Here is a 144179-nt window from a genome sequence, read left to right on the forward strand (position 1 = left end):
GACTTGGCTTTTTCACTGAGGAGTTCTGCCATTTTAGGATTTCTTCTTCCTTTCCATGTTTCAATCTAATATTTTCTCTTCACATTCACCAATCCTGATTTTTTTGTGGGGGGGTGGGGAGGTATTAGAAGGGATTGAACTCAGTGACACTTGACCACTGAGCCACATCCCCAGCCCCATTTTGTATTTTATTTAGAGACAGGGTCTCACTAAGTTGCTTACTTCCCATTGTTGCTGAGACTGGCTTTGAACTTGTGATCCTCCTGCCTCAGCCTCTAGAGCCACTGGAATTATAGGCAGGCACCACTGTTCCTGGCCTGATCCTGATTTTTAATGTGCTCAGTTTGCTGACAAATGCTTTTAAGAAAATTTAAGTTTTAAACACTGTCATATATCACAGTTATTTAAGTTCTTGTAAGATCACTCCGATAACCGGAACATCTGCAGGATGACTGGACTATTTTTTCTCCTCACATCTTTGGATAACCTAGCCTCCTCACATGTCTAGCAGGCTGTTTATATTTGCTGGACAAATGTCTCAAAGACCCACACAGGACACGGATAGTGTGTTCCTCTCCACTGATAGGTAGATAGGATGAGAGACTCATCCCCACAATGCCACTAGGGTTTGAGGAGGGTCTTGGTTGGCGTGGCCTTTTATTTTCAATCAGATTCACATCATCCCTTGCTCATTCCTCAGGGAGACCCTCCTGAACATTTTATTAATATCCTAGCTGATTTTCTCATCCTGAACCCTCAAAGTTCTGCCTTAAGGAAATTTCACCCTGGCTCTCAGCCCGTGGCCCCACAGTTTCCAGACCTCTCAGACATCTAAAGGAGAAGAGTTGTGCTAATTTCAGACTCCATCCCACTTTTAAGTGCCACTAGAGTGCCTGAAACTTTAGTCTGCCTTTCTGTCTGAGTTCCCAGCTTTCTCCATCACTAAATGATTCCCCCATGGTCCTGTGGGAAGATTTGGGCTTCATTTAGGATTCTCTATTTTCTAATCTTTCAATCACCTTCAACAATTGCCCAAAGCACTGCTGGTTTCTCTTTTCCTCAATAGATCATTCAGCATGGGCGAGTCTGATTTTCAGTTCAAACTCAACACCGACAAATGGCCCCAAGGAAACATGGCTAAATAAAATCGGCTGACCTAGGAAGGTTGTTTCCCTGCCTTGCTCTTCTTAACATCTTATTTTGAGAGAGTCATGGGCTTATAAAATAATTGCAAATAACTAAAGTCAATTTTTGATCCTCAATTACTCCTGGGTCTTTCCCTGGGTTAAAAATTAAGGGGTATAAAGGTATTATTGGAACATATGAAAAAATCTGAATGTGGAAGGTATTTTAGATAATTGTATCATTGTTGTCATTACATAACAATGACATGCGTGTTGTGTAGGACACAATGCCATAGTTGTGTAGGAAAATGTTTTTTTAGGATGCACAAGTTTATATGGCAAGTAATGACCTCCCTATAGCTGCACAACTCTGTGGTCCAGTGAGGCAGAACACAATCTATGCATACATATGAAAAGAGAGTGCAAATTTAGTAAGATATTTTCCCTATATTCACCAAAATACACACAACCATACAGTAGTCATCAAAATTACAAAAATAACCACAGTACAATAGCTGAAGTACTGTTTCTCCCTTTCATAAGCTCTTCACTAAAGTCCTTTCTGATGGTCCAGAATCCAATATGAGTGACTCCATACACATTTATGTCATGAATCCAAAGTCTCTTCCACTCTGACAGCTTCTCAGTTTTTGCCTTTCTGTCAATTTTAGAACTCATTGGTCAGGTATTTTGTAGGGTGTCCCTAATTTTGAGTTTGTTTATGGCTTTCACATGATTTGTCTAGGGTTATGAGGTTGGGGGAAAAATATCAGAGAGGTAAGAAGATCTCATCATTTCAAAGCAGAGGGACGGGAGGTCAGCACGGCTACCTTTACCACTTGTGGAGGTAGCCTAGACTGTGGGGGATAGCTGTCAACCCATGGACATGTGGGTGTCTACAGTGGGTTATCTGTCATCTCTCCATCTTTTACAGCAAACAAGTAGCACTGATATGGCTCACTCTATCCATAGGGTTCAGTCTATAATCCTTTTTTTTTTTTTTAATTTAAAATTCCTCATCCCAACGGTAGACTCCAACTTTCTATAATTTACTTATTTGTTCATTTTTGTATGCATGTAATATAACTTCAGTAGTGAAATCTGCACCTCTGCAAGAAACAAATTCACGAGGGTACTGTGTCTGTGAATAGTTATGTTGGCCATTAATTTGTCATTCCTTGTCTTTCCCTTGTTCAGTGAAATTACATGACTCAGTGGTAATATAGATAAATTCATTTGTCCCAGTTCTTTTTCTATCTTTCCCCAAAGTTTTGGTTGATTTTTTCTCTACTTTATGTACAATAAAATCCAATTTCCCTGTGTGTGCATGGTGTAGCATGTGCCCTAGGATGGCCCCATCATCTCTACATCATTTCCACACCCAGAGTGCTCCTGTCTCCTTGAGTGTGACCTGAACTTACCACAGGTAAACAGGATGTCACTTTTTAAGCAAGGTTACCAGATAGCCATGGACTCTGTCCTACCCAGACTCTGTCCTTATTCTGGGGGGAAGCCAGCTCCCATGTTGTGAATGGCCCTGTGGAGAGACCCACATGGCAGGGAGCTGATAGAGCCAGTCGATAGTTACTGAGGACCTGGGGCCCCTCAAAATTCATGTAAGAATGAATGAGTTTAAAAATTATAACTTTGTGCCCTGTTTATCCCAACAATCATCTGTGTATCTGGAAATACAAGAACAAAATGTGATCTCAGTACATACTTCATACAAGCCACTGTTATTAATAACTAGTATTTGGCTACTATGAAGGTCAAGATTGTGTGGAATCCAGGAAGGTAGGTGGAATGTCCAACATGTTCAGATAATCTTGTTTCTTAATAAATGTTAGCAAATATGGCCCGGGAGGCTGAGGCAGGAGGATCTTGAGTTCAGAGCCAGCCTCAGCCATGGCTAGGCACTAAGGAACTCAGTAAGACCCTGTCTGTAAATAAAATACAAAATAGGGCTGGGATGTGGCTCAGTGATTGAGTGCCCTGAGTTCAATCCCTAGTCCAAAAAAATATATTAGCAAATATTACTAATATATTTTCACTAGTTCAATGATTACGTGCTTACCGTACGTGCCAGACACCACGATAAGGCTGCTGGCACAGCACTGGGAGTTTAGCAGGGTAGTCAGCTCGGCCCATGTGTATTTAAAGGTCTAGGTGGAGAACTAGACATTGAATAATTAATGATCAAAAATTGCAGTGTTAAGACAAGTGAAATATAGGGTGCTTGTCACAGAAGCTTAACATCAAATTCTTAATCAGTAATCCACATTGATAACCTAAATAGAGTGTGATGTTCAAGCAGCCAATGGCTGCTGAGCCAGGAGTGAGCACTGCCCTGTTCCTGAGCTATCCTCTGCAAAGCTTTGTCTCTCTCTGAGATGGGGACAGTTGGCTTGTGGTGAGAATGGTGAGAAGTACAGAGACCAACAAAGACCCTGTTTAAAGAAGCTTGCAACTAAGGGCTGAGGGAACAGAAGACACTCTGCAGTTAAGCAATTAGACACCAAAATGAGCTCAACTAGTAAAAACTCCAAGTGCAAAGGGTTTCAGACTGTCATTCTAGAATGGCTAGTCATTAATTTGGAATGCTTCCTGATTCAGGTTAAGGAACCATGGGGTGATCTTTTTTATCACTCAATTTTCAACATGAAAGGAAAAAAACAAAAAGGTTGAATTGTGTTCTCTTTAAAAAGGAATGGAAGTGTTTGATTATTTTAAAATTTGAAATGTGAAGTTTAAAATAAGTTTTTGATATTTAAGTTAGAAAACTTCTGCTATTTGGAAAATATTTCTAATATGGAACCACATACCTGGAAAACAAAGTTTTGCCCTCAGTGTAGAGTGACTAACTCCTGTAGATTGCACGGAATCATCCCTATGAGGGAGCAATCACAGTCCTAAGCTAGTCAGGACACAGGGCCACCCCCCTCACATGCACGGTTAGTTGCATTTGGAAAGTCTCTAAGAAAGAATTCTGCATATTATAAAATGACATGCACTGTAAAGATGCTATCTAGCTAGGAAAACTCAGTGTACCTTGGATCTGCCTTCACTTCCAGACCTCTGGGAGTAGATGAACTCACAGACCAGAACACAATCTTACTGTTCAGAGCTTTACCAAACCGTTCTGAACATTGAGTAATTCCCTTGAGAGGATCTCTGTGGTAGAGAAATGACAATTCTTAAAACTTTCTTTCTGAAAAGCAAACTGAACTTCTCATTAAGAAAGCATGCATTTCATTAGTTTTATTATCAAAGTATCTATTTACAAAAAGAACTTTTAAAAAATCATTTAGATAGTACTTTTATCTTTCCTTTGTATTATTATGTATAGTTTGATATATCTGCCAAATAATGTGCTTGGACAAGTGTTTGTGGAAATAATGAATGAATAAAAGATCAGAAAATTTTAAAAACATAGAAAGAAAGAAAGATGAATGAACATAACGCAGTCCATGGGCCTCTAGGTTGCTATTCTATTTTTAGCTCATTTTGGAAAAAAACTGCATTACTAGTCTGAGAAATATGTGCTACTCAGATTAGTTTTTAATTATTATTTATTTTAATTGTATACATGCATGTGATACCACGTGATAATTTGATACAGATATTGTATAAAATGATCAAATCAGGATAGCTAACATTTCCATCTATTTAAAAAAAATTTTTTTGTACTAGGGTTTGTACCCAGGGGCACTGAACCACTATGGTGGGAAGCTACATTCCCAACCCCTTATATATTTATTTTGGGACAGGATCTCTTTAAGTTGCCTGGGGCCTCTCTAAGTTCCTGAAGCTCACCTTGAGCTTGCGGATATCCTGCCTCTGCCTGCTGAGTCACTGAATTACAGGGGTATACCACCATGCCAGCTTAAAGCTTTTGATTGATACATAGTAAATAAATAAATAAATAAATTTGAAAAAAAAATCTTATAATTTGCAAGTTATCTAAAAATTCCAAGGAATCTGAATGTCCATAGATGATAGCTTTGTGCACATTAAGATTAATAATCTATAGGAATATTGGTCATATAACTAAAATCAAGCCAACTGCATAAAAGGATGTGCTAATTAGTTCAAGAACAGGGGGTTAATCACAGGATGGAGTATTGTTCTTCAGTGTTCAATTGCTATAGATTACACCCTTTCCTCTCTTCTTGGTACAGATTCGTCATTTACCCTTTTACTTACTCACTTGGCTTGCACTGTATCTTTATTGAGACCCTGCAGAAAGGTTACAGGGTACAAATCTCATTTTTATTATATATTAGCTGAGTGACCTTAGATAAGTTAGTGTTCTCTGAAATACCACAAGATAGAAAATAAATATGAAATAATATGTAATTTGCAGGTTTCTCCTGCTACTCATTCTCAACCAAACTTCATGATTTGATGTTAGTCTCATCAAATTTTAATTACATTATTCATTCTAATTTCTAATGCAGATTCTTATTTTATTCTTATTTCATCATTTTAAGATACATGTTATATATTTAAAATTCCAAAGTAAATGCATATTAAAGTATAATATATGTGATAATAACTTAGTTCCTGACACAAAAAAATACCTCTTATTGCTTTCTTCTTCTTTCTTGACCCTCTACTTTCTTTCCTCTCTCAAACAATATATATATATAATATATTTATATAAGTATATATAAATATATAAATAATATATACATAGAGGAAAAGAGAGCCATACTCTCCCCATCTCTTTGCCGCTCTCTCCCTGGTGGAACCACCTTCCCTGTCCTGCATCTTCTTCACCCTTCATGCCTACCACTGTGTCCCTGTAGACTCCATGCCTGTCACTGTGTCCCTGCAGACTCCATGCCTACCACCGTGTCCCTGCAGACTCCATGCCTACCACCATGTCCTTGCAGACTCCATGCCTACCACCGTGTCCCTGCAGACTCCATGCCTGTCACCGTGTCCCTGCAGACTCCATGCCTGTCACCGTGTCCCTGCAGACTCCATGCCTGTCACCGTGTCCCTGCAGGCTCACTGAGGTCAGTCTTCCTGGACCTCTCTGCACTGGATGAGCCCCTGGCAGTTTCTTAGCGCACACTGAGCTCCTTACTCACTCTCACTCTAGTTTTATGGATGCTTTAGTCAGCTTTTTCATTGCTGTGGCTAAAAGACCCGACAAGAACGATTTTAGAGGAGGAAAAGTATATTTCAGCATTTGGTACTCATGGTTTCAGAGGTCTCAGTCCATAGACAGGGGGGTCCACTCCTCAGGGCTCTAGGTGAGGCAGAACATCATGGCAGAAGGGCAGGACAGAGGAGAGCAGCCAGGGCAGCACACCAGGAAGCAGAAAAAGAGAGATTCCACTCGCCAGATGCAAAACACACACCCCAGCACAGGCCCGTGCCCACTCCCTGCAGCCACGCCCCACCTGCCTTCCTTCACCACTCAGTGAATCGCTGGATTCCCCATCAGGGATTCACTGACTGGGTTCCGGTTCTCATAACCCAATCATTTCACTCTCAACCTTCTTGCATTTTCTCACACCTGAGTTTTGGGGGTCCCCTAATATCTGAATCATAACACTGCATTTATAATGTGCAAACTTTTTTTCTTAAAATCCTCCCTCTTTCCCTAGAACCTGAAGCACACCAGCAGGGGCCACAGTGGTCCTGCGTGCTCCTGCTGCCAGAGCCTGTCACAGGACTCCTACACAGTAGGTGCCTTAAATGTGACTGGAGGATCAAAACGGGAATCCATGAAATCTACAGTAAAGAACAATTGAGAGTTAGGGAGCTGAACTATTCAAAGTCACACTTGGTCATGCACACTTGACCAGGATCCAGGACACTGTTACCTGATACACTGTTTGCTTTTCAGTATGACAACTACCATGTGACCCCACAATCCTGATTCTGAGTATACGTCCCATGGCAGCGAGGTCCTGTGTCCAGGGGGCAGCTGTACTCCCACGTGTAAGGCAGCATTGCTCACCAGAGCCGAGGCGTGGAATCACACCCTGTGTCTGTCTCAATCTACCTGCCTACCTATGTATACACAGAACACACAGGTGTACTATTGCTCCTTAAGGAGCAAGATAATCTTGCCAGAGTGCAAAAGGGTCCTAGGACCTGAGAGGTTGTGAGGTTGGGGAAATGGTTATCAAAGGACACAAAATTTCATTTAGGAGGAAATAAGTTCAAAAGATCTATTGGATAAGATGGTACCCAAAGTTAATAACATTTTATTGTATTGTAAATGAATGCAATAGAAAAGATTTAAGTGTTCTCACCGCAAAAAAAATGAGTATGTGAGATAACAGATATGTTACTTTGATTTAAGCATTTCTCAGTGTACAATCTATGAAGTTTGTGCTGTACACTGCAAGTATGTTCAGTTTTGTGGTCAATGAATACATAAATAAATATTTAAGATTGAAAATAAAATATGTGAGGAAAATAACTATAGATAACATTGTGAAACTCTAATGAATTAAGTATTTGGGGCATGTTGTTCTGATAATACACACAATTCTAAAATTCTAAAGTCTATTTTCCAATGGTTCTTGAACCAAGCTACACAAAAGCAATTATCACATAATTTGTTGATTCCTTTCCCAAGTGAATGTTTGCCAAACACTCCCCATCAAAGGTTTCATGTGCATTAAATATTTATGCACAAGCTGTTACATAGAAGTCTTGAGTATATACTTTGCTTTTAGAATTAATCTATTTCTAATTTTTTAATGCAATGTAATTAGCTGAATTGCTCTTAGAATATAATCACTTGTTATATATTTGAATAGTTAATCATGGTTTTGTGGAAATGTGACTGGTTTATAATCATCTAGGAGCCTGAAATACTCTTTTTGGCTAAGATCTGGATGGAACTCAGTGGCCAGTTACATGGAGTCACAGGCACCATGACTTTATGCAAAAGGTCACCCATGGAAACACTCCAGTCAAAAGTGAAAGTGGTGTTTTGCAGGAAATCCTTTGTTCCAGGCCACATCTGCAGGTGGGACAGTGACTGAGATGGTGGGACCAGTCACTCAGATGGTGGGACCATTTATGTTGGGACCTCTGCCCAGATTACACAGCCTGATTTCCTGAGACTGGAAACTTCGCCCTGCCCTCCTCATGCTTCGCCTTGCTTTGCTTTTTGATACAGTGTATGCTAAGCCAGGCTCACCGACGTCGATTGTCACCCCTTCCTATCGCACTGAGGTTTATAATGCTCCACGTGGATCCACACGATGCTGTGCGACTAGATTTTTACTAGGGATTAACATCTCCAATTTTCAGCTTGGGAACTGAAGAGAGGTTTGAGGAGTATCAGTGCCCACCTGGAGGCGAGCAGTCTGAGACTTTCATAGACAGGGCTGCCGTCCAGTATCAACTTACTTACATTTCTGATCTTATTTAAGAAAGGAGCCTTTGCTTCTGACCTCTTGGAGGACTGTAATTTCCCTACATTAAACCAGATGGTTTGTCCTACTTTTCCTCCTCCGTTTCAGCCTAGGGAGTATCTGTTAGCATTTTCAAATTCAATCAGAAATGCTGGCTCTATGTACTGGCGCATCCCAAGGACCCTGCCTTCCTGATGGTGGAGGCCAGTAGGAGACCTTCCTCGGCATGCTGCTGGGAAAGCCTTCTCTCTGGAGGTGGTCTTGTCTGTTATTTACCTTCAGTCCTCAGACAATCTGAAAACAAATGAGTGAACTCAAGGTCAGGCAGTTTCCAGAATGATGGTATATTAGCTGATGAATGCATCATAGAACCAATTCTAAGAGGAAGAAGAATTTTTGATAGCACCCTAATGTTGTCACTGATAGGATGTTACAACTTAGAAACAGCTTATCTTCTCAGTCAACAGATAATTACACTCATAATGACAGCAAAGATAATAACAAGCAGTTATTTTCTATGCACCAAAAATGCACTAAGCAATTTTTTTATAATTTATTTATTTTGATTCAGTGTAAACAAATGGGGTACAACTTGTTTCTCTGGTTGTACATGAAGTAGACGCATATCATTTGTGTAATCATACATATACATAGGGTAATGATGTTTGTCTCATTCGGTTATTTTTCCCTCCCCTCACGTCTCCTACTCCTCTTTTTCCTCTATACAATCCATCCTTCCTCCATTCTTGCCTCCCTCCCACCCCCCATTATGTGTCATCATCTGCTTATCAGAGAAATCATTTGGCCTTTGGTTTTTTGGGATTGGCTTATCTCACTTAGCATGATATTCTCCAACTTCATCGATTTGCCTGCAAGTGCCATAATTTTATTCTTCTTTATGGCTGAATAATATTCCATTGTGTATATATACTACAGTTTCTTTATCCATTTATCAATTGAAGGGTATCTAGGTTGATTTCACAATCTAGCTATTGTGAATTGAGCAGCTATGAACATTGATGTGGTTACATTACTGTAGTGTGCTGATTTTAAGTCCTTTGGGTATAAACCAAGGAGTGGGATAGCTGGGACAAATGGTGGATCCATTCCAAGTGTTCTAAGGAACCTCCACACTGCTTTCCAGAGTGGCTGCACCAATTTGCAATCCCACCAGCAATGTATGAGTGTACCTTTTTTCCCCACATCCTTGCCGACACCTCTTGTTACCTGTATTCTTGATAATCACCATTCTATTTGGGGTGAGATGGAATCTTAGGGTAGTTTTGATTTGCTTTTCTCTTATTACTGGAGATGTTGAACATTTTTTCATATATCTGTTGATTGCTTGTAGATCTTCTGTGAAGTGTCTGCTCATTTCCTTAGCCCATTGATAGGAGGTTACAACTTAGAAACAGCTTATCTTCTCAATCAACAGATAATTACACTTATAATGACAGCAAAGATACTCTGAACAACGATAATAACAAGCAGTTATTTTCTATGCACCAAAAATGCACTAAGCAATTTTTTTTATAATTTATTTATTTTGATTCAGTGTAAACAAACCCATTGATTGGGTTATCTGTAATCTTGTTGTAAAGTTTTTCAAGTTCTTTATAGATTCTGGAGATTAGCACTTCATCTGAAGTGTGTGTGGCAAAGATTTTCTCCCACTCTCTTCACATTGGTGATTGTTTCCTTTACTGAGAAGAAGCTTTTTAGTTTCAATCAATCCCAATTATTGATTCCTGCTTTTATTTTTTTGTGCTTTGGTAGTTATATTAAGAAAGTCTGATCCTAAGTCGACATGATGAAGATTTGACCTACTTTTTTTTCTATAAGGTGCAGGGTCTCTAGTCTGATTCCAAAGTCATTGATCCATTTCGAGTTGAGTTTTGTGCAGACTGAGAGATAGGGGTTTAGTTTCATTCTGTTGCATATGGATTTCCAGTTTTCCCACCACCATTTGTTGAACAGGCTATCTTTTCTTCATTGTATGTTTTTGGCACCTTTGTCTAGTATTAGAAAGCTATATTTATTTAGGTTTGTCTCTTTGTCCTCTGTTCTGTACCATTGATCAACCTATCTATTTTGGTGCCAATACCATGCCTTTTTTGTTACTATTGCTCTGTAGTATAGTTGGAGTTCTGGTATTGTGATACCCCCTGCTTCACTCTTCCTGCTAAGGATTGCTTTAGCTATTCTGGATTTCTTATTCTTCCAGATGAATTTCATTATTGTTTGCTGTATTTCTATGAGGTATGTCTTTGGGATTTTAATTGGAATTGCATTGAATTTGTATAGCACTTTTGGTAGCATGGTCATTTTGACAATATTAGTTCTGCTTATCCAAGAACATGGGAGATGTTTCCATCTTCTAAGGTTTTCTTTAACTTCTTTCTTTAGTGTTCTGTAGTTCTCATTGTAGAGGTCTTTCACCTCTTTTGTTAGACTGATTCCCAAGTATTTTATTTTTTTTTAGGCTATTGTGAATGGGTTAGTTTTCCTAACTTCTCTTTCAGAGGATTCATCACTTATGAATAAAAATGCATTAGATTTATGAGCATTGATTTTATATCCTGCTACTTTACTGAATTCATTTATGAGTTCTAGAAGTTTTCTGGTGGAATTTTTTGGATCCTCTAAATATAGAAACATGTCATCGGCAAATAGGGATACTTTGAGTTCTTCTTTTCCAATTCACATTCCTTTAATTTCTTTGGTCTGTCTAATTGCTCTGGCTAGAGTTTCAAGGATGATGTTGAATAGAAATGGTGAAAGAGGGCATCCCTGCCTTGTTCCAGTTTTTAGGGGGAATGCTTTCAGTTTTTCTCCATTTAGAAATTATATTGGCCATGGGCTTAGCACAGATAGCCTTTACAATATTGAAGAATATTCCTATTATCCCTTTTTTTTTCTAGTGTTTTGAGCATGAAGGAGTGCTGGATTTTATCAAATGCTTTTTCTGCATCTATCGAAATAATCATGTGATTCTTGACTTTAAGTTGTTTGATGTGGCGAATTACATTTATTGATTTCTGAATGTTGAACCAACCTTGCATCCCTGGGATAAAACCCACTTGATCGTGCTGCACTACCTTTTTATTATGTTTTTGTATGTGATTTGCTAAAATTTTGTTAAGAATTTTTGCATCTATGTTCAATAAGGATATTGGTCTGAAATTTTCTTTCCTCAATGTGTCTCTGTCTGAATTTGTTTTCAGGGTGATATTAGCTTCATAGAATGAGTTTGGAAGGGTTCCCTCCTCTTCTATTTCACAGACTACTTTGAGGAGTATTGGAATGAGATCTTCTTTGAAGGTCTTGTAGAACTCAGCTGAGAATCCATCTGGTCCTGGACTTTTCTTTGTTGGTAGACTTTTGATGACTTCTATTTCATGACTTGAAATTGATCTTTTTAAATTGTGTATGTCCTCCTGATTCAGTTTGGGTGGATCATGCATCTCTAGAAACCTGTTGATGTCTTCAAGATTTTCTATTTTGCTGGTCTATAGATTTTCAAAATAGCTTCTGATTATGTTTTGTAGTTCAATAGTGTCTGTCATGATATTTCCTTTTTCATCCCAAATTTTAGTAATTTGAGTTTTCTCTCTTCTTCTCTTTGTTAGTGTAGCTAAGGGTTTATCAATTTTGTTTATTTTTTCAAAGAACAAATTTTTTATTTTGTCAATTTTTTCGATTGTTTCTTTCATTTTAATTTCACTGATTTCAGCTCTGATTTTAACTAGTTCCTGTCTTCTACGACTTTTGGTATTTTCTGTTCTTCTTTTTCTAGGGCTTTGAGCTGTAATGTTAGGTCATTTATTTGTTGACTTTTTCTTCTTTTACTGAATGCACTCCATTGAATGAATTTTCCTCTTAGTACTGCTTTCATAGTGTCCCAGAGATTTTGATATGTTGTATCTTTGTTCTCAGTTACCTCTAAGAATTTTTTTATTTCCACCTGATGTCTTCTGTTATCCATGCATCATTCAAGAGCATATTATTTAATCTCCAGGTGTTGGAGGAGTTTCTGTTTTTTATTTTTTCATTGAATTCTAATTTCATTCCATTGTGATCTGATAGAATACAAGGTAGTCTCTCTATCTTCTTGTATTTGCTAATAGTAGCTTTGTGGCATAATATATGGTCTGTTTTAGAGAAGGATCCATGTGCTGCTGAGAAGAAATTGTATTTGCTCATTGATGGATGGACTATTCTATATATGTAAGTTAAGTCTAAATTATTGATTGGCTTATCAAAATCTATGGTTTCTTTATTCAATTTTTGTTTGGGAGATCTGTCCAATGGTGAAAGAGGTGTGTTAAAGTCACCTAGTATTATTGTGTTGTGGTCTATTTGGTTCCTGGAATTGAGAAGGATTTGTTTGACGTACATGGATGAGCCATTTTGGGGGCATAAATATTTATGATCATTATGTCTTGCTGATTTATGCATCCCTTCAGCCGTATGAAATGTCCTTCTTTATCCCTGCTGACTAACTTTGGCTTGATGTGCACTTTATCTGATATGACTATGGATCACTTCAGCAGCACATATACTAAAATTGGAACAATACAGAGAAGATTAGCATGGCCCTTGTGCAAGAATGACATGCAAATCCGTGATACACACTAAGCAATTTTATCTCCATAATTCTGTTTAACTCTTTGAGCTTCCCTAAAATAGAGGTATCATTTTGGAAATTTTAGGAATAGAGAAAGACCTAGGTTAAACCTGGCTTTGTGCATCCGAAGACCTTCTATGCTATGGACCAATGGCTCTAATCTGGGCTGTGCAGTGGAATCATTTGATAGGTTTGAAGAAATGTCATGTCAGTTCCTCAAAGAGTTTTGATGTAAATGGCATACTCATTGCACTTAGGAGCATTTCCAATGCTCATTCTACTGTGCGGTGAAGCATCAAACTATTGTTTTTAGGCACTGGTTAAGCTAAGGTAAAGAAGAACAGGCCTTGATGTGCTTTCAATACTGTAAAGGCAAAAGCTATATAATCCAAATACTTGCAGTAGAATATTGCAATCTCAGGAGCAAGACGTGTTAGTGCCCAATGAGAATGGGATTGAAATGTCACTCCAACAAGTGATTTAATTTTGGTTTATTTTTCTCACATTAAAAAAAGGATCATAATAGCTGCCTTTCAAGGTTGTTGGAGATATCCAACTACAGACTTTATACCATGTTTTCTGTGTACAGCTCTTAGCCCAGATTAAGTGCCTGAAACTGGGTTATCTCTTCTATATGTATAAAGAAGCTTGGAGACCTCCTCTCAACTTGTGAAATAACAATCATAGTATCCATGTCATATTCCTCAAGGATCAAGTCACCATAAATGTGAAAGTCCTTTACAACATACACCAAGTGTGCAAAATGTGATTCTGAGCAACTAGATTGGCAGGCAGATGAGATCCTTCTCCATGGATCAGGTTCTATTGCTACCCTAGTCCCCTCCCAAGTGGCTTATTTTGGAAAATATTATTGTTTCTAAAAAGTACTTTGCTCTGTACTCTGAAGAGCCATGTTTGTGTTTTAGGGTAGTGGTCCTGGAATAGTCAATCAGGGTCAAGGTAAAGAACACCAGAGTTGGGTTCGATGCTCATCCTTGGAGGGGCAGTGACCTGAACCTGGGAAATCCTCTTGCATTTTTCTCACCCATGTTTTCTGATCACTTTTAATTATCCTTTCTCTACCACTCCTATATCCTGGGGGCTACAGGCTTGCTGCCTTTATTGGTTAGTTTTGCAAAACAGCAGACCTATATTCCAGAGAAGCTGGCTGACTTGTAGCAATGACCCACTTAGGTCTCATTTCATCATTCTTTTTGAACTCCACATGACTCTAGAGAGAGAACAAAAAAATATTCACCATCCACAAGAAAAAGCAGCAGTGTTCCTTAAAACAGACTTCTGGCAGTGGATTAAAGTCTTCAGAGAAATGCAGCCTCCACCCACGCTGTGTGGGGCATAGCGGGCAGATGCACCAGAGTCCTGCTTGTTTGCAATAACTGAGCTGCGCCCTGCCCTGTCTCTGTCCTCCCATGGGATTTTGCTCCATTGTTCATACTGGCTACTGGATAATTTGGCAAATGCTACTGTCCGATTTTTCACTGCCTTACTGGTGATGCTTGAGGTTAACTCTCAAATAAACTTCTGTCCATCAAATCTTTATCTCAGAGTTAACTTCTGAGAGAATCCAAAGGGAGAGAGCAATCTCAATTTTCTTTTTTTGAAATTTCCATATATTTCACTCACACGGACTGCTGAAATTCCCCAGTGCTCCTTGTTTCCCTTTTGGTGTTTCCAGTATAATCATCGTTTCTGACCCTGGTGCTGAGGACAGGAAGGTAAATGCCCGGAAGACTTAGATTGTCGCTGTAAAATCCCAACCCAGTAATTAATACCTATCACCAGTGCATGTGGGGAAATGTTGTCAGAGGCAATATTTGCTTATTTGTCTACTCTGTAGACTTTTAAGACCATGTCATTTCTCAAACAGCCTCAGGGCACATGTACAATAAAGAATTCTGTTAATTAAAATGCAGCTGCCACATTAATAAAACATCAGATGAAGATGGGAAAGAAGACACAGCAGTTTGATGGGCCAACTCTTTTGTTAGATCAGGATTTTTCCTTTTTTTTTAAATCATTTTTTTCTCTTAATCTGTCTGTAATACTCTCTGAGCTATCTAATTGGGACTGAATATCATGCATACCCAAGCCCTCAGGGAGGGAAGTTGTGGATAGGAGGTGAAGCACACTTCTGGAATCATCTACATGGAATTGAAGCAATATGATAAGAGAGTCCAAGGACAAACAGTTGGGGGGATTTTATTGTTACTTTTCTTCTTACTTTGCTGCATCGTTCTCTTCTTAGATTTTTATTTCCTCTCCCCAGATATAAAAATGTGTTCATGTCCCAGTGAATCAGAGCCTGTGATCTCAGTCAAGTCAAATTACACTTCCTGCATCTCTGCATCTGTGAAGCAAAGATGATTACACTGTGCACGTGGCCAAGTTGTCTGATTCCCTCCTACAGCCCTGCAGGGTAAGATACGTGCACTCTTCATTTTTTTCCCTAGGATTCTGTTGAAGTGGTTCCATGAGTTTCTGGCCCTGGGGAGAATAGAAGCCTAAAATCATGCGAAGGACAGATCCCTTTCCAAATACTCTCCCAAGTTTCATCCTTCCATGTTGAAGGTCACAGTGTTTTACCATGGTGGAATAATATTCTTAACCACAGGTTTGTAGCAATTACTTTTTGTGAAATAATTCATGCCTACTAAGCATTTCTTAAGTGATTTTACTTCATAAAGTTTTCATTTGCTCTTCAAATCAATAATGTTGATTTTTATCAATTTCCTTTATTATAGATAAGTGGGTATATATTTTTCAAGTTCCATCTGCACATAAATGATGGAACAAAATCTTGCATTCTTAAAATATTTGGTACCTGTGATGTACAATACCGTAGTCATGGCTGAGGGTGTAGCTATGTGGTCAGTGTGTGCTTACTATGGCCAAAGCCCTGGGCTGGACCTCCAGCACCACAATGCCATACTTATTAGACATGCTGACGGAAAAGCAAAAACTAAACTAAAAATAAGATCATACATAAGTACATTAAGATTCAAGAAAACTAAAATTCACTGCCTCGGTCACACTAATTGTATTCTTTTTTATCCATAATCAATATCTTCTTTTCTTTTTACTTTGAGAAATGATTGACAAAAATTGTTCGTATTTAACGTGAACAATGTGATGTTTTGATATACCTATAACCTGTGAAATGATTACTGCAATCAAGCTATGTAGCATGCCTATTCACATAGTTAACATGTTTATTTTCATAGTAAGAAAGCTTGAGATATACTGCTTAATTAGGTTTAATTAATTAATTAATTTTAATTTGTGCAAACTAGAGTCTCCACACTGCATATTATGTTGCCAGCGTTCCTTCATTCCATGGCTGTCGGCTTCTACCCTCCCACCAATATATTCCATTTCCCCTACTCTCTGGTAATCGTCATCCTTTTTTCTCTCAATAAAGATTCAACCACATTTTAGATCCCACATATAAATGTGATCATGCAGTATATGATGTTATGCGTTTCACTTATTTCACTTAGCTTAATGTCCTTCAGGATCAATCAGGCTGCTGCAAGTGGCCCTTTGCTCTAAGACTGAATTACACTACCTATATATATATATATGAATTTACACATGTATATATGTAAATTTTATATATGCAAATTTATATGTATGTAAATTTGTGTATAAAATTTACATGTACATATATATCATACATATAATCTTACGTGATATTCCATTTGTATATATTTTCGTAGTATATATAACACATATGAGTTTTTGTGCACTACACTTTTTTTCAGTGGTGGGGATTGAACTAAGGCCTCAGGCAGGCAAGGCGCTCTACCACTGAGCTACATTCCCAGCCACGCATCTCTTGATGGACATTAGAATGTTTCCTATCAGCTCCTGCAAAAATGAACAACGAAGGTGAACATTCAGATGCCTTTTTGTCATTTTATTTTCTTTGGAAATGAATCTCAAAGCAGGATTATTGGATTACATCATAGTTTAGTAATTGAAAATAACTCCATGCTCTTTTCCATAATAATAGTTACCTATTTATAACTAGGTCAATGCTGACAGGGTTCCCTTTTCTCTTCACCAAGAAAGCTTGATTTTTCTGTCTTTTTGGTAACAACCATTCTAATAGACATGAGCTTATATCAAATGTGACTTTATTCTGTGCTATTCAGATGGTCTGTAATGTTAAGTACATGTGCATGTCCCTGTCAACTGTTGGTAGGTGTTCTTTGGAAAATGCCTGTTCAGAATCTTAGTCCATTTTCTAATTAGTGTATTTTTTTCCTTGCTATAGTGGAGTTGAATGATTTCCTTATATCATTTGGAAGTTAACACCTTATTGGAAAAGTGGCTTGTAAATATTTTCCCCCTTCCATGGGCTATTTCCGTACTCTGTTGCATATTTTGTTGTTGTTGTCTAGAAACTTTTAGTCTGATGCATTCCTGCTTATTTCTTTTTGATCTTCTTGACAGTACATTAGGTGTTATATTTAAAAAATAATTGTCAAGACCAATATCAAAGTTCTTTCTATTTTCTTCTAGAAATTTTATGTTTTCAAATCTTATACTTAAATGTTTAATCAACATTAAGTTAATACAATGTCATACAATAATAGTTTCATTAATTTGCTTTCAGATATTTGATTTTTAGCAATGTCATTTATTGAAGATAATGATGTTGCTTCTTCACATATTGTTGATGCTTTTGTTGAAGATGAGTTCATCGTGTGAGGCAGGGGTTATTCACAGGTCTCTATTCTGTTTCAGTGATCTGTGGGCTTATTTGCATGCCTAGGTAATAGTGATTTGACTATAACTTCGTGTTATAATTCAAAATCAGAAAGTGCATGCATGTAGCTTTGTTCTTATTCACTGTCATTTTGGATATTTTGGGTCTTCTATGCTTCTGCAAATGTTTTAGGACCTGTGCAATTTCTGTGAAAAGAGCCATTAGATTTTGATCGTGTTTGTATTAAATCTGGAGATCTCCTTAGGCAGTGCAGACATTTGAAAATATCAGCTCTTCCAATGCATGATCGCAGGATATGTTTCTATTCCTATGCTTCTGTTTTCACTTCTGTCCTTATTATTTTCTATTTTTCAAGGTACATATCTTTCTCTCTTTTGATGTTAATGTAGATGAAATGATTTTCTCATCTTTCTTGCAGACAGTTTTTATTTTAGTGTGTAGAAATGTGAGTATTTTGTAGGATTTGTTGTCCTGTACTTACAAGGCATTTTTTTTATTAGTTTCAAACATTTTTAGGGAAATCTTTAGATTTTCTTTAATGTAAGATCATGTCATCCCCCTGCAAAAATTTGAAATTTTGTAGCTTTTTAAATATCCAAACACCTTTTTTTTCTGTCTAATTGTTCCTCTACAGACTTTCAGTTTTATGAAGAATGGAAGACGTAAGAACTGGTTCTTGAGAGTTTTATTATAAAATGATGTTGAATTGAAATAATCATATTGTGACAGGTTGGCATATCTGACTCCATGGAAATGTTATAGGCCAGACTATATGGGCAATGACTAAACAGATTCCATTTCACCTTTGGACTCCATGTTAAGTAGGAAATGCTTCTCCCATGGGAACACCCGGCTTCTGTATCTGTCAATGGTTGCTTAGCATGACTTGTTTGGCAAGACAAAATGACAAAAATGGCAATTCTTGTATAATGAAAAATTGTTCTCTTTTTGTTAACAGTGATGTCAATAGTGATTGCTAGATGTTAGTAAACATTCTTTAATTTGTACCTAAGTAAGATCATTTTGACCCACTTCCCCCTCTGCTAATGATTGCAGATCCCATGATGTTAGTTTGTAATTTTGAATCATAGCAACGGACACTTAAGATTGTTGTACTGATTTATGGTATAAAAAATCCCTGCAAACCTATGGTCGGGGCTATTCTCCCCAAAGCCATTTTTGGAGCATTGTGTGAGACAGTCAGCTGGCTGGCTTAATAAAGACTCCCAAATTTTGACTTCTCAGTGGTGACTGGTCTATTCTTAAGTTGTGTCCCATAACAATATGACTGCATTCTTCATCTGTGATGTACCACGATTTTTCATTTGCCTTTGTTGAATAATTCTTGTATCCCAGGAACAGAACCAATTGATCATGATGTATGTTCCTCTTCCTGTGCTATTGAACTTGTTTGTCTAGTATTTTGTTGACAATTTTTGCATATATGTTAGAATATTGGACAATAATTTTCTTTCTCACAGTGTCTGCACCTTGTTTTAACATGGACATAATGCTGGCCTCATGAAATGAGTTTGAAGCATTTCTTCCTCCTCAATGTTTTGGAAAAGTTTGAAAAGGAAGGATATCAATTATTCTTTCATGTTTGGTTGATTATCCAATGAGGGTATCTGGTCCTGGTTTTCTTTACTAGGGATAATTTTGATTCAAATTCCTTTCACAATATTCATCTGTTCATATTGTTCAAATATTCAATTTTTTTCCTGATTTACTTTTTAAACTTTTTCTTGCATTTTTATAAATCATATATAAATGGAGCATAATTTCTCAGTTTTCGGATTGTACATGTTGTAAGGTCACATCAGTCTGCACTCTTGGTAGATTGCATTTTCCAGGAATTTATCCATTAGTTTTAGTTTGTCCAATTTGTTGGTTTATAATTCTTAAAAGTAATCTACAATGATCTTCTGCATTTCTGTTGTTTTAGTTGCAATGCCTTTTTTATTTATGATTTATTTATTTGAATTTGATCATGTTGTTTCTCAGTTCAGCTAAATATATGCTAATATTATTTGTTTTTTAAAAAAGCAAGCTTTAGTTTTGCTGATATTTTCTTTTGTATTTTTCCAGATTCTATTGCACATTTGTTCTGATGTTTTACATTTCCTTCTTTCTGCTAACTTTGGGCATAGTTTCTTCTTCTTTTATTGCCTTGATGTATAAAGTTAGGATTTTTTACAAACTCATTTTGTTATTTTTTTCGTTAACATTGGTGATTGTTGCTGTAAAGTTCCCTCTTAGAACTGCTTTTGTTACACCGCATATGTTTTGATAGGCTGCAATTCTATTTTCATTTGTGTCCTGAAATTTTTATTTCTCATTTGATTTCTTCCCCAACCTAGTGGTTGTTGAAGAGTGTGTTGTTTAATTATCACCTCTTTTTAAAGTTTCCATTTTTCCCTCCTATTATTTATTTCTAGTTTCATATTATTGTCATCATAAAAGATAGTTAATGTGATTTCAATCCTTTTACATCTCTTAAGACCTGTTTGTGGCCTCACGCATAGTCTCTCCATAAGAATGCTTCTAGGATCTTAGAAAGGAGGTTTCCTCTGACTCTGCTGGGAAAGTCTGGCATATCTGTCAAGCCCAGTTCCTCTAGAGTGTTACAAGTTAGGGGTTTTCTCACTGATTTTCTGCACACTTGAGGGGTTGGTGAAAGTAAGATCCTGAAGTCCCCTTACTAATATATTTCTCTCTTTTTTTTGTTGTTCTTTAAGTTCTATTAATGATTGTTTTAAATATTTAGGTGTTCCAATGTTTACTGTCTATGTATACATTTTTAACTGCTATATCCACTTGGCAACTTAGTCACTTTAAAATTTCATATTGAACTTCTTTGTTTCTTGGGACAGATTTTGACTGAAAGTTAATTTTTCTAAAGCATTGTTTTCCATTTGCATGCAATATCTTCTTTTTACTTCTTTGCTTTCAGCATTCTTGTGTCCTTAAAGCTGAAGTGAGTCTCTTATAGGTAGCAATTAAATGGGCCTTTTTCCTTTTTCAGTTCATTCAGCCACTTACATTTGAGTTGGAGAATTTATTAATTTATCTGTAAAGTAATCATTGAAAGGGAAGGATGATATCTTTGGGTTGGAACTATTTGATGATATTTGAGCATCTTGTTCCTGGATGTAGCTGTCTCTTCCAAATGTGGAAAGTTTTCAGCCATTAATTCTTCAAATACCCTCTCCTCACCTTTATCTTATTTTTTTCCTCATGTAGAACTCCTATAATCCAAATATTAGTTGTTTTTTTTTAGATTTCCATTACTGTAACCAAATACCTGAGATAACCGACTTATAAAGAGAAAAGTTTCACTTGGGCTCATAGTTTTGAGGTTTCAGGACATGACCAGTTGGCCTTACTATTTTTGGTCTTGTGGCAAGACCATGTCATGGTGGAAAGCACATGGTGAAGTATACTCTTCACCACCTGTCTTGCATGTAAAAGAAGAAAAGGAAGAAACTGAGGTCTCATAATCCCCTCAACAACATGTCCCCAGAGACCTAAAACCTCCCACTAGGCCCCACATCTTAAAGTCTCTAGGATCTCCCAGTAGCACTATGTGCTGGGAATCAAGCGTTAACCCATGGGCTTCAGGGACATTATACATATGAACTATAGCAATAACTAAGGGGACAATATATTCCATCTCACCCTGAAAACCTCTTTAGCATTTTGGACCTTAGTCCATCATACAATTCTTGGAAAATAATAGTAATTTGTAGTTAGTTATTATTATTCTAAAAAATGCAACCTCTGCTGAATTCTCTCCAGCCTGACCCTGTACCTAGAAGGCTAGTTCACATCCTCCCATCCTGATGCCCACGGATTCCGAGTCTCAGCTGTCATCCACAGTCCAGGCCATATTGCCACCCGTCTTGGTTCATCAGTGAAATTCTGCGATCAAAACATGCCCTGGAGTTTTCAGACACCTGCCTTTCACCATGTTGGCTTCTTATTGCTTTATTCATGCCTTGTGGCTCTGAGCAGGGACAATGATAGAGACCCAGCTGGGTCTGTCATGGAGAAGGCATGACAAGGAGAACCTTGTCAGTCACCAGACCCAAGAAATCAGTCCCATCACATTTCTTCACCCCTCCAAAGAGAACTCCTCAAGTTCTCCTCCTAGCACACCATGCACACTCACTGAGACAGTGTGACCAGTGACTAATTTGGTTTCCATAGCAAATGTAACTGTAAGATTCCATGTACAGACAAGAAGTTTGTTCTGCCCAGAAATATTTTTCAGGAAAAAGGAATATTATGCTATAAATCTGTCACATAAAAGTGATTTCCTATTTCTGGCTTAACTTGGATGCAACTGAAGAAGAAATACTACCTTTCTTCTATGTGCAGGACTCTCTAACTGTCCTGTCTGTATGTTTAATGAATATATTTAATGACAAAACTAGGGAGGGGATGACAGATGGGGAGGTAAGTGGCTGGTAGGGGAGCTGATGGATGGAGACAAGGAGAAATTCACAGAAGCTGGGGCATGCCTCAGCTGCTGGTCCTCCAGCACTGGTATGTGGAGTGCGTGCTCACAAACACTGCAGTCAGCGATTCTGACAGCCTGCGTCCAGCCCCAAAGCAGGGTGAGCATCACTGCCCCACACAAGGAGTACAGGGTCAGAGGAGAGTGACAGATGTATTGCCACCTTGTGCCACCACATGTGAAAAAAAGATAGAAAGCATGGACAAGAGAAGAGTTCTTGGAAATACTGAAAGAAGCTCAGAATTTCCAAACCATAGGTAGGAAATGTAGTGCTAAAAAAATATACCTCCACATGTATTCTTCATACCTTTTACCTTTTTTTGCAATTTCTTTTTATTTGTCATACTTTGAAATGATTTAGACCAGCAATGCCACAGTACAATTGTCTCAAAGGCAGACGTCGTTCCATATAAATTAGGTTTCTTCCTGTAACAATCTTTCTTCTTCTCTCACGTTTCAGTTGTTTATTTTTAGCTGATAAGAGTTGGATCTATTCATCATTCGCAAGAGCCATTTAGAAATGCGGACACAGTGAGGAATCGTTTCCACTTCTCCTCCTTTTATCTTCCTCGTGGCTCTGCATTCTTTCCTCTACCTGTGAAGATGATAGCCTGGAAGTCAGTGGGTCTAAGTCCTTGGCCTGGTCTTAATATAGAAGAGGTGGATGTCTATAAAGTAAATCCAAAGGGACAAAACCTGTACAAGCAAAGTAGGCAAAAACTACATCCAGAGTCTACTGTTTTTACACTTCCTGATTGACAAGGAGAAGTTTTTAAGTTTGCTAAGTGAGACAAAGCAAAAATAGCAATTACTTTTTTTGAAAACAGACTGAACTCTTGTCCTACTGCATCAGCTTAACTCAACACCACACTGTATGGATAGATGAGATGAGCTATAGTTCAAGTCCTTGGTGGAAATGTGGCAACCCAACTGGACTTTGAAAGAGGGTTGGTTTCTCTTTGTGGATATTGTGATTACAATTGTTTGAAAATTAAGAATTAAATTTTTTAATCAATGGAATATGTTGGAATGTGTTGTTTAATATTCCCATATTTGGAGAATTTTCTCTGTCTTTGTGCCATAGGTTTATAGCTTGTTTCCATTGTTATAAGATGACACACTGCAGCATTTCAATTATTTTAAATGTTTTAAGGTTTGCATTATGGTCAATAAAATCTTCTGTTTGGATTAATGTTTGATATGAAACTGAAAAGATGTATTCTGCTCTTGTTGGGTAGTGTCGGATGTAAGCCAGCTGGCTACTGTGGGAGGAGTATGTTCAGAATTCCTGTATCTTTGTGCTCAGCGGCAGAGTGTGTACTGAAGACTCCAGCTATAATTGCAGATTTGCCTACCTTCCTGTCAGCTCTGAGGTTCTGTTTCCTGTGTCTGTTCTGTGAATTCACATTTTGTAGGTGTCCCTTTAAGTTCATAGATTCATCCCACCTGATGTTTGCTCTCCTTGAATCCCTAGGCCTGTTTATTTCAAGCGGTGAGATTTTAGACGTTGTTCTTCCCATCTCTTTAGCTCTGTTTTCTTTCCCATTTCTCTCAGCACTGTGATGAGGTAAGTATTTGATGCTGTCTTCCCACAGACCCAGGATGCTCTGCTCATTAATCTACCCCCATCTATGGTACCGCTTGGTCTTCACGTTCACAGACTGAACCTTCTGTCAGCTTCCGTTTACCCCCGAACCTAGCCTACATTCTTTGGTTTCGGTTTTCTAGTTCGACCGTTGCCACTGATTATCTTTTAAGGTTCTATTTCCTCCCTGAGATTTTTCTACATTTTTTCATTTGCTTAAAACACACCATCATGGATTATTTGATGGCCCTCTCAGACCCTTATTCGATAAGCCCACCCACCGTCTTATTTATCCCAGCGTTGGCATCAGTTGCTATGTTTTTGTACTCAAGTTTTAATTTCCTGGTCCTTGACATATTGGTTGTTTTTATTGTATCCTGAACATTCTATCTATTTTAGTAGCAGACTCTGAATTCACTTACATTTTTCTCTTTCGTCACTGGTCCCCCTGTTTAAGTTTCAGATACAGTTCTTTCCCTGTTTCTCTGGGCTGCTGTTCCAAGGACAATTTACTTTTCAGAGCCTCTGCAGTATTATCTTGTTTTGTGTGGCTTACCTGATGCCACTCGGCCGCCCCCTGACTCCTGCTGATGTCAAAGCTGGGTGTCCTATGGCCTCAGGTGCAGGGAGGGCTGTGGAGTGTCTCCGTGGTGGGCACTTCTGCCTCAGGAACTTGTGGGAAGCATAGTCTCAGACTTTTGGGAACCAGAAGCTGCTGTACGGGGGCATTTGTTGAGGCTGGGTCTCTTCCTCCAGTGCCATCAGCCATGCCCGTGGGCACCATGGGAGGAAAAGCCCACCCCTGTGTAAAGCCAAGAGGCTCCGGCTCAGTCTCCTTTGCTGGCAGAGCCAGATTCACCTGCCCAGTCAGAGGGACTCAGGGTTATTCTGGAAGAAGAACAAGCGATTCCGGCTGCTCTGTGCTCTGTACTAGCAGCTCTGAAGACACGGGGCTGATCTTCCAGTCCTGGAGCCTCGAAACAGCTGCGCTCCTCTCAGCACATTTCAGAAAGCTCCTTCAGTTTTCTCTTGTGGCATTTTTATGGATCGTAGTAGGGTTGAGCACAGAGACAAGGAAAGATGGTTTATACCACATTGTCCAGACTGGACGCCTGATGCTAGGATTTCAATATTGTTTCTCATCCCTAATGAACTTTTATCTCCAGGGAAGGGGAATCGAAGTGGAGCTTAAGACTGTGTGATATTTTCTATCGATTGTATTTGACAGTTATTACGAGTGAAAGACGTGTTGAAGGAAGATTGCCCGTATTGAAGAGTGAAAGGGAGACAGAAGTCGAAGTCTGAGGACTCATATTCCCAGGGGTGCCTGCTTCTCCGTAGGACCAACAGAGCATAAAACTGGGAAAGTTTTTGGCTGGAACTAAATCAGTGCCTGAATCTCAAGCCTACTGTGGAAACACCTGATGGAGGAGTGAGTCAGAGGCAGGAAGCCATAGGAGGGGAAGGCTCTTGCTGTCCTCCTGTGCTTTCCCGCTGGATCTCTAGGAATATCACTACGGCTTGTCCCTGTGCTCTGGAGCACCTACCCAATGATACCACACTGACAGTAAGAAGACTGGCCAGGAAATCTAGAAGGAGAACTTGGGAATCTTCATCTTTTGAGAGATTTCACAGTTTCACACTCCACCATCCAGAGTTAGTCTTCTCTAGTACTATGAAACACACAGTCCATGGAGCGGCTGAGCGATGGGTGTCTCTACAGAAATGAAGTATTGGCTTCAAAACGGTGAACTTTGTCTTGAAAGTCTTCCCTTCTTTTTCGTGATCTCTTGATGGGACACCAGACTCAGTTTGTCGTCACAGATTCATCACCTTCCTGTATATCCAGTCTCGATATCAATGACTTCTAAAATAAGCAGTGATTGGATGCGTAAACTTCAATCTACGCTGACACTGTCCTCAATACCCTTAGTGAACCCCTCAGGCTACCCAAACTAAAACCCAGAACACTGAATTCAGGATGGAATTCATGAGCATTGTTTCATTTTCATGTTTATCATTTTTATAAGTGCGTTTTAGTCATACATAATATTGGGCTCCTTTGACATACAAGCATGGAACATTCTTGGCTTTAATTCACTTCCTATTACTTCCCCTTCCTCTCCCCTCCTCCTTCCCCCCAGTTCCCTCCCTCTCTGCCGCTGTCTTCCTTTCATCTGTCATTCATGGGTTTTCGACCAGTGTGCTGCGAATGTATGTAAAGGTGGAGACGTCTGTGGTGTATTCACAGGTGGACACGGGGCTCTGGCCAGGTCGAGTCCACCGCCCTGCTCTCCCGTCCCTCCTCCCTCCCTGTGGCTTTCCTTCCCTCCTCCACTGATCTCCCTTCTATTCTCACAAGCGCCCGCCTTTCCCCCTTACGTTGGCCTCGCTTTCTCTTGACAGCCAACCCCTCAAGCCTGGCTGCCCTCCCCAGCCCACCATTGCCTTTGCTGTCCCCTTCCCTGGAATCCTCTTCCCCTTTGTCCTGGAGCATCGTCACCCTGTCATCTGCTCACGTCTGTATTTGTCTTCCTCCTTGGGGAAGGACGGTGGCGTGGGCCATGACCAGCCGTCACTGCTTCAATCTCAGGCCCTGAGCCCCACTTGACAATGGATTTGCCTATGCTTAAAACATTCCCATGCTGCCCCCCCAAATTTGTGTTTCTTGAGCACAAACATTTCTTATTCAAATTTTCCTCTTCCGTACACTCTTACTTAAAAAAATCCTGAATAAATTTTATTGAATCAAATAGAAGTATACTCGTTTCCTAATTTACTTAATAAAAGAAACTGGCTGCCATGCGTTAGTTATTCCATAACTGGGCCCAGTCAAAGAAACACCGTTCTTCTCAAGGTGGCCTGCAGTTTTCAAACTGCATTTCTGCTCCAATTTATTAGCAAAATTACTATTTATGCACTTGCTTAACAAAAGCTATAAATCTTACCCACATGCCCTCCAACTTTCTCAGTGGGAGTGAAATTCTTCCATTGTGTACGAAATTGAAGGGACATAAAATATGCCAGCTGCCCACACTTCGACCTTTGGAGGAGTTTGGAAGAAGAATCCTGCTATTAACAACAGCCAGATTAAATGTTGTTCTGCCCCTAACAGCTGAAATTCTCCATGCACTCTTATTTTTCTCCATAACAATGCAGAAGGGCATAGAAGGTATCCTGTGGGACAGCACACTCTAGGAGATGCTAAAGGCCTGTGAGAGCCAGGGATGGGGAGAGGTAGGATCAACAGATCAGGTTAACACAGAAACCTGGGTTTGGATCTCAGCTCTTTAGCTTATGAATGTTTAAACTTGGCCAAACTAGTGAGACCTTATATTTCCCTCCAAAGAATGAAGACTCAACACTAGGCATCCTAGCCTTCCATCATCATGATTTTCTAGGATGGCGTAGGTCAAGGTAGACATGGGCATAGGCAGGAATAAATAAATTCCAAATTTCAGATGCTTATAGAGCAAGAACTTGGTTTGTTGTTTGCTTTATGGTTCAGGAAAAGTGTGGGCCCTTTGAATGACTGTTCACAAGTTAGAGTCAACTACTTTCAGAAATACCTTGAAAGTTGTTTTTATGGCCCAGGTTGGAAAATGACACAAAAAACCCCCTCATATTGTCTCTAGAGAGAGATTAGTCATGTGGTCACACCTAACTACCAAAGAAGTCAGAAATGTAAATGCACTTGTGCTCACTGATGTTGCAAGAAGTTGTGACAGGGACTCGGTTATGGTTTGAGTGTGGACTGTCCCTCAAAGGGTCATGTGTTGAAGACATGGTCCTCAGTGTTCAGAGGAGAGCTTTTGGGAAGTGATCGGATCATGAGGGATCCGACCTCATTAGTGGATTAGTGCCTTGGTGGGTCAGGAATTTGACAGCATTACTGGGAGACTGAACCCTGTTGAAGGGAGTAGGCCTTGGGGGCATTCCCTGAGGGACTATACCTCATCCCTGGCCATTCCTGCCTCTTTCCCTCTTCTTTCCTTCCTGGCCACCACGAGGTGAGCAGCTTTGCTCTGCCACACACTGTGCCACATCTCCTCCCACAGACCCAACCAATAGAGTCAGCTGACCATGGACTCAAACTTCTGCAATGAACCAAAATAAATCTTCACTCCTCTAACTTGATTTCCTCAAGTACATTTTCACAGTGACCAAAACCTGATTATCACAAACCCAGACCTCCAGCAGCTAACAATCTAGAGGAAAAGTCATTTAATATGCATTATATACAATAATGAAATAATAGGTGTTTACTTTTTTTACCTTGTTTTATATAGATTACTTTTAAACTCGTGAAAGAGATGATACAGTAGTAATACCTACAATGTAGATCCTTGAGACTTTGGTTTAATACTTCTGCACGTGAGATTCAATTTATTAGGACTCCACTGACATAAACGTATGTACCTCTGATATGTTTGTGTGTGTACTGCAGTTATCATAGTGCAGTGCTGTTAAGGATTAAATAAGAAAAGTGCAGGAGGTGATACCAGGACTGTAGCTTTGGCCTTCATGAGAGCACATGGCAAAGGAAGTGGCTCATCACTAAACTGGCCACCAGTGCCTACTGGGAAGCCAGGCGGCAGCCACCCTCCCTGTCAACCAAGTATCTCTGTTCCCCTTGCAGACAGCTGGGACCAGGATGAGTCCCAGGTGCGGGAACATGACAGTGCGCTTCAAGTCAGGACTGGGAGTCTCGGAAGTGGGCAGGGCTTTCCATCCTGCTCCTTCCACCCACGAACTGAATTGGGCCCTACGGCCCTGGGAGAAAGGGTCACACCACAGAGAGAAAAGTAACCTGATAACAATGGGGGCATATGTAAAAGAGAAATTAAACTCTATTACATAAGCCACTGACATTTTGTAGTTTATTTGACTCAACATCATTCCTGAAACTAGTAGAGTATTTAATCAAAGTTATAAAGCAACAAAAACAATAAACCATTTGTTTTTGATACTTTACTCAGCTTATTTTTGTACTTTATGGCTTTGTGTTGGGGTCTTAATCAAACAACCATTAGCTTGAACACTCACCTGGAAACTCTTCCAGTTATCTGTCCGTTATCCTCTACTGTGTGCCCCACATAGTTCTACCCTTACCTAAATCAGGCATTCTGTTGTGAGAAACCCCACCTCCCATTCCTCTTCTCTATCTCAAGAATTTAACACTTAATGAATAGAATTGGTTTTTATTTTTATTAATTTTTCATTAAAGATTTATGTTGCCTAATCCTGTACTAGGCTTAGAAACATATGAGCAAAAAAAAAAAAACATATTTTTTTCTTCTTTTTTTCCTTCTCACATACCTTATATATCATTGACAGAGGTGGAGATTAAAAAGTCACAAACATAATTATTTAGATCCAGGAGCCAAAATGGACACTGTGCTGTCTCACTTGTCTTTACATTCACGTGGTCATAAATCTTGCTGGCAATCCAGCAATTCAGCCCTTTGCAAAGCTAGTTCAAAAAATAACGATAAAATTATCCAGTTTAGGCTTATTAAATGGCACTAATTTTAAGAAAACCTATCACAACTAATGACTTCCTACAAATTAATAACTAATAAAATTAGGGCATTGGATTTCCAAATGCTCTTGGAAGACGTATTTTGTCAAGGATGGCTAGGATGTAATTATTTATTTTGTTTCATCATTCATTATAATGGAAAATTTCAACCATGGGATGAATCCTAAATAATGACAGTCAGCAGTAATGAGTAATTCAGTATGCATTGGAGATGTTGTTTCTGCTTGATGAGTCAAGGCTTGATTAGAGTAGCAATTCTGCAGGTCTGTGAACCCAAAGACAAAACTAAGCCTGTGTACTGAGTCTAAGATAAAGGCTACTTTTTAATTGATTTCCACCTGCTGGAAATCCATCTCATCAAAGCCTACATCTCTAATTCAAAGGAGTGCTGCTTCTCAGGAGGTGTCTTCTTTCTGAGCAATTTTTTTATTGATGGTTCATCCTTGTAAATATCCTCCATCATGTGATGATTCTTACGCCTCATCTGTATGCTCATACCAACAGGCAACATCCAGCCAGAGCCACCTGTCATTCCCGTCCCTCAACTCCTCTTCCACTTCCACCGTTGAAGGGTTGTCAAAAATTCCAGTCTCAGAGATGCATATCTCATGGAGACTTCCTTAGCTCTGAAATGCAGAAGGGTAATCTCTCAGAAACAACAGGAAGCTGAAAAGCAAGGCAGTAGCCTGGAATCTTTATTCTGCTGGTCAATCCCTTCTCATCTTCCAAAACCCTTTTGATGCCTCCTTTTCCACCAGGGCCCCTTGTCAGAACTGACCGCATCTTTTCCTTAAATATCAAAGTCAATTGATATACCCATTTAATTAGCATGAACTTTATTCTGTATTTATTTATAATTTTGTTAAGAGACAAAATAATTGGAGTAATATTAAAATTTAAATATGTAGATATACAATTTCTAAAAGCCAAAATATGTGCAAATCTGTAAGCACTTAAATATTTAGCAAGTCTTGAAAAGCATATATTATCAAAATTACTCTTCAAAGATCATTAATAACCCATGAAGTTTTGACATTCAATAGGAATATGACAAGCAGACATTCCATAAGGTTGAAATAGGCACTTCTTTGGTTGAGCTCTTTATAACTAAATTGTAGTCAGTATGTACTATATTCTAAGTACTCTTCAAATTCTCTAACATTCATTAAGTTGCACAATTGTCTCAAATATCCTGTGCATAAGGTGCCATTTTAGTGCTATTTTATAGATGAGAAAGCTAAAATAAAAGAAGTTAGATAGCTTTTTCAAGTCCAAAATGCTCATTAGTCAGAGATGGAGACATAATTTGAACCCACCTCCCCCAGTCACTTGCTGAGGATTGCAGATTCAGCCCTGTGTGGACTAGGTGATTGCTTTACCACTGACCTCAGCCACAAACTCACAACTGTATTGAATCTAAGTCACATTTCATTTCCATATGCTTATTAATAAATACAGAAGCTAAATAAATAATGATAAAGGAAAACCAATTGCTATCTCTATATTGCTGGAATCAAAACCGGGGTATAGATTCACCTATACCAAATTTTGGTGGGTCATGCTCCCTCCAGAGCTTGCTGAAATCTTTTTATCTAAATACTCCTATAACCTCTTCTCTAGCTCCTATGCTTATATGGGTCCTTTTCTTATGAATTTTGATCTAAACATTTCCAATCTTAAAAGATAAGCAACACTATAGTTTTTGACTTTACAATTTGCTACATAGAGCAAACAGATTGCTTAAGTGGATAATCTTCAGGCTTAGAGCTTATTTCCTTGTTCTTGTTCACTGTTGCAGGCACCCTAACTTCTGCCTCTAACTGCACCGGAAGGGCTCCCAGTGAAGTAGCAACATGAGGATGGGTCATGTCACCAGATTCACTGCATGTGCTATCAACCTCATAGCATAGGCTTCTCAGGAGAATTTGACCTTTCTGAACATTGTCTTTTAATATGCTTTATTTCTCTGGCCTTTGTCACATGACAAATTTCTTCCAATATCTATTTTTTAAGCCTTATCCACATGCCCAGATGCACAGTTGGTTACTGATTCTGACACAGCGTGGTGGCCATTAGGTCTTACTCCTGTCCTCCCTAGCCATGAAGAAGCAGGTCATCAACTGGCCTTGCCGTAAAAGGTCATGGAGTACTTCTCTTATAAATGAGCTCTACCAGGCTAGTGGGATTTCTGAAGAATATACACTAAGTGCAGGAGTGGAATTTCTTATTTAGGAAACATGGACAGTCTCAATTTCACTTAGCCGAACCGAGGTAAGAAAAAGTAAATGTGCTGAATTCTAAGGAAATTTCTGTCTCTCCATTTTGTTGCCAACATTAGATTTTTATCTCACTATTTGATAATATGATAGTTAGAGATATTTCGCTTAATTATCCTTAATTATCTTCCTTTCCTAAAATTACTATGGAGTGGAACATGTCATTATACTTTAGTTATTTGATCTTTTTCTTTGGTAAAAGATTCAGTCATATTCTTTGTCCATTATTTTATAAGCCGTTTTTTAGCTTTTTTTCCCCTCCCATTTCATAAAATCAATGCAACATTTTCAAAACCTATGTTTTTTGACATCCAGTTCATCCATCCCATCTTCCTTGCCTTCATTTATACTGCATCTGCAACCCGCTTCCTTACTTTAGACCCAACACCATTTTGTCAGTTCACATGGAGGAAGACCCAACAGCGCCATGGCCTCAGCATGCCCACGGCTAACCCATGCTCCTGGGCCCTCTCTAGAAAATTCCCTCTGAAGGCCCCCCAACCCACGCACTGTACGAGCCAGGGTCATCGCCTGGGCTCTCCTCTTCCTTCCTCCTCTTGTTCATTCTGCCATCAAGGCATCCTGAGTGTCTTTGTGACCTCTCCAGTTCACCCAGTCTTGTCTCCTTGTCTTCATCAGCCATGGATGGCAGTGCTGGTAAACTCTCCTTAGCACTTTGAGTTTGGTCTTCCTCAGCCACTGGGATCACTCCCCGTGCTCTTTCCACCTTGCAAAACTGAGCCTCTCTCTCCCTCTGAAACACTTCAGTGGATCCCTTGGCTTGGGGTCTTCAAACCGTCAACCTGGTTCCTGCCTACAACTCTTTCTGCATCTTAAAAAACTCATCCATCTTCACTGCTTCCACCCTCCCGTAGGTTCAGCCCTTTCTTCATTCAGATAACAACAGTTCAGTCCTGCTTCCTCAGGAAAATGTATTGATACCCTGAGTCAAAATTCTTTGTAATACAATTTCAGACTAATGTGTGCTTTTCTGATGGGCCAGCTATCTACTTGTCATTATGCAACCATTTGGGTAAAGAACTTAATTCATATTCTTCTTTCCCAGTTTGGTCCAGCAAATCAAATCACATGCTATAAAATATTGTGTTTGCACACAGACATAGTGGGCACCAGAGGTTGGGCACGTGCTGTCTGCAGGAATGGATTTTGAATTTGTTAATCATGTGTGTGCATGTTCATGTCGCATGTGTGTGTATTTGTGAGTGTGTGTGCATATGTGTACATGAAAGTTTTACCATAGGATGCATGAAATGATTAATAGTGACTGCAGGGAATTAGATTATGGATGTTTTAAAATTATCCAGGGTGATTTGTTCCTAAATATGTTTATTAAGAAAGTTAAAATGGATGAAACAAATTATTTTCAAAGTTCAAGTTCTCAGGATCCATTTGCCAAAGTTCTACTTCCTAGAACTTTATTTTCTCTAAAACTATGAATTTCATGGCATTGCGCTGTTCCTTTTTTAGTGCACTGAAAGCTGTAAATCCACTTTCTAATGACTCTCAAGGGATCAGCACTAGATAGTAAGTTAATTCACTAGTTACATGTTACTTGCACTAATTGCTTAAAATCAATTAGCCAATTGGAAGAAAAGTCAATGTTTTGGTTGAAAGAATCATCAGGGGATAGTAGCATACAATTTTTCCACATAAAGTACAAGCTGTTTTTAAAGAGAGAATCAGGTGTTAAAAATCAAATGTTATTGAATCAACATAAATAAGGAATTTACTTGCTGTTTTAAAATATTGAAAATATTTTTGTAAGCATATTTCAGACAGATAAACTTTTTCTTTTGATGTATTTAATGTTCTTAACATTGCTTAATGAGCAAGGTAGACTTTATTTTATTCACATTTCTCAGGCATTCTGATGACTAAGAATCACAAGGTAAAGAACACATAGAGCAGGAACGTTACCCTTTCAATTGTTAAGCAAGTCCCTTCCATATTGGTCATTTTATTACCCATAGGGTTACATTTTGTAGAAGTTTGACCTGATTCTGACACACAAAGGTCAAGTGCCACCAGGCAGGGAGACAGCCCACTATCTCAGCAAACACCTAGTAATCGCAATGCACACGATAACTTGAGGAGTATCGTCACCTGTGCCTGATCACGGCAGGTAAGTGACATTATCCACAGTACACAGATGAGGAAATTGCGTCCCAGAGCAAGCCAGTACTGACACCAAGTTACAAAGACAACCAAAGCAAAAGCCCAGAACTGAATAATGCCTCCTATGCTTTCTGCAAAATTGCTGAGGAAAGACTGGACCAGGCCTGGCGGAGGAGGGTGGGCAGCAATGTAGGTCATTTAACTCCTGAAACAGGTCTCCCAAGTGGGCCACTGCTCAGCACCCAGGGGATGCCAGGCTCTGTGGAGATGGCCTGTCCTAAGAAGGCTCTCCAGACTGAGTGGTAAAGAGGCAGGGTCACAGAATGTCCCCCACGCAATCAAATTGATGCCTGCCAGTCATAGAATAAAAGGTCCCTGGGTTCAAAATCCTGCTGCCCACTGAGGTGACCAGGGGAACGAGAACTGCTAAAGGAGACAGTGGGATGACTTGGGCTCATAAGAGAAAAGGTAGCTTCTTGGTAGGAGATGGGGGTACTGATGGGTAACGACACAGACAATCCTCCAAGTGTGAGAATATGTGGTTTATTAGAAAATGGGAGAAAAAGGCCCATGAGACTGATTTAAAGGGACAGTGGGCCAACAGACAGCACAGTGGTCAGCACACCTTCCAAACTGTCCTTCCTAGGTTCCCAAGGCTCTGGAACACCTGGGGCTGCAGGCTTGAATCTGTGGCTGGGGTCACCCACCCCTGCAGGCTGCTGCTGCTCATCCACCGAGTGCTGTTCCCCCTCTCCCCACAGGCTGTCACTGCTCATCCGAAAGGCCCGTGTCACCCTCCATAGAAGGCCTTAACATACTGACAACGCTAAAGTTTACCTAAGCCTGGCTCCTGGAAAACAGCTGCAGAATTCCCCTGCTCTGGCTATTCTGGGAAATGGCTCCAAATGACACACATAAGACTCAGAATGAACATCTTCTTTACCTATGACAAGGGCAGATGAAGACATTACAAATTCTCATTCTTCTTTCATAAATGACCAGCTCAACTCCTTGTTCCTATAGACCAACCTGTAAAACTGTCAACTAATTTGACTTGAACAACCTTAAGCCAAGTTTCTCTCCTTCCAGAGGTTCCTGAAGTTTGACCCTCTGCTTCGCTAAAGAAATTATGGGAGCCAAAGCGGATATTGGAAAATGGAACTCCCCTTAGGAAAAAAACCCATTGAATTGGCTGACTGAAAATTCATCCCCTGCTCACTGGTCTACTCAGACCTCCTGATCATTGCATTTCCCCATGCCTGGTTCTTTCCCGTCTAGTTTACTCCTCTTAAGGGGAAAAAAAAAATTCCTTCTGCTTGAACTCAGAAATGCTGTAGGATCTTATACTTGCAATAGCATCCCTATTGCAATAGTCTTTTGACTAAGTCTCTCCTCACCTAAGTTAGGACTTGTCCTTTACTTATCCTTGGCTACCAGGGACTAATGTTACTTAACCTGGGGTAGGGCCTTGGTGCTTAGCCACGTGGACGTGGGCTATCTTGACCAACTGTCCACATGCCTCTGTCACTGGCACAGATCTGTGAGACGTCTCTGAATTCAGGCGATGAAGTGATTTTCCAGAGCTGTGTCAACAGGATGACACCATAGTCCCATCCGCAGTCCAATGTTCTTCACTATTCCCAGGGGCAGAGTCAGGTAACACACATGAGTTAAAGACCCCACGGAGCTTCTTCCTCAGAGACACAAATTGGAAGTGCCATAGCTTTAACCATGATGGATGTCACCAGTTGACCTACTTGAGAGAAAACATACTGTTACAAATTAGTGATTTCTCATGACAGGAGCTTTTAAAAGAATGTTACCGCTTGTGAGTGTTGGAGCTATCTTCAAAAATGGAGTGGGATATTTAAAGGGGAAAATCACATGAAAACTCCCGGAAGGACCCTGCAAGCAGAGAGTCGATGACCATTACTTCTGAGAACAAAATGCTTAGAACGCTGATGAGGTAGAGAAGCCATTGGGGTGGTGGCTGGCTGATCTGGGAAAGAATCCCAAGTCTGTGCACCGCCTCCTCCGTGAGATTGGCTATGTGGTTTCAGTTCTTTGAGTCTTGGTTGCCTGGACTACTGAGATAAATCCTGATCCTCAGATCTCATCACAAAACTCCATGGAGTGCAAAGGAAGGACTCAGTAATTGAGTCTCCCTCCCTCTTAATTTCAACCATCTCCTGTGACCTAATGTTTCCTGACAGAGAAGAGTTGCACATTGTTTGTGAGCACTCTGGCCATTGGGGTGGCGTTTTGGACATCTTTGTGCTTCTGATAACAGAAGAACGAGTCCAGTGTAGAACTCGTCATAACGCCTTTCATTCAGCAACTGACTTTGAGTAAGTCATTAGGTGACTTACTCAAATTCAGCAATAGAAAGTTGAGTCTTTTCATTTGGGATTTTTTTTTTTAGGTTAGAGACTGCCTGGGCTGCTTAATAAACTCATTATGTGCAAAGAGAAACATTAAGGAGGATTCAGCTATTTAAGTTTCCCCAGGGCAACTGAAGATACACCAGCTTCTTACAAAATGGATTTCTGCTTGTATCTTAGAGAAGTCAATCCCTTTTGGCGACTGGAGACCGTGGACTAGAAAAATCATACATTCCTGTTCTCAGATGTTGTCTTAATAGAGACAGTAACAACAGAAATAATACTAGTGAACATTGAAGAAGTACATTAACCTCGGGGGTGGGGGTATGAAAGATGATGGAAAGAGACAGACATCATTACCCTATGTACATGTATGATTACACAAATGGTGTGAATCTACATTGTGCACAACCATAGAAATAAAAATTTATACCCCATTTGTGTACAATGAATCAAAATGCAGTATGTAAAAATAAATAATAATAGTAATAATAAGACAGATCAAAGATGGCAGACTAGAGTGAGGCTGCGTTCCTTGTCGCTCTGTAACTCCGGTTTCAAGCAGAGGATATCTATTTCTTGATTGCTCACTGTCAGGCGTCTATCATCCACCATTGGCCTGCCTCTCGCCTGTCCATCGCCTGACTTACACCTATCCATCACACAACGCACGAGGTTCTCCTCCCGATCGTCCGACAACAGTCAGCAAATTGATCGCCGACCGCCAGTGGAGCACCAGCTACCTGCTGTTGCCTGGAAGTTCACTGTCACAGTACCTGCAGGTTTGATTACATGTGGCTGCCACCATTTTGAGACAAAAGCCAGGCCCTGTAGGACCCCTGGCCGGACTGACTGAGCTCTGTCTCCAGGATCCCTCAGCCCGACCGATCACTCCCTGCCTCTGGGGCCCTCACATCGACTGACTGCTCCCTGCTGCTAGGACGCCCAGACCAACTGACTGCGCCCTATCACCGGGATCCCAGACCTACTGATTGCACCTGGCCTCCAGGATCCCACAAACAAACCAAATACACCCGACGTCCAGGACCCCTGCCTCACCAAACGCATCCCGCCTCCAGGACCTCCAGCTGACCATGTCCACACCCTGAGCTGCCGCTCCCCATTTGCCAACATGTTTCGAAGCCAGAGCGGCCATCTTGGATAATCCTAGAAGCCATAGCTCCGATCTTCAGGTGGGGCAAATCCCATCCTGAGATGCCTGCTGGAGGCTTGAAGCTCATTGTCATGTACCTCTCACACATCAATCTACAGAAGACTGGGAGATTTCATTACTATATGACTGTTATACTGTAGATTTTCTTTTTTCTCCTTATTGAAAAAATTTAAGTTTTTATTTCTTTACTTTTCTTGCTCTCTTTTCCTTTTGTTTACCTGTTCCCTCAGAGTCTCATTCTCCCTTCTTTACATGCTAACACCCAATTTCTTTTGATTACACTCTTACCCTTTCTATTATCTAGAACTTCTGTATATTCTTTTCTTATCCTATTAACAGCCACATTCTACATCCCTCTGCATTCTCTTTGTCCTCCATTTGAAACTACAGAACTTATTGCAAATTTGTTTGTCTTACTGAAGATAATATTTGAACTCATTCTGTTTATTACGACAATTTTGTTATTGTCCTCATAGGGGCTATTAGGTTTAGGATTGCATAGTGTCTGAATTGGGCACTGCTAATATTGATCTCCCCTTAAAGAAAGGGTTTTGGAAACCTATAGGACCACTATAAGCCTATAGGGGGAAAACTGTAATACCTGAGATCTGCACTGCTAGAGGGGAAGATACATGAACAACATGAAAAAACAAGGGAAGAAAATGATCCAAACAAATCTAGATTCTGTATTAATAGAATCCAATGACAGTATGTTTGAAGAAATGTCAGAAAAGGACTTCAGATTATACATGATTAATATGATTCATGAAGCAAAGGATGAGATAAGAGAGCAAATGCAGGCAATGAATGATAATACCAATAAGCTGAAAGAGCAAGTGCAGGAAGCAAAAGATCATTTCAACAAAGAGATAGAGATTCTCAAAAAAAAAAAAAAAAAAAAAAAAAAAAAAAAACAAATGGAAATCCTTGAAATGAAGGAAACAATAAACCTAAAAAAAAACTCAATGGAAAGCATCAGCAACAGACTAGACTACTTGGAAGACAGAACCTCAGACAATGAAGACAAAATATTTAATCTTGAAAATAAAGTTGCCCAAACAGAGAAGATGGTAAGAAATCATGAACAGAATCTCCAAGAACTATGGGACATCATGAAAAGACCAAATTTAAGAATTATTGGGATTGAGGAAGGCACAGAGATACAAACCAAAGGAATGAACAAACTATTCAATGAAATAATATCAGAAAATTTCCCAAGCCTGAAGAATGAAATGGAAAATCAAATACAAGAGGCTTATAGAACACCAAATGCACAAAATCACAACAGGTCCACACCAAGGCACATTATAATGAAAATGCCTAACATTCAAAATAAAGATAGGATTTTGAAGGCCGCAAGAGAAAAGCATCAGATTACATATAGGGGGAGACCAATACGGATAGCAGCCAACTTCTCAACCCAGACCCTAAAAGCTAGAAGGGCCTGGAACAACATATTTCAAGCTCTGAAAGAACATGGTTACCAACCAAGAATCCTATACCCAGCAAAACTAACTTTCAGATTTGAAGATGAAATAAAATCCTTCCATGATAAACAAAAGTTAAAAGAATTTACAAATAGAAAGCCTGCACTACAGAATGTTCTCAATGAAATATTCCATGAGGAGGAAATAATGGAGGAAATAATGGAGGTCAGCAAAGGGAGGAACTACCTTAGAGAACAGCCATTCAAAGGAGAAACCAAGCCAACCTAAAAACCAAAAATAAGTCAAATGTCTGGGAATACAAATCATATCTCAATAATAATCCTGAAAGTTAATCCTAAACTCAGCAATCAAAAGACATAGACTGGCAGAATGGAATAAAAAGAAAGACCCAACAATATGCTGCCTGTAAGAGACTCATCTCATAGAAAAAGACATCCACAGACTAAAGGTGAAAGGATGGGAAAAAACCTACCACACACATGGACTCAGTAAAAAAGCGGGGGTTTCTATCCTTATATCAGATAAAGTGGACTTCAAGCCAAAGTTAGTCAGAAGGGATAAAGAAGGACATTTCACACTGCTTAAGGGAACCATAAATCAGGGAGTCATAATGATAGTAAATATTTATACCCCAAACAATGGTGCATCCCTGTACATCAAACAAATCCTTCTCAATTTCAGGAATCACATAGACCATAACACAATAATTCTGAGTGACTTTAACACACCGCTGTCACCACTAGATAGATCTTCCAAACAAAATCCAACCAAAGAAACCATAGATCTCAATAACACAATCAATAACCTAGACTTAATAGACATATATAGAATATTCCATCCATCAACGAGCGGTTACACTTTCTTTTCAGCAGCACATGGAACCTTCTCGAAAATAGACCATAAGTTATGCCACAAAGCAGCCCTTAGGAAATGCAAAAAAATAGAGATACTGCTTTGTGTTCTATCAGATCATAATGGACTGAGAGGAGAAATCAATAACAAAATAAAAAAAGAAATTACTCCAACATCTGGAGACTAAATAATGTGCTATTGAATAAAACATGAATAACACAAAACATCAGGGAGGAGATAAAAAAATTCTTAGAGGTCAATGAGAATGATGATACAGCATATGAAAATCTCTGGGACACTATGAAAGCAGTACTAAGAGGAAAATTCATTGCATGGAGTGCATTCCAGAAAAGAATGAAAAATCAACAACTAAATGACCTAACATTACAGCTCAAAGTCCTAGAAAAAGAAGAACAGATTAACAGCAAAAGTAGTAGAAGACAGGAAATAATTAAAATCAGAGCTGAAATAAATGAAATTGAAACAAAAGAAACAATTCAAAATATTGACAAAACAAAAAGCTGGTTCTTTGAGAAAGTAAACAAAATAGACAAACCCTTAGCCACACTAACAAACAGAAGGAGAGAGAAGACTCATTACTAAAATTCATGGTGAAAAAGGAAATATCACGACAGACACCACTGAGATACATAACACAATGAGAAGCTACTTTGAACATCTGTATTCCAACAAAATAGAATCTACTGAAGACATTGACAAATTTCTAGAGACATATGCTCCTCCCAAACTGAACCAAGAGGACATACACAATTTAAACAGATCAATATCAAGCAATGAAATAGAAGAAGCCATTAAAAATCTACCATCCAAGAAAAGCCCAGGACCAGACTGATTCTCAGCCGAGTTCTACAAGACCTTCAAAGAAGAACTCATTCCAATACTTCTCAAAGTAGTCCAGGAAATAGTAAAAGAGGGTACCCTACCGAACTCATTCTATGAAGCTAATATCACCCTCATACCCAAACCAGGAAAAGACGCATCAAGGAAAGAAAATTTTAGACCAATCTCCTTGATGAATATAGATGCAAAGATCCTTAACAAAATATTGGCAAACCGTATCCAAAACCATATTAAGAAAATTGTGCACCACAATCAAGTGGGGTTCATCCCTGGAATGCAAGGATGTTTTAACATCCATAAATCAATAAACGTAATCCATCATGTCAATAGACTTAAGGATAAGAATCATATGGTTATTTCAATTGATGCAGAAAAAGCATTTGACAAAATACAACACATGCTCATGCTCAAAACACTAGAAAAAATAGGGATAGTAGGAACATACCTGAACATTGTAAAGGCTATTTATGATAAGCCCATGGCCAACATCATTCGTAATGGAGAAAAGCTGAAACCATTCCCTTTGAAAACAGGAATAAGACAGGGATGTCCTCTTTCACCACTTCTATTCAACTTTGTCCTCGAAACTCTAGCCAGAGCAATTAGGCAGACCAAAGAAATTAAAGGGATATGAATAGGAAAAGAGGAACTTAAGCTGTCACCATTTGCTGATGACATGATTCTATATTTAGAGGATCCAAAAACCTCCTCCAGAAAACTTCTAGATCTCATCAATGAATTCAGCAAAACAGCAGGCTATAAAATCAACACGCATAAATCTAAAGCATTTTTATATGCAAGCGATGAAACAGCTGAAAGGGAAATGAGGAAAACAACTCCATTTGCAATAGCCTCAAAAAAAATAAAATACTTGGGAATCAACCTAACCAAAGAGGTATAAGATCTCTACAATGAAAACTACAAAACATTGAAGAGAAAAATTAAGGAAGACCTTAGAAGATGGAAAGATCTCCCATATTCTTGGATAGGCAGAATTAATATTGTCAAAATGGCCATACTACCAAAAGTGCTATACAGATTCAATGAAATTCCAATTAAAATCCCAATGATGTACCTTACAGAAATAGAGCAAGCAACTGTGAAATTCATCTGGAATAATAAGAAATCCAGAATAGCTAAAGCAATCCTTAGCAGGAAGAGTGAAGCAGGAAATATCACAATACCAGAAGTCCAACTATACTACAAAGCAATAGTAACAAAAATGGCATGGTATTGGCACCAAAATAGACAGGTAGATCAATGGTACAGAATAGAGGACATGGACACAAACCCAAATAGATACAGTTTTCTCATACTAGACAAAGATGCCAAAAATATGCAATGGAGAAAAGACAGCCTCTTCAACAAATGGTGCTGGGAAAACTGGAAATCCACATGCAGCAGAATGAAACTAAACCCCTATCTCTCACCCTGCACAAAAATCTACTCACAATGGATCAAGGACCTTAAAATCAGACCAGAGACCCTTCATCTTATAGAGGAAAAAGTAGGTCCAAATCTTCAACTCATTGGCTTAGGATCAGACTTCCTTAACAGGACTCCCATAGCACAAGAAATAAAAGCAAGAATCAATAACTGGGATAGATTCAAACTAAATAGCTTTCTCTCAGCAAAGGAAACTATCAGCAATGCGAAGAGAGAGCCTACAGAGTGGGAGAATATCTTTGCCACTCATGCTTCAGATAGAGCACTAGTTTCCAGAATATATAGAGAACTCAAAAAACTCTACACCACAAATACAAATAACCCAATCAACAAATGGGCTAAGGATATGAACAGATGCTTCACATAAGAAGATCTACAAGCAATCAACAAAATTATGAAAAAATGTTCACCATCTTTAGTAATAAGAGAAATGCAAATCAAAACTACACTAAGATTCATCTCACCCCAATTAGAATGGCGATTATCAAGAACAGAAGCAACAATAGGTGTTGGCGAGGATATGGGGAAAAAGGTACACTCATACATTGCTGGTGGGGCTGCAAATTAGTGCAGCCACTCTGGAAAGCAGTGTGGAGATTCCTTAGAAAACTTGGAATGGACCCACCATTTGACCCAGCTATCCCATTCCTTGGCCTATACCCAAAGGACTTAAAATCAGCATACTACAGAGATACAGCCACATCAATGTTCATAGCTGCTCAATTCACAATAGCCAGACTGTGGAACCAACCTAGATGTCTTTCAATTGATGAATGGATAAAGAAACTGTGGCTTATATATACAATGGAATATTACTCAGCTATAAAGAATAATAAAATTATAGCATTTTCAGGCAAATGGATGAAATTGGAGAATATCATGCTAAGTGAGATAAGCCAATCTCAAACATCCAAAAGATGAATGATCTCACTGATAAGCGGATGGTGACACATAATGGGGGGTGGGAGGGGGGCAAGAATGGAGGAAGGAGGGACTGTATAGAGGGAAAAGAGGGGTAGGAGGGGTGGGGGGGAAGGAAACAATAACAATGAATCAAACATCATTACCCTATGTAAATGTATGATTACGCAAATGGTATGCTGTTACTCCATGTACAAACAGAAACAACATGTATCCCACTTGTTTATAATAAAAATAAATTTTAAAAAATGTTCCATAAACCTAATAATAATAATAATAATAATAATAATAATAATAACAATAATAATAAAAGAAGTACATTGGGTGGGGAAGTGGTGAGCGGGAAATCTGTCCTTTTTTATTCTGCTATATGTTAGGTTTCCCTGAATGAGAAAATGCCATTAATGTAAGTCATAATTCTTATTATCCTAAGGAAAAAAAATGGGTACTCTGTAAGTAAAAGTATCGAGGAACAAGTTACCATCCCAAAATGACTTTTTAAAACTATTACTGAAAATATTTTCTTGAAATCTAAGATGTTATGGAAAGAAAAGCATCTACAGTTCCTTTTATGAATTACATACAGACAATATTAGATTTCTACGATATAAAACAAATTACAACAAACTTAGCAGTTTAGAGCAATATTGCTCAAGCTCTTGTAGCTCTTTTTGTCTGTAGGAGTTTTGTTCTGGCATAGCTGGGGCCTGTGAGCAGAGTCTCCCAGGGCTGTGCTCATTGCGTTGGCTAGTTCACACTTTCATCCTGAAGATAACCGGGAAGATAGGAAAATGTCTTCCATGTTCACTAAGGAGAAGGGTAGCACTCATTTTCTTGGAACTGTGGGATGGGATCACTAGGCTTCTTCTGGCTGTGGGCTGGAGCCTGCTCTAATGTACTAATGTCCAAGGCTTCTTATACATGTCCCTCTCCATGGGAAATTGGCAGCATAGGAGTTTGCTTCATAAAGCCCAGTAGGACAGTGGTATTACCTGAACTCTCTCTCCCTCTCCCTCTAATCCTCTCTCTCCCCAGCCCTCTCTCCATATATGGAGAGTGAGAGTATATATATACATCCTGCTATCGCACTTGGCATCTGCTAGTGAATAGAAGCAGTTTGCTCTCAGGGATAAGAGATTATTAGGGCATAAACCTCTGGGACAGGAATTATGGGTCTACACCAAGATCTTCTACTATACCAGTTCTGAGATACCCAGCTGCAAGTCTTGGTCTGAACATTTTAAAGAAGGAACTCAAGGTTATATCTCAAGGGAAGAATGACACACAGAAAAGTGGAATTAGCACCCCTTATATAGAGAGCAAGGATGGATGGGCTCTCCTCTAGGGATTAAAAATCTGGAATGCGTGTGTGGGCATGTGTGTTTGGGTGTGTGCCTTTTTGTGGAACATGCATTAAAAAATATGTTGACTAGGAGAGACAAGAAGATTCTGTAAACTCTGATGGACTACCCAATAATTATGAGAAGAATCCCCAAAGTATCAATTTTTGCGCCTCTTTTTCTCTACATACAACATGTCATAAGTATTGCAAGATGATTCTAGCCACATTATTTTCAGCTGCTGCTATGCCTAGATAATTCGCAGGAGGAACATCAGACTTATCCTCTTGGGGCAGCGGAGAAGGCAGTGTATGGCTAACTATCCACCAGGGACTGGAATGGTGAGGAAGCAAGGCTCATTACCACCCTCAGCAGAGCAGGCTCTGTGTTCTTCAACAGAAGAGTATCTACACAGGATGAGAAGCCAGAGGGACCTGCATATAACCAGCAGCAAGGCAGCAAGTTAGAAGAAAGCAGGAAAAGCTATGTTTCCTTTTCGTTTCTGTATGTTTACTCTGCATCTGTGTGTAGGTCAACTTTCAGGCACTTACTGAATCTGGATTACACCACTGCCAGATAGAGTTTTATAAGTACTACCACTCTGAATATTGAGGAAACAGAGGCAGAAATGTCATGTGCTTGCTACAGAACTTGCCCTTCTTTTGGCTCTTTTCTTACAGAGGATTATTGTGGTGCCCTGTCCATCATGTTACCAAATCTGAAGATGTTACCCAATCTTATTTGAAAACAGGTCCTGACTAAAACAGTAATAAATGAATGGATATTTATAGAAAAAGACTAAAGGGTGTATGCCAGAGTGCCAATAAGGTGAATTTCAGATTCTTGGGATTATGGGCTGTTAATTATATACCCTATGGATCGGAAATGCCCACCACTTGGTTTCCTCCACTAAGGGTGCCACAGTATCTTTCTTACAAATGCAGATATAACTTAATTACTGTATCACATATGCAAACATTGCATTTGTGGTTAACATGTATTATGTCCCTTGCCCAAATTAATTTTCTTATACAAATTGCAAACACAGATAAAATCAAAGAATAGGCTAAAGAACTTTCATCATTTTTTGTGTGTAATCTGTCTACATTTGTAATTTTACCCTTATTTTCTTCCACGTTTTATAGTTTTATCTTTAAAATGATGATTCATTTTTATGAATTCGTGTTTTAAATTTTGTACAAAAATTTTTATGTGTGGTGTAAAGAACAGAGGCATATTTATTCATTCCATTCAAATGAAAATTCTTTTCAGTATGACTTGTCAGAATGGCTCTCTCTTCTCTTTGGAGTTACTTTATCTTTTTTCCCAAAAGTCAATTATCAATCTCTCATCTGTCTATCTATTTATTTGTTATATTCTTAGACTTCATTCTTTCTCTGTGACAATACCACACTGATTTGGTAGGTTTTATGAAAATTATAGTTATTTTAATTTTTTGCTATCCACAAGAATTTTAGACATACTGTTTTAATTTCTACAAAATAATATCCTGTAAGAACTCCAATTGGGATTGTCTTGAACCTGTAGACAAATTTGGCAGAGAGCTTAACAATTAGTCTTTCAGTTAATTAAGTTGGTGTATATCTCCATTCCTTTAAGTCTTTTCAGTTTCGCTCAGCAACACGTTGTAGTTATCACCGTAGGGAGTCTTCATGTATTTTGTGAATGTATCCCCAAGTGTTTGATGGGTTGAATGCTATTGCAATTGGCATTACATTTGGATTTTTTTTTTCCAGACTGTATGTTCTTGGCACATAGAAATATATTTTTAAAAATTTAACCTTGAATCCCAAGAATCCAGAATTTAATGTCTAAATATTTTTTTGTTACGATTCTTAATTTTCTTGCCATCTGTCAGTTGACAATTTTACTCCTTCCTTTCTTTCCAGTTAGCATTCTTTTACTTTCTTTCACTTTTTTTTTTTTTTTTTTGAGGGGGTCTGGGGGATGGTAGCTAGGGTTGTGTTACCACACTGGCAAGGACTTCCAGGAAAATAGCCAGTAAGAATAAAGCAGGTTTCTTGATTTATTCTGCTCTTATCAATCTTGGAGGGAAAGTACTCAGGCTTTTCATAAGACATACACAATTAACCCAGTTTGTTTTGTAGATGCTCTTTATTAGGTTAAGAAAATTCCTTATAATTCCAATTTTATCGAGAGTTTTTTTTACCGTGAATGGTTGTTGAATTTTGTGAAAGTTCAATCTTTATTTATTGACATTATCATATGGTTCTTTGTTAATATGGAAGTAGGGTCAATTACATTGGTCAGTTTTTGAATGTTGTACTAGGTCTGCATCCCTTGGAAAGTCTCATGGGTCAGCATGGTTTTATCTACTTATATTCTTAGACTGATATTTCATTTATACATTTTGTTGCTATGTTCATGAAACAGAGTGGCCTATGGCCAACTTTAACAATTTTTTCTTGTTTTGGCATCAGAACGATGTTGCCAACAAAACATCAAGATTGTCCGTCCTGTTCTGCTTGCCAAATGAGTGCAGAGAGCACCAAAATTCTTGCCCTGTCCACCTAGGTAGGAATCGTCTTCGTAGGAAGGTTCTCAGCTAAGCTTCTTTGGTGAATATAGACCTGCTTCTTGAGAAAGCTTAAATAACTTTCTTTCCAGAAATGTGTCTACTTGGTGTAAGTTGTCAAAGTCATAGGGACAAAATTGTCATCAGATTCCACTAGTGCTTTCTCATTTTTCGTTCCTGGTATCAGTATTCTGAGTTTCTTGTATTGTTTAATCTTTATACATAGGTTATTAGTTTTAGTGCTCTTTCAAAATATTTTTTCTTTCATTTTTTCTATTTTTTGTTTTCTATGCAATTGATTTCTTTTATAAATTAATATTGCACTACTTTAGATTGCTTGCTCTGGATTACATTTTTGTGTTAATTTTTGTCCTAATTTTGAAGCTTAGATCACTGATATGAGGACTTAATTATTTCCTAACATAAGCATCAAAGCTTTAAAATTTTCTCTAAGAACTGTATTAACTTTAATCCACAAATTTTGATGTGTTGCTTTCGTTATGACTTTTAAATATTCAATAATTTTCTATATGATTTCCTACTTGACCAATATACTATTTAGTATGGTGAGTGTTTAACTTCCAAACATTTGGGAAATTTCTGGATACATTTCAGTTGTTTACTTATATTTTAACTATATTTTAAGCAGAGAACATAACTCTGACTCCAATTCTTTTACACACAATCACGTGTCACTGAACAATGGGGACATGTCCTGAGAAAGGCATTGGTAAGTCCTTTTGTCTTTGGGGGAATATTGTAGCGTGTATTTACACAAAGCTGGATGAACAGGCTCATCACTTGTCCTGGCTTTATGACACAATCAAAAGTCTAAGTAAACATCAGAAGCACATGGCTGCTTCTGGCGTGACACGTTATCCCGTTTTACTGTGAAGGGTTTTTGTTGTTGTTTTAATTAGTAGGAGTGCGTTCTAAAATAATGATAGAAAGTACAGTACAGTGAACACATGAACCAGTCACGCGGCTGGCTGTCATCACGGAGAGCTATGTAAGTAGGGGTAGCACTGCTGCGTTTTCTTACAGCTCCCAGTGGAGCGAGCCTGTTTGCACCAGCCTCTCCACAGACACCAGCAATGGACTGTGCTGCAGTATTTATCACCTGGGACAGGAGCTCTCTGTCCATCACAGCCTCATGGGGCAACGGTCACTCCTGCAGTTTCCCGTGGAACAAAATGTTGCTAAGCATCATGTGGCTGCATACTAAGGCTCCTGTGGGGCCCACGTGCGGTGCGTCTTGCTCATCTACCTGGCTTTTCCTCGTGCAATGTGTCTCTACTACTACTTTGTTGTTATCTGCTCTTCCAACCTAGCAAGTTAACAATACAATTTGATATTTAAAGTGAATCCTTTGTAGACAGTGTGAATGTCGGGTTTTCTTTTTCAGGAAGTTTCATAACTGTGCCTTTTAATTAGAATATTTAGATGACTTGCCCTTAATGGAATTATTTATATATTACATTTAAATGTATTATGCTTTCTTTTTTAAAATTTTTCCTCATTGTTTATTTTTGTCCTCTCCATGTTTTCTTTTTGATCAACTGAATATATTTTAAACAATTGGAATATTAGACATAACATTGCTTCATTTTTAAATATTACTCTCAAGTCCAAACTATGTACCTTTAAATGTCACAAAAAAAATTCAAATATCATTTCATAAACACTTTGAATTCTTATTCTCTTTCTTGGTGCTTTTGAATCTGTGTATTGTGCTTCCAGAGTTATTATAAACATCACAAAACAGTATTTTAAATTGAGTTTTATGTAACAAATTTTCATTCTAAAGTCATAAAAATAAACTTATTTAATATTCAAGCATATATGCATTATTCTTGGTTCTCTGATAAATTTGAGTTTTCCTCTGTGTACTTCCGTAAGCTAAGAAGCCATTTCCTAAGTGCTTCTGGTGTGCAGGTCTTTGCTCCCGAATTCCCTGCTTCAGTGCTTCTGAAGGAGTTTGATGTCACAGTCATTCCTGAAGGCTACTTAACCATTGCTTCAAATTCACTTTGAAGATGTAAACTTATTGTTTCCCTGATTGCATACCTTCTGTTATAAAATCTTGGCATATTATCTTTGCTTTTCTGTTCAAGTATTTTTTTTCTTTATGCTATCTTTTCACTGATCTTTGCCAACTTGATTATTATTTGCTTGGTTTGCTTTTTGTTTGTTTTTATCCCTCTCGTGTTTAATTGAACTCTGGTGTCTGTAGGTGTACAGTTTTCATTAAAATTTCGCCTCATTTTTTCAATATTTTTGTTTGCTTTCCAACTTTGTTTTTCTTTATGAAATCTCAGTTATTCATAAGTTGGAACATTTGATATTTTCTCACAACTTGATGAAGCTCCAGCAAACTTCTTGCTATTATTTTTTATTTTTTTTCTTTTTCCCTTCAGAATGAATAGATTCTACTGCCATGTCACTCAGGACATTGACACCTCTGCTGAATCTGTTCTCCCAGTCCATCCAATTACATTTTCATTCCAAAATTAATCCTTTAAAATTAGAAAATGTTATCTATTATTTCTGATTTCTTTTTCTTTTATTTTGTTAATATTTTATTAATACTGATTAGTTGTACCTATTAATAGAGTTCAACATGATATTTCCATATGTTCATAGTTCATGCCCTGATTAAATCTGATTAAATTTTTTCTTTTACATATTTGAATCTATTCATAGTAGATGTTTAAAAATTGTTTTCTACTGAATTCTTTATCTCTCTCATTTACCAATCTGTTTCTACTTATGCTTCCTTTTACTTCATGGCTGAGTAAAACTCCATTGTATGTCAATTAGTTCATTTTTATGCCATTTTTCTCAGTTAATTTATTCTGAAAAGAGTTCTTTTGCATTTTACATATTTTTCATCTGTGTTTTGCTGTGTTTCTAAAGTGTTGGACATTGTTTTGATGGGCAGCTTGTCACCCATGGATCAGATCAGCCATCAGGGGCTTGGGGTTTGCTGGAGTGAGTTGGAGGAAGCTGTGCTGGGGCCTGCTTCTCTCTGTGGCTGAGGAAAGATCCCCATGGGTCCCTGCAGAGGTTGTTGACATGCAGGGAGGACTCACTGTCCCCTGGTGGGCGCTGGTGTCTCCCAGTGCGCTCCGCTCCGTTCTGGTTAGAGCTGCACCTGTCCACAGCTCACTGCTCACTAACAGCTCAGGAGCATGACCCCTGGCTGAAGGCAGCCGCTCTGGCTCTATGCAGCTCCCTCCTCCTGCCCCAACAGCCCCTCGCTCCTCCCTGTATTTCAGCCTCCGTCTTTCCAATTTGACAAGGACACTGTGGTCTCCTTGGTGTCCTCTATGTGTACTGAGATCTAGAAAGCATCTCCCAGCCAGAAACCACCTCATCTGTTTCCCTTTTTGAGAGTTATTTTTTTTCTGCTGCTTCTTTCTTCTGTTTTCAGCTCCTATTATTTTCTATTTACCTAGATCCACAATTAAATATTAATTAAGTTTTGGGGAAGATAATAATCTTTCTGCAATTATTTCTCTTCTATTTCATCCTAGGCTCCTCCAAGCAAGCTTTACCTTAGTGACAGCTCCTGCCCTTTATAGGAGCGAGGGAGATGGAAGTGACCAGGAGGCACAGCTGGGTTTAAGGGGCACATCTGTGAAGCATGCTTTCTCCTCCACATCCAGTGTTTCCCTGTCCCCCCAAGTGTCCTTTAATTATGCATTTGACTCTTCAAAGACAAAGGCTGCGAGGCCAAGCTCCCGGTGGCAGTCCTCTTGTCCGTCCCCTGAGGGCCCTTCCTGGTTGTGAGGAGAGCCCTTTCATTCAGTTCAGACTCCCCACTGGACACCAGCACAACTCCCCAGGAACTGAGAGGCAGTTAACTTCCTCAGGAGGACCGGGCTGGCACACGTCCACTGCAGATCACACCTAAATCTCCCGGGCAGCTTTCTTGTGAACATCCAGGGCCACTCCACAGAGGTGGAGGAGGCCCGCTGCAGACACCGGCAGAAGAGTCCATTGACTCTGTTCCTGCAGCACACCCAGCCCCAGAGGAGTGTGACCAGGGTCAGAGAGCCCCAGGAGGGTGGAGAGCTTGCTGCCCTTCAGTAGCCGAACTTCATGAGACAAACTAGCTCAACAGTAATTATTACTATTATTATGATTTCCCTTTGTAAATGTATTGATTTATTACCTCTGATGTGCAATTTTCTGTAAATGTACTGACTGATTTGACATTTTAGTCACATGAATCAGGCCTGATTTATCTTGATATTTTCCATGTAAGGAATCTGGTATTCAGAGACGGAAAATGGGCATCCCAGGTTCACAAAGCTAATAAGTGATGCAAGACACAGGCTCTCTACTGTTTGATTGAAATTACTGTTCTTGGCTTTACTGAGACACCCCAAATGCCCTTTAACTGTGTGTTAAACTGACTCATTTTTAGAGATCGTTTTGTTGTACATAAGAGAAACAAAACCTGGCTACACTAACCACATTGTGGGAATAATATTAAGAGAATAAAAAATGACTCAGGGGAGATGAGAAAACCCCACAGCAGTAAAGTCAGCAGGAGGGTGCGTCTGGGGTCTGGGGACAGAGCACTGCAGACACTGCAGACAGGCTGCTGTCCCTGGGTTGTCACATCATCGCCTTTTTACATGACTTGGTTTACGTTAACAGAATCCCAAAATCCTAAAGAATCGTACAAAATAGTGAAATAGGTATTTTCACACTCACCTGATTGATGTTTTAAGATTTTGACATTATTTATTGCTTAAAATATATTTTATTATGATACTTTAGAAACAGCTAAAGTCTCACTCTGTTGTGTTTTCTCAGAAATAATCTTCATCTTGACAACAGTCGCTAGAATTTCCATTCTTGATTCTCTATCTTAGCTTTATTATGTATTACTATCTATAAACATTATTAAAGGACCTGCATTTTATATTATGTTTTAAGATTTATGTAAAAGTTATTGTGCCAGGTATATTTCTTTCCAAATACCTTTCTCTCTTTAAAAGTATTTTTGAATTTTAATGTATGTAGATATTTTTTCTAATCTAGTTTAATCATTTTAATATATACATAATTTTAATTGAATTAACTTGTTTGCTTCCATATTAAAGAAAAAGCTCAGTCCTTTTTGCTATTATTTTTTGTTATAAAGTGTTTCTGTGTCCTGTTTTACGTGATTTCCACTCTAGAAGAGGATTACTAAACTGTGGACTATGACCACTTCAACTTTAACTGATATTTCAAGACTCCCTTCAGAGTGGTTTCACAACCATTATATTAATCAGCTATAAAGCTAAGTCCCTCCATGAATTCTTATTACTATTTTGCAATTCAGGTCACTTCAGCAAATATTTAGCAATATTTTATAGCTAATAACCCTTCCATATTTCTCAGAAACAAAAGTAAACAAAAAGTTGAATCCCTACAGATCTTCTATTTTAATGCAATGACAAAATACTTGAAATAAACAAGTCGTTGGTGAGTTCAAAGTTCATAGTGTTGAGAAAAACAAGGCAAGACAAGGTGGAAGACCTGGGTGGAGGAGATACGGCCCTTAGGTAACAATGGTTAAGGGAAGCTCTCACTGGGAAAACTGCAGGGGAGGACTTGCTGAACTTCACAGGAGCACGCAGCTCTGTCACCCAGAGCAAGCCGGGAAGACCAGGGACGAACATGTTGACTGAAATGCAAGTTTTCTTGTGTGTGTATTTGGTTTTGATGCAGCAAGATACCCATGTGGTTGGGAGTGAAATAAAAAGGAGCTAAAAAGAGGAAAAAAGTATCAGGAGCTGCACCAGGACTTGATAGTTATTTAAGAATTCGGTTTTCACCTGAATGGGATGGGAATCCACTGTAGGAAATTAAGCTAGGAGTTCTACGATGGCTGCTGAGATTTAAAAGACACCTCTGGCTACTGTTCTAGAATAAGGCAATCCAGAGGCTCTGCTAGAGCAAGGTGGGAAGATGGAAGAACCGTGACGGTCAGCAGAGCCGATGAAACACACAGGATCCCGGGCCAGCGCGGTGACAGTGAGAGTGGCGGAAACAGGTGGGTGTAGTGGGTTTTAAGTGTTCGCCAGGTGATCGCCATGCGCTGTCTTTTCATTGTGTTAATGTGCTTTTCTCTAATTACAAGCAAAACTCACATTTTTCTATGACTTATTTTTATATTCTCTAGAATCCATGAAGATGACCTTGTATTCACTATAGTTGTATTTTATATATCTTTATCCAGTTATTGTATTGTGCTCTTTTCAATATTCTCTCTCAGAAGTGTGGACTCTTTTCACATATGTGTGTAATAAGTGGATTTCGTATTTGTTTTTACTACTAATGTATTTAGTAATATTTTTCCTTTTACAGTTTGAAATTTGCGTTTCTTTCTTCCTCTTCTTTCTTATCCATCTTGTCCTCCTGTTGTTCCTTCTCTCCTCCTCTTGCTCCTCCTTCCTCTTCAGAAATCCCACCTAGTGCTGGGCTGAATTACTCAGACCTAGACCAAGTCGTTTTTATGGTAATGAGGGGAGTAGTGAAAAGATGGGTATCATGGTGTAGAACTCTAGAGAGTCACACTGCAGAGGCACAGCCGTGGGCCACATGGCAGCTAGGACAATCTGAGAGCCAGGTCGTGTGTCCTCAGAAGCCCAGCCTCCAGAGGAAGAGACTGGCAGACCACGTGTTAGCAGGTGTTGGCTGCCATACTCCGGTTCAGCAGGGGAGTTAAGAGATGCGATTGCGGCTACCTGGCCAGATTCTACAGGAAAATGACAAGGGAAGAGAGTCAGTCCAGACGCTTGGTCTTTTAAAAGATTGAGAAAAGAAACTTGGTCATGGCCTTTAGATTTCAGATTATAAAATACCACACTCAGAAGGCTTAGACCTGTAAGTACTGGCAAACCATGATTTGAACACAGTGATTCAGCACTGAATCAAAAATCAGATAGGGCTATGGCCCCTCAGTCCATGCTCCAGAGGGCCTTAGTTTGGCATACATTCCTGGTTTGCTCTGATCATCTTAATTATGCATGTTTCCAAGTGTCATTAACTCGATATTGTCTTGGTTGAATACTAAAATGATATGAAGAAAGAATGATAAGGAGAAAATTAACAAGCACTGATATGAGAAGGAAGGAAGAAAAAGTGTTATGAAGAAAAGAGCTGATGGGAGATTTATGAATATAGAAAAATAAGATGTGTCACTGACACCCAGGCAGGAAGCACACAGAACCCCAGCGGTTAGGCTTTGAGGCTGATGAAAGCCAGGGATCTGAAGGAGGCACGCAGCTCCAAGGACCCTTCTCCAGCAGTGGGCTGCCTGCTACAGAGCTGCCCCTGCAGGCAGCACAGTCCCCAGCACCCATTTTGGGTGGTCAAACAGAGACGATCGCCAGCAGAGCAAGTCACACAGGGTGGATTCCACAGTCGCTGTGGAGAAGTGGTGCTGGCTGCTTCCTTTCTCCCTCTGTGGAGTCTTTTCTTGTGTTTCCCTGTTCTCCTTGCCATTTCATTGTGGCTGAAGGTTGAGAAAAGGGGATTCAGGGACTTGCATTTATCATTTGTATTTTAAAAAATTAAAAGCATAGTGGGTATCCATTTGTTCAACTATCATTTGTTTAAAAGGTTGTAATTTCACCCACTGATTTATCTTGACATCTCTGTTGAAAACTAGTTGACTAAAAATGACTTCTCTGTCATTATATCAGTACCACACTTTTCTTGGTACTTTAAGTTTAAAGTAGGTTTTTAAATTAAGAAGTGTCGATCCTGTGAATTCATCCTTCCTCCTCATGACTGTTGTAGCTATTCTGGTTCATTTGATTTCCAGATGATTTTCAGGTCAGCTGTTCAATTTCTGCAAAATGAGCCAATGGGGCCCTGGTAGAGATTGCATGCAATCTCTTGACGGATTTGAGAAGTTCCACCATCCTAACACAATTAAGCCTCAGTTGTATTTTCAGGGAGGTGTTTTCTTTTTTTTGATCATCTTTAATTTCTTTCAAAATATTTTGTCATTTTCTGCATATAAAACTAAAACTTTTTTGTTTGATTATCGATTCCTGTGTATCTTTTTATGTAACAGCGAATGGAATTTCTTTCTTAATCACCAGACTTCTTTTGAGTAGTATGGGTTTTTCCTAGTGTAGGTTCTGAGCTTTTTTCTCACTGAGGTCTCTTCTTTACCCCTGCAGAAAGCACTGGACAAAGTTGAACTGAAAAGGGAGCTAAACCGCGGCCATGACAGGCTGCATTTAGGGCATGAAAGATTTCAGGCCTAGATGGCCGATTCCAGGAAGGCTACTAGATTAGGACTGGCCTTTGGCAAACAACCAATCAGGAGCGAACAAGCCAATGCCTAGCATTCCAAACCATATATGTCAATATGTTAAGACCTGGGTACCCTAAGCCAATGGAAACATGCCAAACTCACATGTTTTAAGATCAGCCAACTGTGTACTTTGCTTTGTTCAAATTTCCCGCTCTACTGTGGAGCTCATAAAAATCCCACTGAATCGAGAGTCGGAACTCTCAGCCAGGACCTGCTGTGTCAGTGAACGCTGTGAGTCCGAGCTTGAGCTTGCAATAAAGACCCTTTTGCTTCTGCATCGGAGATGGCTCCCTGGTGCTCTTTGGGAATTTGCCATCTGGGCACAACAGAACTCCTTGGTGCTACCCAGGAAGAGTGTCTGGAATATTTCTAGATTCTTTTGGCTTGATACCCTCACATAACCAGGAGTGTCTGCTACTACTTTGTTAGACCAAGCCTTGATGCTATGGAGAAGTGATAACTGAATAACTGGACTTCAAATTATATTATAGAGCTATAGTAACAAAACACTAAAATGGGTATGAAGACCAATAGAATAGAATAGAGGATACAGAGACTCCCATATAAATAAAAATATCTCATACTTGACAAAGGTACCAAAAACATACATTGGACAAAAGATAGCCTTTTTAACAAACGGTGCTGGGAAAACTGGAAATCCATATGGAGTAGAATGAAATTAAATCCACACTTTTCACCCTGTACAAACTCAACTCAAAATGGACCAAAGACCTAGGAATTAGAACAGAAGCCCTGTACCTGCTAAAAGAAAATGTAGACCCAACACTGCCAATGCTAATCTCATTTCCCACCCCTCTCCCTCCAGGGCCACTGTAGCATTAATTATAATGTTCAGCGCTTTCACTGTCAAATTCTCTTTATTTCTTTCCTTCGGGCTTTATTTTTTCTTGTAATCCCACTTTTACATTCAAAGTTTGTTAGTATTTATCCAGAAGTTGATGTTTTTATAGTGATGGTTTCCATTACTAGCTAGACTGCCATACTGATGAGCATGAACTATCCACAGACTTTTATTTTCTGATTAGTGCTTCTCATGTAAGAAAAGAGAGTTGTGGTATAGCCTGGGCCCCCTGTGCACCTTTTCTTGAGAAGGATAGACAGTATCTGGTCCTCCTTAAATCACAAATGGAGTTCTCCCTGAGGGAAGAGTAGCATCCTGCTAGCAGGTGTCTTTGTGAGAACAAAGGTCACAGCAGGCTTTTCTTTCTTTTTCTTTTTTCTTTTCTTTTTTTTGTTTTTTTGTTTTTTGTTTTTTTTTTTTTTTTTTTTGGTAGTGGTGGGAATTGAACCCACCACTACCAAAGGCAAGCACTCTACCAACTGAGCTATCTCCCCAGCCCCAACAGTGCCCCTTTTTACCAAGAACAGAACTGGGGAGCATGCAGCTGCACTCAGCAGTAAGGGAGTCTTCCATTTTAGCTTGGATGTATTTCCATCCTACAAAAATGGTATTTGTTAGTGCAGCAGATGGGGGATTCAAAAAGAATGTTCTAAAATATTCAGTGATGAATGCATTTTTCTGTCCCACTAATCTTGTGCTTTATGACTTGCTTTGCCCAACAAAATATGATCAAAAGCAACTTGTGGATATTCTGGATGGAGACTCCAATAACCGACTGCTTTGTCACCTTCTCATTTCCCTCTGCTGTAAGAGCTAGCAATGTTCCAAGCTGCCCCTTCCCACACTGGTCTTAGTGCACGGTGGGTTCAGTGCCTACACGGAGCTGCTGCCATCCTCCAGGGGGTGTGGAGCAGCAGCAAGAAGCACACATTTTTTCATTACCCTAATATCTGCCGTCATTCACCACTCCAGGGTCAGGAAGCCACAGGAGATTACGGCAGGGAGAGAGCTCTATATGGAAAATTAGCATTCTCTGTCACAGGTAGGTAATGTATGTTACTCTGTTTTATAAATGAGGAGACTTAGGCTCAGACACTTTAAATAACGAACGTGGCCCAGAGCATGCATCTAATTAATGGGGAGGAATTGTCCTCCAAAAACCGTATTTGTAAAACTATGCCATACTAAATGTGCTAGAAGATTTTTTATGATATGAATAGCTCAAACTTCTGGTACTAAAACTATTTTTATATTAAAGAAAATACCTTCCCGTATGCAATATTTCCCCAGACTGCTCCATAGCATCAAACACTAAGCTACCCTATTTTTATTGCAAATTGAATCTCTTGGAATGTTATCTGGTACACTTCATTTAACAGCAATTAAATTTTTCATAGGTTTGCATTAAATAATGTATTAATGAACAGTGTTATAAATGTTCTGTCATTATGATCTGCAATTAAATTGTCCCAGAGAGTCTTGTGCTAATGATAATAACTAAATTACTGACACCTTTAGAATCACTGTGTATTTCAAATACTTGAGCCTGGTATGGAAATTCAGTTTGGTCAATATTAACTTCAGATGTCACAGGATGCTAAACTCCTCATGAATAAGCATTGTTCAACTTATTTCAAAATATATTTCATCACCTGTTTCTGAGCCAAAATAGAAATCTATTTTCAAAGGCATCAATAAAATATGCAAGCATTTTTAATAGAGGCTAAACTTTATTCTCACTAGTTGGTTTGCACCTGTAGCATTTATTATATTGCATTCTGAGGGTTACAACACAGTGGTTGTTTTAGAGTCTTTATTTAGTAAACTGATTAACCCATGGCCCTGAAGTATCCCTTTGTTACAGTTAACCTGTCACTAAGATGTTTATATTCTGAATAACAATATTAATATTTAAAATTTGTGTAATGCTTTTTGTTTTTAAAAAGTAGATTTCAAAACATTTTAGTGGAGCCTGGAGTCTGTCTCAATGGAAGAGTAGGTATTGACCCTTGCAAGGTCCCAGGTCCACTCCCCAGGACAGAAAGCAAACAAACAACATAAACATGCAACAATCCCCACAAAAACCAAAAACCAAGCAAGCAAGCAAATGACATTTCAAAGTACATTAGCTCAATACCATTTGAGGAATGAAGTCTCTGAAATATTGGAAGTATTAAATCGAGAGATACTCAGTAAAGGGCATCCAAAGTTCTTCCCACTCAGGGCCAATGTTCTTGCCATTGCCTGGCACAATGAAAGTCCCTGACAAGAACTTCAAGGGAGAAGGGACTGAGACAAGGTCATATGGGGAAGGGAAGAACTCTAAAAGTGTGCCTGGGGAAAAAGATGGAGCCTTTCAAGTCCTTTCCCACTATTATTAAATAAAGGGACATGAAACCTGCAAGTGGAAATATGGAATAAGAATGCAGGATTAGAAATGTAATAGCATTTAAAATAATTTCATGACCTTCCAGTTATTGTGAAGCAAACCTATTTGTCAGCCCTCCAATACTGTAACAAATGCCTGACATAATCAACTTAAAAAGAAGAAAGGGTGATTTGGATCTGCAGTTTTGTAGATTTCAGTACTTTGTCAGGTGGCCCTATTGCTTTTGGACCGGTGATGAGGCAGCACATTATGATGAATATTATGATCTGGATCTAAAATGTCACCCAAAGGTGCATATGTTGGAGGCTTGATCCCCAAGGCAGAGTGTTCAGAGTTGGTGCTCCATGGGGAAGTGACTTGCTCATGAGGAACCTGACCTCGTCAGAGGATGCATAATTTAGTGGGCCATTGGGAGGTGGTAGGAGCTTAGGAGGCAGGGCCTTATTGGTGGAACAAGGTCCTTTGGGGACACGCTCCTGAAGGCTGTATGTTTTCCCAGGCCCTGTTCTGTCTCTCTCTTCTCTTTGTTGCTGGCCACCATGAGGTGAGAAGCTTTGCTCTGCCACACCCTTCTGCCATGATGTCCTGCCTCACTCACTACAGGCCCAGAAATGACACCCCCTCAGGATCATGCACTGAAACCTCTGAAACAGTAAAACTAAAATCTTTCCTCCTTTGGGTTGATTTTGTCATGAATTTTGTCACAGTGACAGGAAGCAGACAACAGCAGCGGGAGCCCATGGACAAGGAAGCTGCCCACCTCCTGGAAGTGAGGAAGCACAGGAGGAGGAGGTGAAGACCAGGTCCTGACAGGTCCCGCAAGGTGCACCCGAGCTGACCAACTTCCTCCCCTAGGCCCCACATCCTAAGGTTCCGCCACCTCCCACAGTGCCACAGACTGGGGTCTCAGTCTTTAAAGAATGGGCCGTTGGGACATTTGAGATGCAGGCAATAGTAAAACCTCCATATAACAGAATGGCTAGAAGCTACAGGCATTTCTTATTTAGTTCAGTGATCTTCCATTAGGCCAGAGCTCTTTGGAGATGCCTGTCTCCTTTTGAATCCATGTGACACCCTCAGGGGTGTTAGGAAGGGTGGGTTGGCAAGGACTGTACTTTCTTGTATCTGCACGTTGATTCTGGCTGCTGGATGAATCTTAACTAGAATGTCAACTAGAATACCAGTAAATGGCCAATCCTCGGCTTTTTCACACCATGTCTGGGTTTTTAGAGAATGTCCCAAGGAAGGATGGTGAGGCCTGGGTGACCCTTTGTGACCTAGCCTCAGAAATAATGCTGGGTCACTTCTACTACCTCTATCTGCTGGTCTCTGTTGTTGAGTCCCTGATAGTTGCCTATATTCCCATGGAAGGAATTTGACTCACCCTTTGATGGCAGGAGTATCATACATTGGCAAAGATATTATAAATCATCTCAACTGTTTAATGAATGATTGGGAAGACATAACATCACAAAAAAAAAAAACTTATTTTTCTCTAATTTCACTGAAAATAAGAGAAGATTATGTGTACATATTTATTTATCTCAAAATATCACTTGAAAGTTGATAAATATTTGTCCACTGAATGAATACCAAGTGAGTCCATGTTAGACTCATTTCTATCATTCCTCCTTGTAAGTTTATCAAAGAAGATACTGGGAATCAATAGCAAACATTGTTTTATTCATGGCTGTCAATGAGACAGGCACAGGGAGATGGAACTCTTGAAAGAGACTAAGAGGTGGCAGGGGCTTTGATACACAGGGGTGAGGATGACTGTATCCCCAGGATTCTGCGGTGGGCTCAGGTTCCTAGAGGAAGGAAGAAGTTGAGAAGTGAGTGAGTAACAACAGGCAGAAGGGTGGAGGAACAGGTTGAATGGGAGGCACTGATCGTCCTGAACTCCACTACACGGGAGCGGAGGGAGGTGCGAGCTTTCCTTCTGAGGAATAAAAAGAGTTAAATAATTGAACAAGTAAATTCTGTCAGTTCAGTGGGTGGGATAGTTTGCATTTATTTCAGCACAAGGGCAGGACCAGTGAAGGGCAGAGCATGTGGAGACTGGAAGCAGAGAGAGGGAGATGCGTGGCTGAAGTCCGTTTATGTAAACTCTTCCTGCTGAGCTTGGCAGTGTTCTGACCTGAGGTCATGGTAGTCTCGTGAGCCTGTGAAGCTTGAGGCTTTGTTTATCTAATGAGCACTCTGTACACTCAGGGGCAGACACAACCCCGATGCTAAACAAGTACCAGCTCATTTAAACGTCATAACATTTGTGATATGTCCATTGTACAGATAAGGAAACTGAGACACAGGTTGCCTGAGGCAGAGCTGAGGAAATCCCAGACGCCCCTTCATGCAGTGTTGTATAGGAACCATCGGAGTGCTAGGCGGCTGCCATTGAGCACTGTGGGTCATGCTGCTTTCCACAAACCAATTTAAGGATTTATGGAATTATTTTAGAACCTAAAGTTATGTAAAATAAAAAAAAAAAAATTGCAGCTTCTGCGCTAGTGCATCCCATCTTGTGGAGGGACAGGCTCAAGCTCAGAGGTAAGTCAAGCCTAGGTATGTGGTCGTCTAAATCATGAGAAGCAGCTGGAAGCCAGGTTGTGATGGTCCATATCTGAATAAAATTTCAAGCACAGGAACTTTACTTTCCCTTCCAGTGGTCTATCCCCGTGGACAAAGAATGCAGTGAGGAGTCTAAACGGACTCAGTTTTGAACAGCCACCTTCACAGTTGGGGAAGTGGATTCCTAAACCACCCTGCCTGATCCAGCTGGTCCAGTGGCTCACACCCCAGCCCTGCGGTATAACTGCCACTTGTCTTTCTTTCCCTCTTTATTGCAAGGAATATTTTCTCTTTCTCCTTCACAGGATTCTGGAGGCCTGTAATTAGGCATGCTGATGAGAATGTCTCTCCCAGCAACCCTTGCTTCCAAGTCAGTGGTGCAGGAAGTGGCATCTCGGTCATGTCTGTCCCCAGAAGGTACCTGGTGGAGACCACACACAGGGCTTTCTCAGAAACGTCTCTTTCTGGACTTGGACATCGACTTCTCTCTGAATCTGACTCTTTCAGGAGCCAGAGCAGACCCCCCTAGTCACAGAGCAAGGCAGTTACCAGGAGAGGGAGGGAAGCAGCCTGCGCTCCATTCCAGAGAGATGGTTCCAACACGCTGCTGACTTGTTCTACCACCCATCGGGGAAAATATCTACCTGTTGGGAAGTCGTTACTTTCCAATATATTAGGGATTAATTGCCTGCTTTATGGTTGTTATTAGCCAGGCTAAATATTCCACTTTCCATGCAGAGGTCCCCAGACATATAGAAAGTCAGGGGCGGAGCGCAGGGGATGTCCTGATGGCCAGCACCGCGTTTAGTGCCTGGTTATTTCCAGGACTTCCTGGAACAGACTCCATGCCTAGGTCTCTGCAGCCTGTGTCTCTCGTTTGTCTCTCTCTACGTGGGTTGGCCCTCGGTGCCTTCCTCCTCGACCTCACCTGTGTATGTGACACCCAGAGGTTCTCTGGGTCACTTTTTTTTTAATTCTCTGGATTTCCTTGAGTCTAACCTCTGGGTTTTCTGGGTCTCCTACTTTTTCTAACTCTACCAAAGCAATCACTACTCCCAAATCCCATGTCTGCTACAGACCCTGACCTGAGGTCACATCTGGATACGCTGCCAGCAGCCCAGAAAAGGGAAAGGGCAGCTAGAGCAACCTTGACCACATTCTCAGGGTGTGATTCTGTCAGTCTTCTTCCACAGTGAGTGTCATTTTTGGAGAGCGTATTACATGTCTGGCACTGGGCTCCAAATTTTAAATGCATTTAATGAACATTTTATGGGTGAGCTAACTTGGCAACAAGTAAAGCTGAATATGAACTTGAATCCATGTTTATCTGACACAAAGTCTTAGTATTGGGCCACTTAATGAATTGATTATTGCTAATAGGTGATTGACCATCAGAATAAGTCTGATTATCCAATTTGAGAATATCAATTTCCTCTCCTCCAACATACTCTTGTCATCTACTAAATCTCTCAGATTTTTTAAGGTTTAGGTTCATGTCCTAACATCCATGCTTTCTCCCACAATAGGCCAAGTAATATCACTTTGTGCTCACTCACAGCAAAGCTAATTATGTTAACCACTCTACTTAAATCAGTTTATTGCCGTTAAAACAAAATGAAAATTAATATGACAGTAAATCTACACATTTATGAAAATAGAATCCTGTCACTGTTGCAGAAACCTTTGTTGTCTGACATTTTTCATGGAGAATGTAGGCAAGAAAATGACCTCGAAGGCAGATGTCCCAATAAAGTAGCAATTTTTTATACATACATACAGTGCTGGCCCAGAAACTCTGACAACACTTTGAGATCTGTTTTCTAGTTTGTACAGAAGTGGTGAGCCATCACAGAAAGGGCAGCGCTCACTTACGCATCAGGAAGCCTGTACATGGCAGGGGAATTTCTCATCAATCACGCACTCATGAGGATGGACTGTTAACATTATCTACTGATAGGACTTCAGGAACAAGAAATATCCAAGTTGTCTATTTTACTTACACGAATCTCTAAGAGGCAAAATTGTAAGGTGTCTTGCAAATAATCTATGAATATAGAAATAATTTCTTCTCTTTCTCTCCTGCTGAAGCATCTCAGCAATGGTGGGCTACTTGTCAGGAGGGGTCATATCAACCAGCACATGGCATGGGGGTCATAGTACACACTTTTCTGAACATCAAGTGTGGTGGATACCAAGATTTTGAATGGTCAGGTCATAAATGAGCATCCAACAGGCATTAATCAGTGAGAAAATGGGCTATGTTTTTGTTATACTCCATTATTTTGAATATATTTATTTTGTACTAATCTTATTAGTATTTAATGTTTGTATTCATAATTTATGAGAATATGTTATTGAGGAATAAGTACTATTCAACTTTTAATTTTGGATGTCATCAAATACTTCTGTAATTGCTAATGTTTCTTCAAAATGTAGTGGTTTCCTGCATCATTCTTCCTGCCAAGGATTGCTTTGGCTATTTTGGGTCTTTTGTTCTTCCAGATGAATTTCATGATTCCTTTTTCTGTTTCTATGAGAAATGTCATTGGGATTTTATTTGGAATTGTGTTAAATCTGTATAGTGCCTTTGGAAGTATGGCCATTTTGATATTGATTCTGCCTATCCAAGAACATGGGAGATCATTCCATCTTCTAAGGTCTTCTTCAATTTTTTTTTTTTTTTTTAATGTTTTGTAGTTTTCATTTTAGAGATCTTTCACCTCTTTGGTTAGATTGATTCCCAAGTATTTTATCTCTTTTGAGGTTATTGCAAATGGAGTTATTTTCCTCATTTCCTTTTCAGATGTTTCATTGCTTATGTATAAAAATGCTTTAGATTTATGCATGTTGATTTTATATCCTGTTATTTTGCTGAATTCATTGATGAGGTCTAGAAGTTTTCTGGTGGAGATTTTTGGATCCTCTAAATATAGAATCATGTCATCAACAAATAGTGACAGCTTGAGTTCCTCTTTTCCTATTCGTATCCCTTTAATTTCTTTAGTTGGTCTAATTGCTCTGACTAGTATTTCCAGGATGATGTTGAATAGAAGTGGTGAAAGAGGGCATCCTTGTCTTGTTCCAGTTTTTAAAGGGAATGGTTTCAGTTTTTCACCATTAAGAATGATGTTGGCCATGGGCTTAGTATAAATAGCCTTTACAAATTTGAGGTACGTTCCTACTATCCCTATTTTTTCTAGTGTTTTGAGCATAAAGGGGTAGTGTATTTTGTTGAATGCTTTTTCTGCATCAATTGAAATAACCATATGATTCTTATCCTTAAGTCTATTGATATGACGGATTACATTTATTGATTTACAGATGTTGAACCAACCTTGCATTCCTGGGATGAACCCAACTTGATTGTGGTGCACTATCTTCTGAATATGTTTTCAGATGTGGCTTGCCAGGATTTTGTTAAGGATTTTTGTGTCTATATTTATCAAATATTGGTCTAAAATTTTCTTTCCTTGATGTGTCTTTGTCTGGTTTGTTTATGAGGGTGATATTAGCTTCATAGAAAGAGTTTGGTAGGGCACCCTCCTTTTCTATTTTCTGGAATACTTTGAGAAGTATTGGAATGAGTTCTTTGAAGATCTTGTAGAACTCAGCTAAGCATCCCTCTGGTCCTGGGCTTTTCTTGGTTGGTAGGCTTTTTATGGCTTCTTCTATTTCATTGCCTGATATTGATCTGTTTAAATTGTGCATGTTTTCCTGGTTCAGACTTAAACTCTACTATAGAGCAATAGTAACAAAAATGGCATGGTATTGGCACCAAAGTAGACAGGGAGACCAATGGTACAGGATAGAAGACACAGAGACATACCCACATAAATACAGTTATATCATACTAGACAAAGGTGCCAAAAACTTACAATGGAGAAAAGATAGCCTCTTCAACAAAAGGTGCTTGCAAAACTGGAAATCCATATGCAGTAAAATGAATTTAAACCCCTATCTCTTACCCTGTACAAAAGTCAACTCAAAGTGGATCAAGGATCTAGGAATTAGACCTGAGACCCTTCACCAAATAGAAGAAAAAGTAGGCCTGAACCTCTATCACATTGGCCTAGGAACAGACTTCCTTAACAAGACCCCCATAGCTCAAGAAATAAAAGCAAGAATCAATAAATGGGATAGATCCAAACTAAAAAGTATTTTCTCAGCACAGGAAACAATCAATAATGTGAAAAGAGAGCCTACAGAGTGGGAAAAAATCTTTTCCACACACAATGCAGACAGAGCACTAATCTCCAAAGTTTATAAAGAACTTAAAAAACTTTACACCAAAAATTCAAAGAACCCAATCAATAAATGGGCTAAGGAAATGGGCAGACATTTCACAGAAGAAGATATACAGACGATCAATAAATATATGAAAAAGTGCTCATCATCCCTAGTAATTAGAGAAATGCAAATTAAAACCACCCTAAGATTTCATCTAACTCCAATTAGAATGGCTATTACCAAAAACACAAGCAATAATAAGTGTTGGCGTGGATATGGGGAAAAAGGCACACTGATACATTGCAGGTGGAGTTGCAAATTGGTGCAGCCATTCTGAAAAGCAGTATAGAGATTCCCCAGAAAACTTGGAATGGACCCACCATTTGACCCAGCTATCCCACTCCTCAGTAAATACCCAAAGGACTTGAAATCAGCATACTATAGTGACTCAGACACATCAGTGTGCATAGCAGCTCAATTCACAGTAGCTTGATTGTGGAACCAACCCAGATGCCCTTCAATTTTCGACTGGATAAAGAAAATGTAGTACATATACGCAATGGACTATTACTCAGCCATAAAGAAGAATAAAATTATGGCATTTGCTGGTAAAGGGATGGAGTTGGAAAATATTAATCTAAGTGAAATTGACTAAGCCCAAAACACCAAAGCCTGAATGTTTTCTCTGATAAGTGCATGACAATAAATAAGAAGGGGGTGGGTGAATGGGGGAAGAGAAAAATGAAGGAACTCTGGATGGTGTAGAGGAAAATGGAGTGAAAGGGAGCAAAGGACAGAAAGATAGTAGAATGAAACAGTATTACCCTATGTATATGCATGATTACATGAATGGTGTGAATCTACATCTGGTACAACCATAGAAATGAAAAGTTGTACCCCATTTGTGTACAATGAATCAAAATGCAGTCTGTAAAAATAAAAAAAGATTTTAATAAAAAAATTTTTAAAATGTAGCAGCTTGCAGCAATGATAGCAAGCACTCTATGGTGCCATCTGCATAGTGGATGGGCTTGCTGGGGAGAGCCCATCTCTGCCTGACTCTGCATCATGGAGGTGGTCAACAGGCTGATGTCAAGGACACAAACACTTCTAAGTCTGCCAGGTGACACTCTTTGTTGAGAGGCAAGATGGCAACATTAGTCAGAACACTAGCACAGGGTTGCTCTATGTGGATTGGGCTTTCTTACAATGTGGTGGCTGGATTTGGGTGATTGAGCATGAACTGGTCAGGCCTAAGGTGAGGCACCATTCTAAATCAAAAGTGACACACGGTTATTCCTGCCACATAATATTCATCATAACTTAGATACAAAGACTGGCCCAAGCTCAGATTCTAGCAGGGGACAATAGACAGCTCACCCATTAATGGAGAGTTTCAATATCACATTATTGCAGAACATCCGAGATGGGATGAAACAGCAGGACTGCCTTCAGAAACTTCTACCTGCCACAAAGTATCTGCATACAGTGATCAACAGACCCTTCGTAACAGAATGAATAAAGAAAAAGAGGAAAGAAAGCTTATGACAGAAAAAAAAAGGAAGTTTACATCTGGTGAACAGGACACAAGCTCATGCTCCCTTGAGTTCCGTATCTAACACATGATTAAGTCCCGTGCGTCTTGTGCTCTGACTGCCCCTTCATGCTTGTCTCAGATGCGGATACTCTCTGGATGAATCAGTTCTGGACAATCCCAACTCTTGTCTCTTTGCATTCCTTTCCCCCAGCTTGCAGTCATAATTTCCACCAAAGAATGACCTGTGATATTAGTGGGAAATTTTTCTAAAATAATAATACAACGAGTTTATTCCAAGTATTTAAATATTCTTCAGTCATACCTCACTACTAGTGCAACAGGCCCAGGTATATACAGACAATGGTATAATTTATGCCATTTTAGAGTATTATCCTCCCTTGTGGTCTGTCACTGACACTGTGTTGAAGACACAATTTAATTTGGTTTAAGTCTCAAGGGTCAGGATTTTAGCAGCTGAAGTCACTGTCGATGTCCACCTACAGCTAGCTGGAGGCCCCCTCATCCATAGAGTGCGATCTTGGCCCCAAACCACCTGCCCCGTGATGTTCTGTTTGCTTTCCCTTCATTTTCTTTTTCTTCTGTGTCTTTCAATGACTTCAGTTCCATTGACAGAGGTGCCTCATTACCAAGGTTCTTTCCCTCTGGCAGCAGGACAGGCGTAAAGCAGGCCTCTGCGTGCCTGAGCCCAAGGAGGACTTTGCAGTGAAGTGCTCCATGCTGGACCCTCCACGTTGTCAACACCTGCTGTGGGCTGCCTCCAGCATTGCAGCAGTACAGGACTGGCCCAGTCACGCTAGGGAAGGCAGACCTGTTGGTGAAGCATTCATGGAGTCTGAGCGCGGCTGTTGCCTTCTCACCCTGAGGAGACTTGATGGGGCTGCACCTTTTTCCTGGGCTGTGTGCTTGTTCATTTTCTTATTGCCATAAGGAACAAAAGCATTTATAAAAGTAAAACTATCCAAGAAATAGTTTTCGAGGAAGAGCTCTCTTTTCTCTGTCTTTGTGTCCAAGTGCCCTGAGAGAAGAACAAAGCAACACCCAATGTGAGTTTAGAGAATCACCTTTGGAAAAGTTTGTTTTCAACATAAATTTTCCTACGAGTATTTGGCCTGAAGCCCAGGTCGCCCTAGTGATTGAGACAATTGCTTAGACATTATGTGCTTTTTAAAGCAACACTCAACATCAATTCAAATGAACACCCATCACAGTCTCCTCAGAATCCAGGAAGATGGAAGATGAGAGAAACCTGGGGACACTCAGGAGATGTGATCCCCTCTGAAAGTGAGCCCAGCGAGGCCCCATCTAAGAGTGTGGACCTGCATTCTCAGCAGGTGCTCCGAGCACATTAAAGGGAGGCGCAGATACATGAGTAAATGATCCAGTGGCTGATAGGTGCAGAGTGCCCTAGAATGTGAAGAACCTGGACTTCAGACTGGAGGATTTTGGTGGCCCTGCCAAACAGGCAGAGTGGCTAGCTCCTAACCATCAGCTCACAGCGTGCCAGGTTCCGTTCTAAGTGTGTCAAATTCCCCTGGTCCCCACACGAACTCTGTACGTATGATACGGATATCAGCCTCCCTTCCTCAGTTCAGCAGGATGGTTTCCAGGGAGCCTTAGGAACTTGCCCAAAACCACATGATGGGTGAGTTTAGGTCTGGGAACAGGCCCCACATTGTGACCCCAGAGTCTGCCCTTGGTCTTTGGCACTGAAACGCAGGATATGATTCTTTTAACAAAAATGCTGACTTTTCAGTAGAGGAAACACTTAGAAATCAAGCACTGCTAACAGGTGGGTGTATCATGGAGAATGGTCAGCACAGTTCACGTTCCCCCCTCTTAGAAGCAAGGAGTTGGGGAGATAAGAGGCAAAACCAATATAGATGCTTTTAAGCTATGAATTTAATTTTGGGAAATAGGTAACAAATCTCTTCCTCCTTTCTCTGAGGCATGTTTTAGTTATGTTTTTTTCCTGGATACATCTTTTACAACCTTTTTAGAATCATTTCAGGTATAACTAAAGATGTATTTCATAAACGTTCATAAATCATCCAAGCCAATTTCCTGTCGTTGAGACACAGATGCAAAATGACTCTCCAGGACGCAGTGCAGAGGTGAGGACCCGCCTTCCGTCGCACACGCCGCCCTCAGCACTAGCCGAAGCTGGTGGTGAGGGAGAGTTCTTTACAGGGGCTCTCTCCTGCTTTCTGCTTTGACAATGACAACATTATGAGGAAAGCAATTTGATATGTTTTTATCCAAAAATCCAGGGGCCTCGAGTGTTGAGAAATGCACTAAAGAGTGCAGGAAATCCAGAACTCTAATCCAGCTTTCTTCCGTGGCTGCGCCATGGTGGGCGTCCCATTTTTTAAAACGCAGACTTTTTTGTGTATTCAACTGCTTTGCCTCCTGGTGACTTTATCCACTGACTTTAGAATAAAATCACACAGAGTAAATAATGAAATCAGCTTTAGGATCCCAACACATTTAAAAGAGATAAGGCCTCACATAATCAGATCAAGCCAGATGTATATGAAGTTCACATTTGAAACCCCTACTTGGTGCTTTAAAAGTTGTAGTAAAAAGATAAACTAATCCTCTTATGTTCTCTGAGCCACAGGGGGACTTGGGTATCCTTCTCTTTCCAGATAGACCAGGTCATGGTGGAGGGCTGCTTATTCAGAAGCCCTCTACCCACCACCTGCTCTGCTTGGCACTTAGTTGCAACATGTCATCTGCTAGTTAAACAAGTGGATTTTCATCCTAATTTTATGGAAGAGGTAGTCCAAACAAGAAGAAATCAGGTCATCCCTGGGTTATACAATTGTGAAATACAGGTTCAATTATCAAAGCCAAATCCACCTGACAAAGTCAATATTCACTGAACTGTTCAAAGAAAACAACAAATCCCCACATGGAGGAGAGCAGAATTGTCATGTTGGTGTGATAATTTGGGATGCTACTAATAGTTTTACTTTTCTTCTAAAAAAAATCCTCGAATTTCCATGAGTGTACAAGCTTGTGTGTATGTGCACATGTGCAGTTACACGCCACCTTGAGAGACATTTATGGATAAAAAGAGGACAGCAATCCATTCGTGAAGTGTTTGCTATTTTTATAAATGTATTTATCTATGCGACACTTTACTATGCATCCTGAAATTTCCTGTTTGAGTTCTGCTTCCCATACCTCAGAGTGTGGCCTTATATGGAGATGATCCTTAATGATATGAATAAGGTGAGTCCTAATTGAGTGCCACCAAAAGAACTTTGCCAAGAGACACGCACACAGGGAGACCCCCAAAGCCGGGGAGCAGGGGTACTGTCTGTGTAAGCCCAGTCGTGCCAACACTGGAGTCTAACAAAGCTGAAAGGCAGGCGTGGGACACCTTCTTCCTCACAGCCTGTTGAAGGAACCAACCCTGCAGACTTGGTCTCCATCGTTCACCCTCCAGAACCGAGAGACAGGGGATCTCTGCTGCTGAAGACACCCAGTATACACTACTTTGTTACCACAGCCCTGGAGATCTAATACAAATGCTCTGCATTGCGATTCAGAATACACTGGATTTTCTTTAAAGACTGGAAAGAATTGGTCTTCCTTTTTAGATTACAGATACACTGGCAATACCAGAGTCTCATCTATTCCTAAATAAGTGGAAACTCCCACACCAGCAGAGGCAGTCCCAGCGCCCTGGCTGCTGTGGAGTGCATTTCAGTAGCTCTGTTGTGACCGGGCTCTGTCTTCAACCATGGCTGCTATTCCCAGGCTTTGGAAGTTTGGGAGATGAAGCCAAGGAGGGGTGCACTCAACAGTAGCCAATATTTCTGTTTTGATTGTTGATAGTAGTCTCTTAGGTTTAGTATAAAAAGGAGTTATTTGGTAACTCATTGTTTTGGTTATTTTTAGGATTTTCATCAGTGATGTTGCCCTTCATTTTCTCCCGTGTGAAAGCTTCAGAGGAGTCCCAACTGCTTTCTTCGTCTGTTGTCTTCCTCCAGCAATGCGGGTCCAGGAAATAAATAAGTTTTCTCAAGCAGAAAGAAACCCAGGTACTTGAGTATCATCAAATGCACTTCCAATACAGCCGGAAAGTCAGGGCCTGGGTCCAGGGTTTGCTGAAGACCATGGCACATACCCAGGCTGGTCACAATGCTGGTACAGAGAAGGATGTGGGAGGGGTCATGCAGAAGGACGGGAGGGCATCGCAAAGGCTTGAGGGAAGTGTGGTGCACTGTCAGGGTGCACAGTCCGGGACCGGCAGGGAAGTGTGGTGCACTGTCAGGGTGCACAGTCCGGGACCGGCAGGGAAGTGTGGTGCACTGTCAGTGGCCCTTAATGGAAAGTGTTTAATGAACAATTTTATTATGCACCCAGCTTACATGTCTCTGCTGCTTATGAACATTTGATTATTTGATGGACAACTATTTTCCCACTGGACTAATGTAGACTTCTTGAGGGTAGAGATCAATTCCAGTTTTGTTCATGTAATATTCTCAGTGACTATCATAGCCTGGTACATAAGAAATGATGAATATGTGAATATGTTTGGAATAATTAAATGGATGGATGGATGAACAGATGCATGGCATATAGCTTTTTTCCCTGGAAAAGAGTGATAGAGTGATATATATATATATATATATATATATAAAGAGAGAGAGAGAGAGAAAGGGGCCCATTTGCTAAAGGTTTTGTGCACAGGATATGCACTTATGGTACTTACAGTGGTATTGGCTTTGCAACAAGGAAGCTATCATCTTTTTTTCATCATTTATTACCCAATATTGAAAAATAAATAAGCTGACCTACTGTCTGTTGGCATATGGAATGAGCTGACCTCATGTCTCTGCTACTGTCCTCTGGGGAGAAGCCACTATGATTTTTTTTTTCATTATTTTCATAAACATATTAGGTATTTAGTGAGCCCTGCAGTTTTTGGACAATAAAATTGGTGGTCAGACTTCTTCTGTCCATCTTGAAGGAGAAGGCATACAACCACTGATTTTCATTTTCCAGCAGATGCCAAATCACCTTACTGCCTTCCAGTGGGATCAGCCACATTCTTTGATTTCCATTACATCCAGGAAAGCATGGAAAAGAAAATGAACCTTGGCCACTCGCACTCAGAGCTGTGCAGTTCAGAGTAGTAACCTGCGGGGGAAATGGCTGATGAACAGTCAGACGGGAAGACAGCATGTCCACCGGAGAAGACTAAGTGCCACGAAGGACGTAAGGACCCGCGGCAGAGGGGCTTCACAGGAGTGTCTGAGGTGGAGAGGGGAGCATGGCAGGACAAGTCCAGTGTTCTCCTACCCACCCCAGCCAGTCCCATCCATTCTGTCTAATACCCGCACAGCATGGGCTTGTGACCAGGGGAACTCTGATATATTCAGTAGATCTGGAAGAACTCTGTTCATAAGCAATCCTGCATTGCTGCAGCCTTCCCTCCTGCCCCCTTCCTCACCTGACTCTTTGAAAGGAAGAGAAGAAAGCAGAGAAGTCTTTCAGCTGAAGACACAGAAGCAAATCAAGGAAGGCAGAGGCAGCCTGTGGTTGCTTCATTGCATAGAGCTGCAGTGGTGGGCAATGGTGTTGGCATGGGACAGCAGGCAGAGGCACATCTGTGTGTTGGACAAGGTATTCTGTACACAGCAGGTGAGTTAGCAGGTAGGCAGAGGCTGAAAGTATTGAAAACAATGGTAAAGTGTGCTACACTCTTCAATTGGGTGCGTCAATCTCTCACGTGCATTCAAGGTCTTCAGGTAAGAAAAAGCTGGCAGCTAGGAATTGGTGCTGCTGAAAAGGGTCCAGAGTCATGACTCTGAACGTGTGGGGATGATCCTGAAATGGGAGACGTGCTTAGCAAGTGTTTCACTGGCTGGCGTTCTGCGTCCAGTGGTCTGGGAGGAAGGGGCCCTCATCTGATCTTGGTAAGCACATATGTTCTGGCTTCACATGCCCCTGCTCATTCCAATGACCTCTGACCTCATCAGCTTTATATGAAATCATTAGTGATGGTTGGCTAGTCTGAATAGTAGTACTTCTCTGAGAAAAGCAAAGCACCTTGAATCTTGCTCATTTTGTTGGGGAGTGTTCAGATGTAAGCAATAATCCAGCTATCCATCTGCATCAAGCTCTGCATTACCAAGTAATATCATTTCTCGATTGGACACAGAAAATTCAAGGCTGAGTATAGACATGATCCATCTGCAAATGCAACTTTCCTTTGTTTGCCTTGATGATTGAAAAGCACATGAATTTCCATGATATGCAGAACCCAGGATATATCATTAAGGTGGAAACTTCAAAGAAAGGAAAAAGTGTAATACAGCTTTAGTGTCAAGACTCTGCCCTTGTGATTCACAAGCAATGTGTCACAAAGAGAGTCCCTTTGTACTATATATCCTTACCATCCCATGAAGAAGTAGAAATCAACCAAATGGCAATTTTTTGCTGACTGCCTTCACCACTGTCCATGATAATTAAATAGCAGATGCACTGTTGCCTGGTAGCTAAGTGTGCCCACTCTGTGGCAGATGGTGATAAATTCCTGCTCTTCTATGTGCTGCCTGAATGCTCCCTGGCATCTTACCTTGCCTTTCAACACCTCAGCATCCTAATCAGTTGAAAGGGGGTCATAGTAGAACCCGTTTCGTGGGACTGCTCTGAGGATCAGCTGTGAATAATTCCTGAAGCTTCAGAGCTATTGAGCAAACTCTCATTTCTGAACTGCTGGGTGCTCCTTAGGACTCCTGGTAGACTCCACCCCAAACCCCTTCTCATCTTTGAAATTGACTTTACCAAAGAATATGATGATTAAGCTCCTTCAAACAATGGTGATTGTGATTATTACAGTAATAACAATATATTTAAAAAAATAGGCACACCCAATATTCTTTAACAATTATTTGCTCTGGGCTTGGCGTCGTACCTTTATCAGGCATTTAATCCTTCCACCAATCCTATGTGATAAGTTAGATTTATTCACACTTCATGAATGCAAAGGGTGAAACTTACAGCAACTAGGTAACTGGCTGTTTCATTAATGGTAAGTGCTAGGACCTGTGTTTGAATTTGATTGACTGCCTTCAGAACCACTGATCTTAATCTACTTAATACAGTCTCTGCACTGCATTCATGTTGAAAGCACAATACTTCCTTGACATTGGGGACTTGGGAGTTGCATTTTTTCTCTTTTCTCCTGTATCCTCTGTGAACCCAAATCTCTTGCAACATCAGGTTGATACCATTAACAGGGCTAATGCTCGTATTTTTCACTTGCTCATCTTCACGTGGCCATTGATCACTTGGCCTTTAATTTTTAGTCCTTCTTGTCACCCTGATTCATCACTGCACCCGAAACATGATCATGTCAGGACTTAAAACCCACCACCAGCTCCCCCTTGTTCCTGACCTAAAGACCAGGTCCTTACCTCGACTTGCCAACCTTGCATGATGCAGCTTAGTGACCTCTTCAGTGTCCCGTGTCTTGCCCTTGCCTCTTGCTCTCTGCTCCTTAATACTTCTGGATTTCTTGTTTCCAATGTGAGCCTTCCTCCTTCTGTCACAGGGAGTGTGCTAGGTTACTTCCTCGGCCTGAATGTTCCTTCCATCCCCATTTGCCCAGTTTTGCCCAGTTTTCTAGAGATTTTCGCCAGTCGATCTTTCCCTGTGGAAGCCCTCTGAACTCCCCGACAAAGCCCACTCCCACTTCCCACGTCTCCAGGTGCTGTGCACCCCCTATTCCTACTGCAGTCTGTCTCACCCAAAGGACCCACACATGATGAGGATGAGGGCCACATCTTTCAATGTGAAATCACCACACACAACACGAAACAGCTCCTTTGACTACAGGCACTAATGTGTACAAAGGGGCTCTCAACTTTCTATAATATAAATTAATTGTATTTTCACTGTAACAGAGGATGGGATTCATGGTCATGCACACACACCCCTACGATTTTATTTCTAAAGTAGGTGAGATCATTTCTCTAAGTAGTTTTTGGTCACCAAATGTAGAACAGTAGTCAGGATGCTATGGGACCACAGTGGGACATTGATGTCAGGGAGTGTCCTCAAGGACGGTGGCCCATTGTTATGTGATGACTCCCACCACAATCTCAACACAGTTATGACACACCCCATCTTTGACATGCCTGGCTTGTGGGCCACCTGTGCTCACTGCCAGGCTTCTGCTCACCTAGGTGCCTGCTTTCTCCATTACCCAACTCAACGTCCTCCCTTATTTTCTAGATGTCCTATTAGCACTGCCATTTCAAGGGCACAGATTTGGAGTCCCATCTGTCAAGTAGGAATGTCACTACTGGTTCCACAGAGACACTGTAAAGGTGATCAGAAATGGGGACTGGTATGTGACAGGCAGTGGATACATATTGTGCTACCTCCATTCTCTACTACTCAAAATGCAGAGTGATGTCTCTTCTCCAGGAAGCCTTTCTGAGTTGTACCTGTCTAGACTGACATTCCAGCTGGGCATCCTGCGACCATCTCCTTCCTACCCTGTGCCTTCCAAGTCTCATGCCCTGGGATGATTCTACAACTATTCCATATGCAGATGTGTGGCCCTTCAGAGAGATTGTTTGTATCACAGGTGCAGAACATTTGTCTTGGGTTAGCTTATTTTCCTCATCCATTAATACCTTAAGTGAATATTAAAGTAGCATAACTTTTACAAGATGGAATTTACATCATACATTATATATTGGCTTTACAGTTCTGTGGGGTATTAAGTACCCCACTTCATTAATCTCTGTGATAAAGATAATAGTCTCTGTGGATATCTAACTTTCTGCTTACTAACTAAGCAAACAGTCATTTGGTAATAAACAGTTTTGGCTTAAAGGAAGAATCCATATGGGAGGAAAGTTCTGCTAATATATTCATTCTAGTCCTATCATTGCATAATTCCATTAAGGTACCTAAATCACTTTATTATTGATTTACACATGCATGCATAAACATATTTGACAAATTTTTAATGATGGGAAAATATTCACCATATAATATTAGTTGAAAACAGATGGATATAAAATATGTACTGTGATCTCAGCACTGTATAATGTAAATTTACAAATTATAGACTAGAAGGGAAATCATTAAACATTAACAGAGCCTGATTCTAAATGTGATTTTAAGTTACAAAGTTTAAATATTTTTGCATCCATTAGTATTATTTTCCATCCTTATAATGAATGCTTGTTACTTTTATAATTAGAGGAGCTCAATATTTTGTTATGGAGAGGTACAATATACATTTTAAGCTTATATTACAAATTATTAATAAAATACAATATTTCACATGAAATTGGCAATGTATCATTTATTATCTACTATATTCTTAATTAAATGGTTTCAGCTCTTATTTACTGTGTGCTTCTGCTGGTAAGTAGTGTGGTTCATAAGGTGCAGGGATCTTGATAACACAAAGTCAGTCCTATTCGGGTTCAAGTATCTGCATTTGGGCTAATGTAAAAATTAAAATAATAAGGTGAAATCTAAAAATGTATTTAAAATGAGGTGGTTCAGTAAGAAGGTAATGTGGGGTCACAGAAATCTTTCAGAGCATATGATGACTAAAATAAAGCACAAGGATGAAATGTAAGGTGTTATGTAAGTTGAAAAGAAAATAGAGTGTGTGTTCATGAGCACACGACTGTGCATGTGTTAATGTGTGCACGCTTGTGGGTGCTAGCGTGGCTGGCGGTGAGTGCTGGGGTCTGTGTTGTAGTTGTATGTTCATTTGCATTGTCTTCAGCATATGTGTGGAAGAGGTCAACAGGTGATCAAGTATAACTGTGTATATTAGAAGCATAGTCCAGGGGAGCCTTGAGTGAACTGACCTCAAGAAGCTTGGAAACTTGCTTGTGTCTGAGACTTAAAATTTTATTTAATTTGTGCCTCATTGCAACAGAGTTCTAGAAAGTCCCCAGTATGTAGACACATGCTTATGAGTGCACACATACACATGATATGTTCAAGGTCAACAAGATTTGACTTACATCCCAAGATAAAATGAATAAGTGGGATACCATCAATTAAAAAGCTAATGAATTGCAAAGAAAAACAGATTGAAGAGACACCTGATGGAAAGGGAGAAAATCTTTGCCAATTACTCCTTGAAGGAGGATAAATACCAAGAATATGTAAAATCTCAAAGAACTCAACATTAAAAATCTAATAATCCAATAAATAAGTGGGAAAATGAACAGACATTTCTCAAAAGAATTATAAATGTCCAACAAACATATTAAAAATGTTCAACATCTTTAGCCATCAGTGAAATACACACCAAAACTAAATTGAGATTATGTCCCTTTCCAGTTAGAATGGCAATTATCAAGAAAACAAATAATAAGAAATGTTTGGGAGAATGTAGGAAAAAAGAAACTCATACACTGTTCATAGGAATGCAAATTGGTAGAGTCAATATGGAAGTCAGTACGGAGACTCTTCAAAAAGCTAGAAGTATAACTATCACAAAATTCAGCTATACCACTCCTTGATATTTATCCTAGAGAATTAAAATCAGCATACTTATTAGATATGAACATACTATAATGGCACAATCAATAATAAGCAAGTTATGGAATCCATCAACAGATGAATGGATAAAGAAAATGTGGTGGATACACACAATGTTGTTTTATTCAGCCATAAGGAAGAATAAAGTTATGTCATTTACAGGAAAATGAATATACTGGAGATTGTAATTTTGAGCAAAGTAAGTGAAAGAGAGTAGTATTGTATGTTTTCCCTCAAACGTGGAATCCAGTGGGAATGAATGAAAACAAAATAGGGACATCATGAAAATAGAGGTGACCATTAGGGTAGAGGGGGGGTTGCCTAGAAGGAGGGGAGGCTCTGAGGGTCTGTGGTGAACTAAAGTTGATCAAAATGTGTTTTTATGTGTGTTATGGCTTTGGTATGAGGTGTCCTTCCAAAGCCCATGAGTAAGACCATGCAAGAGAGTTTAAGTTGAGATGATCTGATTATGAAAGCTTTAACTGAATTGGTGCATTATCTATGGATTTGGATAACTGGGTGGTAATGATAGGCAGGTGGGGAGTGTCAGGAGAAGGTAAGTCACCGGGGTACATGACTTTGTTTATATTTTGTCTCTGGTGAGGGGAAGTCTCTCTTCTTCTTGATTCTGATGTCCTGAGCTGCTTTTCTGCATCTTATCCTTCTGCCATGGTGTCTGGCTCACTTGGGTCTATGCAATGGAGCCTGCTGACTATGGACTAAGACCTCTGGAAACCGTGAGCTCCAAATAAATTCTTTCTCTAAAATTGTTCTTGCAGTTCTCTTGGTCACAGTAGTGAAATACTTACTTTGCTCCTTCTTACTATGAACATTATATGGACCACCCTATAAAATACTCATATCCTACTGATAAGTGAACATTAATCTGGGATTCATCAACTGATCCCTGAACACAGTTTAGGATCTTTTAAATCAGCTTGTTCTGCTTACATGCATCCATCATCTCATGTCTCTTCCATCCTTTCCACCCCAGCTAGGTGCTGAACAATGTGGTCCTTCATTCCATGTGTATCTGATGCTCCACTCTTACTGACACTGCTCTGGATCCTACTGAAGGGTAAAACAATTAAACTATTCCATTAAAAGATAGAAGGATTGGAATGAGGAAGTCTTTGACTCAAGACCCTTTCTGTCATCTACTGAATGTGATGTAAGCAAGTGTCAGGCCTCTGGACTTTACTGCAAGACTCGAATGGGTTTGGAGGATCATTACGGATCAGTGGTGAAGTAGATCATTGCTCAGCTAAGGTTCACAGCCTCCACTCCCATCTGCCCAGGAGTGAAGCCCTGCAGCTGCCATAGCCTGCTAGGGGGCTATAACAGAACCCCATGTGCCACTGGGCTTCAACAACAGAAATCTGTTCCCTCACAGGTCTGGAAGCTTAAAAACTAAGATTAAGGGAAGCAGGCTGGTTTCTGGTTAGCTCTTTCCTTAGCCTATAGACAGCCACCTGCTTGCTGAGTTCCCGCACGACCTTTCCTCTGTGTTTATATGCTCCTGGTGTTTCTTCCTCTTCTAACAAGAATGACACTCAGGATTTAACACCCCTTATGACTTCATTTAATCTTAATTACCTCCTTTAAGGCCCTATAGCCATTGAGCGTGAGAGCTTCAAGTTATAATTTTGGGGAATGCATTTTAGTTCCTAACACCCTTTTGTGCAAATTCAGGTGGGCATGGAACCTACACTGGCCTCATTACTATGGTTTATTTCCCTATCTCTTGATTTGGGTTTTGGATATACCATTTGCTTTATCAATTTTTATTTTAGAATTTAATTTTAATATTTAAATGGAATATAAAAACCTAAAATTTGTACCTATTAGCGGGATACTATGAAAGATATATATATATATATATATGTTGCACAATGTTTGAATTGGGTTAAAAATACATTGTTTCTTTTAAATGAGATGTTAGCAAGGTGATGCAGGCAGAGGCTAAGATTTGCCTTCATAATGGTCTTGCCCTTCGGAGCTCTGTCGCAGCCATGAGAAAAATCTACCCCCGAGTGTCCCTCTTGATCCAAAATAAAGAATGAGCAGTGATCCAAGATACTCACCCTGGTCCACAGTCCCACAGCTGAATGACTGATGGCCTTAGATGGGCTACTGAACTGTGTGCCTGGTAATGAGTGTGTTCTGCGGAGTGCAGGTGGTTGGCTATTTAGTACTGCTGCAGTGTGGCCAATACAGAACCCATCCCTGCTCACCACTCCTGCATTCAACTCGCCTAAACACTGTGTAGTCAATTGAGCTAACGACTTCAAAGAGTTATGAGAACCAACCAGATTTGTCAGCGAGAATGTGATGAGAACACGTCTGAGAGTCTGACCCTGGCCTGGCCAGCCACGTCCCCAGGACAAGTGCTCTCAGTTAACCCAGAAAGAGGCCTGTGCCTGTAAAAAAGCAAAAACTGAAAGAGACAAGTGTTCTGCTGCCTGATCTCTGAAAGATCACAACTTCCTCAAGGATAAGTGCTTTTTGCACACTTATTGAATACAAAAAGATATTTGCTCTTCATAATGCAAAGACCTTCTGATAGCAACCAGACATTCTTATCTCTAGACAAACACATGCATGTACATACATACATGTCAGATTGACACATAATAAACCTTCTGCCATTTTAATATGATGATGTTGCTATTCCTGAAGATATAAGCCAGTCTTCTAATTTTTCACTCATGATAAAAATGACTTAGGGAAACAGGAATCATTTTATATTGATCATCCAGAGTCCCATAGAAAAATGGGCTTGAGACAAACTCAATAAGAAAAAAAATTAGAGGTCAACTAAATGACCTCTATGACCTCTCTAGCTCTAAAATTCTAAATTTTGATAACGTGGCAGAACTTTATTCTTGGGTTAATGACCCATCACTGTGTCCTTCAGATATCTATCATTCATTAATATCTTGATTATCACAGAAAAACAACTCTGTTACCTGAAAAGTTTTACATTGCTTAGATTTATACTTTATATCTGCATGATACATTTAAGTTTCAAAATTACTTCTAACATATTATCTTCTTGTGTCCATAAAAAAATAAAAGTACTGGGAAGAACAGAATTTAATCCACATTTAATAGTTGAATTGACAAAGGCCCTTAGTTGTTTGAAAATTGACCAAAATTTGCTAAAAAGTTAAAGACATTCTTGAGCTTAAAGTCATATTTCTTAAAAATTTAGTTTTGGGCACACTGTATTTGGAGAGAACATGTTTATGGTATGCAGACAGAGTCATTTCTGTTTGTTTTCCATTCATTAATTGATTCACTCCCTTATTGGTATAATTATTGGCTCATTCATTCATTCATTTATGGAGGCATTTAGAGAGTGTCAAGAGTATAAAATCTGCGGCTAGTTGCCAGGGCTTCTGTCTTAGCTCTGCTGGTATTAAACTGAATGTGATGCTACTTTCCTCATCTGCAGATTGTAGTTGGTTACAGAAGCCACCTTATAATTTAAAACTGCTAAGAAAGTTAATATTCAGCAAAGGACTTGGGGCAGCATGTGTCCTACAATGTATGCTCTGTCCCTGATCCTGTGCTGCTGTACTGGCTACGCTCGTTGTGGATGAAAGAAAGGAGAATAAAATCTCTCGTTTAAATTATAATTGGGAGTAGGGAAATGGAGGTGAAACAATGAGTAATTTCACTTGTAAATAATTTTAGAAATATTTATAAAACACTATGGTGGGTTTAGGTGTGCTCTGCAAGCAAGGGACCCCTGTTTACAAACTCTGTAGTTTTGTGAGTTTTTATAAAGCCTGCCTTTGAGTTTAGATTAGGGTCTTGGCTCTTTGGGGAAGGTGGATGCCTGTGTTTTCTCCTGAGTTCCCACTCCGTTTTCCACAACACTCCTTAGTGGCTTCTTCCCCATGGGCTCAGTGACTGGGATGGACCCCTGCATCCTCCTGCAGCCTCCTGCAGAGGTTGCTACAATACTGCCAGCCCCATGGGGACAAGATGGAGAGCCAGTGTATAGAAGGAAATAATAAGCTTTTTAAGTGACTTTTTGGTGTGTGCAGTCAATTAACCAAAGTTAATTCCACTGATGGACTTCACAATAAACAGCCGAATGCATCCAGAAACTCATTTGTATTATTCCAGCCAGGGTGTACTGTGCTGTGAGTCGCACTCAAATCTGTCCCGACTGACACAGAATGTCATCAGGATCCATAACATTGGGAAGGTGGAATTGGTGGAGTGGAGGACTAAGTCCCACGGGCGCCCAGTCAGTAAGTCCCACCAGGACCGCGGTCCTCACTAGCAGTCCATACCTGCATGCTAGCCATCTGCCTTTCCCTCGCTGGCTCCTCCCCGTCCATCACGGGTTTATCTCTGAAATTGTACACATGCAGCTCTGATGCATGAATTCTCACGACTTCAGCTTCTTCTGTCCCTGTGTCCACCCTGCAAGCCATTTCATATACAATGGACTTCTTTGCCGTCCATATTCTTCTCCCTGTATAAGGAGCGGTTTTCTTTCTACATATTACTAACATGCGAAGCTCGAATGTCAAAGAGTGTACTAATGCGTTCATAGTGAGCAGGAATCCACATTTTCATAAAGGAGAAGCACCAGGAATAAATGCTTCAGCAGTCATGGAAGGGCTTCTGGAAACCTCTTCAACTTAGCTTTTCTTTTTTACTCTTTTTTTTCTCAGTATATCAACAATATTTCTGTGTAAAGGACTGTTTTGTTTCCTTCACATTAAAATCTATAAATAAATTTTTAAAACTCCTCTAACAATTGACTTGTCTTATGAACACACCATTTCTTTGTAATGTAAGCTGAAAAATCTCCATGCTTTTTGAATTTGTTCTCTCCTTTAAACTTGTTCTCGCATTTGTTATTCTATAGGTTAAAATGGTCTGTTTTTTTTAAAAAAAATCTCATATTTCTTTACCTGGATTTTATCACTATCTCTTCCTGCCTCTCTGATTTTCCACGGTGACTTCAACTAATTTATTTCCATCTCTTCATGGCAAATGAAATTTCCTTAACCTTTCTCTGTGAGACATCACAAAGGATATTACTCACAGTGCTTAATTCCTTCCCACCTTTCTGGCAATTTTATGCTCAGTGAGGTTTCGTTAAAGGCTGCAGAGAATTCATCAGGTGACACATAAACTCAACTTTATTCCGAAGAAATGGAGATCCCCGTGGTTTGCCTGATTTTCAGATTTATATCTATTGCAATGTTGATTTTTCTTTTTTTCTATCAACTATATATTTTGCACATGGGTTTGCTTCCATTTAGCTTTGTCTCATTTGTTCTCTGTCCCAGGCTATTGCTAGAAGGGGACATATAGTCACAAAGCAACTTAGTCTTTCTCTGAAGACCACAGAAATGTGAACTCTGCATTTATTGAACACCTATTATCACTTAAACACTACATTGGTTATTTGGCACTTATGAATGTTTAATAATAATATTAAGTACCCTTCTACCTCAATGACCAGTGTGGTATCTCAGCGTTACTATGTCCAAACTGAGCTTGTTTTCCCCACAGATTCCACTGTTTCCATTTCTTATTTCTTTTTCTCTGCACACACATATAATCCATCCACAAATCTTTTTGTACCTTTAAGAATATATCCAGAAGCTCGTGAATTCTTGCCAGCTCCACTGGATTCCCCCTACCCTGACTCGCGGGAACTCCCTGGATTATTGCTCTCACATCCTGCGCCATTTTTCTGTTTCACTCACAGATCCACTGTCTGCTCATCTTTGCTTTGCTCTGTGCCCCAAATGGTCGATTCCAATGGTGTGCATTACTCATGCTCCTTGCTAATTGGCCTTCCCTGCGCTCAGCATTTGGAGGCACCCAGTGGAGACCCGTGTGCGTGCACAGGCAAGGCAGTGAGAATACTTCCCTGTACCTTGCTTTGCAACCTTCAATCTGGGGCCAACTGTGTTCTCTAAGATTGCAGCTCCTTCTATGGCCTTCATCCTCTACAGATGCAGTTACCTTCAATTCTGATACTGTTAATTCTTCCCTTGAGTCTTGACCCCTTAATGGTAGTATTAGGCTTATGATGCTGCTGGTCTAGGCATGTTTCAAAATTTCTATCTGGTCCCTTAACGCTGTTCACATCTCTGTCCCATGGGACCTTCAATACAGTGATTTCACCAAAAGTACATAAACTGTATAGTACCATTATAGAGATGCATCTGGTTTCCTGCTGGAATTCTGCATGACGAAGTCTTTGACACCAGGTGTCACCCAAGGAAGAAGACCCACAGCAGTGCAGCTGCAAGTTGGTTGGATGCAAAAATGATCTCCTTACAAGTGATATGGAATTCTAAAAAGACCTGTGCCCTAAGTGGTCTTCTTATTACACAGATTATCTCCAGGCATGAGGAAGGACTGAGTTCCATTGTGGCTCAAAGCTTTGAATGATTAAGGGTTACTAAACTTCGTGGTTATTGAAACTATAGTGACCATGAAGTTTGTGAAATATGTTGGATGGTTTTCAGTGTTCAGGAAGTTTACTAAACATGAAAATACACTAAACACTTTTAACATTCTACATGAAGAAATCGTGAAGTACCAAAGGGTTTCTGTGCATTTTCAAAATAATCCTTTGTCTCATGTAGTTTTAGCACAGTTGTGTTATTGGACAGAATGCAGAACTTGTAGAACTAGTTACATGAACCACCTCAATAGATCCTTGCATAAGTGAGGGCCAGATGAGTGGGGACGATGATTGACAGATGTGTGGGCCTGGCAGAGGCTGAGGAGCTTCAAGGTGAAACCAGCCTTAATATCCTACGCAGAAGCAAAAGGTCCTCTTTCCTGTACGATTAAACCTCACATCCCTTTTATTAAAATAAAACTAAACAAAAGCCTGCAGGGGCTTCAGCTGGAAGTGCTGCTTCATAGGCATTTGCCACTGTCTTTATTAGTCTCCCTTAACGTGTCTTTCAGACACCTAGGGACTGTGAAATTCCAGCATGTCCAGGAAATAACTTCCAGGGGTACACTGGGCGGAGTGTACATATACATCAAGGAATCATAAAATCCTGAGAACTTTCATCACGTAGAAGTTGGGAAGTGTGTGTGGGAGTAGATCATAATAGGAATAAGAAGGCATTGGTGCGCATGCACTCAACCAAGATTCAAAATTCAGTGTATAGCTTATAGGTAAGGTCAAGAAAAACGTGTCACAGATGGGTTGGTTGATTCATAGGAAATTAGATTCATCAATGGTGAAGTGAAATCTTTAGAAGGTTCGTATTATAGAAGTTTTCCATCATAAAGAAGTTCTCTGAAGTGAGTATTGGAGTGAATGCTGGATGGAATGGACTCTGTCATTTAGTCACATCCTAACTGGGTCCCTGGAAACAGGACCACTAGAACACTCATGGCTGGGTCAAGCACCAGTACTTCAAAAACTCTGCTAGTTTTCTTGTGTGGGCAGTAAATGATGTGTGGAAAATTTGCAAGGAAATAGGCTTTTTGACTTCAATAAGACTAACAGGAATCTGTGGTGGCAGTTTGCAGACCAACATGGAACCACGAGACCAGGTTGGCAGATTCTTATAGAAGACTTCAGGGATGAGGTGCTAAACAATGTTTTGCTCCCAGGAGTCTGTAAGGTGAATGATTGATCATGTGTCTGTAGGGGAACAAAGACTTTTAGTCTACTAAGGGATTTGTTGACCCTTGAAAACACATATCTGAGGAACAGGAACCTGATTTGAGAAGCTAGAAACCTAAAGTCTAATTCCCATGGGAAATTCAGTCACAGAGCTATGGACCGGTAAATGAAGAGAAGGGCAGATTCAAGTGCCCTTCAAGTGAAGGTGGATGGAATGGACCCTGTAATCCCCCCCGACAACATCCACTGTTAGTCCTCCTCAGAAGCATTCAAAAATCATCTGAGAAGATGACTATGAACCAGAGAAAGAACTGCGAGGCTCTGAACTGGCATCAACTCATAAGAAAAAAAAATACCTATGTGATCACAGCGAGAGTTCACACAGATAGGCAATACAAACAAACTTGACCTGACTCAGTCGCACAGTGGCTCCAAGGACCCTGGGACCCGTTCTATGGTAATGTCCATCCTTCCTCAATGTGTAGTTGGAATTCAGGCACTTAGCAACTGTCAGGGTCTCTCGTTAGATTCCTCGACATGTTGAATTAAAAGACAAATTTGATTTTGGAGAATGACTATGAATCTCAGTAAACTTGATCAGGTGTTAGCAGTAATGGCAGACTTGGTTGAAGAGGCGGCCCCTTTACACACAAGTCAAATAGCTCCTGGCAACCAACACGTAGCTACCAACTGACTTATCAAACATTTTGCTTCTCTTTTACTGATTAATTCATTCAATTGGAAGTGGTCCACTTAACATGGCAAGGGCAACAATACCTCTTCATTGTGTTATTTGGGACTTTGTCATCTCTAACGTGTTATTTCATAGAACATTTTGAGAAAAGAATTGATCATATCAATTAATTTTACTCAGGATGTCATGCTATTAAACAACACAAATGATGTTTTACTAATGGAACTAGGTATGGAGAACATACAAAACCCTCATGGCCTTACAAAGGCACATCATGCTAGAGAAATGTGTAGTATTTATACATTAATGAACTCCCTAGGAGACTCGCAGTCTGGATCAGGTTGGATATAACACTGAAGTAGATTAATTGTTGCAGTACTATATACCATACAACATAATGAAATAAAATATAGTATATATAGTCTGGTAGATTTTCACTGCAAGGTTTTCAAAACCTTACTTAAATGAATTAGGGAAGACATGCATCAATATTTAACTTGAAACCCCAGCAATAGGACAGGAAAACTGAATACCTTATGAAGTTGGATAAGTTGCACAGCCGTCAAAGAAAATGTTCTTCAAGTTTCCAGTTTATAGCAATCTTTCTACCCTCTCTTTTACCTGATCTATTGATCCTCTCTTTCAGCAAAATACCTCCTTAAAACTTGTTGTCTTACTGAATCTGTTGCCTCTCCCAACTTTCCCTTCCTTTTATATCACTTAACAATTTTCTTCAAGTTTCCTAAACAGCAATGGCTCATGGCTAGTAATTTTAGTGTTTTTTAATTTTAAGAAATGATTGTAATTTTAATTCAGAATGTGATTCTTAAGTTCTTTCATCTTTGCAGACACTCCATAAGATGACAGAATAGATTCAATGAAAGCCACATGAAGAATATTACTGTGATTTATATTTGCTCAAAACAAGTAATAGGACCAAAAAGTTATCAAAATAAATGAAGCGGGGTCTGAGGTAGGATGCTCAGTGTTGAGGTTTCTACGTCATAACCCAGGTTGCTCTGCTCTGTGTCCAGCATTTGGGGTCTTGCTCTTTGCTGAGCTAGAGCCTCAGTTCTACCTGAAAAGAATAAATTTAGCCATAATTGCAGTCTTGCCTGAGCTTTGAGAAATGGAAACTTCATTCCAGGTCTGAATTAAAGTCCTTCTTTTGTGTAATTCTAATACATTCTCCAAGACCTGTGTTGTCTTTCTTGATTTCTCTGTATTAGTGTGTCATCTCTCCGCCATCATAGGCAAACTTTCTTTTGGGCACATATTCATTCCACTCCTTGCTCATTTGAACAAACAGGTAGAGACTAATTATTTAATATGCATCTCTTTCTCCATTATTCTCCAACTCTGAATCCCAATCACCATGCTTAAGAGAGCCTTCTTTATTTGTTTTGATGTTATGAAGTGTAAATTATTGCCTTTGTTCAGTGAAGCAGGTTACACATATATTATTATAACTCACACATATATCCACTTGTTTTGCTTGTCAAATGGCCTTTTTATTTTCCTATGCTTGTTTGAGGTTGTGATTTAGTAGCCAAGGTATCTAATTATAAAATTGGTCTGTCCTTTGGAATGCTTCTGTTGTGTCTTCTTTTCTTGTTTACATCATGGTCTAATCACCTTGCCTGTGTCTCCTGCTGTCTTTTTTGACAATTAGGCCCTATTTATGAAATGAGTATATCATTTACATGCCAGTGCTTGGAAGGCAACATACCTGTCCCTAGCAAATCACCAGTTTCTGTGCTTCATAAACCCCATTCCTAATACCCTGGCCAGAAGCTGTTACCTGCATATTAAGAAAGTGAACATTTCTGTGACTCGTAAATTATGGTTGTTCATTCATTTCCCATGAATGATTACTTGTAGGAAATATTTTGTTTACATTTAGACTCCTGTATAGGGATGGAACACTAATTCATTAAAAATTGTCTAGCGTGGAAAGGATTGGAAGATTCCATCATATTTAATCTTACAAGCAGGCAAGACTTTTCTGTCCAGGAAATGCTCAGATGCATGGTAGTTACCAAACTTTCATTGTTTGACGACTTCAAGATTGGTATACTTATCCCAAAATCCAGTCCAAGTATGCAAACCCAACACTTGTGCATGACAACTCTATTACATATTGCAGATGTCTAAAAATTGATATATTCTATAGCATTATGTCTTTTAAAATCACACTAAGTCACAGTTAGGTACTTAATAAATAAAATATTCCCCCCAAATACTCAACATAATATTTTCTTAGCCTCAGTGTCAAACCAGGCAAGAAACTTGAGTTTATCCTTGGTTGTTTCTTTGCCTCATAAGTAGACCCTGTTTCACTTAATGTACCTAAACAGGACATTAATTATATTCCACTGGGCCATCAGTTTTGACAAAAAAAAAAATTGAAATTGATGCCAAGGCGTCCATTTTTGCCTAATGCTTTCCACAACACTGTAAGTCTCCTGATTCAAAAATGTCTGTCAGGTCAATTGAGCCATCTTTCCTTATTCTCTGAGGCTGTTCACTGCTGTCAGGATAAACTCCCAAGGTCCAGACTTTCCAGTGGGACTTAGGGGACTCCACCACCCACAGCTGCTGTTGCAGAGTTTTTTGATTTGACCCATCCATCCATCCAGCGTGAGCTCTCTGCACCTCTGTGTTCTCATACCCACCCAGACCCAGCCCTCTGTGGATCCCATTGCGCCCTGTCTTCCAAGGCAGTGTGAGCCCTCCCCTCCACCCTTCAGCCCAGTGGGGTTCCACCTGCTTTATCAAGAAGCAGGCCTGTAGCTGGGTGTGGTGGCTCATGCCTGTAATTCCAGGGGCTTGAGAGGCTGGGGCAGGAAGATGGTAGGCACAAAGCCAGTCCCTAAGCAACTTAGGGAGACCCCATCTCAAAATTAAAAAAAAAAAAAAAACAACAAGGCTGAAGTTGTGTCTCAGGGGTTAAGAATCTCTGGGTCCAATCCCAGCTACTAAAAAACAAAACAAAAAAGAAATAAGCCTATGTAGCGAGTCATCATCAATGGCTATAGAAGTTCATTTGTGGCACACATTAAGATACTACAATTTGGGCTGTGCTTCTGGGGTAATTAATGTTACGAAGTTATCAATATTGAAAATGGACGTCCTACCGAAGTATATAAATGGCCCTTGGGATCCCCAAAGCTCTAACCTTTAGCTCTGCATGCACTGTTTGATAGCACCTTAGTGCTGTTGGATTGTTCAGTAAACACCTTGATGGTGTTTCATTATACAAGTGTGAATCATTTTTGGTTCTGGCTAGAAATTACACTAAATCTCTCACCTGTAACAGTAAGTTGTCATCTTCTCCACGTAGCACTTAAAAAGCAGGTGAGCGCCACATGCCATGTGATGTTTTTCAACAACATAACACTAAAATTGCCAGCTTTTAGTCTCCCCAAAATCAAATGTACACATTGGTCAAATTGTGCGTGATATTTGGTAAGAATTAAATGTAACATAGGGAGAAGTCGCTGTCTCCAGCAACATACAATTTCTGCCCGTTATTAGAATTGTGAGTCTTATTTTTCTTTCATTCGGATTCCAAGCTCCTTGGGGATGTGACAGTCCTGGGAGCTAGAGTGTTCCTTTCCAAAACAAACTCAAACACGTCACCATGCCACACCACACACACATCAGAGTCGCCAGGCATTGCAGTTGGTTTCCTGTCCACCTCAGAGGTTTGGTCTCTGTCTTCTCCACCAATTAATGTACAGTTACTGCTGAATGTGATGTACCCTTCCAGCACGTCTAGAATGAGGTCCGGAAGTCAACTAAGACCAGATCGGAGTGAGTTACAGGACTTGGGATGGGCTAGCCCGTGATGATACAGAGGAATAACCTAGACCGAAAAGCAGCAGCGAAGTTCTACCCTAGGAAAACCAAAGTGCCTCTCATGCCCCATTTCTGCCTGGCTATATATACACTCCTTAACAGAAACATTAAAAAATGGGGCCTTGGGGGGGCTGCATTCAATACTTAGCTTTATGATTAGTAACTTGAACACCATAGTTTATGGCGTTTAACGACCTCATTGTGGCAGCAGCTTACAAAGGAAAAAATTGGGAAATTTCCAAATTGCTGTGTAAGATTTAAAATTCTGTTTATGAATTTCCCTTGGAAGCTGATATACATAGTTGATAAAAATAAAGAGCAGTCCCCAGAATGAGCCCCTTGTTAATAGCTTGCCTGAGTCACAGCCATCTATAAAAGTACGGCCCCCTTGTTACGATTCTCATATAAATCCTTTAATGTCTGCTCCACTTAATTTGCATAGGAAATTGACAGCTCATTAGAAATGATGAAAGTGTAATTACGAAAACAAACCTAGAAGAAAGGACAAAATATCAACCAGAGAATTCTTGCTGAGTGTATATTTTGGTTCATGTTGTGGACTTCTTATTATGGACATTAATTCGATTATTTTTCTCTAAGATTCTTATTCTAAGAAATCAGAAAAAAAAATGCAAACAAATACAAGAGAAATGTTAAAGGAGCGTATATGTAGCCAGGCAGACAGTCTTGCTTTAATTTACTGCCATATCATTGGGTTGAGGATACAGTGATGTGGTTAAATTTATTCAAAAATTCAAAATTCTAGTTCAATAATAAATGAAACTAAATTTTACTGCAAGGATTAAACATATCCACTAACTAAAGATCTATTAACTTTCCCTTGAAGATTCTAATGACTTTGTTAACATAAAATCTATATCTCATATTTTTATCAATTTGTTTATGCCCTCATTTCTTGAATTCATATTTATTGCCTCTAACTCTGACTAAAATATGAAACCAAGTGAAAAGAAAACATAAGATTTGTAGGAATATTTAACTATGTAAAGAATTCCTTAAATGATGATCATTCACCAGGATTAAAAATTCTAGCAATATATGAGCAGATATTATAGAAGAATAAATAAATTTGTCAATGAACATAAAAAACCATGGCTTTGTGCTAATATTCAGAGAACAGTGGATTAGGATTGCATTGAGAGGTTTAGTAGTGCTGGAGTCGTTTCTAGTATATTTACTGTAATGTAAATAACTGTGCACACTCAAAACACAGGTGACAACCAAATGAAGGCTCTGAGTAGTGACCCAAAGCAGGGAGAAACCAAGGGACCCAGAACTGAAGGAGCTGCCCAGTACTTGTATAGCTTTTGTACCGACAGTAGTCCCAGATGGGAACACGAGGGACACTGTCCTCACACCTAGACAGGAAGTAAACCTTGAAGCCTTTCTGGTGTGGGTGAGGCAGAGCTCCAGACAAACAGAACATCTGGAAGTTGGGGAAGTATAACCGAAGTGAGGGAGCTAAGAGCAAATGCTCTGAAATCTGGGAAATGCGCCCACGTGCCTCACATGAACTGCACAGTGTGGGTGGGTTTTAAACATGCGGCTGAGGATGCATGCACAGCTAAGCTACTGCCCCGTGTCAGACTGCAGCCTGAGTTCAGGAGTATTAACTGGCCACTTAAGAAAATACATGAAACAAAACCAAAACACACTTAATAGTGTTGAGAGAATGTAGCAGGATCTCCAAGACATATCACTCACTCCATCCAGGGTGCAATTTTAAATTACCCAAGTTATTAGATACATAAGAAAAAGATGAAAACATGGCCCATGGAAGACACAGGATAGGAAACACAGGTCAACCCTGCAATTGAATCAGATGATACACTTTCCAGATGATGGTTTTAAATATATATATTTGGATTCTCAGGGATGTGCAGGATGATGTAGGATCAGAAATAATGAAGAAAGAATCCAAATGTCCATCCACAGATGAAGGGGTAAATAAAATGTGCAATGTACTTAGGATGCGCATTATGAGACTTAAAAGGAAGGCAATCTTAGAGTTTTTGCCAATTTGGATGAATTCAGGGGGTATTATACTATGTGAAATAAACCAGTTACAGAAAACAAACAATGAATTATCTCACTTATGAGACATGCCTAAACTCACAGAAGCAAAAAATAAAATGGTAACCACCAGGACTGGGGAGAGCAAGGAATGGGAAATTGTGGCTCAATAGGTCTAAAGTTTTGGTCATGCCAGAATGGTAAGTTTGAGAGATTTACTGTACAACATAGTAACCAAAGTTAATAATGGAACTGTGCACTGTGAAATATGTTTAGAACTTAGATCTCATGTTAAGTGTTCTTGCCAAAAGCAACAAAACAAACAAAATCACACATTCACACACACACACACACACAAAAACAAAATATGAGCCTTTTTAGAGGAAATAGAGATCCCTAGTTCCTTGACTGTGGTAATCACATCAGGTATATGAATGCTTGAACTCATCAAAATATGTACATTAAACAGCAATTGTATCCCAGTAAATTTCAAAAAAAATATCAAATTTTAAAATTGAATTTCTTATTCAAAACATTCTACAAACAAAAAAATCTTGATTTCCTTGTTTCCACTAGTAACTATTTCCAAATATAAGAAAACAATAGAGGAGAGAATATTTTTACTTCATCCTATGAGGGCAGGCAACCACCTTATACCAAAGTCAACAAAGAAATCACATACACACAAACACACAGACACTCACACACAAACCTAGGGACCAAAACCCTTCCTGATGACACTTGTAAACAAGCTGTGAGTAAATTAAACCCTCAATGGAAAATAAAAACCCTCTTGGAAAGTAAAAATAACTCTCCCCTTTCAGAAAATTGACAATAAAAGGGCCACCATTAAATGTTGATCCAGTGTCTTTATGTAAACTGCATTTCAGTGGGACACCCCTGGTTAAGAACTAACTCTTTATGGAACAGTTACAGAGAGAAAAAACAGAAGCAATCAGACAGAAAATCACCTTATTGTTGTGTCACCTTCCAGGCCACCAGCAGTGGAAGAAATCCTGAGATAAATGTCCTGTGGAGTCACGAGTCAGCGAACTGAAAACCTAGACCACCAAGAATTTAACTTAACCAAAAGCGAGACTTCCAAAGATTGCAGCACAGCAGTGCCTGTATACCTCAGCACTGAAGGGTCTGGCCAAAATGCCAAGACTGGATCAAATTAAAGATTTAGTGCTAATTTTATATTTTACAAAATGAAAGAGAACAAACAGCTAAGTAATATGACACTGAATTGCAGTATTCCCTCTTATCCAACTGGGATATGTTCCAAGAACCCAGCGAATGCCTAAAGCTGTAGATGCTCAGAGAGAACGGAACCCTACATGTCCTGATTGTCCTGTTCATACACACCTATCGCAAAACTTCATTCACAAAGTAGGTGCGGTAAGAGAGGAGCAAGAACAGCCTATAGTAAATCAGGACGATTACACTGCGATGAAATGTGTGTGAATGTAAGTTTTCCACAGAATATTCTACTGCTCTGTGTTCTCATGCCTTTTTCCCATTGTGAGGTGGGATGAGGTGTGTTTTGTGTGCATGACACCTTGTGATGTAGCATTAGGCTCTTGCTATTGTCCTTCTGCCCCTATGGCAGAGGAAGGGTCCTCTTGCCATGACCCGCCCTTTGCAGGTCGCAGTGGTGGTAGAAAGCCAAGCCAGATGGGAACCACTGCAGTAAACAGCCTAATGTGAACATGCAACAGTTCACAGGATTTCCAAAAGGCAGCTCAATTTTTAAAACTAAATAAATGTATAAAAAAATGGAAAAGGAGGTTTACATTAAAAGAGGCTTAGCATTTATTTTTTTTTAAATGTAACACATCTGCTTTGGATCCTAATTGTGCAAAAAGATGCAATTTACACCATTGGGAAGATATGAATGAAGCCAGAACAATAGAAAATAGCAAAAAATCACGGGTAATATCTGAGGTGTTCCGTAACAAAATGTTGAGAAGTTTTAGGGATGGGTGCTAAAATATGAATGCATTGAGTGATATCTGTTTTTTTTTTTTTTTTTTTCCTTATAAAATAGCAGGTAAAACAAATAAGATGGGAAACTAAAGTTGTTAATACAGGAAAAGATTGGCAATTTCTAGGCCTGGAGGGTAGTTATACAAAAGTGAATTAATAGAGTACAAAGCACAGGACTCCTGGTCACTGGGCCGAGAGACCAAGCACTTCAGCCCTGGAGCAGGACAGTGGGAAGACTTTCTTGGAAAGGGTTGAAGAAGGTGCTGCTCTTGCTTCGGAAGACCAGCATTTCGCTGGTCTTTTTCATTTTCCCATGCTGGGGATGAACACGGGTTCTCTCTGATGCTGGGCAAGTGATCGACCACTGCACTAGAGCCCCAGCACTCTTGTGTTTGATTTTAATGGAATGAACGCTCTTCAGGATACTCACATTCAGTCACCACAATGGGACTGGTCCTTTGTGGGCAAAATCTCAGAAAGAAAGACATCTTCCCCTCCTTTTTCCTCTCCCTTTCTACCAACCTCTCTTTCAATCCTGAGGCCAAAGAACAGACAAGACAAGCACTTCTCACATTAAACTCCTCACTAAGCTCCATGGTTCAGGCCCTTGGAGCCAGAACCTGTCCTCTTCACCACTCTGTTCCCAATAGTGAAGGGGCTATTGAAAGCACCCAGAAGCCATTCCGGACGCGGGAACGCGCACAAGAAATTTTATTTGCAGACAAGCAGAGTGTCTGCCCTTAAGGACGAAAGAGAGAGTGAAAGAAAGAAAAGACAGCAAATAGCAGGGAAATTACCCTTAAACAGTGAAAGCCCACGGGCTGATTGGACCAAAGACTAACAAGAAAGTTAATAACCTAAATTAAAATAGGGTGCACGGGGAGGGGGCAGAATCAGGGCAGAAATGGCTGCAGCCTGGTTCCTTACACATATGTTAGGATTAGTAAATATTTGCTGAACAAGGAATGGATTGATCAGGTGTTTTGCATATAAAACTTAAAGCCATTGTCAGAATTTCATAACTAGAAAAAAATAATTTAGGAAAGTTTTATAAAGCTAGTTATTTTGTATATTTTGAGCATCTTTTAATTAAGAATCTAAATGTAATAACTCATTTGCAAACTACATACTAGTGATATAGGAGTAAGATTATAAGACAAAAAACCTGTTCCATTTCGCTGGTCTTTTTCATTTTCCCATGCTGGGGATGAACACGGGTTCTCTCTGATGCTGGGCAAGTGATCCACCACTGAACTAGAGCCCCAGTACTCTTGTGTTTGATTTTAAAATAAAGAGTGTAAAACAAAATTATAGCCCATAACCAAATACTAAAAGAATTACTTCAAGTTCATGTTTCAAATGAAGGAGAGATGACGAGGATTTAAAACTCATGATTGAATTTTTGTAAATGCATGTAGGTGCTGGTAGAAAAATAACAGAGAGCATGTCAAACATGGTAAAAGACCAAAATTAAGTAAACGAATGAGTAATAATTCCAGATAATGCACAGAGCTAAAGCAAAATTCTATGAAGTCCTTTTTTACCTTCTTGTCTGTGGGTCGTTTCTAAGGATTTTTGAAGCATTATGCAACTTTACAGAACTATAGGATCTATTTGCCAAGTAAGAATAACATTGGCTGCTGTCATAAATAACACTCAAATCTCAGTGGCTTATTTTAGCATAAAACAATCTGTTTCTCGCATAGGCAAAGTTGGGTGCAGGTGCATTTGCCCTGTAGCACCTCCTTTACAGCCTTTCGCCGGGGCTCAGCCGGGCTCCAGGTCCCTTCCACCCTGTAAGCCAGGCAGCGGAGTCTCCTGTGTCCAGCTGTGTGGACCCTGGAGGGCAAAGAGTGTAAAGAATCTTGTAAAACAGTTGAGAATCTCAGTCTGGGATGGGCAGGCAGAATCCTCAATTTAATAGCCAGAATAAGTCACACCCAAATAAAAGAGGACCCAAGATTCTGGTCATCTTGTACATCTAGATGGAAAATAAATGATCAGCAAAACATGGAGCGAAACGTGAATTCCACCAAAGGGTCCATCAGGTGTTCTGCCGTCACACAGCTTCCATATCTCCTTGACAGAAATGAGTGGCATTCCTTCCAAAAAGTGTCTCATCTGTATCAAAACATACACTTTAAAAATTGTTCTTGGTGTCAAAATAAAACATACTTGATTTCGGTTGTGCTTGGAGGCCAGCTAGCCACGGTCACTGCCCATTTCGTGAATACTTGTGGAAGGAGGCAAGCCACGTACGAGAACGTGCACCAGAACACCTGTCTCAGATCTGCTCGGAGATTTCACTCTCACTGTATCTTTGCCTCTGCAGTTCTCTCTGCTAATAGCTCATTCTGCTTCTTTACACTGTACAGCGGTTGCTTTCAGCCTGAAACCTGAATCACTTTCCATAAGAATTTGAGTAAAATCAGCTTGGATCTCTTGGAATTGTTTGTCAGTTAAAGATTTAAAAGCAATATGATTGCTTATCATACACATATCTTCGAAACTGCTGAACATCTACTTTTTTTTTTTTAAAGTTGAAAAAAATGTCCCAAAGTGGGGCATTAAATCAAGAGGAAAATTTCCACTACATTTCAAACCTGAGTGTCGGGTATTTTCACTGTTAAATTTCTCTGTAGGTTGTTTTTGTTTTTGTTTTTCACTGCCTGTCACTGTTTTCAGCATTAGTGACCCCTGGCAAACTATCCCATGTTGGCATAAGGACAGACTTGGCGAGTGTTCTGACAGAGCCCTCTCAGCACATGCAAAGGTCAACCAAGCCAGTCTGGGAACAAGAGTTCCCAGAACTCCAGGTTAACGCTAGGCTGGGCTTTGCTGGATCCCAGGCACTGAAGCTGTGTTCCCAAGGAGTGTTGGTGACAGGGTGGGGACAGGGGATGTGAACATCTTTCTTCAGGGGTGGGCCCTGCGGCACCCACATGACTGTCTTGGACTGGCGTGCTCATGGCGTCCAAGGCTTTGGCATGCACCATCTCTGCCTTGTGAGAGACACTGAGCTCTGAGTTTTACTGCAGTCAGTGGGTCTAAGCTGAGATGTCACAAGGACGCTCTCTGCAAGGAGTTGCTCTTATGCAACCATCTATCCCACAGTTTCTGGCCTGTTTCTGAACAAGAACCTTAATTCTGCTATCATCGTAGAGCGAGCTAAAATTTAAATCTTCTTCCTTGGATTCTATTAAAATGATAAGTAACTCGTTATGTTTTCCCTGTCAAAATGGTGATTCTTTCTTTTTCTTTTTTTTTTTTTTTCCTCTGCAGTCTCTTCAGAGACTCATTATTCAGATGCCAAAGCATTACCAGTTGTTCTTGTGTAGCTGAAGTTGGAATTTATAACACCCCCAGTATGGATGCACATGTTTTATGTCAAAGCTTTAAAAAGAGCCAGCTGCTGGTGAGGGGGAAACCGTTCAGAGAGAGGAAGTTGATAGATTTGTACAAAATAGTAGATCATACTTGTAACGGGCCAAGAAAAGAAAGCTGAACTTATTACATAAATAATGTCAAATTCTTCTGTGATTTAGATAATTGGAAACTGGGAGTACCTTAATCCCAAATGTAATAGACAAAACACATTTATGTTCCCCAGTATATATGAACATGTGTGTATTTACACAAGAACATTATACATACATACATTATACATACGTGTGTGTGTGTGTGTTATTTAGAGATAACTTTCATTCAGTTGTTTTTAATGGGAAAAAACTCATAATGAGCAACTATCAGTAGCTAGATAACTTGCATCAATCAATTATATCTTTGGAATTCTATCAAGTTGACAAGATTAGTTTTCTTCCTGCAAACATTGAGAAAGTTTAAATGGGCTTCCCAGGTTCATGTAGGTAATTCGTTGTGGGATAATTAAAATCGTATAATTCACCACCTCTCCACCTTAATGTGAGAAATAACTGAAATTCACCAAGACCCAGGTTTCACCAAAAAGTTTATCTCACATATCTTATCTCACACCCCCGGAATAAGAGTCAGTAAATAAATAAGAACATGGTCAATACACAAATTCTGTGCTTTATTTTAAATGACCTTTCTGAATTCAGCAAAACAAAATAATAATTGCACAAAACATCTTGATTCTTTTACTGTCAAAATTCCATTTTCTTTGCAGTCTTCAAAGTCCCAAACACATGCCATCTCTTTGAGTACTGACTCCTAAGTTCCCCCTCTTAGTTGCATGGTCCCTGTGCCAGGATGCACAGCACCAAGCATGCAGTTGCATCTGACTCTTGCCCACTGCTTCAGCGCACTGCCCTCCCCTGAGCCAGCCTGCCGTGCTTTTGGAGCTTTGTCTATGCATTTTCTGCTTCTGTTTCATGAGAGTTTAGTCCTAGGTTCATATACGGTGGTCACCCAGACAAAAAATGTATCCCCTGTTTGACTTATTCAATTACTTGTTGATAAACACTTCATTCATTAATAAATGTGTCTTATAGCATCATCAGCCTAATGCTGATGAGTAGTCTCAGTTGATCATGTTTGGACAGGTGTTAAGATCCACCTGTCAATGAAGCCACAGGTTTAGACCTGTTATGCTAGTTGAATTTTCAACATATTTTTAAAACAGCTTTAGACATATAACTGACATATAATAAGCTACATATTTCAACTACACTATACAACCTAAGTTTTGGCACATGTATATATTAGTGAAACCATCTCCATTATTATGACAGTGAACATGTTAATTGCCCCTGAACGTTTCCTTGGGCCCACTTGTATATTTACATACTTTCAACAAAACAAAAAAAAACACTTTCATGACTGTAGGTCAGAACCAGAGAATGAAGAGCTTATCCATGGGTAGTTTAACATTTGTGCAGGTTTCTCCTTCTTGTATGGACAGATCCCTGTATCACCTGTTGTTTTTGTTCTTTATGGTGAATCTGCAGAGGTGAATTCTAAGGCTGACCTAGATCTTGCTCCATGAAGAGCAGGCACATACTGCACTGGAGTCTTACTGTCAGCCTCAGGCTGTGGCCTGCCCAGAACTTGAACCTCCTAAATTAATCACAAAATAGCAATTTCTAATCACCAGAAAAGAAGAGGCCAACTCCTAAGATTCGAAGGTGTTTGGTGTGGACCTGTTGACATGCAGCTCCTGTCCTTCCATCCACCTGCTGTGCTCTACTTCTTGTCCAGGTCTCAGGCCAGAGGCTGCTTCTCACAGGGAGCTGCCTTGCCAACCTCTGCAAATGGATGACTGTTCTCTCCTGTGCTGCTTCAGACCAATCTTCACCTCCATCTAACAATGTGAGCATTACCTGGAGGTGCTTGTGTATCCTCAGTCACTCATGAGGTGGGAGACTCTCCTTAGTGGGGCTATATCTGACCTTTCTTATGACCTTAGTGGTTGACTTGCTGTCATGGCCACAGTGGAAGCTCCATTAGTGACCAGTGGCAGGAGCCCTTCAAAAATGAACATTGGTTAAAAAAATTCCAGGCTGGGAAGGCAGCTCAGTGGCAGAGCACTTGCTTCTCATGTGCACGACATTGGGATCAATGCCCAGCACCACACACACACATACACACACAAACACACAACCCCATAATATAAATGTTGGGTAACAAGCAAGCCACACCCAGAAACAGAAAGTTGCTCTTCTTAAGATTCTTCAGACTATTCCTCTAGGATCTTTCACATATTTCTACTGATATTTGGATAACTACCGTTGTTATTTGTTTGAATATCAAATAAATCTTATCTGTTTCCCTGGATCATGAAAGTTTTCCATATTGTGTCATTTCTCGAATGTTAATTTTTTGTATCATTCTAACAGATAGTTGAACAAGTACAAAAGATAACCAACTATTCAGTGGGTATAAAATTCCAATTGTGCAAGATGAATATATTCTAGAGGTCTGTCCTATGATATTTTTGCCTATAATTTACAATTGTACACTTAAACAGTTGCTAAGAAGGTATAACCCAAGTATTCTTAACACAGTAAAACAGACAAAGGTATTGCAGCTTAAATTCACATAATTGAATGAGATTTGTTTTCTTTTAATGTTTCTATTCTACTCATGAAGCTGCTTTCAGGAGTATTGTGATTTAATAATGATAATATTTATATTTGAGTGCACTAGTGTGTATACACAATGCTAGGGTAACACAACTTTAAAAATAGATCTAATTGATAAACCAATAGTGGATCACATGTGATCTTTTATCACACTCAACTGAGCAAAAATCTGGAAGAAAAAAATGTAAATTAAGGCAAAATAACAAACAAAACAGTGCAAACACTTAACCCAACCACAATTGTGAAATGTAAAGTAATTGATCTCAGTATAGCAGTTAGAATATAAAATTGTTAGACAAAATTAAGAGCCAGATATATGATATCTGTAATAAATCTTCTTTAATTATGGTAATGTAGATTAAGAATGAATGGAGGGAAAATACAGATCATCAAATCAGTGACCAAAAAAGAAAGAAAAAGGTAGATGATTATATTAATAAAAGATCAAGTGTTGAGAATAAAATATTGTTAACAGAAATAAATAATAAATTCACATAAGACTAAAAGAGCCATGTTTCCCAAAACATATAGAAGTCCAACAGTGTTCTGAACACGTGAATGAAAACTTTATAGAAATGAGCTGGGACCATGGCACACAGCTGTCATCCCAGCAGCTCAGGAGGCTGAGACAGAAGGATGAAAAGTTGTAAGCCAGCTTCAGCAACTTAGCAAGGCTCTAGGGAACTTAATGGACCTTGTCTCAAAAAAATAAAAAGGGCTGAGAATGTGGTTCAGTGGAGAAGGGCACCTGGGCTCAATACCTGGTGCAAATAAAAAAAGTATACATAGAAATGTAGAAGAAACATATGAATCCATAATTATAGGTGGAATGCTGCCTCTTTCTGCAGATAATCTGTAAAAAAAAATGGACAGAAAATCAGAAGGGTCATGGAAAACTGAGATCAGGACCACAAACTTGTCCAAATTGACCTTATTAAATCTTTTCCAAATGCAAATGGGACATTTACCAAGAAAGAACATATTCTGGACCATAAAATAAACCTCAACACTTTAAATAAAATTATAATCATATAATGTATATTCTATAAAAATAATACTAAAAGTAACAACAGAAAGATTTCTAGAAAAAAAGAAAATATGTGAACATTAATACTGCATTTCAAAGTAACCCATTGGGCAAAGAGGAATTCACAAAGAAAATTGCAATGTATTTTGAACTTAGTAAAAATAAAAAACACAATCAAAATTTTTATGATGTAGCTAAAGTAGTGTTTAAGAAACTTTTAAAACATAATTTTTTTTCTGGGTACAATGGCACTCACCTGTAATTCCAGTGACTTGGTTGATTCAGGCAGGAGGATCACAAGATGAAAGCTAGCCTGGGTAACTTAGCAAAAACCTGTCTCAAAAATAAAAAATACTAGAGACTGGAGATGTAGCTCAGTGGTAGAGAACCCTTAGGTTCAATCCCCCATACCAAACACACACACACATGCACACATGAAATTTTTATATTAGGAAGAACTATAAATAATATAAAGTTTCACCTTAAAAAACTGTCAGATGAAGAATAAATTAAACCCAAGGCAAGCAGAAAAAAAGGAAATAAAGATAAGAGCAAAAATCAATAAGATTAAGATAGAAAAACTAGTGAAGAAAATCAGTGAAATCATTTGCTTCGCAATTAATAAAATTGATGAGCCTCTAGCCTGTCAGACCAAGAAAAAAGGAGAGAGGAAGAGGTAAGATTGCATTACCAATCTCTGCATGAAAAAGAGAATAATAAAGCACTCTCAGACATTAACAGGGTAATAAGAAATATATAGAAACTTTTAAGTATAAAACTTGACAACTTAAGTGAAATGGAGAAATTAGTGGAAAACAGACTACCAAATCTCACTGGAGAAGGACCAAGTCGCACTGAGAGTTCTATCTATTCAAGATGCTGAATTCATAGTTGGAAACTCTCCAACAAGCAGAGTTGTAGAGTGAATGACTTTCCTGAGAACATGACCATATGCTTAAAGATATAACACCACTTCTACCTCCAGAAGTCAAAAGTGTCAAAAATTTTAAGAAATATGATACATTCTTGATAGAAAAGGGGAAAGCACAGAAGGTCATTTCAAAATTTTTTGTAGTTTATATCATTCATTGTAAACATTTTGCAGCACATTCACTTTAATTGTATATTTACAAATACATAAAATTTTGAAAAAATGACTTTCATCCCATTGGTAGATTTTATGGAGTCTCTTCAACCCAGTCATGATTTCCGTTCTGAGGAAGTAATGGACTGGCTAGAACATTCAATTTCAAGTATATAACCGTTCTGTGGATTTCTCAATTCAATAAGATCTTTGCTTATACCATAATCATGTGCTCCTCCAAAATTGTTTTCATATTTTTATTACAAAAATAATTAATTTGTATTGTAACGTTTACATAATGCACTTCTGAAAGAAGTATTCGGTTTCATGAATTGAATGAAAAACAATGAAACCACATTAGAATCAACAGATACTATGTTTGAGGCAACTAAGGCTATCAATTTAAAAATCATCATTTAACTGTCTGAAAAGTTTCTCCTTTGCTATTGGAGCCAGAACATTAATGATTTCTTTGTTACTTTTAATACTTCATGAGAAAACTTGAATAAAAGGAAAGTAGGTAATTTTGAACAATAGGTATTTAATCAAAGCCCTGCTCTGGTGGGATTGGTCACAATGATCGCAAGGTGAAATTGTCATTTTTAGGCATAGACAGGTGACTTCCAATGTTTTAAGTGGATGCCGAGGAAGATTGTTGTTTATTGCTTTCCATGTGGTCGGTACTACTAAAGTTGGACCCTATGCTGGAAGGCAAAGTCTCACGTACATCATCAATTTAATTGATCATAGAACATGGTACTTGGTATTTTTTATCTTTGCTCCTGAAAAGATTTATTGTAAGTGTTACCAAAACATCACAAAAACACATAGTCAGGCAAAGCAAGGAGTAAAACCACATAGCAACTTGCTCAGGCTGTTCTCTATTCTGGGTTCAGGAGAGCTTTCTGTAAAGCATCAGCTATTTTAGGCTTTGCAGCCCATGATCTCTGTGTCAATGACTCACCTTCACCACACAGCACACAAGCAGCTGCCGAGTAAAGCCAAAAGCAGGCCAATAAGGCCTTCTCCAGGACACTGAAATGTACTTTCAGATAATCGTCACGTCATGAAACAGTATTCTCCTTTTGATTTTTTTCAAACACTCAGTAAGGTAAAGTTTGTTCTTAGTTTGCAGATTTAGTTTTCTGGAACTGCCATTACAGAACATCATAAACTGGGAGCCATATAAGCAATAGAAATTTATTCCTCATAGTTCTGGAGACTGTGAAATCCAAGATGAAGACACCAGCAGGTTCAGAGTTTGGGGTGAACCTGCTTCCAGGCTCTTAGCTGGCCATCTATATCCCCAGGGTTCCCCTGAATACGGTCATTAATCCGTTAACAAGAGCTCTGACCTTCTGACTTAATGACGTCTAAACACCACCATATTGGGGATTATATCCCAACAGGTTAGTCTTGTAGGCATAAACATTTAGTCTATATAACAGGATAGTCTATGTAACAGAATAGCATGCCAGACCTGACTTGTGGATGACCGTTTGCTGACACGATCTCTGCGTTTTCTCTGGGTGCCTCCAGATGAGTGGCAACCATAGTTTCAGGTTAACTTTGGGCAGCATTGCCCATGAAGATTTTGTAAGCCAGTATTTGGAATCCTGGAATAATGAATCAGGCAGAGTTTCAGAGAGGTGGCACTTAAAGACCCAGAGGTTTGGGTGCATTTGGAAACGTTATGAGGACATCAGCATAAGCCATGACAATCCCAAGGCAGAAAAGAGGTGGAAAGACATTTCTCCCAAAAGATCTGTGGGCAGGAAAGGTAGGCCAGCAGGAGTTGGAGCAAGTAAGAGACTTGTGGGTCATGAGGGTCATGCCCAGAGATCCCACCTGCTAAGGAAACAGTTTCATTGACCTTATCTTATCTCTCAGAGATACCAGGAATTTTGATCTCAGATATTGCTGCTGTCTGGCCAGGGGACATGCAGATGTCTACTTCTCTGGGAAGTTTTCCCAGATCACTTTAGAAGTTTTATTACCCCTCCTCTTAACCTACTTCTACATTCTCTATATAATTGTTATAGTGGATTGTATGGGTACTTGTGCTTATTTCTTCCTGTCGTTCTCTCTGCCAAGACTGAACTTCCACATCAATGGGAAGTCCAGGACTCAGGACAATGCTGGAATCTGCACTGTAGACTACAGAAATATCTGTTGGGCAAAAACTAACTGTGGCAAAGTCATGATCATGTATCTGTCTTTGTCACTCAATATACTTATAACATTTAATTTGGTTTTATTGTCTTCATAATTATCATTTTAATGGTTGCATAAAAATCCATCAAGTTTGTGTGTCATAACTTGCCATGTTATTTCTGCTTTGCATATTAAAGTTACTTAAAGAGTTTTACTATTAATTAAATATTTAAATAGGTATTATTTTATCGCTTTTCCTATTCAGAGACTTGAATATATAATTTGAAAAACTCATTCACTTAAAATAACTTCAAAATAGAATCTAACCAATACAACTGCATTTCCTTGATAAGCAGTGTAATATTTAATATTACAAATAAAACATACATGAATGAACACTGTTATATATATATATATATATATAGGCATACAAGGGAACTTAAATATATAAGATATAAATTGTCCATATGAACACCTGAATATGCATATGAATATGAGACAGTTACCTTTTCAATTGGGGAAAAAATACCTTATGTGGTAGTTGAAAAATTTGAAACAAGGTCTCAGCCTGACAGAGTTTTGCCACCAAGAAAAACCCAGCACTGGAGATAGGAAGAACTCTGTGAGCTGTGGCATCCCAGTAAGTATAGCCTGGCAATGGACGATGCGCCAACTGGGCAAGTAATTCACTCACTCTGCTGTAGTTCATGTATTTTAAATAATCGTAGTGAAAGTTTGAATTACTTATGAATGATTATTGATCAAATTCAGATATGCTACCATAAGTTACTATATGAACAATTTATGAAAGTACCATATAAATACAATAAACTACAGAATTTGAATTGCAAGTGTTCCACCAGAGTTGTTTTGGCACTGTATACACCTATGACCCCATCACCACAATGTGAACCCATCACCCCAAAAATTTCCCATGGTGTGTCTATTCCCTTACCACACCCCTTTTTCCACCTCCTTATGTCCAGAAACCACACATCTGTGCTCTGCCTCTAGAGAATAATTTGAGTTTTCTAGAATTTTACATAAATGGAGTTTTATAGCATGCAATCTATTTTGTCTGAGTTGCCTTGGTCACGGTTTACATGAATGTATTTGTATGTGTGTGCATACACACATAATTTTCATATACATCTGCCTCTGATGTTAATAAGTGTGGGTTGGCAGATGGTGGATGGCAAGAGACAGGTTTGCCATGCCCCTCCGAAAGCAACATCTTGCCTGAGTTCTACCCACTCTGTGGCTTCCTATGCCCACGCACAGTGTAGAATGCTTGAGAAAGTCCACACACTCATTCTTGGCTGCCCACAGTACTTACCTGAGACCTTGCACCTGGTCCTGCGAGGCCTATTTGTGTCCACTGTGCTATGCTGAATTACAGAGCTCAGGGACAGTCTCCACATCTCCTACTGTGTGACCTCACTGTTTTGGTGTGTTAATTGTCTTATTTGATAAATAGAGACAAAAGGAATCAATTTGGAGGAACGTCATAAAGTGTCTAAAGACACATGGATAAACCTCAAGTGGAGTAGCTTGTATGTTGTCTTTGACAAACAACTCTGAGTAGAATTAATGATCAATTAGATGTATTTTGGAGAGCTAAGATGGAAAACACGCTATGGGGACAGAGGTAACAGGTAACATCAGATGGCACTTGACGCTGGACTTAGCTGAACTCAGGATGGTGTTGACCTGCTTTCCTTGGGAAATCTACATCATTATGGACCTAAAGACAAGAAAGTTTCCATTCAGGCCACCGATCTGCTGACTAGCCATTGGGCCTTGGACCAGACATTCATTTTCTCTCAACTTCAGTGGACACATTTAGAAAGCCATCATAAAGTTGCTTGTTTTTCTTATCTCACAGGGTTATTTTGAGAATAAGTAGGGTAACATATGTGAAGCCCTTTGCAAAAGACCACATATGCCACTAGAAAACCGTCAAAGCATGACTATTTACTGAGCCCCAGAGCAGTCGCCTGGGGATTGCATTATTCACACCCATCCCTACTGGACCTGGCTGTCTTTGTTCCACTGAGGGGTTTCCAGGCTTGACTGGCCATACCCATTACACTGCCAGTGGTCACCCTGGCTCCTCACTTAACAGGAGGTCAGGCTGGAAACTGGCATCGAGGATGAGGCTGTCTACTGAGGAGGCGCCGCAGCAGCTCAAGTCTTCCCAGCGTCAAGCAGGCTGTCAGCGGCAGATGACGCCCTCCGGTGCGCAGCCCCAGAGCGAGGCCCTCCCTGAGCAGGGACTTTTTGTTCCCATTATGCCGCTGTCAAGGGTGGTGACAGGCAGCGTCTCCTGAATGATACCAACTGGTGTCAGAACTTCCCAAAAAGATTTGTAAGTTTCTCGACAACCTTTTCATCTCATTACAAATGCCAAGGGCCTCGGAGAGTCCTCTTTCGATATGTCACACTCTCCAAGACATTTCATGATGATCTCCTCTGCCAGAGCTTCTGCTGAAGGAGACGCGGAGTCTGTCGGGACAGGCATGAGTCAGGGAAGAGTCCCTGGTCTATTCCAAATTAATCTGATAGGACTAGGAGGAAAGTCCTGGGCCCAGTTATCTGGTGACGTAAGTAATGTTGTATTGAGATAGTTTTACAAATATAATGTAATTGAAAAGCAGTAGCAATCCCACCAAACAGACAGTAGAGAAGAGATGTTAGGGTTTGAAAGGGCTTTGTCTACTGACTGTAATTTAACAAATAATCACTTTTTTACTAATATTTTCCAGAGACCATCAAGGCCATGAATGGTTCCATCTGTGTCTATGAGTGGCAGACAGAAGAGAATGGTGTCTCCTTCCCTGAGATTGACAGCCCCATGACAGGGTCCACACGAATCAAATTTATACACATGTGTATACATATAAGCAGTAGGTGAGCAATTTTTTTTAAGGGAGTCAAGACGGGCTCCTTATCCAAGTTCATTTGTCACTGCATAAGGAGAATCTCCAAGCAGGGACAAGTGAACCCCTCCCCGGGACAAAGAGAGAATCATGGCCCAATTCCAGATGTGAAGACTAGACCTAGGACTTCCCGAGTTTTTTTCTTTTTCTTTTCTTTTTTTTTTTTATTTCCTATTTTTCTTTTTCTTCCCCTTCTAGGGAAGCAATGATTTATTTTCTGAGTTTAAACAGAAGCATTCCATTTTCAAGAATTCCAGAGTTCTTCTGCTTGTTGTGAATTTCAAAAAATATTTGACTAAAAAGTAATCTGGGATTGGGACACAACTATTAGACACAACTATTAGCAAACCAGGGGTTGGTCAGATATACCCCAGGGTGCAGTTGATTTTGAGATGCTGGTGTTGGTGTGCAGTGGATAGAGTGGCAGGTGAGGGAGGGAATGGACCAGCCCCTCCAGGCTCCCCCAGGTTGGTCTAGCCACTCGGCAGCACATCCCACCTCCCCTCCACGTGCCATGTGATAAAAGTGCTCCTGGATTCCCAGGCAGAACCAGAATGCAAACCGTGGGGGGACAACAGATTTGGGTTATTCTTGGTGTAGTGTTTCTGTGGAGAGAAGGGGCGGAAATCCAAAGTCACGTGGCACTTGGAAATGCCCAGGAATAAGGAACTCAAGCAAAATCAGCAGATTCAACCTTTCTCTTGCCATATCTTGCTATGCTCTCTTCCTTGTTGGTTACATGCTAAGGCAGTTCCTGTGAGTAGATTACAAAGGTTAATTTGGTTAAAAAATTAAAATTAATGAAAGAGGAGGAGGCAGATGTGAGAGACTGAATGATAAAAAGAGATGGGGATAGAAAGGGATTCTTACAGTGAGAATATGAGGTACCTGGATGTAAGAAACAGAACAAATATTAATTCCACTTTGAGGTTGCTGTATAATCAAAACGAAGACATGCACAGGAAAGTCTCTAGCATTGTTAGTGCCAGCATATCATAGAAGCTTGATCACATTGGCTAGCCGAGTCTAAATGTAATGAATGCCTTCTCTGGGATCAAAGTGCATTTCCTCCTAGTCCAGTGTCATTTGTATCACAGATAGAACATGAGAAGATATAATGAGAGTCAGACACAGTGGAACATGCCTGTAATCCCAGGGAGTCAGGCAGCTGAGACAGGAGGGGAGGAAAGGACTCCAGCCTTAGCAACTCGGCCAGAGCCTGTCTCAAACTAAAAATGAGAAAGGGCTGGGGATGAACCTCAGAGACAGAGCACCCCTGGTTTCAGTTCCTATTGCTGCAAATAGATGACTGAGAGAGAGAGAGAAAGAGAGAGAGAAAATAAGAAACGGCCACTGACCTCCAGAATCCACCAATATAGAAACCCATGTGAGCTATAGCCACATACTTTCTGGCTTCCTGCTTTACCAATTCAAATTAGGGTCACAAAGCCCCTTTTCTTGTCTACATATGTTCTAGTTATTTCAATGCTGATTTTTCTTTAAAGACAACAGAATAACAATCACAAAGCTCGGATTCATATATTCCTGATTTTAATCCTGGCTCATCTATTTCCTATCTGTGTGACGTTTACCAAGTTACAGACTAGTCTGAACGGATTTCGTCAATCAGTAAAATGAAGGCAATATTACGTACATCATCAGCTTGTTGGGGGAGCCAATTTTGAGAATGCAGCATAGTGACAAGCATATAGCAATGTATGCATAAATAGTTGTCATTTACAAACATAAATGACAAGGAGGCCTGGAGACTTTCACTTTTGTCACTTACTTTGATTCAGTTAATTTGCACGAAGCTTATGATGCGCCCTTCGGAAATGCTAGTGAAGGATTTTTAAGTGCCTATCCTCCCTTTAACATTTGCCAAACAATTTGTTAATGATGCCTTTTAAGTGAACCTGAATTTCATGAATTGTAATCCAATTCGGAGTGATGCAGCATAAAGCTGATAAAAATATGTTCCCCGATGGAGATTAAATTCTGATTTTAATGAAAAGGCATGCTAAGGAGCGTTGATTTCTGATGCCCTCTCCTCACCCTTCATCTCCAGTCGGGTTGGCACATCACCTGTCAGGAGGCTCCTGGGTACAGTGGTCACGAGAAGAGGCCGGGAAGTTGTCCCTCCTGCTGCTTGGTCCCTGTGTGGTCATTGGCATTGTGGACATGGAGCTCTGACAATTGAAGGTCCCCTGTTGTCCCTTCCTGTAGCTCATATAGAGGCCATGGATCTCCCTATTCTTTCCTCCCCAAAACACAACTTCTGAGTGGCCTTGTGCTATTCGTTTCTGTCTCTCCAGTCTCAGTGAGGGCCCAGCGGGGATTTGCTGTACCTCCTAGACTGGAACAGAGAAGGTAGCTGGGGAATAATATTGGATGAATGAGCATGCCTTAGACATGAAAATAGGAAGGGCGCACGTAGCAGTAGCTGTCTAAAGCAAATAATAATAATAGCAATGATAATAACGACTAAAGTAACTTACATTTAGTTACTGTCAATCACTTACGATTTGTCAAGCACTCTTCCAAGGGCTTCATATTTTTTCCAGTTCCTTTCTCCTGTAAGAGACCATGAGATATTTGCTCCATTGCCCCCTTTCTACACTGAGTAAGGAGCCTGAGGGAAAACACACTTTAGAACCCATCCAGGACCGTGCAAAATGTGAGTGCTGAAACTGGTGTCAGGACCAAGAAATCTCCATTTTCTGAGATTCCTAGACTTCCTGAGTTCGGTTGGTGAGTTAGGTATGTGTTTACGTACAGTGACTGAGGTTTTCTCTAGTGAGAAGGTATCTAAGTTTCTGTCCCCTTGGTTTCTGTGGTTCTTCCCTTTGATCCCTATTTGTGACTCTGTTCAGTGTAGGCCAGCTCCTTCCTCCTTTCACAGGCTCACATTCCACAATCCTTGGCTCCATTGGACCTGGACAGAGAGGCCTGGGAGGGTGTGACCAAGCTGCAGCTCAACCTCTCAACTTGGCTCTTCTCCACCTTCAGGGAAATTCGACTATAGTCAGGGGAGTAATTAGCTGCTGATTGCTGCTGATCTATTAATTGGGAAGTGCTGTAGGCCCTTTTTAGAGTGATGTGACTAATGAAATCACAGTATCTTTAATCAAGGATTTCAAGATGTTCCTAGCTACAGGACGCAATCCGATAGATTTCACTACAGAAAATACTCCTCCACTCTGCCTTGATGCTGGGTGGATGCTCCACACCCAAGCTCCTCAGCCCAAGACCCTTGCAGCTGCTGCATGTGCACTGAGTCACACCTGTCCCTGAACTCTGGGTGTGAAAAGGGTAGGTACTCCAGATTTTCTCCCTGGGTCCTTAGTGTCTGGCTCCATGGCTCACTAGAATAAGAACTAAATAAATATAGCTGGAGCAGAGATAGGCTTCTGCAGGCTTCAGGGTTCACATCCCACCAAGAGCATGATGACAGACCTTTGATGGATTAGCAGACCTAGTCCAGAGAATGCTTACGGTGAGGTCTGCGACGTGCCACACACAAGACAGGGAAGAGTAACTGAGCTTTTATCACGATTATGCTTTAGCAATGAATTCTTATGGTCATGAATGACTAACAATGAATTAATGCCTAAATAGATGAATGGATTGTTCAGTGAATGATAGAATAAATTAACCCAGAAATAACCTATGAAACTTATCTATCTGATCACTTTCAATATTAATTACACCATAGTATCCGTTCCTTTCTTAATGAAACGTATCACTTATTCTGACTTTTGTTCAAATGTCAATTGAAAAGTACCTCTTTTTCATACCCATTCTAGAAGAATCTCTGCCTATTAAAGAGGTTATACATCGAATGTGTCAGAAGATCCTCAGGCAGTGTTTCTCTACCTATCATTCTTCTAATGCCTATGCAATCCGTCATAGAGTTGAAAAGCAAGCTCTTACCTAAACACTCCCTTGCTGGTGGACATTTTGGGTTTGTTTTGATCTTTATTAAAATAGTCAGGAAAACATTAATGTTTTCAATATATTGTCTTCATCCTTTAAATTTTTCCCTTCACATTCAATCCTATAAAACTTTATTAAGACAAAATATGACCTGTAATTGATTTAAAAATCAAATCATTAATTATTCTGTCTTCCAAAATAACAATGACTCTATGGTGAAGAGAAAAATATATTAATCTCCAAATTGTATGATTCCACTGACCTCTTGTCCACAGTCCTCTTGTGTCCTTTCACACGCTTGTTGCCTGGAACAAATCCTAGAGCAAAAGATGTTGGAAGAAAAGCATCTTATTTTCTAAAACTGTCAGTTGAATTCAATGAAAGGAACATACCTCATGAGTAAGAGAATCTCTATAAATGTCTCCTTCATTCTTCATAATAAGTGATTGTAAAAATGAATAGCTACCTCTTTTTTTTTTCTTTTTTCCAATGTAGTTAACATTTTCCCCCTAATTTTCCATCTGATTATAGCTTCTTTTGGTTTCAAGCAAGATGAAGGCTTTTTATATTGATATAATAAATTCTGCCTATAGAACTTCTGCTCAGACCAAATTTGCTGTCCAGGTTCATGGAGACAAGACATGGATAAGTATAGTTGGCATGGATAGTTAATATTTTCATTTGAGATATTAAGACTGAATGCATAGATATGTTACAGAATTTGATGAGTGTAGTATAATATTCATTGAAAGAATGAGGGCTACTAAGTTCATGGTCTTTCCACTCTGACATGGAAACACACACTCACACACAGAGCACAAGTCATTTTTTTGAGAAAACAAGCTTTCCCATGACTGTTTTCCAATGTGGTATTGGGTTTTTAACATCAGGCCAGAAGCACAGAGGCATAGCTTGAGTTTGGGGTGAGGAGGAGGGGTTATACTGAATTCCTGAGGAAGCCTGTTTGAGACCTTGCTTTTAAACTTCTTTTAACATCTTGACATCATGGTCTTAACAATCAACAGACCAAACTATTGCCTTAAAAATATCAAAGACATACCTGACCCAATGTACTGCCCTCAGAAGGAGAGGTAACCACTTGGGCAGTGCCCTCTTCTCAGAAGAATGGAGTCTATGACAATATTCGGGGCTTGTGTGCTTGCAGGCTGTGTTTCACCTTCCCCTGAATGCAGGCAGAAAAAACCACTCTGAAGATCCTTTGTCCTCAACAGGCGAAGGAGCCACTCTAGAAAGCCCGTTTTTCTCCCTGGCAGTTCCATCTGTGTTGAATGTCTTGGACCCCAAAAGCTGTGAAGGCAATGGGGATACAAGAGGAAGCAATGAGGTCATCTGACACAAGAGCAAATGCAAAATAACAAGCAGCTGGGACGGCACAATGGAGGGAAGGAGAACTGCATCCTGGTGGGTCAGGACCATTCTCTGGATCCCTGAGGTCTGGAATTGTGTTTGGATGTGGAGAGGGACTGGTTGTCTGGAGAAAGGCCTTTCCTGGATGAAGATGAGGGCTATGGAGAGGGGGAGCCACAGAGATGCTGACAGATCCCCAGGGACCAGTGGGACACAGCACACGGGCCTCAAAGCGTGAAAAGGCAATGCTGGTGAGGGTCTTCTTTCCCCTTTGTCCTTGGTTTCATTTGAGTTTTAAGATACGTAAAAATTCTCCTCCTAATTTCAATCAATTTTGCAAGCTTTCTGGTATCATAGCTTTAGTATTCCATAGCCCAAACATAATCAGAAACTTATTTGGTTTTGAGCACTGTTGATTTTAAACTCCAATTTGCATTTTTATTTAGTTATGTGTGGTGGCTCTGCCTTCCTCTTTACATTACTGGTTATCCAAGCAAATAACCACCTCTTTCTCCAAAACCATGAATCAAACACTAACCTCTACCACAGATACAGGGCTTTATGCTAAGCCATGTTCCTCTTCAAGATGCAGACTGGAAAGAAGGGGGCAAACATGGAAGAGAGAGGTAAAGCATTATTTTCTCAGCCTTAGAATTTCAGCATTTGAAAGTGAAAGCAGAAAGGCCTTTAAAGACTTTCTTTGTCAATGTAGAAGCACTAGAGGGAACGATTCCATTATGATATCTTATAACCTCATTTTAAGGGAGTGACAGTTGCACGTTCTCTCTGGCATTAACTGTCTTTCTCTGATTGAGCTGTCCCAACTCTAACCCTGGCTGTGTGTCTCTGGTCAAGGTCACATCTCTGTGTGCATCCCACAGCTTGGACAAACAGCTCGTCCCTCTTGGTGGTTAGGTGACCTCTGATGGGAGTGACTCTCTGGCCACTGCAGCAGCATTTTGAATGACTGCTTCCCCAGAAAGGTGGAGCCTGCTTGTTGGACAGTGGGTTTGCACCCATGCTGGATTCGGTGTCCTTGATAATATTTTGTGCAAGAAGAAAAAAAAAAAAAAAAAATAAGAAATGTGGAGAGACAATATAGAGCCTGAGCTGACATCAGGGGAGGATTTTTAAATGGTCTGATGAACACGAGTTTTCACTTCTGCCCTCATCCATCAGACAGTCAGGGGTGTGAGTGAGTCTCAACTTGCTGTTTAATCAGGCAAATTAACCTTCTTGTTTTTAGAGTGCCTGGTTCTTCCTTTCATCTTTCCACTCTGCATTTTTAGTTTCAGGGATGTGACTGCCTCGCCCACCAGACTGTGGGTGTTCTGAGAAGAGAAATGACATCCTAATCAGACCCTGCTGTCACTCAGGTCACGGCCTGTCCAGTGTCCACCTGAGGTATGTTCCATAAATGAACACGTCTCTCTTGCCCCCTTCCTCCCTGCTCACATTCATGTAAGTGAGAGAGTTACTGACCCAGGTCTTCAGTAGGAGTGTCTTCTCCCCACCCCACCCGCTCCACCACCCACCGGAAGCACTGCTTGGTGCATTAATAGGTCTTCAAAAAGAGGATTCTACCTCGCTCCCATGTTGCTTATTACCCTGTAGATAAAATATGGGTGGAAATTAGAAAATTTCAATAACGAAAACAAGAAAGGTGGTTTCCTCTTTTGAAATTTGAAATAATAACACAATTTCTAGTTAGTGCTGAATATAGGGATGCCATCTCTATATTCAACTAATACTGTTGATTAGTAATATCAACACTTTGGTAATTTAAAACTTAAAATCTTAAGTTCTTATTTAGTATGGAACAGAGGTGATGTACTTGTCCTTCAGAGCATTATCCTCAACTTCAATTTTATTTTCCAGCAAAGTTCTGGGTCCCTCAGCTTAATTGCTATCAATGGCAATGTATAAAGGGCAACCTTGATGCTTTCATTGGCTTTTTAAATTTTTAAAATCCACTTTTTTGGTAATTATAAAATGTTTAATTAGAATTCATAAAAGGGATTTAATATTTCCAAAATTACCCAAAGTATTTTATTATCAAAAAAAGTACCTATTCAATGTTGGAAACACCTCAAAGATTTCAAAATAAATAGAAAGAGGAGATTACAGGATAGTTGGAAATATATGTATTTTAAAGAGTGTTAGGAGAGAGCCTAAAGAATGGGAGGAAATCTTTGCCAGCTATTTATCTGGCAGGAGATTGATATTTATAATATATAAAGAACTTAAAAAGCTTAGGACTAAAAACTAAATACCCAATCAATCCAATCGATAAGTGGGAAGAAGAACTAAACAGACTTTTTCAGAAGAAGAAACACAAATGGTCAACAAATATATGAGAATATGTTTAACATTTTTAGCAATCCATGAAATGCAAATAAAAAATACGTTGAGATTTCATCTTGTTCCAGTTAGAATAGCAATCATCAAGAATACAAATAATAATAAATGTTGGTAAGGATGTGGGAAAAGGGTGTACTCATACATGGCTGGTGAAACTGCAAATTAGCTTAACCACTTTGGAAAGCAGTATGTAGAGTCCTCAAAAGGGTAGGAATGGAAACACTGTATGACCCAACCATCCCACACCTTGTTATTTATCCTAAAAACTAAAATCAGCATACTATACTAAAACAGGAACATCAATATTTATAGCAGCAAAATTCACGATAGCCAAGTTATGATACAGACATATACCTGTCAATAGACAAATGGATTAAGAAAGCATGGTAGCTGAGTTTGCTGGCGCATGCCTTTAATCCCAGGGACTAGGGAGACTGAGGCAGGAGAATCTCAAGTTCAAAGTCAATCTCAGCAATTTAGTGGAGCCCTAAGCAATTTAGTGAGACCTTGTCCCAAAATTAAAAAAGAAAAAATTTAAAAAGGTCTGGGGATGTGACTCAGTAGTTAAGCACCCCTGGGTTCAATCCCTGTTTGCAATAAATAAATAAATAGTCAGTATGGTTTACTTACAGAATTTTATCATTCAGCCATGAAGAATAATGAAGTGATGGTGTTTGACAGTAAATGAATGGAAGTGGAGAACGTCATGGTAAGTAAAAGCCCATCTCAGAAAATCAAGGGTCGAATGATCTCTCTTCTAAGTGGAAGCTACAACAAAATATGGGAAACAAAGGGGGGATCCACAAAATAGGAAAAAGATTCATGGAGTTGAGGAAGAGGATTGAGAGGAAGAAAGGAAGGACAGGGAAAGGGAGGAAGTCTGGGATAAAGTCCATCGAATCATGCTCTCTACACGTCTGCATATGCCACAATGAACTCCACCTGCATGTATATCTATAAAGCACCGATTTAAAGACATACTAAGAATTAACTATATGTATAACTATAACACACTGAGAAAATCATCACAGATTTTAAACTAGAATGACCATAAAAACGATGATCGTGACATCATTAGGCCCTTCGGTCAGGATTCACAAAAAAGGAGCTGTTGAGTCTTCAGAAACAGGGGTGGCTCCTAAATGGTACCAGAAGTCTAGGACTTTCCAGGAAGGGGAGGAATCGTTTGCTGCTCCAAGTGCCCAGAGAGGCAGGTGTGCCCTGAGTGGCCTCAGCAGGCCCAGGGACCAGGTGCCTGCAGCACAGGGGGTGTGATTACAGAGGCTGGCCGAGGGCAGCACAGAGCACCACTCTCACTACACAGGGCCCCTCAGGCTCTAAGAAAGGGGCAAGCTGCTGCCAGGCTGCACCTCAGCAGGATGGCAAGACTTTCTTGACTGACATTTCTGTCTTTAAAATAAGTAAAAATTCTACTTGATTGGTTCTACGAAGTGACTTCTAAACACCTAGAATGCTGATAAGCATACAGTAGATTCATTATTTTGTCTTACTTCATTATTCACACTACAATTAATTCAATATATTTTGGTCAGCTTAGGGGTCTTAGTATTAAAATGACAGCTACTTCCTATGGGAACATGTTCTTAGCAAGCTCAGAATTGCTAGATATTCTATTGATCTTCTAGAAGAACCACGTTCTCTTCATCATCTCTGCCACTTTCTACAAATCAGCAAATGGAGACCCAGGAGTCTAGAGGTGACACATATATTTCACTCAAATCCTGTGCTTTTCCAGGGTCATTAAATGTGTTCCTGAAACATGGAGAGTACATAGCGGGTCATGCATTTGAGCCAAATATGGATCCTAAACCCAGGTGTTACCAATAAGGCTGTAACCTCATTTAAAAAAATCTTCTGTCCAGATTGACTGTTAAATATCAAGATCTACATGTAAATACACAACTAAAGGGTCTGTCCTACATCCATAAGCTATATAAAATATAGTTGGCACTTCATACTTACATATGGTTCTGCATTCATGGATTCGCCAAACACATATCAAAAACATTTGGAAAAATACTGCATCTGTACTGAGCATGTAAAGATTTTTTTCTTGTCATTATTCCCTTAACAATTTGGCATAACTATGTCCATAGTGTATACATTTTATTATACATTATAAGTAATGTGGAAATAATTATAATGAGTAGGTTATATGCAAATACTACATCATTTTATACTACAGACTTGGCCCTATGACTTTAGTATCTATGGGGATCCCTGGAACTGATCCCCTGCAATTATTGAGGGATAACTTTATATACACACTATGTACCTACATACATACAAAGGTGTTATGATATTTTAGGCAAATATTCTAATATTTCACACACCTAAGAAAACATTATATTTTATGTATTAAGTCAATGACACTATCTTAATCAGTCCTGCTATTTTCAATAGAAATATACAACTTTGAACACCCTCAAGTCTTATAGCAAAAATAATACCACATTACAAACTAGAATAACTATCATTTACTTAGACAACATAAAAATAATGAGATAATTTAAATACATCATCTCTATGAATATCAGAGTTTCTCTGTGGGGTTAACTTAGGTAGCAAATCAGTTCATCTCTGCTGAAAACTAAGGAAACCAAGTTTCAGGGAAGTTGGCCCATTTATCCCAGATTTCACAGTTAATAACTTTCAGAGCTGTGTCTCCAACCTGGGTATCTAACGCCACTTCGAGGTGCACATTGCCTGCTGCACTGCTGCCTCATCTCTTCAGGATGGGAAACTTCCATCACAGAATATAGATTTGTTGTTCGAAATGTCCAAGTGTGATTTCAAGACCAGTCTATAAATAAAAAAATCTTGGTCAAACAATCCCCAAAGCAAGATATGACTATAGAAGTAGAGATTCTCTAGTGTGGCTTTAAAATTGCTTTCTGTATGCAATCTCCTTTCTCAACCCACTTTCCAGCTCATAGACTCTGAGAGTATCAGACCAGAGAAAGACTGCACTAATAAATCCTGAGATATCTGTCTGATCTGGGCTGGAGTCATGAAGCAAACTGACATTAAATTACCCTTCCTTCTGCCTTCTATCTTCACTTGGTCCTTCACCTGAACAGTCCTATCTTGGGCTGTCCTGGGAGACCAAAGGCCAGGGCATTTGTAGCTCAATGCATGATATGAACGATGGCAGGTCGTTGATGGATTGGACAAATGAAATACTCCATTCCCAGCGGGTTTTTGTTCAGACTGGCAGGGCCAGGTGGGGTGGTATATGTAGCTCATCCAAGGTTTGCTAGAAACTTTGGCAGCTTTACACAGTGAAGAAGTAGAGGGCACCAGCTCAATCAACCAGGGGAGACAGGTGACACCTGGTCATAGGTACCAACTTGCACATAATGTGCCAGGAAACACTTTGGTGAGACTCAGCTCTCTCTTCTGTTAAAAGAAGGCTAAATTTTCTGTTTTTGAAAGTCATTGGGAGAAAATGAAATCGTTTTGAAATGCCCAGTGTAAGTCAATAGAAAGTAGTATTAAATGTTATGCAACATTATTGCTGTACTAAGCAACACACATCTACATTATATAATTTCACATGATCACTATAAGAACAAAGTTGCCACTTCAGGTTGAAGTGGCACTAGGTGCCTGTGAAGTCTGATATGGTGGACAGTAGTTTAGCAAAACCTGGGAGCAAGAATGGATAGAGAAGAAACTTACAGTGGGGGAGAAGGACTCTTGAATCAGCCAAGTCCTCTTTTGGGCCTTCAAAAGTTGAATGTCCTTGGCTACATTAGTCAGCCTTTAAGTGTAAGGTACTTATCTTTGAACTAGAAAAAAATCATAATTTTTATCTCAGAGGGTTTAAGCAAAGACAGTTTAGTAGAAATGCTTCTCAACTTAGGTTGGCGTTGAATATTCCAAGTTCAAAATAGCCTAATCTTAAAATGCATGTGATATACCCACCCCACTGAACACACCTTAAACCCAGCATGCTGCACAGAACCAGTTCCCATCCTCAGGACCCTGTGGCTGGCTGGGGGCTGCAGCTCACCATGGCTGCCCAGCATCACAAAAGAGTATCCTGCCCATATTCCTAGCCCAGGAGAAGGTGAAATTCAAAACTGGAAACATGATTTCTACTAAATGTATGCTATGTTCTACCACTGTAAAGATGAAAACCACGAGTTGAAGAATTATACATCTGGAGCTGTCTATAAATTTGTGTTTATTTAAAACATAAATTTAAATCTGTGTAAATTAAAGAAATAATCTGTGTAAATCACTCAAGTCCATATGTGACAAGCATTAACACTTGAATCATTATTAAATACTAACTCTTATTAAGTACCACACAATTCTTGATCGCGAGAGCTGGCCATATTCTTTCTGCGGTTTTTGTTTTTGTTTTTGTTTTCTTTGAAGCAAGAACATTTACATCCTACGCAGTGGCTACCATCCCCCAGAGTAAGGGTTCTAGGAGACCCTGGTGGAAGACATGCAGGTTTCCCATGGCCTAGTCTCCGGAGTCCCAGAGCATCACTTCTATTCCATTGCAAGTCACCAAGGCCAAACCCCATTCGGGAGGACAGAAACTCTGCACCAGCTCTCGGAGTGAATGGCAATAAGGAATCTGCAGCTATCACATGGGACAAACATGTAATGAAAAACCACACAGGTGCTAGGGCTCCTGTATTGAAATACCAGTGCATGGCCTATGCAATAACAATTATTTTTCTAACAGACAAGGAGGCAGGGAGTCCAAGGTCTGGGGGCTGGCACAGCAGAGTCCTGGTAAAGACATTCTTTCTGACCTATGGATCCTTTGCCACATGCTTTACTTTGTGCATGAATATGAACAGAGAGATCTCTCTTTTTCTGAGACCTCCAGTCCTATCAACTTAGAATTCCACCCTTCTGACCTCATTCATCCTTCACTACATCCCAAAGGGCCTATCTGCAAACACTGGTACAGTGTGTGTCTGTGTGTGTGTGTGTGTGTGTGTGTGTGGCGGGGGGAGGGGCATCAGGCTTCAGTGCATGAACTTTGGATGGGCACCATTCAATACACAACAAAGGCAGAGAAAACACACAAGCTGCACTCAATAACTGCTGTGCACATGGATCCAGTCATGCCCGGAGCTCCCTCTGCTACCACAGCTACTCCATAATGAGAAGCCATACATTTCATTTGCATAGGTCAATTTTGATCAGATCTTTTATTGCATGTTTGTAACAGGAAGTGTCCTGGTTAATAGAACTGTTTTGTTTTTTTTTAATAATGACTGACTTTATTAAGATATCAGTAATTTACATTTTAGCAGTTAAACATCACAAGTTGTGTTAAGAAATTCAAACTAATAACCCTCTAGACAGAAATGATAAGTAGCAAATGACAGTGATACATGAAAACAACCAAAACAAGTTAGATTCAAAGACAAGTTAAACCAAAGACAAGTTAGATTCAAAAATATATAAATATCATGAATGTAAATATGTAAATATCATGTATGTGAATATCAATAATACACTAATAAATCATGGACCCTTGAACAACTCAGGTTATGGCCACCAACCTCCTGCATAGTAGGAAATCCACATGTAACTTTTGACTCCTTGTGATAATAACAGGAAGTGGCTGTGAAATTATTACCGGAGCATAATATTACCACAATTTCCTACCATAAATTATATAGAATTATATTATAAAATGTTGAAATTTTTCAAAACTTACACCTCCTTGTTGAAGCAGCTCAGGTTCTGCATCCATAGTGAGTTGCACCTAGTGCCAGGACACTCACTGCTGAGTTTCTATCTGTTCTTTTGAATGCAACATGTAATTCTTCAATATATTCTTATTTCTTCCAACCCTTCCTATAAGATGCTATTTATCCATTTTATGTAGTTATATTTAGAGTTAAATTTTGAATAGAATTGCAAAACAAAATATGATATCTTGAATCCTTGAAAAATGATTTTGGACTCCTGAAAACCTGCAGATTAACAAGGGTAAGAATGAGATTTCAGAGAAGGGATCAGATACCTAAAGCAAAAACACAGACTGGAAATGACATCGGTGAATTTGTAGGATTTGAGGAGTAAAGACTATAAAATCACTTAATTCCAAAAGATAATCTTCTGCTAGTTGAGAGTTACTTTTACAGAGCAGGATATGAACTTTAAAAATTATTGTAGAGAATCTTAATGCCGTCTTTCTGTACCTGAGAAACAAAACAAAAACACACCACAATTGAATCAGAATGCTTTGTAGTTAGAATCTAAACATAGATGTCATTTGATGTCACTTGAATGAAACTCTTAAGTTTGATTACAAATGCATTTATTCACCAGAATGATTATATTCAATTTCCTCTCTTTTTTGGAAGAGAAAACCAATGGCCAAAGAGGCGAAGCAATTTTGTTTGCATCCTGGAGTACAAAAACATTAGCTTTTAAATGAACCTCTTGACTCATATTTAAATCAGCATGATGTTTCCTGCTGTTCAGAAAGCAAGGAACTCTGCATTCATTATAACGCTGTCCTGCCTCTGATTATTCCTTCAAAGGTAGGGTCAGGGGCCCCAAAAGCAAAGGAGAGTGTTGTCAAGGGCAGGCAGGGAGATAAGGGAGTATCTCTAAACACGATGAGGGATGCCAAGAATAGATGCCTATCAATTCCTGTTGCAGTGGTCACAGGCACGCCTGTCAACCACAGCTGTGTCTGTGTACCTAACAGTGTGTGTTCAGTCAGGATAATATGGATATAATGTCACAAAGAGAATCACATCTCCCGCCCCCTCCTGCTCCTTCTGCTTGCCTAATGTCTGCATCCTATACTGATGGCTGAGGAGAAAGTGACATGGGTATAGAACAACACAGAAATAAATGAAAGTTAGCAAGTATAGATAAGGAAAGAGTTTATTTCATGCATTATACCAAGGAGAATGAGGTAATTCAACCCATTAATACTCTTGGAACTTTAATGAATTTCTCAGAAAATAAAATTATTATCCAAATATTGTCTGTATGATAGAAGTTTTCTCTTTGAAGAATACCTATGGCTACTGCATCCTCTAAAAAGAGATCAATCACTTTCTATAAAAGCCCTAATCCCATTGCACAGTAATTTATTTGCTTCCCAATGTTTTATTCCTTTAACTTCCTGCATTATTTTTCTCTGAATAGATCCAGATAGTTATTTTATTTCACATAAAACATGTGAAATATATGGGAATGAAATCATGAAGTACATGCAGGCACCCTTATTGTTCTGTATAACTGACTCCACCTTCCTTTGTCTTGACCCTCTCTTGTTTCTCTATTAAAGCGCAGTGTAATTGTCTTAGCGTACAGATAAAAAGGAAGGGTGGGATTCAAATGCTTGGAGAATGTGGGGCAAAGTTTCTGTATTCTAACGAGAACTTTGCTGAGACTAGGAGAATGTGGCCTCTGGAGAACTGGATTGTCTGTGGGTGAACTTTGTTTCAGTTCTCATCAGAATGATTGCACATTCACAAGCCCTTACTCTCCTTCATCAACCTAACTTGATTGCAGCTTTGCTTAATGAGTCTGGGTTCTTTAAGATCATAGCTCATCAGTGTTCACTATGGAGAATTTGATTTAATGTGAAAGTTTTAGGAGGTCCTTCTCAGTTTACACTACAGATATCCATGGACTGTCTGGCTCTGGTAGAATCCCAAAGTACTTATGACATGGCTGAAGCATCAGAAAACATTGGAGATCTGTGACAATGATATCATGTCTGCCATTGTTTATTGTTTTATATATTTCAAGCACTGTGATCAGAACTTCATATGCTCTAACTCATTTATTCCTGAAAATGAGCCTAGGGGCTTGATGCTATGAATCCCTTTTACATATGATGAACTGCTAGTTCAGTGCAAAGCTGCTCAAACATTAATATTCCTGCAAGTCACCTGGGACCTTATTAGAAATCCAATTCTGATTCACATACCTGGTGTTGGACGTGAGATGCTGCATTCCCAGTAGGGCCTCTGCAGGACCACTGATAAACACATTAGGTAATGGACAGCCCTCTAGCTGCCTGAGATGCTAGACCAGAACTGTGACTCCAAATCACTGCCCTCGCCCACCATGCAGCTCAGCAGACCCTGCAGGGGATGCTGCTGCGGAGGCTCCTCCCCGCATGTGGCCACACTAATATGCGAGGCTGGGATTCCTGCCTGCCCTGTGGGGCAGAAACTGTTTCTTCTCAGTGCAAAGATTCAAAAAGTCACTGGTCATCAACTGTCATGGCCTTGTAGCATGAAATAGATGCTATTATGGTAAACATTTCTATTTTGGTCAAAAGACTTATAGGGCAGTCTTCCTTAAAAACCAGTATACTCAATTCTTTCTAAAATTCTCACTCAACATGAATTTTATGAGAAGCATAAAGTCTTATGATAATACACAAAAACGAAAAGAAGAAATAATATCCATAATCTTATTAATCAGAAAAAGAGAGTTTGTAGATTTAGTAATTTTCTTTTTATTAAATGGTTTTATCGGTATGCTATAGTTATACATAGTAGTGGAGTCCATTTTGGCATGATCATGCATGCATGGAGAATAATTTGCTTCACTTCAATCCCCAGGGCTTCCTTTTTCCCTCCCCTCCTCCCTTCCCTTTCTTCCTTTCTCTACTCTAATGGTTTTCCTTCTATTTTTTGTAGTGGGGTCATGTGGGATTTCCAGCTGTATTTTTTTGAGGAATCTCTATACTGCTTCTTATGCATGAGTATGATGTGATTTTTTTTCATGGACTTGATTATGTAATTCAAAAAACTTTTGTGTTCTGATAAAAACCCTTGTATTTGTTTCAAATGAGTGTATATTACTTTACAAAGCAATATATCATATATTAATTAAACATTTCCTATGGTAACATTTTATCCCCAAATTTTAACATAAATTTTATTCCTCAAAGTGTTTTACTCTTCAAAATAAAGCTGGTAATAAGATATTTGTGCTAGAATTCTTTTCTGTATACCAGCTTTTTGATGGCATGCTATTGATTAGAAAATTCTGAAGTCGTTTTCTCTCTCTCTGTCTTTCTTCTTGTCTGTGCTCCAGAACAGTAGGATTGACTGCTTGGGGGCATGTATTTGACAAAGCTCACATTTTTTTTTTTCCCACTGATTCTTCTGCACACATAGTTTACTCATCTTGCTGTCTGCTTCACATTGGTACTCTTTATACCCAAGCACATGTGCTATCTCAGAGATTGTGCTTTAACACAGAAACTCCTGTTCTAAGAGAACTCTGGGTAATGAAAGTAAAATAATTGAAATAATTATCCTTTTCAAACCTCTAGTTTAAAAAATATCACCTCAAAATGAATTTTCTACGTTAGCTGTACTTCACTCTTTCCCTGCTGCCCACGGCTTGATTAAAACACAAGAATGTAATTATCTGTTAATTTGGAGTCTCAACTGATTAAAATAGAAAGAACTTGCACAGGTCAGAGGTTATCGCGGTGCATAATTAATTGTCCAACATCATCTTAATCAACATCTCTTCAGTTTGAGCATCCTGCATTTCTTGGACAGGAAGGGGGAGGAGAGATGTGCGATTTAATCAAGTATGCCTGAGTTGTCAGGAATGGATTGGGGGAGGCGGCATCCCCCAGTTATTAGAGAAGGAGCTGAAGTGTCTCAGCCTTGGGTGATGGGTTGTGCATAACCAAGTTCACAGGGTACAAAGTGCATTATTGAGCACAAGACTTCCGACATGTGGCTCACTGCTGCTTGATTAATAAATTGAAGTATTAGACCTGAGAAAGAAAGGTATGCACACATGAATGTGATCTAACATGATACGAATCACTAGCCTCACAAAGTCATTGATTTCTTGCAATGCTAGATTTGTTGTGCTATAAGCAATGTGTGTTAAAATATAGAACCTGTCCTTTTAAAACAAAAATCACAATAATGTGACCTGTCATACTCTTTTTTTTTTTCTTTTTTAAGATGCAGTAGGCCAAATCAAATAACAACAGAGAACACAGGTTTCAGGCAAGTTCTGGCCTTATACAGTCAAATAACATCAAATCTTGTCCTGTGCTCTAGAATACAGAGTAGACCACCTACCGATTATCGGCAGAGGGTCAGGAAACCAACATGCATTTTTACCTTGTTCTGTGTTAGCAGAGTTTGGGGGTCACCTTTCCAGTAACTGGGAGATGTTTATGGGTAAATGTCATGTATTTCACTTGTGATACTTCAGATCATAGATCAACATCTAGCACATGAAATGTACAAAATAAATGTTTGTGAAATAAATTAGCACAAACAATGAATGTCCATGGGGACAGATGAACTAATAGTAGATGGATGGATGGACAGGTGGATGTTTGGGTGAACAGATGGGCACTTGGGAGACAAACAGGCAAGTATCCAGAGGGAAATTGATGAGAACACCTTGAATTTACTTTGGAATTCAGTGTCAGAAAAAGGAGGACTGTGAGTTTCTGTGAAGTGCTTATGGTTTTTCTGTCCATTCTGCTCCAAGCTAGCGGAGCAGCATCATGGTGATGATGATAATGCAGGCAAAAATAAGAGTGATCAGTTTATTTCAGAGTGTTAGTCATGAAAATACTAGGCTTTGTTATTTAATTAGTTGGTGGGTAATTGTAAGATGCTTAGATTTTATTTGCATTTTACTTTCATTATGTGTAATAATCAGAATAAATACAATTAATATACACAATGTGCACACATGAGGAAGGAGAAGTGGGGGTGGGGTAAGAAAATGACTCACTTGGTTATGGAAACTGAGACGTTCCAAGGTCTATGGGGCAAGTTGGCCCACTAGAAACTCATAAGATCTGAGGTTCTGTAGTGGGTCTAGGAGAGGCAATGATATTGTTTTGGCATTAAGGCCACAGGACTAAAACTAAGGAAGAGCTGATATTTTAATTTGTACCTGAAAGCAGGAAAAAAAAAAAAAAAAAAAAAAAAAAAAAAAAAAAAAAAAACAACGGTTTTAGTTCAAAGGTCTTTAGGCAGAAATAATCCCTGCTATCTTGGGAGACGGTTGGCCTTCTTGTTCTATTTAGACCTATAACTGATTGGATGAAGCCCACCCACATTGGAAAGGACAATGTGCTTTTTTCAGTATGCTAATTTAAAAATTAATTCCACCCCAAAGCACCATCACCCAAACAACAAGAATAACCTGTGACCAAATATCTGGGCTTCATGTAGCTCAGTAAAGTTGACACAAAGTCAATCACAACATCATGTGTTTTTCTAATTTGATTTATTTATTTCTCATGAATTGAGAAAGGTGCAGCCCAGGCAAAAAATTTAAGTCAATGCTGGTGGGTTTTTTGAGGGACTGAAATTAAGTCAAGCAGATGGTAACAGAAACTATTGGTCAGAGCAGGAAATACACTAGACTAGTATTAGTGTAGTGTCCTTTTGTAGAAAGGGAGTTAAGCTAAGCAAGCTGAAGTGCTATTTTTAAGTGCAAAGTCTACCAAGTTCAGGAATACACAGAAAAATTATTAAGGATATAAAAGAGGCCATTAAATGAAAGTCCAGAGAGGAAACTGAGGCTTCTGATGTGGCCCAATGCTGAGCAGAGACCTCTGGAAGACTTCACGAGAGATGGAGCTTCTGCTTCTCTTGGTGACCACCACATTCCCATTTCTGACTTTATGGCTACACAGATTGGAGCTGAAGTATTTGTGGATTAATTTGTCAACTAGCACAAGTGAGCTCACACCCAGCAAGGCTCATACACTTTCTTCAGACGTGAAGGCTTCCACCTGCTGTGCCCCCTCTCCGAGCTCAGCCCTGCTGCAGCCCCTCTGAAGGCCGCCTGGTGAGTTCCCAGCCAGCGCGGCAACTTGGGACTCTGCAGCGTGGACCTGGCCGCCCCGCCATCCTACACCACGCTCCCTTCCCGGTGCTCCTCACACGTTATCGGATTCATCTGTTTTGATTTCTGTAAACCTCATTCGACACTCAGTGGGTGCCCGGGAGTGGACACAGAAGGTGAGCCAGGAGGAAGAGAGAGAAGGTGTCTGTTTTTCTTGATCCTGAATTTCATCAGGGGGACCAGACTGTTTTTAAGAGGAAAATAATCACAATAATTCACTCATGAAGTAATTAGTAAAGAGGATTATATTTGGGTTATATTTTAAATATGATGAGATGCATAGAGTGTGAAGTTCCCCCTGTCAGAGGAGAAGAAGATGGCTCATTAGGGCCTAGGGGGGACCTAGGTTTGCATATGCTGCTCATTAATGTAACCCTAGTGGATGGTCTATTGCCGGATCAAATGCAAATTCTTGACAAATATTTGTGAAAAGATAAGAATGAACAACTTATTTTCAGGAAGTTCATTCTCTTTCATGTACATCTCTAAAATGGAAATATTTTATTCTTAACTCAGTATTATTTTGACAAAGGTAGACTTCAGAATACATTAAAAACCGCAGACTACTCTGCAGAAAGTTATCTCACCTTTCTCATTCAGAGTCCCAGTAACCCTTAAAGGAAAGAGCATCATTTTTCCCCTGCTATAAAAATTTCTCTCACTCATTTTTAAAAATCTTTTCTAAAATAGCTAACCGCCACCATAAAATAGATTTGGCTTAAGCTAACAGGACTTGCACTATTGTTTTTCTCCTTTTTATATGATAGAATGCTCTGAATAGAGATTAACTTTATTCCTCCTGTATTTGTTATTGTTTTATCTGCTTAAAAACATAAACTAAAAGTTCTTTGACAAATAGTCATAAAACTTGTGGAATCTTACTTTACTGTCAGCAACTTTCTGTATTTTCTCATGCAGAAGGGCAATTTTGTAACTTTCTGCAGAAATACAGTCCTGGGGAACTAGGGTCATGTCTAGATCTATGAGCTGCTCACCCACTAGGCTCTGGCCTTCCACCCCACGCTGGTAAACAAAGGACAAGACATAGGTGCTTTCCCCTGGCTGCTTGCTCTCAGTACTGGGTGCCAGGGAAGACCTAAAGAGGGTGTGGATCCTGCTAGACTGGAAAATCAAGTGGCAGTTGAGAATCTAATTAATTCTCTTAAAAACTTCTCCAAAGATGTACGAAGCTGCAGCAACACTGGAGAGTTGGAGGGAATCTCACGGTTCTAAATGATAGACAGAAACCTCCATTGTGATTTAAGATCCCTGGGTCAGTTTCTGCAATAAAACTCACAAAGTAGGACAGGGAGTGTAGTTCAGCAGTAGGTGATGGGATGACTGCCCAGGATGCACAGGGCCCTGGATTCAATCTCTGGCACTATGTTTTTTAAGTCACAGGGTATTTTGGTTGGGTTACCCAACTCAGATCCTTGGGTCCAGAGTCAGTAGAAATAGAAACTGGAAATGAAAAGAATTTAAGCAGAGTTAAAGTTTCATTAGGGGCTTCTGCTTGAGCCAGAAGGGAAACAGTACTGACAGAGTGTCAGACAGGCTCCAAGGGAAAGAAGCACAATTTTCATAGCATCCACAGGGGAAGCAGGAACCTGGTCCCTTGATGTCCCTCATGTAGCAGGGGTCCCCACTTCCCCCCACTCTTCCTCACTGTGCTTCTCCAGGGGCCCGTCCCCAGCCTCTATGCCGAGGTGTGCACTGCTCTGAAGATAAGGTAAAGGTAAGGGTGCGTTACTCCTGTGACTCTTCTATGCCTGCATCTGCCACCCCTGGTATTGTCACCTTATCACTGGGACAGTCTCCAGTATTACTTTCAGAATGAGTGACTATTGTCCTCCCATAGTGGCCTTATATTGTTGATGTTGCTTTGTCTGGCTCCTGTCTTAGCACTTCTGCTGACCACATGATCTCAAATGCTGAGCTGACCCCTCTGCCTCCTGCCTCCTGGTGTGTTATCTTGTTCACAGGGCCTTGGAGACTGGGGTACTTCTTAACTCCTAGTTTTCTGGCGTGCCTGCTAACCCCATAAATGACTGAGAGGAGGCTTGGTTGTCTTATTTCCTATGAGAGGTTTTAATCTCTTAACCCTCAGGGTCCTGTTTCTCACAGGGGCCCTGTCTTTTTAGGGGTCGTTTTAGATCTACAGGAAGTTTGACATTTTAACGATATTGCATATTCAGATTCATGAACATGAAATGTGTTTTAATCTACTAAATGTTGTATTGTCATGTACATTCACTTCAAAACTTTTCTTGCTATTTCTTTTTGTCTCACTGCCTACTGAGGAATACCTTGATTAATGTTCATGTAGTTTGAGCTTCTCAAGTATCTTATACTTCTAGTTATGGTACTAACTTCTAGCTTTACTGTGTTCAGATGGGAGGATGCACTTTGACTTCAATTCTTCAATTTCACTGAGGGTTACTTACGGCTTAGCATATGACCTGCCTTGAAATGTGCCCTGGGTGCATTTGGAAGGGTATATGTTTTGCTAACACTGGGTAAAGAAATAAATGCCGATGTCAAAGATGAATTGGTTTGTGGTTGTTCAAGTCCTCTCTTTCTTCTTGGACTTTCCCTATTGGTTCCATCCATTACTGAAACATGGAACATATAAACACATATAAATATTATTGTGGAATTGTGCATCTTTCCTTTCATTTCTGACAATTTTGCTTCTTCTATGTGGACACTTGATTGTTGGATACATGAAATGAAGTATATAATATGACTGTTTTATTAGGGTCCTGGTCAAAAGTTCTTCAGTGAAAACCTGCCTTGGGTCCAGAAAACCTGCCATTGCTGATGCATGCATCTCTCTCTAATTCCGTTTTACACAGCTCATCTTATAGACCCTCATCCTTGATAGATTCAGATTCCGCATCTGAAGGGCTGAATCCTTCATCAACCACTGCATACACTGTGTGCTACTGATCCCCAGTTGTTTCTCCATAGCCACAGTTTTCCAATCCAAACACTGTGCACTCACTGGGGTAAATATTTTTTATTGACACATAATTATGCATATTTAGGAGATCAATCATTTGCCCTTAGATTCCTTAGGTCTTTAATATGCCTGTCATCCTGAGCTATTAAAGAAATAGTTTTTAACAAATAAATTGAATATATGATTAGGACAGACTTTTCTTAGATATTTTCTAAGTCCTCAATGGATGATTTTCCCAGAAAATATAACTCCCATTTGTTGACATGCAATATTTCAAGATAGTGACATTTTAATGAGGGGCCATTGGCTTCATAGTTAATATTTCCAGCTATTCCTTGAAGGATTAAAGTATTGCCACTTAATATCCAATTTTTGTAAAATTTATTTGTGTATTAATTGATGAGTTTCCATTTTTTAATTTAAAATGGGCATTTTGACCATACATCAAATGTTTTATTGTTGTTGATGTTGTTGTATTTGGTACACTTCTGGATTTATTTCATTATCTGTATATTTTTTAAAGATTAAGTAAAATTCATATACTACAAAAACTGGCCCCACATAGATGGTAGTAGATTCAGGATAGTTAGTACCATCATCATAATTCTGTGTAAGGCTCACTTTGAGAAAGAAAATCTCTGTACAAGAAGCGCAGTCTTTCTTTTGAGAGACACCCAGAGGAAAGTCTGTTAGAGCGTTGTGACAAATTGACTCTGGAGGATCTGATGGCTGTTTCTGTCTTTCCATCAAATGACTTGAAAGATACTTTTTTTTTCCTAAAAATATATTGGAAACCTATTGGGAACTTTAGAATGCTTCATAGAAGCAAAACTATTCTGAGCACTGTGTTAAATAGGGAATTCAGAGCAGCTGGCAATACACAGGAATTTGCCATGACTCAACCAAGTGGGCAGACCTCAGGACCTGTGAGGAGACAGAGACTGTGACACAGACAAGCCCTTGCACTGTGCTACCTTTTCCTGACCTGGACCTGCCTTCCCCCTACACAGCCCACCCAGCACATGAGGTGAGATTCCAAGCTCATAACCAAGTCACCTGCTGCTTCTGTCATGGAATATTTCAGAACTGTGGTCTGAGGCTTCACTTACATAAACCAAAGACGATTGTCTTAGGTTTTCTATAAATCAACGTCTTAATTTTGTTAAAATACTAGTTATTTTCTCAATCTGTGCCATGGGAATTTGAAAAAAAAGAATGGAGACTGTTTTCTGGGTTTCTGTGCACATTTGGGTAGTTCATGTAATTATTTAGTTCTCAATTTCCAACTCCAAAAAAGGAGATAATTATTTATTCTCAAAGTTTTACAGTAATGTCTTCTGTGACCCTATAATTTAATAAACAGAATAATTTTCTGTGTATGAGCTATAAATAGATGTCCCTGTCAGTGAAAACTGTTCTTCTTAAATTAGTGGTGCTGTGCTGTGCTTATGTAATTCCATTCCAAAAACATAATTATTACATATTCAAGTCACCTATTCAGAACATTACACAGCATAAAATTGAAGCGATGTGCTCTGGAGTCGGGTACCCCTGTGTAACTCCTACTCTGTAGCTCTGTGACCTTGGCCACATCCTTATTACCTGTGCCTCAGTTTACCCCAACATTTGAGCAGTGCTCTATTAGTGTCAACTTCCTAAGTTTGGCAAAAAGATTAAGTGACCAAAACCATCAAAGACATGTCACAGTGCCAAGCCAAAAAATTATTATCATTATCATAACCATTATTATAACAATACTTTAAAACACTATCTGAAATAACCTAAGTGACATTTCTCTGTGTTCCTAATCCCTGAAAGTCTAGGAACCCAGATTGGTACCATTAGATTGATTTTACAACTTCTAGTAGCTCGCAGATTATGTAGCTCTGAGTGGCAGAGCTGCAGGTCTGAAGTCCTTTACCAGTGTTAGTGCTGGCTGATGGCTATAGTAGAAGCTCCAGCAAAAGGCTAGATCCGGGATATTCTACTAGAGGTTTTCCAAGGTAGGAATAGCCAAGTAGTGGTTGGGTATCAATCCAGGAAGAGCAGCTATGTCCCTGTTCAGTGGGAGTGGATTAAATACAGGTGGCAGAACAAAGTAGCACCTTGAGATTGCCTGCTGCTTCTCTGCAGCTCTTTGCACATGGGTGATAAATTAATATTTAAAATCATGGATTTTTTGTCTGCTTCTGCAATAAATGATAAGTTAAACAAAGACACAGATTTTAGCTACTTTATCTATGTCAATTTCCTCAGGGTTTACCTGTGTCTGGCCTCTAGTTGACATCTATAAATGTTGATTGATAGAATGAATGAAATCATGTGAGCTCTAAGTGATTTAAGAGAAATAGCAAGGATGTTTAATGTTTCCTCAAACCAGCTGGTATTTCCATGATCCTTGTCCTCCTTCTGTTGCCTAAAACAACACTGGGATGGGCAACCAAGAGACTTGGCCAAAGAGTCCTGGAATGGACCACAGACATCACAAGACAAGAGGCAGTTCATTGCATTCAGCACTAAATTAGGCTCAGTCTGTCTCCTAAGAATGTCAGTGGACTTAAATTTTGCCGAGTTTGTGAAATCCCAGTATGAATTTGGAAGCTCAATCCTCCCAGATATGGTATGGGAATTACATTTGAAAGTGATAATAAAGCCCTCAGTTGAACACAGAGAAAGCAGGACTTTCTGGGAGCTGAAAAAGAATGACATGCTTTTTTTCCTTTTAATTTTTCTTCAATTTTATTTCTACACTTAACCTAGCAAGCTCAAAATTTATACTTGGTAAATAAATCAATGCACAAACGAATAATGGGTGGTTGGGTTGCTAAGTAGTTGAAGCGGAAACTGAATTAATTAAAGGCTATACTAAGATTTTCTGTTTTTCTCCCATGTCATAGTGGGAGAGAAGGATGAATGAAGATGAAATTTGGGGACCTTGTGACTGCAAAATACTCAAGAAAGAACGTGTGACTTTCTCTCTGTGCATTTGTCCTGGTTTCATTAATTTTGATACAGACCTACTCTCTACTTGGTCAGGGTCCAGTTTACATCTGACCCCACTTTGTTCCCAGCTGGAAAGTGCCCTTGTGACTTCCACGCTATTGAAAAATGTCCTGCTGCAGCTCACAAATCCAGTGTGACCTTCATGCACTCACACACAAGGGATGGTTCTAGTGATCTCAAAGTCAAGCAAAACTACCACAGAGAATCCTGTGGACATGAGGACACACAATCTCCTTGGAAGCCAATGCGAGTGGCTGTTAGCAGACCTTCTCTGCTTGCTGACCTACCATACTGAATGCTGATCTGTTCCCAAGAAGCATTAAGAGAGACCCTCAACAACAATGTATGACCTGGTCTCAGCTCTCCGCAAAGGGGCAGACGTTTGTCATACCTTCAATGAATATCGACTAGCATGTACAGTCTGTTGGGCCTTGCAATAACATCTTTGTTTAAAAATATTCAAATTTTGATTGTACCCCTCCTCTTCACAGAACAAAAACCAGACCTAAAAATAGGTAGTGCAAACAGAACAGGATCATGATTACAACAGAAACATGAAAAATATTGATTTGTTATTTGCCAGTGTTTATTTCTTGTACTAAAAATAGCTGTTATTTGCATACTGTTCTTTTCACTGTGGTCAAACATCTCCCTCTGTTCAGATGTAGGATTCACATGATAATGTAAAAGCTGCTATCTTCCTTACATTTTTCACTTCCCTCCAGCACCCAGCAGGGAGTCTTTCAAATGCATAGTATGTCAACCACTGCTGAGCACTCTATAGTCCATGAGGACTTTTGGGGGATCCTGGTGGGTCCAGTTTACTAATCAGACAGACTTGCTTTCAACAACTGAAGCTACTAGTCCTTCATTGACAAGATGTTGATAAAAGGACATGTTTTGAGGATCCAGTGGTGGTGGTATAGACCCCCTTTACCTGAGCTGATGGAATGCACTCTGCGAATGTTTGGTTCCCTTATTCTCTTTTGTATCATTTCCTTACAAAGTGTGTGCAATAAGCGCTGAACAGTCTCATGGCTCTTAAGTTCTATATTAATTTTTTTTGTGAGCTGATTCCATATGAAGGGATATGAATTTGTCTACATTGCCAAGTTCAAGGTCAGAGAGCTGATCTGTGCTGAAGTTCTAGTCAGGCCTCCTAATGAACAGTTCTGCCACCCAGCCCACTGCCCTGCTATCAAGGCAGCAGAAGAGTGGCACCCTCCCACACTGCAGCAAGCCCCCTGTCCTTGGCAAGTTTGCCCCAGGCCTCATTGAAAAGTCAGTGGTCCAGAGGTGATGGATTGATGGATGGTGGCCTGGTGGCCGTGCTTGACCCGCAGCCCTTTATTGTTCTTCCTGTTTCCTTCTCATCTGACAGTTGTGCAACCATATCTCAAGATTGCCAAGGCAGTGACGACTTTTTTCAGAAGCCATTTCCTGGGAATCTCAAACCTTCCCTGTTGAATGACCTGGCCATCCCTCAGCAACATGAGCAAATAGCCCCCAGGTGTCCTCTTGAAATCATCCATCCCTTTAATATGTACAGCACTTTGAGAGGGGTGGACATTAAGTTATTGAGAGATGGTTGTTTGCTATTGTCACAGCATGAAGACCCTGAAGACTTCAGTGTCTAATACATAAATGCCATTTTCAGTAAGTGTACATCCAGTGCGTCATCTTCCCAGTTCATTAAAGAAACATGAGCATCAGAAGAAGAGACGCTAAAGAGCCCTCTCAAGTCTTGCCATTCACCTGGACACTGCGATCAGTGTCGACTTGGCTGCTGGCTCTGCTCTCAGGGTGTTCAGTAACTGCCAAGTTCACAGAGTAGCACGGCTTTAAGTTCTGCCCATGCTGAGCACCTCTAAATCCACCGACTTCCAGCATGTTGGACATGCAGCTGACCCCTGCGTCCTGACTAGACATGACTGCATCTTTTGTAATGTGATCTTATCAGAGTGCACCCTGACCACCCCAAAGGAAAATGCCCCCAAGTGCCTACCACGAGAGAACCGTGTCCTGTGCAGGTCACGTGATGCCAAAGACTGAATGAGAACAAGTGGGAAAGTCCCTGGAGTGACGCTTCCTTTCCCTTATGCTCACTTTTGACTCTAACTTTCCCTCCTGTTCACCACTTGGCCTTTTTTGATTATGTTGTCACTCTGTAAGTCTTAGCAGCAGCAGCAGCAGTAGTAAGCTTTTCTCTTAAATGGTTCTTTCTTTAACTCTCACTCTACCACTCTCTGGTTGTGTGAACCCGTGGTTTACCTAAGTGGGTACCTCGGGATCTGCTGAACGAAAGCACTGTACGTGTCTCAAAGGGCTCTTTTGAAGAACAAATGGAAACATGAATTCTTATCAGTTCAGTTTTGACACACAGTGATCTTTCAATAAAAGGAAGCTGCCGCTGTTATTGACATCATGATTCTTATCTACAATTCAGGGATTCTCAGGAGGAACATCCTGCAATCCTGAATTGAGGTGATCTGAATTGCCCAAATCCCTTGCAGCTTTGGTATTAGAAAGCCCATTGACAACAGATTTGGAGGATCAAGATTAAAACATTAAAGAACTGAATTCTGAAAAGAAGAAGTCAGAGAAATCAGGGAGATTATGCTTATGTAGAAATTGCTTCTAACAACAACTGAAGATAGAGGAAAGAAAAGAAATCTGAAAAAAAATAATTAGAAACTTCAAAAGAAAATTAACTAGGAGGCTTTGGAGTTTTTGCAGTATTTTATATCTCCTACTTTCTGTTTTTTATCACCATAATGCTACCGTTTAGATATGAAGTGTTCCCCAAGAACTTGTATGTTGAGGGCTTGGTCCCCAGTGCTCACATGTTCCGAGGTGGGCTTTGGGAAGCGAATGGATCAGGAGGGCTCCAACCTCAAAGCCGAATTCATAATCTTAATGGATTATTGGGAGGCGTTGGAAACTGGAGGATGTGGAACCTGGGTTCCTGGAGGCATGCCCATGGGGGTCCCAGTCCACGCCCAGCTGCTTCCCCTCCCTCTCTAACTCCTGGCTGCCCTTCCTTCATGGTGTTCTGCTCTCAGACTTAAGACAATGGAGCTGGCCAACCACAGACCTCAATCTCTGAAACCATGAGCCCAAATCAATCTTATTTTCTTCATGTGTTTATGTCAGGTAATTTGGTCACATTGATGAAAATCTGACTAACAAATGTTGTTTTCATTTATTCTCTTGAAATAATACCATAATATAATTTAAAATAAGTCTGTCTGATGATGAACACTACAAAATCAAATAATAAAAGAAGATATATACTATGAAGTTATGGCCAGTTTCTTTTTTTTTCTCACTTTTATCATTTAGTCTGAAAACTATAAACCATTTCTTAAGATTCTCACCCACCTTGCTCACCACTTTCCCAGTACAAAAGTGGTATTTCATGAAAAATGCAAACAAAGCCTTGTCTTCTGCTCAACCCCTGTTCCAGCATGGACTTCCAACCCCACTCTGGTTCCATGTCAATGTGAGCCCACAGAGTATGTGAAGACAGGACTGGTGTCTGCTCCTTATCTGCTGGGTTTTTCTTTGAGGATCTACCCCAGGGAGAGCAGTGAAGTATCACCTGTCTCCTGGCTGCTCCCAGCACTCTATCACAAAATATTCCTGTAACGACAGTAGAATCCTGTGGATTAATGGGAAGGCTGGATTTCCTCTGTAGCAGAGCCTGAGAAATAGACAGGAAGCTCCCATGCTTGAAGTGACAGGAACTAGGTTACTTTCATTTATAGTCAAAAACTGAGGAAGGCCTATCTTTCTGTTTCCCTCTAGAATATCAGGTTACTTCTCTGTACCTGTTAAATAGAATTATATACATCCTCTTAATTGTTCTGGGTTATGACAGTCTTTATTCTGTACATTCCCTTTTCAAATGTACTGTCATTTCATTTTTTAACATCTCATCAGTAAGTTTTATCAAAAAGATGAGAAATGATGAATCAAAGTCAGCACCAAAGTTTCTAAGGGCAAAAAAACACAAACAACACAAACAACAAAAGAAGTTCATTGAGGTATTCAGTTCTGAGTTCCCAAGAGGCACCTAGAATAAAGGCTGGCTTGCAAAGCAAGCACACAAAAACAACTATTTGTTTAATAAATTGTTTAGAGTGTTCTGAAAGTATTATCTGCATTAATTAAGCATCAACATACTATCCAAATTTGGAAGAGACAATACAAATTTAAAATACATTGCATTTCTTTTTTTTAATTAAAATAATTATTCACTCAGTGCAGAGACAAATACAAAACCTAATTTTAATTAAGGCAAGTGCAGATGCATTCGTGTAAAAGTGAACTAGCTTTAGAAAGCGAGTCTGCATTTTAAGTAGACACACTCAAATGATATATGCTATTATTTTTTCGGGTGAAAAAATATATAAGCTTGCAGTAAGGAAACAGTTTTAAAATATTACTTCCTTCATCTCCATGGATATTTTGATTTGCAAATTTTCTTATCACAAAGAATAACTGATATCTAATATTTTCCTAGATGTTATTTTACTCTTTAGTTGATGTAATCTTCTCACTCTTTCAATATAAAACCTAGTGAATTAGATCGGAAAGTATTTCATCCTCATTTTATAATAATCATTTGTAACATAGCACAGCCAGGATATTAATCTTCTAATCCTGTGGGTTTTACTCTCTCTAATTCTTTTCCACTTGATGTGGTACAATAACTAGGATGTTCCCCATATTCTCTGGACATTTATGTGACCTGCTCCACTGGTCCCTCTTGGATTGCCAGGGCATATGCATACTTTAAGTTATGTTTGCATTAGAAACTGTGGTACCCTTAAAAAACAACAGAGAAGTACCTTTTATTAATTAAGTAATGCTCACTTTTTCCTAAAATAATAGATTGAGGAACTAAAAAGTTGCAGGGAGTCTGGAGCAACCAAAGATAGAGAACTGCAGTCTACAAGAGAAAGAAAAGAAGTGGGAACTTGAAAACCAATATCATCCATCTTGATTGATCAATTGGTTTCTGTCGTTTCTCATGGAAAAATGCTCTTTCCACATAACTGCAGAGAAGACTAACAATTTAACATATCAGCAACTCGATGAGAGAAGATATAACCCTTGAATGATCACCCTGTCACCAGGCTCCTTGATGCTGGAACACTAGAAATATTAACAAAGATTTAATTTCCACATTAAAATTCTTGTTGGAAATGGTTTAATATTTTATTCTATCAATTTGAAAAGATTAATATTTACTGTAATCTGCTTTATCTTGGAGTCCAATACACCGTGTTCTGAGAACATCACAATTTGGATGCATTTGACATGCTCTGAGAAGGACATAGATTAAATCCCCGATGTGTGTCATTAAACATTGTGCAAGTGGCCAATATTACTGATGGAGAAGAATATCCAGTTATGATTTGTTATTAAAAGAAGAGTAACTTATAGATGCAATGTGATTGTCTGGGAAGACACAATGTAAATGTGTAGGATGTCTCCCTCTGAGTCTGAGCTGTGTTCACAGGCAGTCTTTCATGCCCAGCCTTGAAAGGTGTCGACTCTAACAGTCTGTCCGTCCTGCAGACAGGAAGAGACCTGGCGGCGTGCTGGGAGATGCTGGAGTCACAGCGGTCTCTTGCCCTCAGCCATGCCTTCCTGCACACACCCTCATTGCCTCCCCAGGATACCTTCCTCCTAGGCGTCTGTGTGCTTTCCTCCACTCCTCTTGGAGCCTCAGAGCAGGTGTGAAGCTGCTTCCTTATTAACAGAGGCTCTAGGATGCTCATGGAGTTAAGGAGGCGTGCATGAGGGGACGAAATGTCTCAGGTCCTTTGAGGAGCAAGGCTACTTCAAATATCCACTTCATGGCTACACTCAAGGCTGATGTAGAACTATGAGTTTAATCCCCTGCGTCTTAGTTTCCTCACCATCAAATTAAGGTCATTGTACCTCTCTATGGGATGTGTTCTGGTCCTAAAGCCCTCCACCAGCACCTGCCATTTTCGAGACACACTTCACATTCCTGTGAATGTTTCCTTCTAGTTCCAGACAGCCAAGGGCACCCCAGGGGGACAGAGTGGGCTCAGGAAGTGGGGAGGAAGTTCAAAGGCAGTTGGAAGGCAACTTCACCAGCCTGCAGTTAAGGACTGAAATATCTGAAGGCAGATTCCAAGTGGGCCATGGCGAGTCACCCAGGAAGCTGTTCAGAGCCCCAAATCTCTGATTATGAGACTTAATCCATAACTGTGGCAAAACTCATTCTCCCGAATAAGATTTTCGTTTTGCTGTGTCAGGTGGACTGCCTGCCCAGGGTCTGCCTTGGGGCAGAAGCGATGCCTGTCTTGGCCACCCGCTTGGGAGCAAGCGTTTGATTTCTTGTGGCACCTGGGTATTTCTAACAGAATGTGTATATGTGTCTGTGTCTTTAATCATTGATTGATCTACAGAAAGAAGTGAGGATTCAACTAAAATTGATATCTCAAAATCCAAAATATCCTCAGTTTAATAGCAGTTTGTGTAGTTCTTTACAACCAGCTTTGCACTTCGGCAGAAGCCCTGCTTTAAAACAATGTGGTGGAAGGATATGGTAGTCAACCAGAGATAAGAAACACATAAGTAAGTAGCCACCACACTATGTGTTTGTGCCAAATGTGAGGCATGGGTCACAATCACTGGGAAGACAAAAGCTCTGGAGTCTTCCTTGGGATCCAAGTCCTTCTTGGTTAAGGCTCCCTGGCCAGGATGCACACAGGAAGTAGTGATATCAAAGATAAGCCCTGACCCCAAGGTTTTTGAGATCGTATCGGCAAACATACAGTGGTTGAACGTGCAAAACAATTTTTCATTTACAAGTTACCTGTCGTCTACCTACTATGTATCATCACCAAGGGGTGCAACTGGGCTATTTGCCAATTAACCAGTAGCCACTGGGTGACCATGCTGCATGACAAATAGGGGGATTAAGAAACATTGGTAAAGTGCATTGTTTTCGTATTTAGAAGGACTAATTATTACTAGATGATTGAAATGGTGTTAAACTTTACATGTTAAATAACAGGAAGCCAATGGTAATTTTAGTAAGGGGAGTAAAACACCTTGAGATGGCAAAAGTTGATCTTTGTCTCAGAAAGGGAGTAAGAAATTAGTGGCTGGAAAGATCAATCAAAGAAACGAGAGATAGAGACAGGTCGACATAAATCTCCCTACAAAGTAACCTCTTCCTGAAGTCAAATGTTTATTCTAGCATAGGCCACAAAAAATATCTCTTCTCAACAGTAATTTGTTATTTAATTTAGAACAACTTGCACAAATATTGTAAAGCCAACTAGTGATTTTAGAATAGCTATCATATTTTGCAGTTCTGAAGTCGCTTTTTCTAATAATTTTAATCAGTTTTACTGATTAAAACTATCTTAATCAGCTTTGTGTCACTACCCAAAAGACCTGATAAAACAACTAAGAGGAGCAAAAACTTACTTTGGCTCACAATTTTAGAATTCTCAGTTCATAGATGACCAACTCCACAGGTCTGGGCCCAAGGTATGGCAGGGCATCATGGTGGAAGGGTGTGGTGGAGGGAAACCGCTCAGTTCAAGACAGACAGGAAGAAAAGAGAATGCTCTGTTCTCCTGGGACAAGATACAAACCGCAAAGGCACGACCCTAGTGACCTACTTCCTCCAGACACCCCTACCTGTCTACAGTGCCCACCCAGTTAATCCTTATCTGTGAATTAATTCAGAGTTACACCTCTCATAATCTAATCATGTCACCTCTGAACATTATTGAATTGTCTTGCATATGAGATTTTGGGGGACACATCATATTTAAACCATTACACTTATTTTGCTCACTGAGTTCACTTTATTCCGTACATTTTTCTTTAAAACAGTATGTATTGAGTACTTCCTGTGCAGTAAGCATAATACTAAATATTTTTCTTACAATGACTTATTGAGCCTCACAATAAACCTTAGTTTCTAAGCTAGAAACTAAGACAAGTCAATACAATGGAATATGACCTGACAAAGGTCAAAGAGTGTCTACAACCAACAGCTGAAATCTAAAGTCCATATTGTGTCCATAGTAAAAATTAGTGTTCTTTTCCTGGTCAGAATCTGACTCAGTTCGGACAGAAGAAGGAAAACATCCTTGGAATCAAAAAGTCTGAATTTGTATATTCTCTCTCTTTCTCACACCCTCTCACACTCAGTCAAACGCCCAGCTTTCTCCCTAAGATGATGCTCACAGTCTCCACCGTATTGACTTAGACTGAACTTTACTGAAACAGCAGTTGTAGAGGAACTATTACAGGGGAAAAAAAAAAAAAAAAAAAAAAAAAAAAACCTGCTCACAGTGGGCTTATTCCCTTAGGCGTTTATCTGTGGATTGCATGACCCCTTTATTCTCATGCTGCTGTGTCTCAATTAGCTACTAACAAAATTTTCTTCCCTGATTTTTTCAACTGTGCATTTTTCAAGAATAAGAAAATTTTCTCATTAGTCTTTGTGTTTCCAATCCTGCATCAATGCCTAGGGCGTAGGAATTCAGTGAGCACCTAATAAGTGTTTGACTGTCTAGGCAAAGGCACAAATAGAGAGCCCTCTTCTCTCTCAATCACTTCACCCAAAATCTGTGGGGTTATAATAGGGAATCCTGTGCAGATGTTTCAGAGGAGATTCCCATTGTGTGTGTGTGTGTGTGTGTGTACTCATGTACATGTGGCAAATTATAATATCTGGCACATTATAATATGATCTATAAAACAAATTAAAGCAAGTTTAAATAGAAATCAGACCTATGGAAAACAGGAAGAATGAAATATGCTACTTCAGCCCAAATTAGTCTCTGCACTCTGGTTACCATGGCAAAGAATAAAAACACATCCAGCTATGTAATTCTGATAATCAGGAAGGAAGACACCTACCTAAATTTTCTCCTGGCATCTAATTACAAGAATATGTCATAAAGGGCCATCAAATGCTGAGCGTGGAGGAACATATCTTTGGAGGCAGAACCAGCCTGGACTTCAAAGAGGAGCTCATCACAGCATGTGTGTGACAACCAGCCTCTCTAAACCCAGGTTAACATTTTTCTTGACCTTTGGAACCTCTGCCACACTTGCCTCCTACTCACAGGTACTTCCTGAGGCACAATTCAGATTTTATTTTTGGATCAACTTAAATTTACTTTATTCTCCTGTAGCAATGGGTCAAATGTGTCCACAGGCTTTCCCCTCCAAGAACCCATCACTTCTATGCACAAGTCCTCCCAGAATTCCATTCTGTCCTTAAACAGGCACCTGGCCTACTCTTTCCTGAAAAGACAATTCACATGCTTTGTTTGTAAAAAGCAAATCCCCTTTGAGTTTGTTTCCACAGCTGTGTCGACTCTGAGACTGGAGATACATGAGGAAGAACTGTCATTCTCAAACTCAGCTCCATATCTCTACAGCCCAATATGATACCTGTCATGGAGCAAGTACTCAGAAAATAGAGAGGTGATGGAGAGGCCTGCACGTGTTCAATGACTGAAATGGTGCACTGTCTCATAAGTGGACACAGTCCTGTTTAATGGACAATGTACTTCAAAATGAGTCATGATTTATCTGCTAAAACATGAATGCACATTTAGAATCCAATAAGCACATAGGACCTTTATTCTGCTAAAGAATAAATTTCAGCATCCTTAGCCCAATAGTTAAATCTCTGCATGGAAAGGAAATAAGAATGTGAAAAAGAGAGCCGACAGAATGGAAGAAAATCTTTGCCACCTGCTGCTCAGATAGAGTATTAATCTCCAGAATATATAAAGAACTCAAAAATTTAACACTAAAAAATTCCATAATAACCCAGTTAATAAATGGGCAAAGGAACTCAACAGATACTTTCCAGAAGAAGAAACATGATCGGTCAAGTAAATCTATGAAAATAGTGTCTCTAGCAGTTAGAGAAATGCAAATTCAAACTGCACTGAAATTCCATGTCACTCCAGTCAGAATGGAAATCAATCAAGAATACAAGCAACAATAAATGTTCCGAAGATGTGGGGAAAAATGTTCACTTATACATTGCTGGTGGGACTGCAAATTGGTGTGATCACTCTAAAACACAGTATGGAGATTCCTCAGAAAACTTGGAATGGAACCACCATTTGATGCAGCTATCCCACTCCTCAGTTTATGCCCAGAGGACTTAAAATCAGCATACTGCAGAGATGCAGGCAAATCAATGTTCATAGCAGCTCAGTTCACAAAAGCTGAGCTATGGAACCAGCCTAGTTGAATGGATAAAGAAAATGTGTTATATATACACAATGGGATATGAATCAGCCATAAAGAGAAATGAAATATGGCATTTGCTGGTAAAAGGATGGAACTGGAGACTATCATGCTAAGTGAAACAAGCCAATCCCCAAAATCAAAGGCCTAATATTCTCTTTGATATGCAGATACTAGCTCACAATAAGGGGGGTGGGTAAGGAAGAATAGAAGTACTTTAGATTAGACAAAGGGGAATGAGGGGAAGGGAAGGCAGAGGGGAATAGGAAAGAGAATGAATCGGACATTACTTTCCTATGTGCATAGATGATTACACAACCAATGTAATTCTACATTGTGTACAACCAGAAGAATGGAAGTTATACTCCATATATGTATAGAATGTCAAAATAAATTCTACTGTCATGTATAACTAATAAGAACAAATAAAAAAATAAATCTCTGAGATCCCAAAATATTTGTTGCCTTCTATCACACTGCTTTTGGTCCAGCACCTAAGACTCTAGACCTAACAGATTGATGATTAAGAAATGTTTTATTCCTCTCTGGTTATTTTACCATCTGTTCACAAAAGCTTGAAAGATTTCCTTTTTTATTGTCTAGGATATTTAAGACATTAAAATTGTCACTTCTTATGTGAAGACCTCCTTTGTCTTCTGGTAGAATCTGTAAGTTTTTATGACTCTCACAATTATCGTGCTTACTCTAAAACTCCATTCTTATTTTAGGGTGCTTTAACTGTCTTTGCTCTACTTATTTAAACATCTTAAACACAAAAACTAAATCTAAAACTAAAACAATAACAGAAAAAAAAATCAAACAAACAAGCTAACTTCTGATTTCATTGCACAGTTCAGTAACATCAACATTAGAAATTTCTTTTACTTTTATTTTAAAATATTTTTTAGTTGTATTTATGGTATTTAGTTTATTTATGGTATTTAGTTGTATGTTATGTGGTGCTGACGATCAAACCCAGTGCCTCACATGTGCTAGGAAAATGCTCTACTATTGAGCTACAACCCCAGCCTCACTTTTTAAAAAAATTATGTCCTCCACCCATGCATTTCTTTGGGTTCCCGTTACTAGGCCACAGGCTCCCCCTCTGAAGGTTTCTCCACAATGACATAACTTTGGGTATGCATGCATTGGTGCCACTTTTTAGAGCTAAAGCCATTTGTAACTAAACGCTAAATTTTAGTGCTATTTGGAGTCACCCTTTGAAGAAAATAGGGAAGGAAAGAAATTTCATTCTGTGTACATCAAGACAATCTCTGAGAACCAGACTTGCAGGTGTTCATGTGGCTGTGGACACCAAAAATATGAGTGCCATGGTATGTTAAAAAGCATCATTGGCGGATGTGTGGAGGATCTGAAGGGCTGTAGCCAGAGAAAGAGAGACATTCACGGCCAATGAAAAGATGCTCCCTCCCACTTGAGTGATATCCAGTCACTGATGCCTCTTGGTCTCCAGTAAAGTCTGATCTG

This window comes from Sciurus vulgaris (assembly GCF_902686455.1).
Source record: "Sciurus vulgaris genome assembly, chromosome: 1".
Lineage (NCBI taxonomy): Eukaryota > Metazoa > Chordata > Mammalia > Rodentia > Sciuridae > Sciurus > Sciurus vulgaris.